General features: G+C 38.3%; 2 protein-coding genes across 2 annotated transcripts; one reads left to right on the top strand and one right to left on the bottom strand.

Moving 5' to 3' along the window:
* Positions 1 to 12,932: 12,932 nt before the first annotated feature.
* On the bottom strand, positions 12,933 to 44,587 carry CAPS2 (calcyphosine 2). Its single transcript, XM_060167031.1, is given in 7 exon segments — positions 12,933 to 13,108; positions 22,181 to 22,279; positions 24,241 to 24,315; positions 24,318 to 24,357; positions 27,435 to 27,468; positions 27,651 to 27,771; positions 44,509 to 44,587. Coding segments are annotated over 7 exon segments (624 nt in total).
* A 717-nt stretch (positions 44,588 to 45,304) lies between these two features.
* GLIPR1L2 (GLIPR1 like 2) lies at positions 45,305 to 76,621 on the top strand. Its single transcript, XM_060165663.1, has 7 exons — positions 45,305 to 45,544; positions 52,887 to 53,132; positions 54,943 to 55,046; positions 73,946 to 74,031; positions 75,941 to 75,967; positions 76,050 to 76,228; positions 76,466 to 76,621. The coding sequence occupies exons 1-7, from the start codon at positions 45,311 to 45,313 to the stop codon at positions 76,619 to 76,621; spliced, it is 1,032 nt and encodes a 343-aa protein (XP_060021646.1). The 5' UTR covers positions 45,305 to 45,310.
* Positions 76,622 to 120,242: the final 43,621 nt, after the last annotated feature.

The following is a 120,242-nucleotide window of genomic DNA, read 5'->3' as shown; positions in this document are numbered from 1 at the left end:
TTCTAGGAGCAAAGCAGGAGAAGCAGCCTGCTAGTCCAGTATTTCAATACATAGATGTTTACATAATTCCAATATTCTTAGCTCCAACACTCACCCCTATCTTATCCTATGTCTGTTGTCTCTGAGTCCAGAGCTCCTGAGCTTAGTTTCTCCAGGCTAAACCTGTTGCTGCATACGATGGAGGTGGGTAGAGTCGTTCTCTGACTGCTCAGGGAAGTGCAGGGGAGCAGGCAAGTTCAACCAGTTGATGTACAGATATTAAACCAATCATGTTGCCAATCACACCTCAGCCCATGTTCTAGGCATTCTTCAAGGCAAATTAGATAAATTCTTATAGGTACCCCACCTCTTGCAGGTATTTGGATTTCTACTTCTTCTAGTCTGGTAAGTTCATTAAATCTCCTCCATCAGTTTGCTATCTAAACATTTTTTGAAATCTTTCATCCATGGTTTTCCCTTATGTTGAATTTACCCTTGTGGTTAATACTTTTTTGTTTCTTCACTGATATTTTAATGAAGTTTTTGGAGGGAGAGCTGATGGGCAAGGGTGGTCAATCTGCCAAACTTAACGGGAAGGGTTCAGTAGTTAACTGTTGCTATTTCTAAAACATTGGACAACATCATAAGTGTACATATGGGTGGTTTGGGGGGCATCAGGTAATGCCATATACCATTTGCAACATTAGAATATCCTTTTGACTCTATCTTCAAAGTATGATCAGAATTTGAACTCCCCAATAGCTGTCATCCTAATCCAGTGATATCATTTTATACCAGGACACTACCATCTGTCATGTGGATTGAGATAATGTAGCAAATGAGAAAAGCCAATCTGGATTTATCCTGATGCCTGAAATCTGCCCAATAGCTGACTTCATTCCCATACTATGCCTGCTAGCATTTGGAGGAGAGGTCCTAACTAATGCTTATACTGTTCAATGAGTAGATGCCTAGCAGTCATTTCAAGGAATAGGCTTTCAGTTTCCCCCCAGATTTCAATCTAACCTGACATTCATTTGCCACCTTAATATGTGCTCACCAGCCCCTTAACTCCCATTCATGGCTGCCCTCTGTAGAAGGGGTATAGACCACTGACAACCATGTATTCTATGTCAAGAGAAGGGGGGTGTAGAATATAAAATGGGTAAGCCTCTTTAATACAAGAGAAGATCCAATGACAAGAACAATCTTGGTTGATGTTTTGTAGTTTTGTCAAAATAAGAGTAGTAAACTTTCATTGAGTAATCAGCCTCCTTGTGCTTATTATGTACATGCAGTTCCTATTTTTGCTTTCAGCAAACCCATAAGAAAAATGTGAACCACATGGTCCTGAGAGGAGGTAGCCGATCCAGTACTAAGACTAGGAACTTATCCTTGAACCATAAGCTCAGTTAATGCAGCTGGCAGAATGGTCCTGGGAGCATATGAAATACCACTTTCAAGCCTCCCAGAATAACTTGGGAAAACTTCAAAGTGAGCTTTTTCTGAATAGCCACTGGACACAAGTGAAAATGCACGCCTCCCTATCTCTACCCCAATTTTTCTAACCACAAGAGAGGACTGCCAACAATTAGGTTACACCCATTCTCAACCATCTGCACTATTCTTTCCCAAGAATCTTAAAGTTCATCATGTGTACCCTTGACCCCATCTTGTCCCAAGCTACCTAGTACTCCATCAGTACCTCATATTTTTTAATCTTCCCTTTTATCTTCTTATTATTCTTAAGTAGTGCCCTTGCTTTATTCTCATAAATGCTTTTTGCCTTACATTGTTTTGTCCAATATTAGTTTAGCTAGATCAACTTTCTTTTGGGTTTTTTTTTTGCGGTACGCGGGCCTCTCACTGTTGTGGCCTCTCCTGTTGCAGAGCACAAGCTCCGGACGCGCAGGCTCAGCGGCCATGGCTCACGGGCCCAGCCACTTCGCGGCATGTGGGATCTTCCCGGATCGGGGCACGAACCCGTGTCGCCTGCATCGGCAGGCGGACTCTCAACCACTGCGCCACCAGGGAAGCCCTCTTTTGGTTATTTTTTGAATGGTATATATTTCCTCATCCATTTCTGTGTGGTTTTGATTTAGGTAATTAATTATTTAACTTGGGTGTCCCTTATAAGTAGTATGTGGCTAAAAGTTTTATTCTTTTTATTCAATGTGTTAAAATCTGCCTGGTGAAATTAGCCCAATTGTATTTATTATGGTTACTAGTATATTAGGATTTTATTACAATCCTATTTTGTGGTTTCTGTTTATCCAAAGTTTTTCTTAGATTCCTTCCCTACTTACCTTCCATTTGATAAATATTTTTATGTTTTCTTTTATCTATGATGATTTTAAAACTGTAGATGACATTTTTATTCTTTTTGGTGACTTCTGCTAAAATTTTGATATGAATACTTAACTATAATTTTTAGCAAAATGTAACAGTATTTCTACCTCTACCCCTAGCCAATCATGTCATCTTTCACAATCCCTTCCTGCACAATGTTATTGTTGTTTACAGTTTTCATTTTATTCTTTATTTTAAATGTGCACACAAAATAACATTTTATTGTCAGTTAATTTCATTTAATATTTTGTCATTTGCTTGTATTTGGAGCAGAAGATATGAAGTGTCTTGAGTGCAAGCCCTTTAATCTATGAACATGTGTAAGTCTCCCCCCACTGTTCTGGAGAGGTTCCAGTGTTGTCAACAGATTCTCAAAGGGGAACATTATCCAAAGATTAAGAATGACTCACCTTCAGCATAAAATCCAAGTCCCTTTATAAGGCATACAAGGCTCTCCAGGACCTGCTCTCCAGGACTTACTCTGGGCTTCTGCCACTCCTTGTTGGACTAGTCAAATTCCAGCAAAACTAAACTGTATGGGAGCACGCACACACACACATACACACACACACAAACACACACACACCCCACGTACTATACTGGTCCTTACTTCTGTGCATTTGCTCATGCCTTTCTCTTCCACACTTCTCCCATCTCCATCCCTGGTATTCACTAAATAACCCCTCCTCGTCCTTTAAGAAGTATCGCTGGTTTCAATTCCTGTAAGAACTTTTCTCTGATTAGCCACCACCATTACATTACTGGGACTTCCATAGTTCCTGATATTTTATAATTTGGCTTATATTTGTATAACATAGCTGTTTCCCATATGAGACAGTCACACAAGTGTAGTAACTATGTGGTTTGTGTTTGTATACTCTCCGTGCCTGGCACAGTACCTGACATATATAGTAAGTATTCAGTATATATTTGCTGAAGGAAATAACAAAGGAGAAGTACTATGGGCCTGCTTAAGGGTAAAAAACAATTAAGCTAAATACTTTCAATTAAGATTAGTGTTTATCTATAGCTTCAGAATTAGCCAACAATAAGGAACACCAGTGAGACTCTTAATGAAGAAACTACAATTCAGTGATTTAATTGGAAAATAATACTGAACAGGGATTGTACAAAATAAATGTGTGTGTACACATACACACATGCATACACGTATTTTTGTTTCACTTTTCTAAAAGATAACTTCTTCTTACTGAGTTCTGAGGAAAAGCTGGCTCAGGAGATGCAATTGATAGGTCCTAACTTGGGGATGGGACGGGAGAGCTTGCAAGGTAACAGGAAAACCAGAAAAGACTAATCTGACTCCACTGCGAAAGAAAGAACTTTAATACAAGAAAAGGATATAATGACATATAAACTTGGACCTTTAATACAAAAAAAGGATATAGTGACATATGAACGTGCCGTTTATAAAATAGAAGATAGTCAAGAAAATATGGAAAACAGCAAACATTTAAGAAATATGGATATGGATATTACAACATTGCAATCCAACCTTAAAATATGCAAAGAAAATAATAGAGCAAAATTGATAATCCACATTATAATGTAAAAATTCTGAAAAATAACTAAGGTGAGAAATGGAAAAATTAGAAAATATGTCTGGTGTTAAATGAACAAGCTGAAATCAACACTAGGATATATCCTAATAAAAGCCTTAAATTTCAAGAAAAAAGAATTCACTAAACTTCAAAAGCAGAAGGAGAGTGAACAGATTACCACCAGGAAACCAAATTTAAGAGTGCTTCAGACTACCAAAGACAGTGGAGTGACGTCTCCAAAAGCCTGAAAGAGAAAGCAGGTGATCTAAGACTAATCTCAAGTTGTCCCTACTGCATGGTGGCTATAGGAGCCATACTAAGAAAGGCCAATTTCCAACATCTTTTCCACTCATACATCTTTCTTCAGAGGACAATAGAGTATAGCACTTAGAACATCAATAACTAAAAGGTTACAGGAAAACTCAATAAAAGTCTTTGGATGTTTTATAAACTACTTTATTGATTCATAAATAATAAAAAGAAGATAAAAGTGATCATTTAAAAGGGTAAAATACAAACATTTATAAGAAGTTGGTGTGGAATTTAAATAACTCCAGTAACTTTTGAACATAACTTTCAAAAATATCAGTTCTTCATACAGAAATCATAAAGAATATGACAGGATAGACAAGATAAACAACATAAAATATATGATATAAAAATGATCCAAAAGTAGTGGGATTGTTGAGGTAGACACAATTTTATGTATTATGTCAGTGGACAAATATTTATTTTCTATTTATGTGCCAGACACAAAACCAGGAACTGCACTAGACTATGAGAATATAGTGATGAACAGTTAAAAATGTCAACTGCCCTCTCAAGGAAGATAATAATTGATTTAGACAAATACTAGTGGCAGAGTGATACAACAGATAAAGAGAATGTTGTGGAGGGTATAAAAAAGGAGTCCTAGTATTTCTGGCATTACAGATGAAACCTGAAAGTGGGTTTTAAATTGTTCACAAGAAATTTCAGAAATAGAATAGTTACCTTCTAAGTGATACTGAAATACAAAAGAAAAACATAAGTAGGAAATACATCAAAATCTTACCCTCCCTCTGCCTTCCAGCCTTCATTGCCTTAGGTAGCTCCATTTAAACTTGCTTACGTATCATCTTCTTTGTCTCTTCCCCCATTGTCATGACACATATACAAATGCACATGTGCTCACCTAGAGTATTATTTCTATATCTATGTTGTCAATCGCTTGTCACACTTATTATAATCATTGACTTCTGGATCTGCAGTCTCCAGGACCCATAAGCCTTCTTGAGGACAGAAAGCATCTTTTATTCTACTTTGTTATCATGAAGATCTAGCATAGGAAAACCCTTTCCTTCTCTGTCCCAGTAGAAACTCAAATTTTACTCTTCCACTCCAGGTGGACCCATATCCATTATAATCTACTTAAACTCCCTCCAATACACACACACACACACACACACACACACTCAAGATAGGTGAGGTTCAGATCCTGATTTGAGTTCTTGGCATTTCTGCTTCAGACCTTGGAACAATAAAAACAAAAGCTTGCCTGTCTTCTTGGAATAGGACTGGAGGGATCTCTTTTATTCTTTTCTGTATCTTATAGGAATAAAAACCAAACATAAATTATTATCTCTACAAATTATCTTGCCATATTTATTTGAGTCATAGGTGAAACTGTTAAAGGAAATAAGCAAATGTTTTCAGCAAGAAAATTATATGATACTTAATCTAAGACTGGCAAATAAATAAGTAAACTATTTGCCAGAACTAATATAATATAAAGAGTAACTGCTGCAGTGGTAAAGTAACACGTTCTGCAAGGTTTTGATTTTACATTATGATTCAATTTGGTTTCTCTTTCATAAAGTATGACCTTTTGGATTTTGTGTATTACACATTCCTTCAGATAACTTTCTACCGTACAACTGAAATCATATAGACTTATCATGTCTATTTTTTCCTTTAGTGTCTCAAAAGAATTTTGTAAACTGTTGCCATATAAATTAAATCCCCTGAATATTTGACAAAATGTTTTTAATATCCTTGCTTTATTCAAAGTTTAAGGATTTGTTTAACTATTTTTATATAAAAATTAACTCCAAAACTTAGCAGGTTAAAGCAACCATTTTATTTTGCTCACACGGTTATGGATCAATTATATCTCAATAAATCTGAAATTAAAAATAAAGAATATGGAAGGGCTAAGGCTTCAGCTGGGTGGTTCTCATTTGGGGTCTGTCATGTAACTATAGTGAGATGTTGGCTGGGACTGGAATTAACCCAAAATGACTCACTTACCTGTCAAACAATTGATACTAGCTACTAGCTGTGAGTGCAGATTTGGCTATTGATCAGAGCACCTGCATATAACCTCTGCAGTTTGGCAGTCCCACGTGGCTCAAGTATCAACAAATGTGGCAAAAACTAGGTGGATTTTTCTTGCCTAGTCTGAAAAGTAACACAGCATCACTGTAGCCATAATCCATTGTTACAAAGAAGTAACAAGTTATCCACAACCAAGCAAGGGGGAAATAGACCCCATTTCTTGATGTGAAGCCAAATTCACTATGTAAGAACACTACATGGGATGGGATACTGTTGCAGCCATCTTTGGAAAACAATCTCTTACAGAATTCCAGGCAGTCTATTGTCTTACTGTAACACACCAAAGATATTAGAAGTGTCACCTAAAGTCTGTATAGATATAAAATTAGTCTTCCATATGTATCATCTTTCAATTAATTTCAATAACAATAAGTTTTATTACTAATCACTAAAGAATTGATAGCCTTAATACAAGATTTTGAATTTCCTTCATGGGCTCTGTTGAAGGAAGAGAATTGATAATAATGAAAAGTTTATTAGATGCAGGAGTAAATAGTGACATACAAATTATTTCTACCCATAATATATATCCCTTTAAAAGAACAGCTCTACAGCCGCATAGCACAGGGAGATCAGCTCGGTGCTTTGTGCCCACCTAGAGGGGTGGGATAGGGAGGGTGGGAGGGAGACGCAAGAGGGAGGAGATATGGGGATGTATGTATATGTATAGCTGATTCACTTTGTTATAAAGCAGAAACTAACACACCATTGTAAAGCAATTATACTCCAATAAAGATGTTAAAAAAAAAAGTAGCTCTTACGATTGCCATTTGGGATCAATCAGAAAAAAATAAGGAAAACGTTTGATTATTTTATTTCAAGCAAGAAAACAAAGGAACTAAATGTATACTGAGTTACATCTGTCTACTAGATTGTGCTAAGTACTGTATCTGGATATGTATTTACGCTTAACATCTTTAAGTATATCCATTTCTATATCTATATTCAACCCTCATTTCAACCTTCAGATGCAAAAGTAGAGACTAAGTGATACTAAGTTGCTTCCCAAAGTCATATAGCTGATTTGCAGCAGAGCTCAGGTTTGAAAGCAGTATTCAGTGACTTTAAAGCTTGTGCTCTTTCCACAACATCATTTACATTAAAATATTACTATAAGCACATACTTTTCCTTGATGTGGTGGTCATCTGAATACTTCCCCCAAATTACTTTTCCTTGACAACTTAAAAGTTCTGTAGGGCTTCCCTGGTGGCGCAGTGGTTGAGAGTCCACCTGCCGATGCAGGGGACACGGGTTCGTGCCCCGGTCTGGGAGGATCCCACAAGCCGCGGAGCGGCTGGGCCCGTGAGCCATGGCCGCTAAGCCTGCGCGTCCGGAGCCTGTGCTCCGCAACGGGAGAGGCCATAGCAGTGAGAGGCCCGCGTACCGCAAAAAAAAAAAAGTTCTGTAAGAATCTCTTCAACTACTTTATAAGTGTGCAACTTTGATAAGTGACACACAATGATTTCCTTGAATTACAGTCATTTGTTTCATACTGACTTTCTCATCATCTGAAAATCGCAGAAAACTCAACATACAGTTGCAAAGGTGAGGAATCTTTTCGTTTATATCTAAACTTATTCAGCCATGGCTCCGAAATCCCATTCTAACTTGATAAAAAGAATACTTAAACACAACAGGGACCATGATTGTTTTCTCTTGGCATAAAATTTGTCACCAGAGAGGTAATTTTTATTCAAATCCTTCCAAATAATTTTGCCTTGCTTGGATATCCAAAAACTATACAAATCAGCTTACGCAGGTTATTAAAGAGAGAAATCTGAAAATGTGTATCCACTAATACATTTCTAAAATCTCCATGATCAAATCTCCAAAATCTTCTGTTTCAGCTTATATATATCAATAGAACCTTTTAATTGCCATCTCAATAGTACCTTAATAAATCGAATATTTTCAGAATGGTGTGTTATTATTGTTCCCCTGGGATGACACAGACAGCCCTTCCATGCTCCACTGTGCCTAGTTTATGCCTGTGTTACAGCAATCATGAATTACGTTTTGGAATTTTTAACTCTACTACCTTAGGCATTGTGCCATGCCATATTTGGGTCCGTGATGCCTACTGTAGTGTCTGACGGAGAACTGCAGCTGTGACCTGACAACTAACTTAGGAGTAGTTAATTTAGTTGTACACAAGTAACAGGTTCTTTATGGTAGTTAACTGTGACTTCCCCACCCTCCCTAAAATCTTTGAGGTAGGTGAGAATTAGCTATTCCTCTTATCCTCACTACCCAGTTATAACGAAATAAATTTCAGAGTAAATTCTGCCAGACATACAGACGTTTATTAAACAAGCGCGTCTTAGCAAGGAGACACGGAGAGATTACCAAACCTCTTCTGTAAACTCAGTGAAATCCCAGCAGTCTGTCCTTTTGGGAACTCCAATCAACGCTATGCTGAAATGCTCACCAGAGGAAGAAGCCGCCACACTCCACGGGAGGGATCTTGTTACTGCATTGTTACAGTTGGTCGGCCAGAAGTCGTTCTAATCCATAGATGGACACAAGACCATTTAGGACTCTAACAAGACACTGTTTTCATGGATAAAACCCATTGCGTTTAGGAGGCTAATTACCTAGGCATCCGATAATGACTGAGTCCCAGCTAACTGAAGTGAATATAGTAGCCCCTGAGCCATGAGGCCTTGTTGATGAAGTGCAGTCTGTGCATTCTTTATTAGGGAAACTTACTGCCCCTGTAGTTGAAATTTGCACTAAAGTGCACATTCATACTATTTACATGGTCTATGCTAAAATGTTTTAATGCAAAAGTGTTCGTATGTAAGAACCATTAACAATCGCTGCTCAGTAAATCACACATGTATCCTGTCAACAAATTTTGATTTAACACCTACCACAGGTCAGACACAATGCTAGACACCATAACGTTAAATAAGATATGGTTCTTATCCTCAAGAAGCTTACAATCTAGTTGGAGAAACATAAGCAAAATAATCACTATAGTATGAAGTGATAAATGCTGGATTAAGGGCACATCCAAGGTGCCAAGAGGATCCCAAAGAAGGGCAACTACATCAGACTCAAGAGTTTGTCTGATGTAGCTTTCTAAAAGACATGGTTCTTGAAGTAGTATCAGAACACAACTATGAATTAAGTTAGATGCACTAAGTGGAAGAAATAATTTTGGACAAAAGTAGCAGAGCAATTCTGAAGGCAGAGAAGTTTGAAACCTCACAATCCATTTTCAAAATTGTAAGCAGTTCAGAATGGCTGGGGGATCAAGGAGAGTGAGCTGAGTGGAGAGAGAGGAGCTTAGGGAGACCAGATCATTCAGGTTTACAAGTTACGGTAAGCAGTTTGAACTTTTCTAAAAGATATGGTATACCAAGGGAAGATTTTAATCATGGAAGAAGTGTACATTTTAGAAAGATCATTCCAACAGCAATATGTAGGATGGGTTGAAGCAGGACTGGGGAAGAGACAGAGTTGATGAGGGGGTATGTGGTAAAACCTTGAGCAAAGGCATAAGCAATCGAGAATAGTGAAAGAAACAGATTCAAAAGAAAGAAACCAAAGGACTTGAGACTGAGTGGATATACAGAGTGTGAGAAAAATTTAGAATACCTCTGCCTTGGGCAATTGTATGGATAGTGCTACACAATAGGTGTAAATGACTGAATGAATGAAGTAATGATCAAATGAACAGTGGCTCCAATATGGAGTATTTATTCTTTACTATATGAAGATATCCAATACGTAAGTTGTCCTTAAAAGTTTGTATAACCATAAAACAAAAGTAGGAGGCAATGACACAAGCTTCGTCTCTTATCAGTTTCTAATAATCCCTGTCAACCCATTGGATTCTCTTCTCTTGCTTGGCTTCTGTTATACAGGCTCAGTCCCTTCTACTTCTTTAAGCACTTTCACTGTAGATGTTTTTTTCTTGCTGGTCAACCTAGTAGTGATTACAGTTTATCACAGAACATATTTTATTTTGCAAGCACTATAGCATAAACTGTAATCTCACAAATGCATGTTAATTAATCTGCAGTAAGCACAGCTTACTTTATACAATTCTCTCCTGAAGTAACTGACAACTTAGATTGACTAGAAATCCAAAGTAATTAATAAACTAAGATGTGTTTTACAGCTGCATTTACATTATGAATTATCCTAAGTGACTCTCCCTGTGCAGAATCACTGGCTTATTAAGTACCTATGTTCATATACCATAAAATTTAAAACAGGAACATATACTTTTATCTATACTATAGTTGTTCCATCATACAAATGTATATTCTTTCCTAATTAAAATATAGCTAAAAGTTCCTAAATAATATCCCTTTTCTAATTAAATATAAATTTTCCCTGAAAATCTGTAAAACTTTATTTATAAGAATAGAAACAGTAAAGTCAATATACAGAATTCAATAAACAGTATGGTTAACTGGAAAAGCAATTCTATACCACAAACAAACAACTACCTTTTAAAGATCTAGAGAACAATGAAATACTCTTAACCATAAACTTCATGTAACATCGTTACAACATATAACAATATTTTAAAGCTAATCAAGAGATTTTTAGAATATGAAGACTATATTTTTAATATAATTTCAAAAGTCAATTATTATGTTGTGGATGTTTGAAAATGTAACTTCTATTAAATGCTCTCCTATTAAATTGAATACTAAACAATAGATTTTTACTATACCAAAGAAGAATGCAGACAGTGAGGCAAAAGCAGAATGATTTATTGTGCCACCAATTATAATTTAACAAACTATGCCAAATAACATATTGAACATGGATTATCTAGCTCTACATGGAAATAACAGTGTAAAATAATAAGAAATTAACTACAAGAAGTTACATCTCCTAAACAGAGAAAATTCCTGCAAATAATCACATGAATATTTATATTCAGAGGGTGGAGGTTTATTGAAGAATATGCTGTTATATTAATATGTTAAATCCTGGAAGAATCTCCCCGCCACCCTTTTTTTTTTCCCAATATGACAGCCTATACATTTTCTGATTATATTCACAGGAAAATATGACATGACTATATTAAGAATAGATTTGTTAAGGAGAACTAAATAAAAATTTACCAACGAAAAATATTACATGCATATTGAACACCCAGAGTTATTAGTCATTTTAATGTAAAAACAATTTGTAGGGTTTAAAATGACTATAGTTGGATAAATGTTTCCAAGAAAAAGAATGTGACTCAGAAATAGTGTTATAGACTTATTTCTATCAAAACATCTTCCAGCATATTGTTTTAATTACAATAACCTAATTGAAGAAGGAATAAAGAATTTAGCTAGAAAAAATAGCACTAAAATGTCCATGTATACTTTGTTTCTGATATTTCAGTAGAAAGTTTTAGTACCTCCTCGAATCTTGAAAAAGTACTACTTTAAATTTATGGGGCTCACGCACATCACATTTCTGATAATGTCAAAATATGAAGTTATATGCCAAAATTCATATTCTATACAGTATGTATTTTCATTTTTGAACCACTTCTTATTTTGCTTGACACTATTTTTTATACTTTGTTTTATCTTAATACATAAAATTTTAAATCATAAACTTGAAAATAACTCTATAAAGTTTTTTCTTTCTCTCTGCATTTCCAAAGAGATGTGAGGAACATAGAAGAATTTATAAAGAATGATTACATCTAACTGTTAAATAAGACCTATTTCAAAAAAAATGTTTCAGTTGTTTAGTATACCAAAAAGAGGTGTTATTTAGGATAGCATGCGTTCATTTTAGGACACAGATGAACTTTTTACATTTTGGTTAAGAATTACTAAATTATCCCTTAGTCCATACAAGTGATAACATACTTTTTGAGTTCTTTATTTAATATTCTAAGAAAATATTTCTCTTCCCATTTTGTATTGTTTCTAGTTAAATAATAATTCTGTGCAGGTAATAGGAATTGCAGTTAAAAACAGAATAAAATAACAAATAGAACTGGTCACCAGAATAATTACATTGTGCTCTATTGAACAAGCAATAGTACATGATTTGGAAGACAAGAATTCACAAGTCAGTGTTTAAATAAGCATTTGAGGGGTAAGCCTCCACCATTCTAAATATTTATGTACAGAAAACATCTATAATCACACTGCATGGAAAGTTTCTTTTGCATATCCTTTAATTCATTTAACATTTTCAGATGTTTGAAGCAAGCTGAACTATTTCAGTCTCATAGGCTTTGGGTCCAAGTCTAGTTCATCAAATTGGGAATGGTGGCAATTATATTTTGGGGAATGGGTAGCAAAAAAAAATCAATGGACAAGAAACGTGGTTACTGTATAGCTGCTCACCTATTGTTTGATACAGATGTTACTTTTCTATGAAGGCTAATAAAATATGACCTACTAAAATAACTTGAATAATTACTTATTCAAGATAAGTAATAAATCAGAAAGACAGATCTTTATAAACTTATAAGCAGGCGAGCACTCGTATATGTGTGTGAGTATACACATACCCTTACATCTATCTTTCTGAATACCTCTCTTTCCAGGTTCAACTTTTTTGAGAAAACAACAAACAAACAGAATAATGAGAGCCCTAGAAAAATACATTCCAGTGTTTGATACTTTAAATTCAATTCATCTCTCCTTTAAAATGCTTAGTACTGATGATATACTCATTTTAAAAAACTAGATCCCCCATGGAGTATGTAAGATATTAACAAAATCTTCATCATCTACTATCCCTATACTTAGACCTTCATAGTGATCTTCAAATTCACCATATGACACTTCATCAGACTTACTGCAGGCATCTTTCAGTGTTTCTAGAAAAGATGTTTTGATTTCTTCCTCTGTGGAATGTCCTGTAAAATAGTACTGACTATGAAACAATGTCCTTAAAAGTTCAGTGAAATGGCTGATGATAATAAAGAAATACTTAAGTCACCTGATGAAATCTTTCCAACAATTTGAAGTCTTATGGCAAACTACCCTGCAATTTATTTAAACATTTTCTTGCATGAACTAGAATTTAATGGTGAGGACTTCAACACACATTTGAAGCATCTTTTAAAAGCGTCTGACAGGATGTGTCCTTATGTATAGGCAAAATAACAGTTACTACTGTAGATATTCTTGTATTTGTTAATGTTTTAGAGAACTCGGTTTCATTCCCATTAGAAATGAGGAAAGAAGAAAACAAGTAAATAGTTTCATGATTTATAGGCTGATAACACAGTAATGCAATGTGTTAAAGGCATTTGTTACTTTATGAAGCAGTTACTCATAACTGCAGCTAGAAAATATTACTGCAAACACAGGATTCAGAGGCCTATGAAAATCTTTGCTGGAAGAAATTTTACTTGATTAACTCATTCTATTTTTAATCTCTGACATTAAGTAGGCTATTTCCACTGGTCGGTTATACTAAATATGATTAAATTTTACCCATAGGAAGATGCTATTGAGAATCACATATGTAACAAAAAAAATTGAATTCTTTAGTTTGTTATTTAAAGTGAGAACATAAAATATCTGATTCATCCTTTTTTAAAAATTCATTTGATTTTTTTAATTTAGAAAAAGAACAATAAGCTATTTAAATAATACCTTCGATTATATTATGGCCAGCTAAAGGAAAGAGTGATCTCAGCTTAAATACTTTTTCCTTAGGGAGGAAATATTAGGATATTTTCTGTACCTTCAAATTTTAATAGACATATTTATGTTCATTATGTGATAGCTCCATCCCTAGAGAAAGCCATTTCCTTATTCTGCCTTAAATCTTGAAGCATAAGCAGTTACAGTAAAACTAATTCAGAGAACTTGCACATGTAATTATGTATCCTCTAAATCTATTCTGTTCTAACTCAATTTCATCACTATCTCCTCAACAAGAAATAAAAGTTAATCTCAATTATAAACATAAAAGAAAAAAATAAGTACAGATAATAGACCTCAGAACTTTTAAATTAAGCAGCTCTCCAGTTGCTGCTAACGTGTTTAAGAAGAAAGAGCTCCATGGCCGACCACTTACAGGAAAGAACTCATAGGGCTAAATAACTCATCCAGTATCACACAGACAGTAAATGGTTAAGCAGTGAATTACATGGATCTCTCTGATTGGAACTCCCACAGTTTTCCCATTAAACTTTGCAGTATCTCAGGAAGGGCCTCAGCCGTTTATAGTAAAAGAACATACTAAAGTTTACTGTTTGCCTTCAAGATGGCGGAAGAGTAAGACGCGGAGCTCACCTTCCTGCCAACAAAAACATCAGAAATACATCTACATGTGGAACAACTCCTCAGAACACCTATTGAACGCTGGCAGAAGACCTCTGACCTCCCAAAAGGCAAGAAACTCCCCTCGTACCTGGGTAGGGCAAAAGAAAAAACAGAGACAAAGAATAGGAACGGGACCTGCACCAGTGGGAGGGAGCTGTGAAGGAGGAAAGATTTCCACACAGTAGGAAGGCCCTTCGCTGGCGGAGACTGCGGGTGGCAGAGGGGGAAAGCTTAGGAGCCGAGGAGGAGAGCACAGCAACAGGGGTGCGGAGGGCAAAGCGGAGAGATTCCCGCACAGAGGATCAGGGCCGACCGGCACTCACCAGACCGAGAGGCTTGTCTGCTCACCCGCCGGAGCGGGTGGGGGCCGGGAGCTGAGGCTCGTGCTTCGGTCGTATCGCAGGGAGAGTACTGGGGTTGGCTGCATGAACACACCCTGAAGGGGGGCTAGTGCGCCACAGCTAGCCGGGAGGGAGTCCGGGAAAAAGTCTGGAGCTACCGAAGCGGCAAGAGACTTTTTCTTGCCTCTTTTGTTTCCTGGTGCGCGAGGAGAGGGGATTAAGAGCGCCGCTTAAAGGAGCTCCAGAGACGGGCGCGAGCCGCCGCGGCTAAAAGCGCGGACCCCAGAGACGGGCATGAGACGCTAAGGCTGCTACTGCAGCCACCAAGAAGCCTGTGTGTGAGAATAGGTCACTCTCCACACCTCCCCTCCCGAGAGCCTGTGCAGCTCGCCACTGCCAGGGCCCCGTGATCCAGGGAAAACTTCCCCGGGAGAACGCACGGCGCGCCTCAGGCTAGTGCAACGTCACGCCGGCCTCTGCCTCAGCAGGCTCGCACCGCATCCGTACACCTTCCTCCCTCCAGCCTGAGGGAGCCAGAGCCCCCGAAGCAGCTGCTCCTTTAACCCAGTCCTGTCTGAGCGAAGAACAGATGCCCTCAGGCGACCTACACGCAGAGGCGGGGCCAAATCTAAAGCTGAGCCCCGGGAGCTGTGGGAACAAAGAAGAGAAAGGGAAATCTCTCCCAGCCGCCTCAGGAGCAGCGGATTAAACCTCCACAATCAACTTGATGTGCCCTGCATCTGTGGAATACCTGAAGAGACAACGAATCATTGCAAATTGAGGAGGTAGACTTTGGGAGCAATGATATATATATGTTTCCCCCTTTTTCTCTTTTTGTGAGTGTGTATGTATATGCTTCTGTGTGTGATTTTGTCTGTATAGCTTTGCTTTTACCATTTGTCCTAGGGTTCTCTCTGTCCGTTTTTTTTTTTTTTTTACTTAAAAAAATTGTTTTGCTTGATATTTATTTTTTATTTTAATAAATTTGTTTTATTTTATTTTATCTTCTTCTTTCTTTCTTTTCTCCCTTTTATTCTGAGCCATGTGGAGGACAGGCTCTTAGTGCTCCAGCTAGGTGCCAGGGCTGTGCCACTGAGGTGGGAGAGCCAAGTTCAGGACACTGGTCCACAAGAGACCTCCCAGCTCACGTAATATCAAACGGCGAAAATCTCCCAGAGATCTCAATCTCAACGCCAAGACCCACCTCCACTCAACGACCAGCAAGCTACAGTGCAGGATACCCTATGCCAAACAACTAGCAAGACAGGAACACAACCCCATCCATTAGCACAGAGGCTGCCTGAAATCATAATAAGGCCACAGACACCCCAAAACACACCAGCAGACGTGGACCTGCCCACCAGATGGACAAAATCCAGCCTCCTCCACCAGAACACAGGCACCAGTCCCCTCCACCAGGAAGCCTACACAACCCACTGAACCAACCTTAGCCACTGGGAACAGACACCAAAAACAACAGAAACTACGAACCTGCAGCCTGCGAACAGGAGACCCCAAACACAGTAAGTTAAGCAAAATGAGAAGACAGAGATACACACAGCAGATGAAGGAGCAAGTCAAAGACCCACCAGACCTAAAAAATGAAGAGGAAATAGGCAGTCTACCTGAAAAAGAATTCAGAATAATGATAGTAAAGATGATCCACAATCTTGGAATAGAATGGAGAAAATAAAAGAAACGTTTAACAAGGACCTAGAAGAACTAAAGAGCAAACAAACAGAGATGAAAAACACAATAAATGAAATTAAAAATTCTCTAGAAGGGATCAATAGCAGAATAACAGAGGCAGAAGAACGGGTAAGTGACCTGGAAGATAAAATAGTGGAAATAACTACTGCAGAGCAGAATAAAGAAAAAAGAATGAAAAGAATTGAGGACAGTCTCAGAGACCTCTGGGACAACATTAAACGCACCAACATTCGAATTATAGGGGTCCCAGAAGAAGAAGAGAAAAAGAAATGGACTGAGAAAATATTTGAAGAGATTATAGTTGAAAACTTCTCTAATATGGGAAGGGAAATAGTTAATCAAGTCCAGGAAGAACAGAGAATCCCATACAGGATAAATGCAAGGAGAAACACGCCAAGACATATTAATGAAACTATCAAAAATTAAATACAACAAATATTAAAAGCAGCAAGGGAAAAACAGCAAGTAACACATAAAGGAATCCCCATAAGGTTAACAGCTGAAAGGGAAAAACAGCAAATAACACATAAGGGAATCCCCATAAGGATAACAGCTGATCTTTCAGCAGACACTCTGCAAGCCAGAAGGGAGTGGCAGGACATATTTAAAATGATGAAAGAGAAAAACCTACAACCAAGATTACTCTACCCAGCAAGGATCTCATTCAGATTTGATGGAGAAATTAAATGTTTTACAGAAAAGCAAAAGCTAAGAGAATTCAGCACCACCAAACCAGCTTTACAACAAATGCTAAAGGAAGTTCTCTAGGCAGGAAACAAAAGAGAAGGAAAAGACCTACAATAGCAAACCCAAAACAATTAAGAAAATGGTCATAGGAACATACATATCAATAATTACCTTAAATGTAAATGGATTAAATGCTCCAACCAAAAGGCATAGACTGGCTGAATGGGTACAAAAACAAGACTCGTATATATGCTGTCTACAAGAGAACCACTTCAGACCTAGGGATACATACAGACTGAAAATGAGGGGATGGAAAAAGATATTTCATGCAAATGGAAATCAAAAGAAAGCTGGAGTAGCAATTCTCATATCAGACAAAATAGACTTTAAAACAAAGACTATTACAAGAGACAAAGAAGGACACTACATAATGATCAAGGGATCAATCCAAGAAGAAGAAATAGCAATTGTAAATACTTATGCACCCAACATAGGAGCACTTCAATATATAAGAAAAATACTAAGAGCCATAAAAGGGGAAATCAACAGTAACACAATCATGGTAGGGGACTTTAACACCCAACTTTCACCAATGGACAGATCATCCAAGATGAAAATAAATAAGGAAACACAAGCTTTAAATGACACATTAAACAAGATGGACTTAATTGATATTTATAGGACATTCCATCCCAAAACAACAGAATACACATTCTTCTCAAGTGCTCATGGAACATTCTCCAGGATAGATCATATCTTGGGTCACAAACCAAGCCTTGGTAAGTTGAAGAAAATTGAAATCGTATCAAGTATCTTTTCTGACCACAATGCCATGTGACTAGATATCAATTACAGCAAAAAATCTGTAGGAAATACAAACACATGGAGGCTAAACAACACACTACTTAAGAACCAAGAGATCACTGAAGAAATCACAAGAGTAAATCAAAAAATACCTAGAAACAAATGACAATGAAAACACAATAACCGAAAACCTATGGGATGCAGCAAGAGCAGTTCTAAGAGGGAAGTTCATAGCTATACAAGCCTACCTTGAGAAACAAGAAACATCTCAAATAAATAACCTAATCTTACACCCAAAGCAATTAGAGAAAGAAGAACAAAAAAAGTCCAAAGTTAGCAGAAGGAAAGAAATCATAAAGATCAGATCAGAAATAAATGAAAAAGAAATGAAGGAAATGGTAGCAAAGATCAATAAAACTAAAAGCTGATTCTCTGAGAAGATAAAATCATAAATCATTAGCCAGACTTATCAAGAAAAAAAGGAAGAAGACTCAAATCAATAGAATTAGAAATGAAAAAGGAGAAGTAACAACTGACACTGCAGAAATACAAGGGATCATGAGAGATTACTAAAAGGAACTATATGCCAATAAAATGGACAACCTGGAAGAAATGGACAAATTCTCAGAAATTCACAACCTTCGGAGAATGAACCAAGAAGAAATAGAAAATATGAACAGACCAATCACAAGCACTGAAATTGAAACTGTGATTAAAAATCTTCCAACAAACAAAAGCCCAGGACCAGATGGCTTCACAGGAGCAATCTATCAAACATTTAGAGAAGAGCTAACACCTATCCTTCTCAAACTCTTCCAAAATATAGCAGAGGGAGGAACACGCCCAAACTCATTCTACGAGGCCACCATCACTCTGATACCAAAACCAGAAAAAGATGTCACAAAGAAAGAAAACTACAGGCCAATATCACTTATGAACATAGATGCAAAAATCCTCAACAAAATACTAGTAAACAGAATCCAACAGCACATTAAAAGGATCATACATTATGATCAAGTGGGGTTTATCCCAGGAATGCAAGGATTCTTCAATATTTGCAAATCAATCAACGTGATACACCATATTAACAAGTTGAAGGAGAAAAACTATATTATCATCTCAATAGATGCAGAGAAAGCTTTTGACAAAATTCAACACCCATTTATGATAAAAACCCTCCAGAAAGCAGGCATAGAGGGAACTTTCCTCAATATAATAAAGGCCATATATGACAAACCCACAGCCAACATCATCCTCAATGGTGAAAAACTGAAAGCATTTCCACTAAGATCAGGAATGCCCACTCTCACCACTATTATTCAACATAGTTTTGGAAGTTTTAGTCACAGCAATCAGAGAAGAAAAAGATATAAAAGGAATCCAAATTGGAAAAGAAGAAATAAAGCTGTCACTGTTTGCAGATGACATGATACTATACATAGAGAATCCTAAAGATGCTACTAGAAAACTACTAGAGCTAATCAACGAAGTTGGTACAATAGCAGGATACAAAAGTAATGCACAGGGCTTCCCTGGTGGCGCAGTGGTTGAGAGTCCACCTGCTGATGCAGGGGACACGGGTTCTTGCCCCAGTCCAGGAAGATCCCACATGCCATGGAACGGCTGGGCCTGTGAGCCATGGCCGCTGAGCCTGCGCATCCAGAGCCTGTGCTCCGCAACGAGAGAGGCCACAACAGTGACAGGCCCGCGTACTGCAAAAGAAAAAAAAAAAAGCACAGAAATCTCTTGCATTTCTATACACCAATGGAGGAAAATATAAAAGTGAAAGTAATAAAACACTCCCATTTACCATTGCAACAAAAAGAATAAAATATCTAGGAATAAACCTACCTAAGGAGACAAAAGACCCGTATACAGAAAATTATACAACACAGATGAAAGAAATTAAAGATGATACAAATAGATGGAGAGATATACCATATTCTTGGATTGGAAGAATCAACATTGTGAAAATGACTCTACTACCCAAAGCAATCTACAGATTCAATGCAATCCCTATCAAACTACCACTGGCATTTTTCACAGAACTAGAAGAGAAAATTTCACACTTTGTATGTTAACACAAAAGACCCCGAATAGACAAAGCAATCTTGAGAAAGAAAAACGCAGGTGGAGGAATCAGGCTCCCTTACTTCCGACTATACTACAAAGCTACAGTAATCAAGACAGTATGGTACTGGCACTAAAACAGAAATATAGATCAATGGAACAGGATGGAAAGCCCAGAGATAAACCCATGCACATATGGTCACCTTATCTTTGATAAAGGAGGCAAGAATATACAGTGGAGAAAAGACAGCCTCTTCAATAAGTGATGCTGTGAAAACTGCTCGGACAGCTACATGGAAAATAATGAAATTAGAACACTCCCTAACACCATACACAAAAATAAACTGAAAATGGGTTAAAGACCTAAATATAAGGCCAGACACTATCAAACTCTTAGAGGAAAACATAGGCAGGGGCTTCCCTGGTGGCGCACTGGTTGAGAGTCCGCCTGCCGATGCAGGGGACACAGGTTCGTGCCCCGGTCTGGGAAGATCCCACATGCCGCAGAGCGGTGGGCCCGTGAACCGTGGCCACTGAGCCTGCGCGTCCGGAGCCTGTGCTCCACAACGGGAGAGGCCACAACAGTGAGAGGCCCACGTACAAAAAAAAAAAAACAGAAAAAAACCAAAAACATAGGCAGAACACTCTATGATGTAAATCACAGCGAGATTCTTTTTGACCCACCTCCTGGAGAAATGGAAATAAAAACAAAAATAAACAAATGGGACCTAATGAAACTTAAAAGCTTTTGCACAGCAAAGGAAACCATGAACAAGACCAAAAGACAATCCTCAGAATGGGAGAAAATATTTGCAAATGAAGCAACCGACAAAGGATTAATCTCCAAAATTTGCAAGCAGCTCATATAGCTCAATATCAAAAAAACAACCCAAACCAAAAATGGGCAGAAGACCTAAATAGACATTTCTCCAAAGAAGATATACAGATTGCCAACACACACATGAAAGAATGCTCAACATCATTAATCATTAGAGAAATGCAAATCAAAACTAAAATGAGATATCATCTCACACCCGTCAGAATGGCCATCATCCAAAAATCTAGAAACAATAAATGCTGGAGAGGTTATGGAGAAAAGGGAACCCTCTTGCACTGTTGGTGGGAATGTAAATTGATACAGCCACTATGGAGAACAGTATGGAGGTTCCTTAAAAAACTAAAAATAGAACTACCATACGTCCCAGCAATCCCACTACTGGGCATATACCCTGAGAAAACCATAACTGAAAAAGAGTCATGTACCAAAATGGTCATTGCAGCTCTATTTACAATAGCCAGGACATGGAAACAACCTACGTGTCCACCAACAGATGAATGGATAAAGAAGATGTGACACATATATACAATGGAATAGTACTCAGCCATAAAATGGAACGAAACTGAGTTATTTGTAGTGAGGTGGATGGACCTAGAGTCTGTCATACAGAGTGAAGTAAGTCAGAAAGAGAAAAACAAATACCATATGCTAACACAGATATATGGACTCTAAAAGAAAAAAAGAAAAGAAAATGGTCAGAAGAACCTAGGGGCAAGAGGAGAATAAAGATGCAGACCTACTAGAGAATGGACTTGAGGATATGGGGAGGGGGAAGGGTAAGCTGGGACAAAGTGAGAGAGTGGCATGGACATATATACACTACCAAATGTAAAGTAGCTAGCTAATGGGAAGCAGCCACATAGCACAGGGAGATCAGCTCGGTGCTTTGTGACCACCTAGAGGGGTGGGATAGGGAGGGTGGGAGGGAGACGCGAGAGGGAAGAGATATGGGGACATATGTTTATGTATAACTGATTCACTTTGTTATAAAGCAGAAACTGACACGCCATTGTAAAGCAATTATACTCTAATAAACATGTTAAAAAAAAAAAGAAGCTCTCACATTTCTGGTTTAAAAAATAATTATTTATTTCCTCACTTAATGGCCTCAAGTCCATGCTATGAATTAATATAATTTAAAGATATTACTTTGATTAACTCACATTTTAGAAATCTAATGTATTTTCACTTGTAATGATTACCTGAAATTACTTAAGGATGCTTCTTTGCACAATAACATTTTCTTATGTCTATAACAGACGCACTGCCTATTTTGTTAAAATCCATTTTCATAAAGGCCTAAATAAAGAGAGAAGTGTTATTTTTTTCTGTGAAATCATTAGAACCTAATTTTCTATTCTGCAGTAGGTTATTTTTTACCTCTAAACAAGACAGTTTAAAGTACTAAACTGGTATATGAAGGAAGCATCATGAAAACAGGGAGAAAGATATTGGAGCAAGATATTAGGTAACCTGCACTTAAGGTGCACTACCACTTTCTAGCACCCTGACCTTGAGAAAGTAACTTAACCTCTGTTACCCTGGCTTTCCTCTTCTGCACACTGAGGAGTTGGGTAAAAGACCTCTCCGGTAACTTTCAGCTCTACAAATCACATGAAATTGATAAATGGCCAAGACAAATGACCAGGAGTATTTTGAGTCAAAAAGTAAACCTGCAAATATTCCATTACTAAAATCAATGAGAAAGTTAAATAATTCTTAAATGGGTTTTGTTACTCTATTTCCTGAAATTTAACACTACCTTTTGAAATGCTAGTTGTTTTATCACTCCTCTAATTCAATGCAATTCTGAGGATCATAAAATATATTTTATTGAGAAGAGGAGTGTGTCCATAGAAACATACAACTGACCAAAAGCACCATCCTACATTTGCAGATGAGTCAAAACTAGAATCAAGTTTGTTTATTCACAATAATGTCACAGGTATGTGGTACCTGTTATGGGCTGAATTGCATCCTCCCCAAAATTCATATGTTGAAGCCCTAACCCCCAGTACCTCAGTGTGTGACTACAGAAAAAGATAGAGCCTTTAAAGAGGTGATTAAGGTAAAATGAAATCATTAGGGTGGGCCCTAATCCAATATGACTGGTATCCTCATAAGAAGAGGAGATTAGGACACAGACAACACAGACTGAGGGATGCCCATGAGAACACAGGGAGAAGACAGCCAGTTAATTACAAGCCAAGGAAAGCAGCCTCAGGAGAAACCAAACCTAATGACACCTTGATCTTGGACTTCTAGCCTCCAGAATTGTGAGACAACAAATTTCTGTCATGTAAGTCACCCAGTCTATGGTATTTGTGATGGTAGCCCTAGCAAACTAAGTCTACTTTTGTCCTCTATTCCCAGGACCAAGACTTATGAAAGAGACAACCCTCCAGTTTCTACTCCTGATACTTACGCCTATCACTAGGACATGTAAGGTAAAAATATATGCAAATTTATAAATATTATGTGGTGAATTTGTTTAACATAAGGTTTTTATTTTGTCTTTTCGCCAGTAAAGATAAAGATTTTGACATTTTCTATTGGAGATTTGTACCCAATGTAATTGTTCATACTACCTTATTCACAATAGCTTTGTTTCAGTATTAGATAAATATACATTTTATATTAGGTACATATACAAAAGAAAAAGGAAACTACATTGCTCAAAAGCATGCTCTAAAAATGGCTACCAGAACCTAAGTAATATCTTCTCTCCTACATAAGTCAGAGCTCCTGTTTTTAATTTACAATTTAACATGATCATTTTAATTTTCATTTTAACATTTAGCATGCATATTTAAAAAGTAGACAAACGTGTTTTAGTCATCATCCTAAGATAATGTGCATTGAGCCTTGACACTGGGACAGCTATAGTGCTCATAATTTTACATGTAATACCTTAGACCAGTTCTGTGAGATAAGAAACTGAGGCTTGGAAATATTTTATAATAGATATAGACATATAGCTATATGGAGCCAGCAATTTATGGAATTAGTAATTTGTGAACTGAAATTTAATTTCAGATTTTATTTTCCTTTTACAATATTTTCCTAAAACATAGGCATAAGTTATGTCGCTTTATACTGGGTAGATTTGTATGTGTATGTGTGTGTTTGTGTTTTACTAAACCCAAAATACATTACAGGGAAAGGAATTTAAAACATTTTCAAAGGTAATTCATTAAAGATTTAAAAGAAAGAACCTAAAAATCTATTGAAAGTAACTGTTTGAAAGATTACTTCGTTTCCTTTTGAACAAATGATTTTCTGTATTCATTCATTTCACCTATAACGGTATGCTTGAATTCTCTGTAATCAACCTTACATTGCCATAACCATTTAGAATTAGCCACAAAGACTCAAAATCCTAGAAATAATCACACAGAGACCACTGTTACACCTTTAAGTTATATATGGCTACAACAATAATCATCATAATAGCATTTTGTTACATCTGTTGTAGCCCTAGACAAGGTAGTGGACTTAATAAGAAAATTCCAAAAAGTTACATATAAATCCAATCAAAGGCACTAAAAAAGCTTATTTAGAGGAACTCTGTAGTGGACAGTTCCATAAAGTTAAGAAATATTTAAGAGTGGCAATAAATCACAAATGTATCTTTTTTTTGTGTGTGTGGTACGCGGGCCTCTCACTGTTGTGGCCTCTCCCGTTGCGGAGCACAGGCTCCAGACGCGCAGGCTCAGCAGCCATGGCTCATGGGCCCAGCCGCTCCGCGGCATGTGGGATCTTCCTGGACCGGGGCACGAACCCGTGTCCCCTGCATCAGCAGGCGGACTCTCAACCACTGCGCCACCAGGGAAGCCCCAAATGTATCTTTTTAAATTTATTTTTTTTCAATAAGAAATGCTTACCATTCACTTGAATTTGACCATTTCATTATCTTTAATGTATTATATCAGTGACAACTAAGAAGTCACTTCACTTACTGGAATGCCTCCAAAAGGCATTAGGATACTGACTGTACTTCTGCTAGTCTTCATACTTGAAAGTATAAGAGATTTGAATGACTCTAACAATTATTCCATGATTTACACTGAAAGGTGCTGTTTTGAGTAGATCCCTTATGCCAATTTATTCATTTCACCATTGCCACTTACTTCTTTGGCAAATGCACTATTTAATAGCATATTCTATTCATAAAGTTCCTAACAACAACAACAAAAATACAGTATGAGATTTTCTTAAACTCAGGTAAATAGATTTTCAATATTTCAGTCAAGTTGTTAGCTTTAAATGAGAATATAAATAAAACGTCTAGCAAGGTGACTGACAAATAATGGTTACCCCCAAAATATTCTCTTCCATTTCCTTCTAATTTTTTCAATTAAAATTTTAATAAGGAAACTTAAGACGCCCTGCCCCACCCCCCACCCCCCACAGTTCTCAACAACCCATACATTTTTTTTGGTCTGTTGTAATGCCCTGTACATGAAAAGCCTTTAAGGTCTATAAAATGAGCTTTTAAGAGTGAAATTGAGCTTAATCTTTAAAATCATACGTAATATGGATAGAAGATGAATTTGCTCACCCAACTCAAGGGATACTAGAATTAAAAGATAATGCTAGAAGCTTAAAAGAAACATTTTTCAAGCATTGAATAATTTACCAAAAGTTGCAACAAATTTATATAACTCTTTCTAAAATATGGTGCAGGATGGAAAATGATAATTCAGTTGAAACAAAACTAAGGTATATTTATTGATAGTATCTCTATATAAATTAGGCTATTTAGGGGGCATACCAATTTTTTAAAATTTCAAATTAGTAAGAATGACTTTGCCTTCCCCCAAACTAGTGCCAGAATTAGACCCAGGTTGGTGATTCTTATGTTCTTGTTTTTGCTTCTCATTGCATGGGCAGTCTCCAGTGATATTATAGAGGAAAAGAAAAAACAGGGTATAAGACACCACATCTTTCTAATTTTCTATTGCTATTTTATTACTATTATTATTATTATTAATGCAAGGAAGAGATGAAGTTAGATAATCCCTAGTGTGTGTCACTAGGTGGGCCATAAGGTTAAACATTGTAAAAAACACAAGACAGGTATGGCACAGCAATGATAAGCAATACCGTACTAGCACAGAAGTTTACAATTGATAAAGCATGTAATTTTCTCATTTGAGTTTCAAAGCAACTGTGACTATAATTATTATCTCTGGATTGCTCCAGCAGAGTCTGTCTGTCAGAAAAGTGAAAAGGCCTATTTAAGATCACACATTTCAAATGTTAAGGCTAGAACTTGAACCTTGATCTCATAAATTCAATTTCCAGTGTTCCTCCCACAAAATGTACTATATCTTGTGACAAGACGATTTGAAGCAAAAGAGAACAATGCAAGAGAATGCCTTATCTAAAACCCTTGAGGTAGACATGTTTCAAATTCATATACACTCAGGAGAAAATCCAAACTTCTGAGCATAGCGTGCAAAGCTTTAATGTAATGGACCCTGCTAGGCTTATTTCTCTCCATTCTTCTCCTTTCCTTCCTTCCACCTATCTATCTATTTCAACTCATGCATCGTCTATTTATTCAGCACCTGCCAAACGCCAGGTTCTATTCGAGGTATTAGAAATAGAGCAGGAAACAAGAAGCACCTTGGTCTCTGCCCTGATGGAACTTCCATTCTACTGCAGGCAGAGCCAGAGAATATCTACAAAGTGGTATAAAGAAAACAAAATAGATAAATGGTATGGAGAGGATCAGGGATCAGATGGGATGCTCCTTTAGATGGAGGTGTCAGTGTAGTGTTCTTAGCAGAGAAAACCTGAATGATGAGAAAATTCAGCCATGCAAAGGTCTGGTGGAAGATTACTCACAGCAGAGGGAAAGGTAGGGGTGAAACCTCTGGGGCAATTCCTGGAACCTGCTGCATTCCCTCTCCCCTGGAAGCCTTCACATGAGCTTCTCCCTTTCCTGAAGTAGCTATTGTCGGATCCACGCTCCTCCTACCCTCTTGTCTGCTTCATTCCTCCTCATCCTTCAAAACTCAGCTCTAACACATACCCACCTCCAGGAATCCTATGAACTTCCTTCTCCCAGAAATCCTATGAACTTCCTTCTCCTTAACCTGGCTTGCAATTTATCTCACATGTTCTGAAAGCATTCTCTATTTAACACTTATCATGTTGTTTTGTAATCATTTATATTTTTCTTTCCTTTACTTATGAAGACCTTAAGAGTACAGAGTATGTCTTCTCAGAGTTTAGAACAATGCCCACTTATTAGGCTCTTAATTAGTATATGAGGGAGGGATAAATGTTGACATTTAAAAAATCAGCAGGACTTGCCTGATGGCTTAACACTGATAACGAGGCATAAAGAAGGAGACAAATGAACTACTAAAATTTCAGTAGAAAAGTGAATAAGACCACTGAAGAATATTATGTCATTCACTGCAGAGAATTATCTGTGGTACATACATTTTTGGACACTTCTAAGTGAAATACTTTTTTTGTTTTGTTTTACATCTTTATTGGAGTATAATTGCTTTACAATAGTGTGTTAGTTTCTGCTTTATAACAAAGTGAATCAGTTATACATATACATATGTTCCCATATCTCTTCCCTCTTGCGTCTCCCTCCCTCCCGTCCTCCCTATCCCACCCCTCCAGGTGGTCACAAAGCACTGAGCTGATCTCCCTGTGAAATCTGCCTTATCTAAAAGTCCATTTCCTTCCTTGTCCAATTGTTGAAGGTATTTTCTCAATCCAGTCAAAATACGAACACCTCTTTTACATAGCTGTTCTTTTAGCACATCTGTTTAAGAAGAAGAGAGATGGAAACTAATTATTCCTATGCACAAATGTATCAAGTTGCGATTGTCTTTCCGGTAAGAAAATTAAAGTTGATATAACTGACATAAGGGATGTGACTATGCAACCAGATCATAAGTATGACTGACAAAAGGCTTTCAAAAATAGAATGCTCTTAGTAAAGGGGGTTATATACAAAATCACATGTAAAATGTACCAGAACAATAGCACCACTGTGTGGTGAAAGTGTTGCATTTTATACATAGGAAAATAATGGTTCACTTTATCAGCATGAAAATAACCTAAATGTTACAAATAAAATCTTAGTTTTTTAAAATTTCCCAGGTTTCCTCTTCATCTGTCAAGCCCATATCTTTAATCTCCTTCCTCTTTCTTTGTAATTACCAACTGAATTACAAATTTTTGAGTGATCTGCCTGACATCAATTCATCAGTTCAAAATTTCTAAAATAGTTTGAAATCTTCAAACTGTAGGTTATATATTAAATAGCATCAAGGCTTTGGAATGCTATCCTATCCTTATACATTTAAAGTAACCCTTTCCAGGGCTTCCCTGGTGGCGCAGTGGTAGAGAGTCCGCCTGCGGATGCAGGGGACACGGGTTCGTGCCCCTGGTCCGAGAGGATTCCACATGCCGCGGAGCGGCTAGGCCAGTGAGCCATGGCCGCTGAGCCTGTGCGTACAGAGCCTGTGCTCCGCAAGAGGAGAGGCCACAACAGTGAGAGGCCCGCGTACCGCAAAAAAAAAAAAAAAAAAAAAAATGTTCTTCCTTATCCCTCATTCTCCTTGGACCAGTCTGAAGGGGGCCTTGGGAAATATGCCATCTTTGAGGGCTACACAGCCTTCTCAGACTGCTTTCTGCCCACAGAAGTTTAAGGTCTAAGAGTCATTAAAATATCTTGCATTCATTGCTTTTTCATAACAGGTTTACAGTATCTTTGGGAATACACCTCTCTCCAAAACTCTGAAGGTCTTTCAGCTATATGCCTCCAGTCAGTTCCAAGTACCAATACCCATGCTTAAAGTATAGTTTGGAGAAATTTTCAAATCTTTATTTCTTTGTTTTCTCACCCTGGCGCTTTTCTTTTTCATCTTAATGCCAGTTACCTTGAAACATGAATTTTGGAGAAATGGGTACAGTCTTAACCTGTTCCATTTGCTGAGGCAATTTTTAATCAATTAAGAGGATTTCCTTGGAATCACATACTTCATCTTCTCTTTGCCCTGAGGCTTTTAATCACATGAAAGTTTTACAACATTGGTCTCTCAAAGCCTTTTATATAGAAGCAGCTCCTTTTCCATTTCTCAAAAGCCCCACATTTCTTGATTCTCTCTTTCTGCTTCCAAACTGGCCAGTGTTTTAAATACTTTTATAATATCTTCTTGAACCCACACTACAACCTACAAATACTATTAATTATCTGTTTTCCAACCTCTGCTTAGAGCTTCAAGTTCAATGGACTCATGATCTGCCTCCTGAGTAATAGATCACATTTTTTCAGATATTTTGGCTCTGAATCACATGGATTGCCATCATTACTCTGACATAAGTTTCCTCACTGCTTGCCAACTAACTGGTAAACTCTACCACATAGCTAAGGCAAGCTTGCCACTAACATTTGTGGGCTAGAAGAAGTAAAAAAAATGGAAGCTCACATATAGTCTCATTGTTGGCTCAGTAGATTTTTATTTAGTAAAGAATATGTGGGGCTTCCCTGGTGGCGCAGTGGTTGGGAGTCTGCCTGCCAATGCAGGGGACACGGGTTCATGCCCCGGTCCAGGAAGATCCCACGTGCCGCGGAGCGGCTAGGCCTGTGAGCCATGGCCGCTGAGCCTGCGCGTCCGGAGCCTGTGCTCCGCAACAGGAGAGGCCACAGCAGTGAGAGGCCCGCGTACTGCAAAAAAGAAAAAAAAAAAGAATATGTGGTTTCAGGGATTTCATCTAATCTGCTCAGATTTGGATTCGGTCAGGATAATTTTGCTCATTTTCATTGATGTTATTAACTAAATTTCCATTTCTTCTAAAATAATCAAAACTGTCCATTAAAATTATAGCTATAATTTTATAGTTATAACTATAACTACAGGGTTAGGGTTAGGGTTAAAGTTATAATGAATGGTCATCAATTTTAGTATTTTAAATATTTTTTTAAGTTTTTGGAAAATTTAATTGTCTTCTTAAATATTTTTATAAGTATAAGATTATTTGCTATTCTAGTGCTCATATCCATCTACTGGCCAATGTGAAGAACTGATGTCATGCTTCACTTAGGTGACATAAACAACTACATTTATCCCTATTTAACAGTAATAGAAACTTGTTACCATTGCAAAAAGTCTCCTTATCCCTGAAATGGGAATATGAAGAGAGAAGTGAGGAAACAGATCTTCAGTAGTACTTCTAAACAATGTTATATTATGCATGAATCTACTGCTTTCATGCTGAAATGAAAGATTTGACAAGTTGAGCTTTTCTCTTAACCTAAGAGCTTCCATGGTTCAAATCTTTCTTGGACTCTGAAGCAGTGTCTGTCTCCAGTGTCATCAGCAACAATATTCGCAATCCTTTTTACCATTCAGATACAGATGCCTTTTGCTTTAAAAACATGTGGCAAAATATGCAGACATTCCGTGTTGCGGGTCTCATTGAACCCGTGCTAAGGTTATAATGAGGAGAATCTTTCTCCTCATTTTAAAATAAAGTGTGTGTGTGTGTGTGTGTGTGTGTGTGTGTGTGTGTGTGTGTGTGTGTGTAATATGTGATGTCCTATATAGTCTGGACCCAGAGCAGGGATCCTTCCTACCTAGGTCTCAAGAGGTATGAGCTTGGATTTTTATTATGGCTGCACTGCACTTCCAGCAATAAGTTTTACAAGAGGCTAGGCTGAGCCCTGGTATGAAATAAACCCTGAAATCTCAGTGGCTTAATGAAACAAAGTTTAATTTCATACTTAACACAGGTTGTAGAGAAAATGAGTTAGGATTCAGCCTCTCTGGCTGGGGCAAAGGAGTGCCCCCAAACTCAGCTAGCTCAGTGACAGGCAGTATAACAAGAGCTCCCAAGGTCATTCATTGGATAATTGCTTTACCAATGTGAAGAATAGGAGGGTATCTACTGATCCTCTTGCTATTCTAATGTAAAAGGTTTAGCATCCTTTTGCTTTCTTTTCATCCCCATTTTTTATTAAATTAATGACTCATTCAGATTGTTGTTATTCTTAACTGCAAATGTTTGTTATGCTGGTGGTAACTAATTATAACACAAATAAATTTTAAGATAAGTTTTGGTGAGGTTGTGGAGAAATTGGAACCATGGTACACTGTTAGTGGGAATGTAAAATTGTGCTGCAGCTATGGAAAAAAGTATGGAGCTTCCTCAAGAAATTAAAAAATAGAACTATGGTGTGATCCAGAAATCCCACTTCTGGGTATCTATCCAAAAAAAATTGAAAACTCAGGATCTTGAAGAGATATCTGCACTTCCACGTTCATTGCACCACTATTTGCATTAGCCAAGATATAGGAACAACCCAAGGGTCCATCAAAAGAAGACTGGATAAAGAAAATGTTGTATATACATTACAATGGAATATTATTCAGCCTTAAAAAAAGAAGGAAATCCTGCCATTTGTGGCAACATGGAAGAATCTGAAGGACATTATGCTAAGTGAAATAAACCAGTCACAGAATGACAAATACTGTATGATTCCAGCTATTGGATGCATCTAAAATAGTCAAACTCATAGAAGCAAAGAATACAGTAGTGGTTGCCAGGGTCTTGGAGGTGGAAAAATCGGGGAATTGTTATTCAAAGGGTACAAAGTTTCAGTTACATTAGATGAATAAGTTCTAGAGATCTGCCAAATAGCATGGTGCCAATTGTTAACAATAAGATATGGTGCACTTCAAAATTTGTGTAGAAGGTAGATCTCATTTGTTAAGTGTTTTTACCATAAAAACAAACAAAACACAAAGGGAGGGACTTCTCTGGTGGCACAGTGGTTGAGAGTCCTCCTGCCAATGCAGGGGATGTGGGTTCGAGCCCTGGTCCGGGAAGATCCCACATGCCACGGAGCAACTAAGCCAGTGTGCCACAACTACTGAGCCTGGGCTCCAGAGCCTGTGAGCCACAACTACTGAAGCCCGCGTGCCTAGAGCCGTGCTCCGCAAAAAGAGAAGCCACCACAGAGAGAAGCCCATGCACCGCAACAAAGAGTAGCCCCCGCTCACTGCAACTAGAGAAAGCCCACGTGCAGCAACAAAGACCCAAAGCAGCCAAATGGCGCAGTGGTTGAGAGTCCGCCTGCCGATGCAGGGGACACGGGTTTGTGCCCGGGTCCGGGAAGATCCCACATGCCGCGGAGCGGCTGGGCCTGTGAGTCATGGCCGCTGAGCCTGCGCGTCCGGAGCCTGTGCTCCGCAACGGGAGAGGCCACAACAGTGACAGGCCCGCGTACTGCAAAAACAAACAAACAAACAAAAACAAATAGAAAATAAATAAATTAATTTAAAAAAAGCACACACACACAAAGGGATACAAGTAAATACTGGGAAGTGTTGATTATGTCTGTTACCTTGATTGTGGTGATGGTATCATGAGTGTTTGCATATGTCCAAACTCATCAAATTGTACACATTTAATATGCACAGTTTTTTTCTATATTAATTATACCTCAATAAATCCATTTTAAAGTATTATTTTTGTCATTTGCATTATTTAGTATATTCCTTTCAGGAATTTTGAATAGTGACTATTATGCTATATATTTTTATTGCTGAACATTTTTTTTATCCTCTCTGTATATAGAATAAATTCTTCAGTAGCATATGATACATCCCAACATCCTCCTGCTCTCAACCCTATGCACAATATAATGTTTCTTGCCACAGCATAAGCAGAAGCATCATGATTATCTGAGCATATCCTTAAAAAGTAGTGTGTGGGGGGCTTCCCTGGTGGCGCAGTGGTTGAGAGTCCACCTGCCGATGCAGGGGACGCGGGTTCGTGCCCCGGTCTGGGAAGATCCCACATGCCGCGGAGCGGCTGGGCCCGTGAGCCATGGCCTCTGAGCCTGTGCGTCCGGAGCCTGTGCTCTGCAACGGGAGAGGCCACAACAGTGACAGGCCCGCGTACCGCAAAAAAATAAATAAATAAATAAACAAAAGTAGTGTGGGAACTCTCCATCAGATGAAACTATTATAAATATCTTTGTATTTAGTTTCTATTTTGAAGAATTTCTTGGTAGGTTTTTTTCTTCTTCCTTCTGTAGAGAAACTTGTTATATAGATGTCATTCATAATATGAGTGTTTGTGATTACAAGAGCTTCTAGAATGTACTTGAATTATTAGTTACTAGGCATAAGACAAGTGATTAGGCTTTTTAAAGAGATTTATGTCTATAAGTAAGTCAACTTCTTCCATTTACAAGTTAAGCCAGAATACTGCTCAATAAAAATTTTCCCTTAGGGCCAGAGACTTAATAGCAATTACGTTTTAAGTGAAAGCATTGCCAGCTCTGAGAGGTCGTTAAATTTTTTTTCTAAAAAAATTTTTAATTACATTGTTCAATCAAAACAAATGAGCTATAATTATAGACTCCTTGGGAATTTTAAAATGCAAATATATGTTTTTAGTTATACATACATCTAGGGAATTATAATTTGTATATCTTGTGTATGTTTGAACTGGCTTGAAATACATGTTTTGAATAAATATAATTCCTTAGCCATCAGATATTAATTCTTACTTTTTCAAGACCATAGTCTTTACCATTTGGATAGTAATAATTCTAGATCTTAATTAGAATGACAGAATAGTTTTCTTTTGTACCATGCTTTGGATAGAGGATGACTTGGTACAAGCTATTTCATGGTAGAACTGTACTTTAATTTATATCTTTTCTTTTAAAATATATACCAGATTAAAGCTAATCATTTTTCCTTTTTAAAGCAGAGAAATCTCCCAATGATCCAGGCAAAAGACTAGGATTCTCACAGCCTTAATGGGAGGTAAAGTTTTCTAGAGACTATAACTATGCTGAGATACCTTGGAAAAGAAATGAATTGCATAAAAACTATAGCTAGGAATATATTAGGTGAAAAGAACTGGTTGAAAACATTTCTTTGCTGTTGTTGATTTCTTGGTTTGGTTCTGAATTGTATCTGTGAGAAAAAAATGGAGGCTCTGTCTTTCTGGTATTTTACCTGTTTCAAGTTCATATAATTTTTGGTGGAGGTTGGTATATCAGAACTCATCATGCAGTCTATTCATTTTTCAGAAGAGTAAATTATGTACCATCCTCTGAAAACTACTGAAGTCTCTCTTGGATACTGAAAACAAAATTTTTGATACGACAATTTTTGCAGTTTGAAAGAAAATTAGTTATTAAAATGACAAAAAAAGAATATAGGAAATTAACCAATGAGGTTAATAGCATGAATTTAAATCTACAATCCTAAAATGGAAACATAATGGCATTTATTTGTTTTCATTAAATCAACTTCAGTGTAATTTTTAGTCCTCACATTGAAAAGGGAGTTAAAAATGCTATCTTTAACATTTTTGGACTTATCTTCCCCCATTGTTACACACACACACAAAATCTGAAGTCTTTGTTCCAAAAGATAAAGGAAGCATCTTTAGGAATCAAGTCAATGATCATTATTATCCTTCCAAACTAGTGACCACTGGGATGCCAGTGACATTGTCCTTCCAGGTTGGACATGCTACTGCTTCCATGGTAGTCCTATGCCACAGAAATCATGACATAGGCTGGAAGAACAATATTAGATACACTACCTTCCGAGTCCAATGTCCTACCATTCCCTCTGAGATCTTTTTGTATGCTCAAGGCTACGATTCCGATACTGGTAGCAGCCTTTATTTTTAGCTGCTCAAGCTTTCTGCCAGGCCAAAATTCTTGAGTCAAGGGATTATAGGGAATCTATCTATCTATTAGGAATGCCTTCTTTTAGAGTTGTGGAGATAGGAATGGGAAATACAATGAGCAAAAACTTTAAAAAATTACCTTCCCAACAAGATGGAGTAGATCCATTTGCCCTACTCCCCCCATTAAGTATAGCTAAAGACCTTGGATATTCTATATAAAACAAATATCAGAAGACTTAAAGTTGGAGAAAAGGAAGCAGACATCCTCTAGAGACTCCAAGACTCAAGGAATGACACAAGGTGAGTTCCCTGGATTTCCTTTTTGACTCTTGTAAATCCTGGACTGGGTACTAAAGAAGCCTGAAATCCAGAAATGTCAATGGATGACGGAAACAAAAGCCTCAAGAAAAGCCTGCCCTCTCTTGCCAGAGAATAAGGAAAGGGACAGCCTAGTAAGGCAGAAATGTTTTTTGTTGTTTTATTTTTTACAGTAAACATCCTCTTCTGGACAAACAACATGAGGAAAAAACAAGCCTCTTATCCTTTTCAACAAAGGCCAAGTGGAGGACTTAGACCATCATCCTTGCCTGACACTTATGAAGCACCCCTCCCATCACCTCTCCACCAGTGATGTGTCAGAGGAGAGTGAGGAGACTTCCAGCCCCCACCAGGCAGTAATGAGGTGCCCCTCGCCCTCCCAGCCAGGGTGGTGTCAGAGGAGGCCAAGCATGGAGCATACATGTTCACTACCACCCAGCAGTAATGAAGTGCACCTCACAACAACCCCCCCCCCAACAGTGTCAATGGAGGCCATATGGGGAAACAGGACTTCCAGCCTCATCTGAGGCAATAGATACCCGTTCCTCACCTGAGGTGTCAGCAGAGGTCAAGTGGGGAGCTTAGACTTTCATTCCCGCCTGGTCATAACAAGGTACCCCTTTCTCTCCCCATGAGATGATGTCAGCAGAAGCAAAGGGGGAGCCTGGATGTCCATCTCCTTCCAGTGGTAACAAGATAACCCTCCCCACAGCAGGGTTAATAAAAGTGAATAGGGATCCTGGACTTTTGCCCACCAACCAGTGATAAGTAGGACTGACCCCCACTGGAGCAATGTCAGTGAAGACCTGCTAAAACTGGAAGATTGACTAAGATCTAGAATCTCATAATATAAAACGCAAAATGTCAAGGATACAATTTAAAAAATCAGTCATATACCAAGAACCAGGAAAATCTCGATGTGAATGAGAAAAGGCAACAGATGTCAACACCCAAATGGCACAGATGTTAGGATTATCTGACAATTATTTTAAAGTAGACATCATAAAAAGAATATATACATACACATATATAACTTTGCTGTACACCTGAGACAGTGTAATCAACTATACTTCAATTAAAAAAAGATATCAAAAAAATCATAAAAATGCTTCAAGGAGCTATTACAAAAATGCTTAAGAGAAATGAAAAAAAATAAAGTCTCAACTAGGAAATGGAAGTTACAGATTCAAATGGAAACTTTAGAACTAAAATATAGACAAACCAATATTAAAAATTCACTGGATGAGCAATGAAAATGGGAAAGGAAAAGACCAGTGAACTTGAAAATAGAACAGTAGGAATTACCAAATCTGAACAACAGAGAGAAAATGGACTGAAAAGAAAAATGAACAGAACATCAGGGATCTATGAGACAATAACAAAATATTATATCTAATATTCATGTCATTGGAGTCCCAGAAGGAATTGAGAAAGATGGGGAGGGCCAGAAAAAATATTCTAAGAAATAGTGGCTGAGAACTTCCAAAATTTAGATAAAGATATAAACAATTCTGAGTAAAAGCTGAATATGATAACCCCAAAGAAATTCATGCCAACATACATCATAATCAAACTTCAGAGACCCTAAGACAAAAAAGCTTAAAAGTAACTGGAGAGAAACAATACATTACCTATAGGAGAACAACAATTTCAGTGTCATCAAATTTCTCAACCAAATCCAAGGATGCCAGAGAAAGTGGCACAACATTTTCAACTTTAATTTCAATTTCAAAAAAGAGTCAACTAAGAATACTACATAGAGAAAATATGCTTTAGGAATGAAGATTGAAATTAAGACATTCTCAGATTCAGAAAAACTAAGATGATTTGTCATAATCAGACCCACTCTAAAAGAATAGCTAAACAAAGATCTTAAAATAGTAAGATAATGATAAATCAAGGATTCTTGGAACATCAGGAATGAAGAAAACACAAGGCAAAGAGTAAAACTATGAGTAAACATAAAAAACTATTCCCTTATCTTTTCTAAATTATGTTTGAGAGTTAAAGCAAAAATTATAACATAGGTTATGGTTATATTGGTTATATTATATTGGTTATGGAACATATATAGGTTCTTGATATAGAAGAAATATTTAAGACAATTGTATTATTGGTGGAGTGAGTGGCAAAGGGACCTAAATGGAAGTAATATTTCTACACTTCATTCAAACTGGTAAAATGCTGACACCAATAGTTTGTAATAAGTTACACTTATATAATACCTATAGCAACCACTAAAACATCTATATAAAGATATATACTTCGATAGCCTCATCCACCAGAGGGCAGACAGCAGAAGCAAGAAGAACTACAATCCTGCAGCCTGTGGAACAAAAACCACATTCACAGAAAGACAGACAAGATGAAAAGGCAGAGGGCTATGTACCAGATGAAGGAACAAGATAAAACCCCAGAAAAACAACTAAATGAAATGGAGATAGGCAATCTTCCAGAAAAAGAATTCAGAAAAATGATAGTGAAGATGATCCAGGACCTCAGAAAAAGAATGGAGGCAAAGATCAAGAAAATGCAAGAAATGTTTAACAAAGATCTAGAAGAATTGAAGAACAAACAAACAGAGATGAACAATACAATAACTAAAATGAAAAATACACTAGAAGGAATCAATAGCAGAATAACTGAGGCAGAAGAACAGATAAGTGACCTGGAAGACAGAATGGTGGAATTCACTGCTGCGGAACAGAATACAGAAAAAAGAATGAAAAGAAATGAAGACAGCCTAAGAGACCTCTGGGACAACATTAAACGCAACAACATTCGCATTACAGGGGTCCCAGAAGGAGAAGAGAGAGAGAAAGGACCCAGAAAATATCTGAAGAGATTATGGTCAAAAACTTCCCTAACATGGGAAAGGAAATAGCCATCCAAGTCCAGGAAGCACAGCAAGTCCCATGCAGGATAAACCCAAGGAGAAACACACCAAGACACATAGTAATCAAATTGGCAAAAATTAAAGACAAAGAAAAATTATTGAAAGCAACAAGGGAAAAATGACAAGTAACACAAGGGAACTCCCATAAGATTAACAGCTGATTTCTCAGCAGAAACTCTACAAGCCAGAAGGGAGTGGCATAATATACTTAAAGTGATGAAAGGGAAGAACCTACAACCAAGGTTACTCTACCCGGCAAGGATCTCATTCAGATTCGATGGAGAAATCAAAAGCTTTACAGACAAACAAAAGCTAAGAGAATTCAGCACCACCAAACCAGCTCTACAACAAATGCTAACGGAACTTCTCTAAGTGGGAAACACAACAGAAGAAAAGGACTTACAAAAACAAACCCAAAACAATTAAGAAAATGGTCATAGGAACATACATATCGATAATTACCTTAAATGTGAATGGATTAAATGCTCCAACCAAAAGACACAGGCTTGCTGAATGGATACAAAAACAAGACCCATATATATGCTGTCTACAAGAGACCCACTTCAGACCTAGAGACACATACAGACTGAAAGTGAGGGGATGGAAAAAGATATTCCATGCAAATGGAAATCAAAAGAAAGCTGGAGTAGCAATACTCATATCAGATAAAATAGACTTTAAAATAAAGAATGTTACAAGATACAAGGAAGGACACTACATAATGATAAAGGGATCGATCCAAGAAGAAGACATAACAATTATAAATATATATGCACCCAACATAGGAGCACCTCAATACATAAGGCAACTGCTAACAGCTCTAAAAGAGGAAATTGACAGTAACACAATACTAGTGGGGGACTTTAACACCTCACTTACACCAATGGACAGATCATCCAAACAGAAAATTAATAAGGAAACACACGCTTTAAATGAAACAATAGACCAGATAGATTTAATTGATATTTGTAGGACATTCCATCCAAAAACAGCAGATTACACTTTCTTCTCAAGTGAGCATGGAACATTCTCCAGGATAGATCACATCTTGGGTCACAATTCAAGCCTCAGTAAATATAAGAAAATTGAAATCGTATCAAGCATCTTTTCTGACCACAACGCTATGAGATTAGAAATGAATTACAGGGAAAAGAACGTAAAAAACACAAACACATGGAGGCTAAACAATACGTTACTAAATAACCAAGAGATCACTAAAAAAATCAAAGAGGAAATAAAAAAATACCGAGAGACAAATGACAATGAAAACATGATGATCCAAAACCTATGGGATGCAGCAAAAGCAATTCTAAGAGGGAAGTTTACAGCTATACAAGCCTACCTCAAGAAACAAGAAAAATCTCAAATAAACAATCTAACGTTACACCTAAAGGAACTAGAGAAAGAAGAACAAACAAAACCCAAAGTTAGCAGAAGGAAAGAAATCATAAAGACCAGAGCAGAAATAAATGAAATAGAAAGTAAGAAAACAATAGCAAAGATCAATAAAACTAAAAGATGGTTCTTTGAGAAGATAAACAAAATTGACAAACCATTAGCCAGACTCATCAAGAAAAAGAGGGAGACAACTCAAATCAATAAACTTAGAAAGGAAAAATGAGAAGTTACAACAGACACCGCAGAGATACAAAGCATCCTAAGAGACTACTACAAGCAACTCTATGCCAATAAAATGGACAACCTGGAAGAAATGGACAAATTCTTAGAAAGAAAGAAACCTTCCAAGATTGAACCAGAAAGAAATAGAAAATATGAACAGACCAATCACAAGTAATGAAATTGAAACTGTGGTTAAAAGTCTTGCAACAAACAAAAGTCCAGGACCAGATGGCTTCACAGGTGAACTCTATCAAACATTTAGAGAAGAGCTAACACCCATCCCTCTCAAACTCTTCCAAAAAATTGCAGAGGAAGGAACACTCCAAAACTCATTCTACGAGGCCACCATCACCCTGATACCAAAACCAGACAAAGACACTACAAAAAAAAGAAACTTACAGACCAATATCACTGATGAATATAGATGCAAAAATCCTCAACAAAATACTAGCAAACAGACTCCAACAACACATTAAATGGATCATACACCATGATCAAGTGGGATTTATCCCAGTGATGCAAGGATTCTTCAATATACGCAAATCAATCAATGTGATACACCATACTAACAAATTGAAGACGAAAAACCATATGATCATCTCAATAGATGCAGAAAAAGCTTTTGACAAAATTCAACATTCATTTACGATAAAAACCCTCCATAAATTAGGCATAGAGGGAACTTACCTCAACATAATAAAGGCCATATATGACAAACCCACAGCAAACATCGTTCTCAATGGTGAAAAACTGAAAGCATTTCCTCTAAGATCAGGAATGAGACAAGGATGTCCGCTTTCACCACTATTATTCAACGTAGTTTTGGAAGTCCTAGCCACAGCAATCAGAGAAGAAAAAGAAATAAAAGGAATACAAATTGGGAAAGAAGAAGAAAACTGTCACTGTTTGCCAATGACATGATACTATACATAGAGAACCCTAAAGATGCCACCAGAAAACTACTAGAGCTAATCAATGAATTTGGTAAAGTTTCAGGATACAAAATTAATGCACAGAAATGTCTTTCATTCCTATACACTAATGATGAAAAATCTGAAAGAGAAATTAAGGAAACACTCCCATTTATCATTGCAACAAACAGAATAAAATACCTAGGAATAAACCTACCTAGGGAGACAAAAGACCTCTATGCAGAAAACTATAAGACACTGATGAAAGAAATTAAAGATGATACAAACAGATGGAGAGATGTACCATGTTCTTGGATTGGAAGAATCAATATTATGAAAATGACCTTACTACCCAAATCAATCTACAGATTGAATCCAATCCCTATCAAATTACCAGTGGCATTTTTTACAGAACTAGAATAAAAAATCTTAAAATTTGTATGGAGACACAAAAGACCCCAAATAGCCAAAGCAGTCTTGAGGGAAAAAAACAGAGCTGGAGGAATCAGACTCCCTGACTTCAGACTATACTACAAAGCTACAGTAATCAAGACAGTATGGTACTGGCACAAAAACAGAAATATAGATCAATGGAACAGGATAGAGAGCCCAGAGATAAACCCACGCACATATGGTCAACTAATCTATGACAAAGGAGGCAAGGATATACAATGGAGAAAAGAGAGTCTTTTCAATAAGTGGTGCTGGGAAAACTGGACAGCTACATGTAAAAGAATGAAATTAGAATACTCCCTAACACCATACACAAAATAAACTCAAAACGTTTTAAAGACCTAAATATAAGGCCAGACACTATAAAACTCAAGGAGGAACACTCTTTGACATAAATCACAGCAAGATCCTTTTTGACCCATCTCCTAGAGAAATGGAAATAAAAACAAAAATAAACAAATGGGACCTAATGAAACTTAAAAGCTTTTGCATAGTAAAGGAAACCATAAACCAGATGAAAAGACAACCCTCAGAACAGGAGAAAATAGTTGCAAATGAAGCAACTGACAAAAGTTTAATCTCCAAAATATACAAGCAGCTCCTGCAGGTCAATGTCAATAAAACAGCCCAATCCAAAAATGGGCAGAAGACCTAAATAGACATTTCTCCAAAGAAGATATACAGACTGCCAACAAACACATGAAAGAATGCTCAACATCAGTAATCATTACAGAAATGCAAATCAAAACTACAATGGGGTATCACCTCACACCAGTCAGAATGGCTTTCATTAAAAAAATCTAGAAACAATAAATACTGGAGAGGGTGTGGAGAAAAGGGAAGCCTCTTGCACTGTTGGTGGGAATGTACATTGATACAGCCACTATGGAGAACAGTATGGAGGTTCCTTAAAAAACTACAAATAGAACTACCATATGACCCAGCAATCCCACTACTGGGCATACACACTGCGAAAACCGTAATTCCAAAAGAGTCATGTACCACAATGTATATTACAGCCCTATTTACAGTAGCCAGGTTATGGAAGCAACCTTAGTGTCCATCAACAGATGAATGGATAAAGAAGATGTGGCACATATATACAATGGAATATTACTCAGCCAAAAAAGAAATGAAATTGAGTTATTTGTAGTGAGGTGGATGGACCTAGAGTCTGTCATACAGAGTGAAGTAAGTCAGAAAGAGAGAGACAAATACCGTATGCTAACACCTATATATGGAATTTAAGAAAAAAAAACTGTCATGAAGAACCTAGCACTATTTTTTGTATGAAGTACATGATGTCAGCCAATTAATTCACTGACAGATCTGAAAGGTTGAACGTTTTCAAAACATCTTCAGCAAGCTTGGCCTCTTTCTACACAAACCAAACTAGACGTCTTCATTTCCTGTTCCTGTGTACTCCTGTATTAGTCACCTGAGTTTGAAAACCAGCTCTAACACCTACTGGCTGGGTGACTTTAGACAAATTACTTTACTTCGCTTTTTCTTAGCTTTTCCATCTGTATAATGGAGATAATAATAATATCTGTTTCTTAACAATGAGGTACCATCTCACACCAGTCAGAATGGCCATCATTATAATAATAATTGTCTACAAATAATAAATGCTAGAGAGGGTGTGGAGAAAGGGAACCTTGTTACACTGTTGGTGGTAATGTATATTGGTGCAGCCACTATGGAAAACAGTATGGAGATTCCTCAAAAACTAAAAATAGAGTAGCCATATTATCCAGCAGTCCCACTCCTGGACATATATCCAGATAAAACTCTAATTTGAAAAGATACATGCACCCTATGTTTATAGCAGCACTATTTACAAGAGCCAGGACATGGAAACAACCTAATTGTCCATCAACAGATGAATGGATAAAGAAGATGTGGTATATATATACAATGGAATATAACTCAGCCATTAGAAAGAATGAAATAAAGCCATTTGCAGCAACATGGATGGACCTAGAGATTATCATACTAAGCAAAGTAAGTCAGAAAGAGAAAGACAAATACCATATGATATTACTTATATGTGGAATGTGAAATACGACGCAAATGAACATATCTATGAAACAGAAACAGACTCACAGATATAGAGAACAGACTTGTGGTTGCCAAGGGGATGGAGAGGTGTGGGAGAAAAGGATTGGGAGTTTGGGATTAGCAGAGGCAAACATATATAGGATGTATAAACAACAAGGTCCTACTGTATAGCACAGAGAATTATATTTAATATCCTGTAATAAACCATGATGGAAAAGAACATGAAAAAGAATATTTATATATAAATATAACTGAGTCACTTTGCTGAACAGCAGAAATTAAACACAACATTGTAAATCAACTATACTTCAATAAAAATTTTAAACATAATATCTGTTTCTTAAGGGTTTTATGATTTAAATGAGTTGATATTTTCCAAACATTTAAAATCTCACCCGATAGTTCTGGAAACAACACAGTGAATGTAATTGACACTGAATTTTCCACTAAAAATGGTTAAAATGGTAAATTTTATGTATATTTTACCACAATAGAAAACAAACAAAATAGCTCCTGACACACAGCAAGAATTTTTTAAATTTTAAAATAGCACTTATTACTCTGTATTATAGTTATTTGATGATTTGTATCACCTTTAACTAAAAGCTTCATGTGGATAGACTACGAATCTAATTTGCTGAAAATCTGTAGCTCTAACACCTAGCATGGGTCTGACACATAGAGGTCCTAAAGAAATACTTATTAAATTAATGAGTAAGATGTCCAGCAATGGAATGGGCTGCCTAAGAGATAGTGACTTCCCTGCTAACATAATTATTTAAGCAGAGGATATGGTGATCACCTGTCAGTGATGTGTCAGATATGTCTAATACAGTGGGATGAATAAAAGGCTAAAATTTCTTCCTAATCTAAGTCTGGATTATTGTATTTATCTTGTGCTTTAATATAGCAGTTTTCATAGTCTAACAACAGTACCAACATAATAAAGGAATTCCATCTTTCAGCACTTGCCACCTTGACCCCCCGCAATACACTCTGGTCATACTAAAGCACTTTTAGCCTTTTTTGATCTCCTAGCATACTACATGCTTTTTTCTTTGTTTAGAATGCACTCTTTAACTTGTGTGCTTCACTTTCTCGATGTCACACTCCCCAAACAGGCCTACGTGGTCCTCAGAAAGGGTGTTAGTTGCCCCACACATTATGCCATAACACTTTGGCTTTATATTTATCCATGGTATAAAGTCACCGATTTGCTAGTTCTCCAGACTGTAAGCTACTTGGAAGCAGGGTTTGTGTCTTGTCCACTGGCCTTTCTCATCCACCTAACACACTACCTGGTAATACATATTTATTAAAAGAATTAAGGCATGAATGAAACCATCTTATGAGGTCTACTGCTTTCAATTGTGTACACCATAGATAATCTTTAAAAGCACATTTATTTTTAGATATTTTTTGGTCAAGCAGTTGCAATGCTCTCTTTGTGGCAAAATTCTGTTCCTGTGTCAATGATTCTGAATATCTCCTTAATGCTATCCAGCACAATATGTGATATGCAAATATGTACCCCAAAACGAATATGTGTTTTTATTTTGTGCCTACAACTTACATTCTTCAAAGCAAGTTTTCTTGAGCCAAATACTTGAAGCTAAAGAAACCAGGCCAAAATCTTCTAGGATACTAGCCATTTTTGTCTGAAAGAAATGAAAACCAAAAAAAAAAAATGAGTTCTTACCTACTGTTAACATGACAATTTGTCAGAGAAGATGAATATTGATATTCCAGACATGCTGGTGAAAGAAAAAAATGAAAATATTTTAACTTTATGAGAATTTGATGATCCCTAGTCTACCCCCTACCTGCTGAGCTTTCCACTTTTCCCATTTATCCTGCGGTTTCCCACAAATGATCATTAAAACATTGAGAAAATCTCAGTGAGGAAGTTGGCCTAAAAGAGGATATTCTTCTGTCCAGGAGGAAAATAAAAGGAAGATCTTGCATTAAACTCCCAACTTAACAAGTAAGGATTTTTTTTTTGGTTGAATTTTCATCGGTGTCACAGAAGAATTAGAAGGTTCCTCAGACATGTTACTTATTCAGCAATTGGCATTTACTGGGCAGTTGACACATTAATAAACGATGACACATCATCTGGTGTCAGAAATCGACTCTGGATATTTAACTACATTAGTTTAGTGAAAAGCTTGTACTCATTTAACTCAAGCCTCTGTTGTGGTTTGTTCTGCAGACAGCTTTCACGAGCCTTCCCTCACTCTGGTTTCCCTTCATCCTTTTCTCTCCGTTCGCGGGGAGGCGGGGCCAGACGTGCCTGCACCGCCCCTCCCCGTTGATTGGCAGGTCGCTGGGGTGGGCCGGCGCGTGCGCACTGGCCTGGCCACGGCCAGTGAACGATGGAGACCCCGAGGCGCTTCGCCCGGGAGTGGTGTGCCCAAAGGCTTCGTCTGGCGCAGACGGTTGTTTGGGAGGTGTGGCTTTGTGAGTTCTGGCTACTACTGCTGGGTTCCGGTTTAAACGCGCGTTCTTTGCCACACGAAGAGGACGTAACGTTTATCAATGAGTACGTGAACCTCCACAATGAGCTCCGGGGCAGCGTCATCCCCCGAGGGGCTAACTTGCGCTTCATGGTGAGGCCCTAAGGCGGTTGCCCAAACCTCCAACAGCCCCTGTCAGGACCTCCCCCTCGGCCGCGGAGAGTCTGGGTGTCTGAGCCTTAAGGATCGCGGACAACCGCGCTTAGAGTTTGGGTTTTAAAATACACGTGAAGTTTATATGTTCAAGAAATAAAAACCACTGTCATTCAAACGCATAGTTATTACCAAGGGTTTGCACAGGGCTTGGACTAGGGTGAGTAGAGGTACTCACCAGAGGTGCAAAATTTAAGGGAGCTTTAATTCGAGAAAATGGTAGTTTAATGTAATTTTTTAAATTTAAAAATCAATGCAAAAGTATTATTGATGAAACAAAATCACTTTAAACAAAGACAGGATCTTTGAGCTTGAATTTGGGAGAGGCAAGTGAGGCACTCTCAGGATAATGCAAATAAAAGGTCAGATTCTGTTCTTATTTAAAATTTTGAATTTTTATCATGGATGTTTTCACACTAATTTTGCCTTTTTAAAATATTTTTTATCTTGATTATTGAGTTTTTTGGTATCCAGCCTAAATTTTGCTCCCTAGAGGGTGTTTCATTCACCTCGTCCTAGACCCGGCCCTGATTTTGCGTTCCCTTACAAAATAGTTCTTGCTTCTTTCCCATTTTTTCCCCCGTATTTCTTTGTAATGTCTCGTTAGCTGTTCCCCTGGTGCTATAGAGTCTTCATGATTGTCATTAAAAATGAATGCAAAATGTATTGAGTAAATATCAGGTAATTAGGACCTTCCAATTTATGTTGTAAATATTGCAGGGACTGTCTCCCTAGATATGTCTTTGCTTCCTTCTGGATTAGTTCCTTAGGAAAAATTCCAGAAATGTGACAAATAAAGTATGTGATTTTTTTATTTATACGATACGTAGCAATTGCTATACTGAAGGACTGTGCCAAATTAAGCAAATATCAGCAGTGTAGAAGTACAGTAAGTCCCCTACATACGAACGAGTTCAGTTCCTAGAGTGCGTTCTTAAGTCCAATTTGTTCCAAAGTCCAACAAAGTTAGCCTAGGTACCCGACTAACACAAGCGGCTATATAGTACTATACTGTAATAGGTTTATAATACTTTTCACACAAATAATACATAAAACACAAAAAATAAAACTTTTTTTTAAGATGTTGGGGTAGGAGTTTATTAATTAATTTATTTATTTTTGCTGTGTTGGGTCTTTGTTTCTGCACAAGGGCTTTCTCTAGTTGTGGCAAGCGGGGGCCACTCTTCTTCGCGGTGCGCAGGCCTCTCATTATCGCAGCCTCTCTTGTTGCGGAGCACAGGCTCCAGACGCGCAGGCTCAGTAGTTATGGCTCACGGGCCTAGTTGCTCCACGGCATGTGGGATCATCCCAGACCAGAGCTCGAACCCGTGTCCCCTGCATTAGCAGGCAGATTCTCAACCACTGCACCACCAGGGAAGCCCTCAAATAAAACATTTTTAACCTTACTGTATAGTACCTTGAAAAGCACAGTAGTACAGTACAATAGCTGGCATACAGGGGCTGGCATCTAGTGAACAGGCAAGAAGAGTTACTGACTGGAGGAGGGAGAGGAGGTGGGAGATGACAGAGCTGAAGGATTGTCAGCAATAGGAGATGGAGGGCAAGCTGCAATTTCACTAACACCTGTAGTTGATGGCACAGGTTCTGGTTCCTTGCTGGATTCAGTTCTATCTACCCTCTTGAAAAAACGATCCAGTGATGTCTGGGTAGTAGCTCTTTTTTTCTTGTCATAGATGACATGGTAGCACTGGATTGCATTCTGAATGGCTGCTGCAACCTTTGTGTACCATACTACGTTCAGGTCCTGTGCCTTAGAAATGAACAGTGCCTCCTCAAATAAAGAAAATCCCCTTGCCATTTCCTGCGTCTTGAATGTCTCCTGTTCTTTAGTTACTTCTTCTTCCTCTAGTCTCTCTTTGTCCATTCTCTGGGCCTCAATTCCATCAGGTCTTCATTAGTAAGCTACACAAAGCACAACCATTTGTAGAGGATGCACACACATGACAATGTACGCCAGACACGTGAACTAATTTACTGGACTGCACATGTGACATACCATACATACATGTGACTGGACATACCACATCTGACTGGCTTGGGTATTTTCAGTCACTTGCTAAACTAATAAATTATGAAAGGGAACTTTGCTTTAATGTTAATTTTAAAATGTTATTTTGATTGGACGTATTTTGTACATATTTTGTTCATTTTCTTTACCTTTTGAATTCTCAGTAAGTTTCCTCTTCTGTTTATATATTTTCTTATAGAAATATATCAATACTAGCATTGTATTTGCTGAAGATAGTTTTATCCAAGCCAATTTTAATCTTTTGAGTTTAATTAGAATTTGAGGATATTTGAGAGTTATATCTATGTATTTCCCACCCTTTGTGATTAATTCTATTTCTTCCAAGTTTGAAGATTAGCGTTCCTCCTGATAATGAATAAACACAAAATATTTTTAATTCAACTTTTTATAGGTTTTGTATTCCTAATGTCTAAAATTTTTATTTCAAACATAAAGCGTAGAGAATAATATAAAGCATAATATTGTGTCCCCTCAATATATATCTTAATATGTGAACATTTTTGAAGGAATAATGTTTTGGGTACAGTTTAAAGCTGCACTCTAACTTTTATCCTTCTCTTCTTTCTAAAAATTTGTATATATTTTTCCCATGGATTTTACTAAGATGTAAATAATAACTGTAAATAGTATAGTCTATCATAATAGTATGGTCTACTTAGAACTTTTCCTTGACAGGTTTGGAAATCATACATTTTATCTTTATTATTTACTGGTTATACTTAACATTTTAATGTATATACTTTACAAAGTCCAAAGTTAATCAACATCTATAACCTCCTTCTAAATATTAAAAAGATATTACAACACATAAATTGTTTGTCTTCTGCCCATGTCCATGCTGTTGTTGTTGTCACCTAGTATTTTTGTTCTACCTTGTTTTTAAACTCAAAACAATTTTTAAACTCAAAAATTTATTGGGTTTTTTTATTGTAAAATATACATAACATAAAATTTACCATTTTAACCATCTTTAAGTGTACAGTTCTATGACATTAAATACATTCACATTGTTGTGCAATCATCACCACCATTCATCTCCAGAACATTTTCATCCTACCCAATAGAAACTCTGCACCCATTAAACACTAACTCCCCATTCCCTTCTTTCTGCTGGCTACTACCATTCAACTTTCGGTCTCATAAATTTGACTACTCCAGGTACATCATATAAGAATCATAAGTGTTTCTCTTTGTGACAGGATTGTTTCACTTAGCATGATGTCTTCAAGGTTTCATTCTGGGACTTCCTTGATGGTGCAGTGGTTAAGAATCCACCTGCCAACACAGGGAATATGGATGGGTTCGAGCCCTGGTCCAGGAAGATCCCACATGCCATGGAGCAACTAAGCCCATGTGCCACAACTACTGAGCCTGCACGCCTAGAGCCTGTGCTCCGCAACAAGAGAAGCCACTGCGATGAGAAGCCTGTGTACTGCATGAAGAGTAGCCCCTGCTCTCCACAACTAGAGAAAGCCCGCACAGCAAAAAAGACCCAATACAGCCAAAAAAAAATTAATTTTAAAAAATGTTTTAAAAAAGAATTTCCATCCTCTTAAAGGCTGAATAATATTCCACTTTATGTATATACCACATTTTGTTTATCCATTTATCTCTTCATGGATGGTTGAGTTTCTTCCACATTTTGGTTATCGTGAATAATGCTGCTGTGGACATAGGTACGTGAATAAATATCTGTTCGATTCCCTGCTTTCACCTTTACTAGGTATATACCCAGAAATGGAATTGCAAAAACATGTACAAATTCTATGCTTAATTTTTTGAAGAACTGACATTCTGTTTCCCATAGTGGCTGCACATTTCGCATTCCTACCAGCAATGCACAGGGTTTCAATTTCTCCACATCCTTGCCAACACTTGTTTTAATGGGTGTGAAGTGGTATGTCATTATGGTTTTGATTTTCATTTCCCTAATGATTAGTTATGTTGAGCATATTTTCAGGTGTTTATTGGCCATTTGTATGTCTTCTTTGTAGAAATGTTTGCACAAGTTCTTTGGTCATTTTTTGGTCAGGTGGTTAGGGTCTTTTGGTTAGCTGAGTTGAAGGAATTCTTTATATATTCTGGATAAAATCCCTTGTCAAATACATGATCTTCAGATGTTTTCTCCCTTCCATAGGTTGCCTTTCATTCTGTTAATAGTGTCCTTTGATACACAAAAGTTTTTAATTGTAATTAAGTCTAATTATCTATTTTTTTTATCTTGTTGCCTGTGCTTTTGGTGACATATCTAAGAAATTATCGCCAAATCCAATGTCATGAAGCTTTTCCCCTTTGTTTCTTGTAAGAATTTTATAGCTTTAGCCAACAGGTACATAAAAAGGTGCTCAACATGACTAATCATCTGGGAAATGCAAATTAAAACCACAATAAGGTATCACTTCACACCCATTAGACACCCATTAGACATCACACCCATGTCTATCACCAAAAAAGACAGGAGAAAACAAACATTGGTGAGGATATAGAGAAAAGGGAAGATTTGTGCATTGTTGTTGGGAATGTATATTTGTACAACCACTATGGAAATCAGTGTGGAGGATTCCTTAAAAAATTTAAAAAAGAACTACCATATGATCCAGCAATTCCACTCTTAGGTATAAAAACAAAGGAAATGACAACAGGATATCACAGAGATGTCTGCACTCCTGTGTTCCCTGCAGCATTATTCACAATAGCCAAGATATGGAAGCAACCTAAGTGCCCATCGATGGACGAATGGACAAAGAGGAAGTGGTGTGTATATATACAATGGAATATTGTTCAGCCATGAGAAAAGAAGGAAATCCTGCTATTTGCAACAACTGGGATGGAACTTGAAGGCATTGTGCTAAGTGAAATAATCCAGACAAAGATAAATATTGCATGGTATCACTTATATGTGGAATCTGAAAAAAAAAGTCAAACTCATAGAAACAAGGGAGTATACATTCCAGTGGCAGCAATTCCACTTCTGGGTATTTTTCCAAAAGAAAAAAAACAAAAAAAACACTAATTCAAAAAGGTATCTGCACTATATATACAATGGGTTATTACTCAGCCATAAAAAGGAATGAAATCTTGCTATTTGCAACAACATGGATGGACCTAGAAGGTATTATGCTAAGTGAAATAAGTCAGACAGAGAAAGACAAATACCATATGATTTCACTTATATATGGAGTCCAGAAAACAACAAACATAATCAAACAGAAACAGAGTCATAGATAAAGAGAACAAACAGGTGATTGCCAGAGGGGAGTGGGAGGGGGGGATAAGTGAAATAGGTGAGGGAAATTAAGAGGTACAAACTTCCAGTTACAAAATAAGTGAGCCAGGGGAATGAAATTTGGGAAGTACAGTCAACAATAATGTAATATCTTTGTATGGAGACAAATGGTAACTAAACTTGTTGTGCTGATTATTTTGTAATGTATGGAAATATTGAATCACTATGTTGTTCATCAGGAACTAACATAGTAGTGTTGTAGGTCAATTAGACTTCAGAAAACAACGAAAACAAAAATACTCATAGAAAAAGAGATCAGATTTGTGGTTATGAGGGTGGGGGCAGGGGGGGATTGGATGAAGGTGGTTAAAAGGTACAAACTTCCAGTTATAAGATAAGTACTAGGGATGATGTCCAAATGATTAATATTACACTACTGCTGTATGTTATATCTGAAATTGTTAAGAGAGTAAATCTTGAGTTCTCATCACAAGGGAAAAATTTTGTTTTTATATCTATATGAGATAATGGATGTTCACTAAACTAATTGTGTTAATCATTTCATGATGTATTATGCTGTACACCTGAAACTTACACAGTGCTGTGTGTCAATTATATCTCAATAAAAATGGAAGGAAAAAAACCCACTTAGAATAGTGACATGGTGCATTGTAAGCATGTGGTGTGTAAACAATATGCAAAATTAGGCAGTAGAAAGATGGTCCATGGAGCATAGTTTGCAAATGGCAAAGAATCTGAAGGGCCATTAATAGTGGAACGGTAACCTTTATTACATGCTGCTAGCCATACTATGGAATACCATAAAAAGTTTGCAAAAAATTAGGTAGATCTAGTTGTGCTAATATGGAACAATCTCTCTAAGTGAAAACTGCAAGTTACGGGCCAATAATATTGTGTATGGTATGATTAAAACCGTGCAAAGACAAAAATCACAAAATACTCATCTAAAACACCCTAACATATCTTATATATGAATGTGTGTATATGGAGCTAGAGAAATTTATACATAATCAATTTTTTTAAAAATGATTACCTCTGGGGAGGGAAATAGTGTGGGGAGGGAGGGGATATGCTGAAGTTTTCTATAATATATTTTCTGTATTGTACTTCTGTATAATCTATGAAATTAACCAAGAAAACTCTAAGGAAATCTTAGTATTGTTTTTCAGAAATGTTTATTTTCAGATTTACTGTAACGTATATATATTTAGCATGTTGGTTTTACAAATATTTTGTTGATTTTTCTATTTGTGTTATTTTTGTTCTTGTCCTTAACTAAACAATGAATTTATGATGCTCTAAATATGTCAGAAGTACACATTTCTGGATATTTCCATAAATGGAGGGGAGCAGCATCTTGTGATATTTTCTTACATTTCTGGGAACATCCATAAAACTTTACATGTGCCTCTTTTATAACATTTACCAACTACCACTATGTGTTAAAATATATATATATAAATATATATATATATGTATTTGTATATATATGTATATGTATGTATGTATATATTATCCCAGGTTTTTCTCCTAACAACAGTAAGCAACTAGAGGACAAAATTTATGTTGACTTCATATTTTATTCCTCACAGTACAATAATTTGCATATAATCAGTGCTCAATAAATAGTTCTTAAATATTTTAAATTATTGTATTATTACATATAAAAGGCATGAGATTAAAAATACACATTTTCTGAATAGACTACATGTAAGAGTATTATAACCATTTGCATCATCTAACAATCTGATTTTTTACTTAAAAATATATGCATAAGCCTTCATCTCAGGAAATAGTTGTTTCATTTATAATTGTCTCAAAACACTTTTTCTCCTACGTAAATTCCATAAACCAAACTCATAAGCACAAAATAACAATTGTTTTCCTTACATATAATTATGAAAACTCAAGGAAAATAATTTAGAGCACAAAAAAAATAACTCGTTGTTATTTTTTCTTCTTTACTTTTTGCATTTTTTTTTCAGACTTGGGATGTAGCTTTGTCACGGACTGCTAGAGCATGGGGGAAAAAATGTGTGTTTGAACGTAATATTCATTTAGAAAAACGAAAAATGGCCCATCCTAGATTTAATGGTATTGGTGAAAATATGTGGGTCGGCCCTGAAAATGAATTTACTGCAAGTATCGCTATCAGAAGTTGGTTTGCACAGAGGAAAAAGTACAATTTTGAAAAGAACAGTTGCTCTGATAACTGTTCTAATTATCTACAGGTATCTAATTTTATATTATTAATTCAATAGACTCCTTAATTGCTTTACTACTGCGTTGTTATTGTGTTTCAATTTTATAAATAAACTCAAATGGCAAAATTATTACCTCTAATAGAATCAAAATTCTAATCAGTCCTAGATCTTCTGAATGTTCATAATTTCTTCTATTATTTGAACCATGCAATTAAAACATTTCTTTAAATATAATAAGTCTAATCTCCATAGCCAAAGATGAAAGGTACCTTTCTAAAATAATGTACACTGGAAAAGAAAGAAACTAGCAAATAAAAATTAGTTTTAGTTTATTGACTATAAACATAAGTAAAAGATGATTTTTTTGCACAGATCAGCACACATACTACTATATAACTGATTAAAATGTTTTAAATGCAAATACATATAATTATTTTCCTACCTCATGTCTAACAATTCACTCTTACACTTTGTACTCCAAGAACACTGAACCACTTTTTATTTCCTGTACAAACATTTATTTTTTCACATATTACATTGTTTTATAATCATCTGTTTATATATCTAATACTACACTAAGGGCAGGGACCTTGTCTTCTTATCCATGTATTCTCAGCACAGCAACATGACATTATTTAGGTTTTCAATAAATATTTGTATCAGGTATCAAGAAACTATTGAATTAACTTCCAAGCTCATTTAAAAGATTATTTTTCAGTCAATAGACTCTAATGTAGAACTTAAAATCTTGGAATTTTTTCATGTTGAACTCATGTCTTCCTGTTCCATCAAATGATTTATGTTTCAAAAAATGTTTAATCAATTTTTTCTCCTAGAAAGTTAGAGTGGTTCTCTACTGTCTTACTCATGTCAAAGCTAGACTCCTTAATATGACTTCAATACTCTGAGTAAAAGTCTACTCCCTGACCTACTCCTCTGTATTTTATCCTCCTTAAGTCTAGTTTCCTAGACATTTTCATTTCCTGCATTTGACCTGTTTAACTTCAACTGTTACAGACATTCTATTCTCTATTCTTTTAATGCATCACTCTATTTCTTTTGGAATCACTAAGACTTCAGCTATAGAGAAAAGGAAAACAAATTGTTTCTCCCTCTCCCACAGAGGTTAACAAAACAATTTTTTGTTGTCATTCACTTGTAAGTATTAGGAATATTAAAGCCATTCAGGAATTTCTGGAATATCTTTAATTATTCTCATATTTTCACTCCAAGACCTATTTTGCAAGAAATTATTTTATAGGAACCAGCTCTTTTACTCATTTTTTAAATGAAAGGTCCAGACTTCATTTTATTTTGTAATGGAATTTCCTCAATAAAAGAAAAGAAAAATGCTGATAACATTCAATTACTTTCTACTCTTGTATTTCTTTTCCTTCCCTTCTATAATCTTACTGTCCCCTCTTTTTTTCCTTTTTATTCACAACTTCCATTCTTCCAAAACTTTGTGTCTTCACATTTCCCTCTTCCTCTTTGCCAATAACCTAGAACTCTCAGAGTCAACAAGAGGTCGAAAATTGATTCAGCAGGTGTCTTCCTTTTGCTCTAATACATTATTCTGGATCAGTTTTTCTCAGACTCTTTATCCTAAGAATACAGTATTGGTAGAACCTATTAAAGTGTTTCTCTAAATACAGTTTTGGAAATGCTTCCCTAAATCCATGATAATTCTCTACCTGCATCCAAATGAAGAATTGTTCATATTCCTTGAATTGCTTTGTTAAAGGTCCTATGTGTATTGAATATACTATTGTTTATACTATGGCAGAGTAAATGTTTAGAATTAAATTTTATGTTTTCTTTGAAAATTTTATTTTAGCTTGTTTGGGACAAGTCTTACAAAGTTGGTTGTGCTGTTACTCCATGTTCAAGAATTGGACATATTAAACATGCAGCACTTTTCATATGCAACTATGCACCAGGGTAAGTTCCTTTAAATTTTTTAAATAATATAAAAATAAATTGGGGATTTTTCAAGGTTAAGTTTTCCTAACTTTCAACATATTCTTCTAAATGTCTTTGCAAGCTATAAAAGAATTAAGTATGAGATAGCAATTAAAGACTTTATATTGAAATATTTTAAATTTAATAATAAAATAAGTCAATTTAGGCATACTGATTTTATGTATAGACTAGCCAAATATTACTTCCTGAGAGAATTTTAACTTTAGTATTATTTCATAGTACCTAGCCTTATTAACATAGGATTTAAATTATTTTCCAAAATTGTTTATCTCCATATTTATTTTTAAAAAGTCAAAAGAAAATAAGGTTAAGTGTGTTGAAATGTATGTTGTAAGACTTGTTTCAAGAGTACATCAGTTTTATAACATGAAGGACACTTTTAGTTGACTATCCTCTGGAGAGTGTATTATTAATTGGGGCTAGTCTCATACATATAAGGAATCATAATAACTCAGAGGTGCAAAAGTACTTCACAAGTCTTCTAGTTATGCTATGCATATGAAACTTGAATTCTTAACACTTACTTATCATGTGGTTACTTACCTGTACCTAAAAACTTTCCAATGATGGGAAAAAACTACCTTCCAAAATAGTCTCCATCTCTGGAGAGCTTTGTTGGAAAATCTCAAGTTTTCTTACAGGTCGATATGATACTATAAGTAATACTGTTAAAACGTCTAACTGAAGTGAAAAAATATCCTAATCAACATGCCAAGAAAAATTGACTACATGCTAGGATTGAGAAGGAATTTCTTAAAAATAAAATGCTTCTGGGGCTAAACCAAAAAGAGAAAGAAAAATAACATTGATTACTAATTAATGATTGTATTCCCCTAGATAGGGAAAACAACAGAACTATGATGTAAGTTGAATTAGATTCAGAAACCCCTTCTTAAATGGAAGCTTTGCTGACTTTGAACATAGGCATGCAAAACAAGTTTGGAATGTAGAGTAATTGCAAAACTTTTTTAGCCTCTTTCAGTCCTACAGACTGGAAGTACTGGGGTGATATCTATTACATGGAGAAACTTTTGAAAGTTAACTACTGATTGGTATTGAAAATTCAAACAGACCACTGGGCATGGGTGGTGGGGAAGGAAGAGGTTCCTCTGGGGTACTAGTCTTCATTTTACATGCTCAGCAATTACATGCAAGGCTCTGATCTGTCTACTGACAAACCAATAAAGACTGACCATACTTAGTTTGTAGTCTTGGAAGAGAGACAAACAATAAATAAGTGAACATAGAAATAAATGATATTTAATTAAATAATAAAATATGCCATAGAAACAAAGCACAGTAAGCAAATAGGGAGTAACTAGCATAGAATATGAATAGGATAGCTGCAAAAGGAGGTGGCATTTAAACCGAAAGCCAAAAGATGAGGAGACGGTTAAAGAATATTTCAGGTAGAAGTGAGAGCACATGTAAAATCTCTGAGCTTGGAATAAGTTTAGCATGTTTGAAAAATGAATAACTGTGGTTAGAGGTAGGAGACGAGGTAGAGAGTTAGGTGACAACTAAATCAAATAGAATACCATAGGCCAGGTTAAGGATTTGGGGGTTTATTCTACATAATAGCAAAGTCATTGGAAAGTAATAAGCAAGTAAGTGGCATGATCTCATCTATGTTTTTTTTTCTCCCTGTTCTTTGTTTTTTAAAAAAATTTTATTTATTTATTTATTTTTGGCTGCATTGAGTCTGTGTTGCTGCACGTGGGCTTTCTCTAGTTGCGGCGAGCAGGGGCTACTCTTCGTTGTGGTGCACAAGCTTCTCATTGCAGTGGCTTCTCTTGTTGTGGAGCATGAGCTCTAGGCACGTGGGCTTCAGTAGTTGTGGCGCTCGGGCTCAGTAGTTGTGGCTCACGGGCTCCAGAGCACAGGCTCAGTAGTTGTGGCGCACGGGCTTAGTTGCTCCACGGCATGTGGGATCTTCCCGGACAAGGGATCGAACCCATGTCCCCTGCACTGGCAGGAGGATTATTAACTACTGCGCCACCAGGGAAGTCCCTCATCTATGTTTTGAAAAGAAAACTTAGCAATAAAAGATTGCTCTTGCTGTTGTGTCAATAATGGAGTATAGGAAAACAAGGGTACAAAGAGAAACAAGCACAATTAGGAGATTGTTTCTGTAGTGCAGGCTATAGACTGGTATCTTGGATTAGGATTTTAGCATGTGGATTGGTTTTCTATTGCTGCATAATAAACCACAAACTTAGTGACTTAAAACAGCAGCCATTTATTATTAAACAGTTCTGTAAGTTATAAGTCCAGGCTGGATTCTCTGCTGAGGGTCTCAAAGGCCAAAATCAAGGTGTTGACTGAGTTCTTATCTGGAGGCTCTGGGGAAGAATCTGCTTTTAAGCTCCTTCAGGTTGTTAGCAGAATTCAATGCCTTGTGGTTATAGGACTTGGGTCCCCATTTTCTTGCTGGTTCTAAGCCAGTGGTTGCTCTCGTCTTCTAGAGGTTGCCCACATTCCTTGATGCGTGGCTCCCACCATCTTTACGTCCACAAAGGCACATCAGGTCCTTCCCACGATCCAAATCTCTGACTTCTCTTCTGTGACCAGCCAGAGAAAACTCTCTGCTTTTAAAGTGCCCAAGTGATTGGGTCAGGATATTTTCCTGGATAATTTCCCTATTTGATGGTCAGCTGTGCCAAATAACATAATTTAATCATGGAAGTAAATTCCATTACATTCACTTTCCTCAGAATTATGCAAGGCATGTATAGCAGGGGTAGGGGAGCTTGTGCTCCATTTTAGAATTCTGCTTACTATACCATGGAAATTGTGAAAAAAGGTCAGTTTCTGGATATATTATGAAGGTAGAGCTAAAAATACCAGTTGATGGATTTAACTTTAGGGATAAGAGGTATAGAATAAACTATGGCGATACCCATGCTTTTAGTCTGAACAACTGGATAAATGATGATACCATTAACTAAGACAAGGAAGAACATCAGAAGATGTGTTTTATGTTTGGACACATTAGGTAGAAATGTAAATGTGGAAAATGTAAATGAATCATGAGAAGGAACTAGCTGTATGAGGGTCTGGGATAGGTTTTGAAGTAAAGGAAACTGCTACTATAAAAGCCCTGACGTAGAAATGAGTCACAGTCCTGAACAAGACCCCCTTATGAAAGAGTGAGTATGGAGACTTAATTCAAGGATTAAGTCCTAGATCACTACAGTATTTCAACTTCAGGCAAAAGAGATAACAAAGGAGAGTGAAGAGGCTAACAAAATAAGAAGGAAACCCAAACAATGCTGGTAAGGGTACTTGGAAATCAAGTGAAGAACGTGAGTCATGATGCCCAAAGTGGTTAACTGTATGAGATGCTCCTGAAAGAATGAAAAAAAAAAAATGAGGAAGGAAAGATGACATTTCCGTTTGATAAGATGAAGGTATTTGGTGACCTTAATAGCAGTAGTGACTGCAGGGGTATCCCGTGACTATAGTGATAAGATGAACCTACTAGTCATTAGGATTACTCTTCTTTCCACTCACCTGTCCCATAGGCTTCTTTGTCTTGAAATTTCTATCAACCATTATTTCCTTGATACAAACTTTGGAAAGTCCATTTGTGAAGGATCTAGGTTGGCACATATATTATGTGAGTCAACTCAATTATGAGTTGACTGAGTCAACTCAGTCCAAGTTATTTGCTATGTACTCAAAATAGGCAGTCATAGGTATCTTTCTTAAGAATCATTGTAGAAAAATTAATTCATCACAGTCTTATAAACTACTTCATAGAAATGAAAATAAGAAAGCCAGATTGGGGACTTCCCTGGTGGTGCAGTGATTAAGAATCCACCTGCCAATGCAGGGAACATGGGTTGGAGCCCTGGTCTGGGAAGATCCCACAAGCCACAGAGCAACTAAGACCGTGCGCCACAACTACTGAAGCCTGCGTGCTCCAGGGCCCATGTGCTGCAACTACTGAAGCCTGTGTGCCTAGAGCCCATGCTCTGCAATGAGAAGCCACTGCAATGAGAAGCTCATGCACCGCAGCAAAGAGTAGCCCCCGCTCGCCACAGCAACTAGAGAAAGCCCACGCGCAGCAACAAAGACCCAACACAGCAAAAAAAAAAAAAAAGAAAACCAAATTGAAAAGTAGAATGTGTAATGGACTGAATGGTGGCCCCCACCAAAGGATGTATCTAGTTCCTAATTCACAGAACCTGTGAATATTAAGTTACATGTCAAGAGTAAATATTGCCTTATATGGCAAAAGACACGTTTAAGATAAGGATCTTCAGAGGAAGCGCTTATTTTAGATTATTCAGGTGGGACCTAAATGTAATTACTTGTGTCCTCATAAGAGAGAGGGAGGAGATTTCAGCACTAGACACACAGAAGAGAAGGAGGCAATGTGACTGTGGAGGGAGAGGTTGGAGTGATATATTCACAAACCAAGGAACTTCTGGAGCCACCAGAAGCTGGAAGAGTCAAGGAATTCCCTCTCTGAGCCTTTGGAGGGAGCATAGCCCTGCCAACACCTTGATTTTGGAGTTCAGGCCTCCAGAACTGAGAAAATAAATTTCTGTTTTTATAAACCACCAAGTTTGTGGCATTGTTAAAGTAGCCACAGCAAGCTAGTACAGAATGGAAGAATAAAACAGATTTGGCAATAGGGAAAATATGAGTCAACCACAATCTCGAAAAATTTCAGAACACGAAGATGTACAATAGAAGTAAAAATATATATGGAAAAAGAAAGGAACCCTGTAGGGTGATAAATCTATAAATTATTGCTCCTAAAGAACAGAGAATAAATGGAACAGAAATAATAATCAAAGAAAAGAAAAGAATAAGCAAAAGAAAAGAATCTGTATAGATACCTATATAAAGGTTAAGATAGCTTATAATGTATCAGGAAAAGTGAACTGCAACAATATTTACATATGTCATTTTCTAGTGGTTATTTTTCAGTTTCAAAGATAAAAACTTATACATTCCTGGGAATTCCCTTGCAGTCTGGTGGTTGGACTCCGTGCCTTCACTGCCGAGGGCATGGGTTCAATCTGGTCAAGGAACTAAGATCCCACAAGCTACGTGGTACAGTCAAAAATAATAATAATAATAAAATAAAATAAAATAAAAAACATACATTTCTAAGAAAAATAAGACAAAGTAAAATAAAACAGTATTAATTAGATTAGCCTTGAATTTCGGTATTGAAGGGGGTACAATCAAAGATGAGCATTAGAATTTAAGCTTAAATGATAAATAATTTTATTAACTGAGTTAGGAAAAGATGTAGGGTGAAAGAAAAAAGGATTTGTTTATTTTTAGACACGTTGCATCTGCAGGTTTCTGCAGGATCTTTTACTTATTTAAATATGTTTATAGTAGGTACATTTAAACAATAACTAAGCAATAGAATTCCACATTTTTTACATGGTATTCATCCTGAAAACACTTATAGACTGTTGGGAAAGAAATTAAAAAAAAAAAACACAACGTTAACCAAATACGTACAACATCTGTATTTTAAATAGAAAAGATCTGTTGTAAAAGCAGGTATGAAATCATAGAAGCAGTTAGCCAGGATACAGATTCAGAAGTAGTTAAGTTTGATGCATAGAGGTGTATTAGAAGGGAAACGAGGCCAGTGGGGGAGGTAAGAGTTCTGAGATTGAAGAAAATGACTTGAATCTAAAGCTGGACCTTTAAAAGAAGTAAATTATAGTGTCCAAAGGTATTTAGTAAAGAACATTTTCTTTATTTAAAAATTAAGGACCGCGGAGCAACTAAGCCCGTGCACCACAACTACTGAGCCTGCGCTCTAGAGCCCGCAAGCCACAAAATAAATAAATAAGGAAATGCAATCTGGCAGGTGGTGACATTTTCTTTACGTCATGAACAGACAGCTAGAATATGTTTCCCAGCCTCCCTAGAAGTTCGGTTGGGCCATGTGGCTAAGCTTTGGCCAGTGGAAGTTAGGCCACTTCCAGGCCTGGCCTTTGAAAACTTCCTACATGATCCTTCACACTCTTGGTCTTCCCTCATCTACTGGTTGGATACAGAGGATCTGGTGGAGGATTAAGATGTCCTAGAGAGTGGCAGAGCCACAAGATGAAATGAGCCAGTGCCCCAGAATCACTGCATGGAGGAAAGCTCCTCTACACTGCCAAAACCCATACTGTACCATGACATGGATTCTGCCTACAGAACATGGAAATAGTGAGGAAAGGTCAGATTCGGGATATAATTTGAAGATGGAGCTTAACAACACCTGCTGACAGATTTAACTTTAGGGGTGAATGGAATAGAATAATCAAGAATGACACCTATGCCTTTAGTCTCAGCAACTGGATGAACATTGGTGCCATTAGACAGATAGGGAAGACTTGTGGAGGAGCAGAGCTTGAGAGAAGATCAAGTGTTTTGGTTCACATACATTTGGTGGAGTAATAAATGTGAGAAATGTGAATGAATCAAATGAGGGAGCTAGTCAGATGAAGGTCTAGGATGGGTTTTTAAGTAGTGGGAACTGCAGATACAAAGGCCCTGAGGCAGAAATGAGTCACAGTCCTGAAAGAAATCACCTTGTGAGAAAATAGGTATGGAAAACGGGACAGAAGAGACTAAGGACTAAACCCTACATCACTACAATATTTCAACTTCAGGCAAAGGAGCTAGCAAAGGAGTATAGAAAGAGACTAGTAAGGTAAGAGAGAAACTAGAACTGTGCTGGTAGATTTTTTAAAATAACATTTAGACTTATTTTCTCATCAGTCTCTATTATATATGAGGTGGCTCTCTTTCCATGCTTTTCTGCATGCATAATAATTTATGATTCAATGATATAGTATTGTGATCATTTTAGACATTTTGAATAGCAATTTAAATACGTAAAATGCAAACAATGCATATAACCCATTTCAAGTATGACAGTATGAAAAGCTATGACAAGTTCACAATGTGCAGTGACAACCATATCATGTTCACTGCCTGGTCAACTGTGATTTTAAGATGCCGTCAATGTTAAGATGCATCTCAATTTCAGAGGTGCTAAAATAAGAAAAGATGTACATCTTAGAATTATGAGGCACAGTACATTACTGAAAGAAAAGATTTACAGAACAATGTGTATCCTTACTATGAATGATAAAATAAGAACATGTTATCAATATATGAAATAGTATATTATTCACAGTTAAGTACAGCTTTCTAGTCTGTCTCATATTTTAAAATATTGGATGTGAACTGTGAAGCACTAAATTTGATTTCATGACCTAGTAATAGCTCATAACTTGCAGTTTGAAAAATAGTAATGCCAATTTAGAATATTCTATATAGATATTTGGCAACGAAGAAAAGGAAGGTGTGTAGGTGTGTAGAGTTGAGTGAAAGTTTTTGTTTTATGACTTTGGTTTCTAATGTATTTTTATAAGCTAAAGAAAGCCATCATAAATAGAGAGTGATAGAATATATTAGAACATATAAGAGATGGGGGAAGAATTGAAAAAGAAAGTTCTATCTGGAAAAAAAACAGGAGGAGAGAAGTATAAGAAGAGAAAATTAGAGAAATTCTTAATAGTAAATATTTTTCTTTCTTGCTCATGAGGGTTTAATCTATTTTATTGATCTCTCAAAAGAAAAGATTTAAGGGGTTATTTATCCTTTCTCATTCCTTTGTTTTGAGATATTTAATCTTCCAAATACTTTTTAGGGAGAGGGGCTGTTATATGTTGCTGTTTTTATCAAAATATACTACATTCATTTATCTTTAATCCTACTTAATAGTGAAGATATTTACAGTTATATATTTTCCTTTGATTACAATTTTTACTAGACCTTAGGATCTCGTATGACATAGTCTCTTTCTCATTGCTTTCTATGTATTGTAATTTTAGGTCATTTAATAAATCATGTTTAGTACTTGATACATATTCATGATGGAAAAATCTATCCAAGGAGAAAATAATGTTCCCATCCTTGCCTTTCAGTTACTCTCTCCAAAATTTTATCCTAAAAGATATATTCTGTGCATACAGAAAAGTATATCTATCTTTGTGTATGTGTGTCTGGGTGCACAAATGTGTGCATTTCCATAATTCAAACAGGAGCGCACTACATTTCTTGTGATGTTCTTTAATTTTTTTACTTGATATGGACTGGAAGTCTTTCCATTTGAGTACGTGAAGAGTTTCCAGATTCTTTTTAAGAATTTCACAGTTGTTTTTTTTTAGTGGATGTACAAAAATTAATTTGAATAATCCTCTCCTTCTGATGGACGTTTAGGCTATTTTATTAATTTTATTTCAAGCAGTAATTATTCAGTTAGACATGTAATTCTGACATGAGTTAGTAGCTATAATATAAACGTATAGTCATGGAAACCCTAGGCCAAAGAGAATGTGTACTTTTAATTTGCATATATATTACTAAATATCTATTCATCATAGTCACGCCATTTTTTCTATTACAACTTTTTTTTATGTCGGCATATAAGAGGGGCTATATTTAAACTCCCTTGCTAAGATAATATATTTTCAAATATTTTTCTATTTACTACTATGAGTTATGTATATGTTTAATTTTCATCTTCTATTTTTCATGAGTTTAAGTATATTTTTTTATATTTTAGAATATGTGGATTTCATTTACTGGGACCTGAGGGTTCCTATACATTTACTGTTTTTCTCTTAAGTTGTTGGACTTTTTTTGTTTGTTAACTTGGAGGAGTGTCTTATGTACAAGAAAATTAGCTCTTTTATGTAATATAATTTACAAATATTTTCTAGTTTTATGTTTAACTTTTGACTTTATTTATATTGCAATTTATTTTTGCCAATAGAATTATTTTGTTTCATTGTAGAAAAAATGTATCAGTACTTTTTTCATGGGTTTTGAGGTTTGTATCATACTTAGTCAAGCCTTCCCCAAATATTATTATCTCACATTTTCTTCTAATGATTCTTTATTTTTTTTTAACTTTTAAATTAATTTGATCCACTTTGATTCTGGACATTATGTAAGCTGGTATAAGAATTAGCCTCCTGCTTAAAGTAACTATAAAGACTGGGCAGAACATATAAAATAACTGTTTTTAGGCATTAGAAAACAACCAGTACAGTGCTATGATCCTTGCAAATAGAAAAGAGTACAGTGGGAACCCTATATGTGCCTTGGTTTTCTCTCTGTGAGCATCCTATTGTACAAACCATAGCCAAAGCAAGCAAAGATTGTGTATTTTCTGGGCAAAGGAGATATCAGTGTTGATTGATGTTAAGTAGTCTAGGATTTAGGACAGGATCCCAAAGAGGAGGGGGCTGCAGAGAAGGACCCCCAAACATCTGTGTACAATTTCTCTGCAAGTCCTTGGGCAGCTCCTAAGCTGCACTCCTCAAAGCGAGATTCTGGAAGGATTAGATAGGAACAGTTACTTGCAGGCTGAAGACCTGCACAGAGATTTCAGAAGCTGCACAGTGGTGAGAAGACAAAGCTGCAGTTTGGGCCTAGCCAAAATGGAGAGGTATTGACGAAAACCCTGACCGAGCAGAACATTAAAATCCAAAAAATATGTATCTAATTTTATAAAAATTTCAAACTAATTAATGACTAAAGAAATACTATAGATAATAGGCAAAGAAAAATTGATATACTGGAAAATGTATGTGTGGAATATATGGCAGAGACAGTCCCCTTAATTTACAAAGAATTCATACAAATCAAAAAGAAAAAGAGAAACAACCCAAGAGAATAACGTGCAGAAGATATGAAGAAGTCATTTACTAAAAAGAAAAGAAAATGGTCATGAATCATATGAAAATGTATTCAGTCTCACTCATAATTGAAGCAATTCAAGTAAAAACAAAAATAAATGTTCACTTTCCACTCATCCATTTGAGAATATAGAAAAGCTTAATTGATACTCTGCGTTTGCAATAGGGCAATAAATTGATACAGTCTTTCTGGGTTCGGCAGTGTAACAAAATTTAAAATTATACTTACCATTTGATCTTGTAATCTCCTTATCAGGATTTTATCTTAGTAATATCTTCATGAAAGTTGGCCAAGATATACATACAAGGATACACATTGGAGCATGTTTTAATAGCATGAAACTGAAATTTAAAAAACCAACGACTCTAGTAATAGGGGACTAAGCAATTAATCTACTGCACATTATTGTGTAACCATTGAAAAAACTGGTGTACTTTTCTATGTACCAGTATGGAAAGGTCTTACTCGTTAGGTGAAAAAGTAAGATAAAAAACAATAATAAGTAAGAACAGGTCTTTTTGTTATTAGTTACTATTACCAAAAAATGTAGTGATTCAAGGTAAAAGTGGGAAATTTCAGTTTGGTGGGTACTGTGCTCCACTAGTCATTCAAAGACCCAGGTTTCTCCTATTTTGTTTCTTCACCATCTTCTGGGGCAGTGTCTTTGTCCACATGATCAAATCCAGGCCACAGACATAAGCTAGCTCAAGCTCATAGTAAGGGAAAAGAAACATGCTGGCAGCATGAGTACCAGGTGGGGAGTGGTGCACATCACTGCTCCTGCCATTCCGTTGGATATAAAATTAATCTCATGGCCACATCTAAGTTGCAGGAGAGGTTGGGAAATGTACTGAGACTAGCCATTAATGTGCCAAGCTAAAATACTGTTATTTCAGTATTTCAAGAGATATTTAGATTGACAGCTAGCAGTCTCTATCACAAGCATGTAAGTACTGAGAATTTTTATGAAAAACTTTCTTCTGGAAGGAATCATAAGAAGTTGTTAACAGATGTTATCTCTGGAGAGACAGATGGAAAGTGGAGGATGGAGACATTTTTTCCCCTTTAAAGGTGCCCTTTTCTGCTTCCTCCTTTCTGTCATATACTTATAAATAATATATATGTATTACTTTTGTTTATCTTTTACATCAACAAGGGATGTCTGGATTGAGATTGGAGACATATTTAAGACATTTCCAGAAGGTATAAATAACAAGATTTGCAGGTCATTGTATTAAGTAATCAGAGAGAGGAAGTAGTCAAGGAAGATTTTCAAATTTATGATCAGGCATGAATGGTACTGGCATTAACTGCAAAGGGGAACACTGAACATTTTGGGAGGGAAGATAATGAGTTCCACTTTGTACATAATGAATTGGAGTTGGCTGCGAAATACTCACTTTGAGATGTTTAGTAAGCAGGTTGTTATTTAGGTCAGAAGCTCATGAGTGAGGAATGGCATAGAAGAAATATTTGGAGTGCCAGGAAACATAGGGCAATTTAAATCATGGGAATAGATGAGATTGCTTAGCAAGAGAGTATGGAATGAGAAGAGAATAGGACCTGTGGAATGTCATGCCAACATTTAAGGGCAGTTAGTGGAAGATAAGTGGGAGACCTAAGAAGAGTGGCCAGACAGGTAGAAGAAAAAGCAGAAGAGTATGGTATCAGGGAAGGTGTGGGGAAAGAATATTTTTAAAAGGAAAAACTCGTCCAAACTTTCAAATTCCAAGATGTCAAGCAAAGTCAGGACTTAAAAATATCAGATCTAAAAAGAAGTTCATTAATAAACATAGGAAAACTGCTTCTATGGAGTAGAGGAAACTGATGCCAGGTTGGAATGAATTGAGAACTGTTTTGTTGTTGTTTTTATTTTGTTTTGTTTTTAAAATGGGGAAGATGTGAGCATATTTAAATATTGACATGAAGAATCTAATACAAAATAAAAGTAATTCTTTATAAAGTATAAAGGCAGGGTATATGTAAAGATACAAGTCCCTGAGAAAACAGAAGGCTTTAAAAGAGAAAAAGGAAGGGTTTAAAAGAGATTAGGGCTAAAAAAAACTATACTTAAAAAAAAAAGCAGACAGAACCGTAGGACAAATGGTAAAAGCAAAGCTATACAGACAAAATCACACAAAGAAGCATACACATACACACTCACAAAAAGAGAAAAAGGAAAAAAAATATATATATATATATCATTGCTCCCAAAGTCCACCTCCTCAATTTGGGATAATTCGTTTTCTATTCATGTATTCCACAGATGCAGGGCACATCAAGTTGATTGTGGAGCTTTAATCCGCTGCTCCTGAGGCTACTGGGAGAGATTTCCCTTTCTCTTTGTTCGCACAGCTTCTGGGGCTCAGCTTTGGATTTGGCCCCGCCTCTGCGTCTAGGTCGCCTGAGGGCGTCTGTTCTTCGCTCAGACAGGAGGGGGTTAAAGGAGCAGCTGATTCGGGGGCTCTGGCTCACTCCGGCCCGGGGGAGGGAGGGGCACGGAGTGCGGGGCGGGCCTGCGGCGGCAGAGGCCGGCGTGACTTTGCACCACCCTGAGGCGCGCCGTGCGTTCTTCCGGGGAAGTGGTCACTGAATCAAGGGGCCCTGGCAGTGGCGGGCTGCACAGGCTCCCGGGAGGGGAGGTGTGGAGAGTGACCTGTGCTTGCACACAGGCTTCTTGGTGGCGGCAGCAGCAGCCATAGCGTCTCATGCCCGTCTCTGGGGTCCGCGCTGATAACCGCGCCTCGCGCCCGTCTCTGGAGCTTGTTTAGGCGGTGCTCTTAATCCCCTCTCCTCGCGCACCAGGAAACAATGGTCTCTTGCCTCTTCGGCAGGTGCGGACTTTTCCCCGGACTCCCTCCCAGCTAGCTGTGGCGCACTAGCCCCCTTCAGGCTGTGTACACGCAGCCAACCCCAGTCCTCTCCCTGGGATCCGACCTCCGAAGTCCGAGCCTCAGCTCCCAGCCTGCCCGCCCCGGCGGGTGAACAGACAAGCCGCTCAGGCTGGTGAGTGCTGGTCGGCACCGATCCTCTGTGCGGGAATCTCACCGCTTTGCCCTCTGCACCTCTGTTGCTGCGCTCTTCTCCGTGGCTCCGAAGCTCCGCCGCTGCCTACCACCCCCCCGCACCCCGCCACCATCTCCTCCAGTGAAGGGTCTTCCTAGTGTGTGGAAACCTTTCCTCCTTCTCAGCTCCCTCCCAGTGGTGCAGGGCCCATCCCTATTTTGTCTGTTTTTTCTTTTTTTCTTTTGCCCTACCCAGGTACGTGGGGGAGTTTCTTGCCTTTTGGGAGGTATGAGGTCTTCTTCCAGCGTTCAGCAGGTGTTCTGTAGGAGTTGTTCCACGTGTAGATGTATTTCTGATGTATTTGTGGGGAGGAAGGGGAGCTCTATGGCTTACTCCTCCGCCATCTTGAAGGTCCCCCCAATGGAACAGGATAGAGAGCCCAGAGATAAACCCATGCACATATGGTCACCTTTGATAAAGGAGGCAAAAATATACAATGGAGAAAAGACAGCCTCTTCTATAAGTGGTGCTGGGAAAACTGGACAGCTACATGTAAATGAATGAAACTAGAACATTCCCTAACACCATACACAAAAATAAACTCAAAATGGATTAAAGATCTAAATGTAAGGCCAGACACTATAAAACTCTTGGAGGAAAACATAGGCAGAACACTCTATGACATAAATCACAGCAAGATCCTTTTTGACCCACCTCCTAAAGAAATGGAAACAAAAGCAAAAATAAACAAATGGAACCTAATCAAATTTAAAATCTTTTGAACAGAAAAGGAAACCATAAACAAGATGAAAAGACAACCCTCAGAATGGGAGAAAATATTTGCAAACAAAGCAACTGACAAAGGATTAATCTCCAAAATATACAAATGGTTCATGCAGCTCAATATCAAAAAAACAAACAACCCAATCCAAAAATGGGCAGAAGACCTAAATAGACATTTCTCCAAAGAAGATATACAGATTGCCAACAAATACATGAAAGGATGCTCAACATCACTAATCATTAGAGAAATGTAAATCAAAACTACAATGAGGTATCACCTCACACCAGTCAGAATGGCCATCATCAAAAAATCTACAAACAATAAATGCTGGAGAGGGTGTGGAGAAAAGGGAACCCTCTTGCACTGTTGGTGGGAATGTAAATTGATACAGCCACTATGGAGACCAGTATGGAGGTTCCTTAAAAAACTAAAAATAGAACTACCATACGACCCAGCAATCCCACTACTGGGCATATACCATGAGAAAACCATAACTCAAAAAGACTCATGTACCACAGTATTCATTGCAGCTCTATTTACAATAGCCAGGACATGGAAGCAACCTAAGTGCCCATTGACATATGAATAGATAAAGAAGATGTGGCACATATATACAATGGAATATTACTCAGCCATAAAAAGAAATGAAATTGAGTTATTTGTAGTGAGGTGGATGGACCTAGAGTCTGTCATACAGAGTGAAGTAAGTCAGAAAAACAAATACCATATGCTAACACATATATATGGAATCCAAAAAAAAAAGAAAAAATGGTTCTCAAGAACCTAGGGGCAGGACAGGAATAAAGACTCAGATGGAGAGAATGGACTTGAGGACGCGGGGAGGGGGAAGGGTAAGCTGGGACGAAGTGAGAGTGGCATGGACATATATACACTACCAAATGTAAAATAGATAGCTAGTGGGAAGCAGCCGCATAGCACAGGGAGATCAGCTCGGTGCTTTGTGACCACCTAGAGTGATGGGATAGGGAGGGTGGGAGGGAGACATAAGAGGGAGGAGATATGGGGATATATGTATACGTAGAGCTGATTCACTTTGTTATACAGCAGAAACTAATACAACATTGTAAAGCCATTATACTCCAATAAAGATGCTAAAAGAAAATGTAGGACCAACAACAACAACAAAAAAGTGCAAACAATTAATTATATGACTTTTGAACTTAAAAAAAAAAAGAGAGAGATTAGCCTTAGAAAGAATGAGGAGCAGTTCTTCAGTTGTATTAGAAAGGAAAGCGTAGGTATATTTGTCATATTTAGTGACAGAAAATTTCTCGAGTTCCAGTCTAATAGCTGTTATGATTCTCTGTGAAGTAGAATAGATCATGTCCTGAGAATAAAGGGAGAGACAGTGAAGCTGGAAGTTTGAGGACTGAGAAGATATGAAATAGTTATTATGGAACATGAGAGCGGAAGCTGAATAGAGAGAATGATAGAGATATTCTCTACCTAGTTTAATGATTTTCCTCCAGCAGCACCCAGCAGCCCTGAAGCAGGCATGGGACATGCAGACAGTAAGATTCCTTCACTTTTTCCTACACAGCGGTTTTGTCAGGTGGATGTAAAGGAAAATAGTGCAAGCGAGTTTCAAGGTTTTAGGTAGAGAACATGCAAAGCGATGGACCTAAGCTAGATTGAGAAAAGACAACACGATGGATAGGGAGAAAAATAGGAGAGAAAGTACACTGTGGAAACAGTGAAATTAATGGACAAGTGTGATGGGAGTGAATGAGTTAGGAACCTGGAAGGACAGGAGGTTGCAGTCAATGAGTGGAATGTGTGATTTGTGAGTTCAGAAGTAGAGCAGATTTAGGAGATAATAAGATGCAGAATGTGGCTACAAAAGTGACAGTTATGTAGCATTAGGAAGTTTTATGATGGTGAAGACATCCAATAACATAGAGACCAAGTTATTGGATGAATTATCCATTAGCATATTGTAATCCTCTAGGTCCCAAATTTGTAGACAATCGCACAATTTTGACTAAAAAGCAAAATGGTGAGCCAGATACCAAAGTGAATAAGGAGGCATAATCAGAAGGTAGATGGTATCTTGGGGAGGATTAGAGGATGGTACAACTATGTAATATCAGCCTCAAGGAGCTTTATAGGTGTTTAACTGTGTTCCCTGGTCCTTTAGGTGCAAGATGTGGAAGTGAAGGGAGGAGATGTGACCAACTGATTTTCACAGAAAGTGATATAAAGTGAGGTAGCTTTGCATATACAGGGATAATTTGAGGCAGAAAACAACAGGATCCATACCTTCCTTGACCTTGAATAGGTCCAAGAAGTAGTCATGGAGTTTTGGGCAAAGACAAATATATTAGATGAATCAGAAGAAGAGCCAGATAGAATCTCTAAAAGATAATCTTTGCTGCTTATTGCATGTATTTTTCTCTAGCTTATTGGGATAGATTCTTTAAGTCTACTTGGGAAATCTATAGATGTTTGGATATGAACCAGAAGCCAGCACTGTGATATTTCTCAGTGCCATATGGATGTAGTAAAAGTGAAAAGAGTTACTGTAGGTGGCCTAGTTATTCTGGTTGTATAATATGGAAAAATCAATATCTATTTGATGTACCCTGGCCATTGTTCCATGGACAATATACAGATTATATGAGTCTGCACATGGAGAACTTTGAAGAGAAGAATCTATCTACAAATTTTAATTCCTAGATTGTCAATCCATGGAGCTGGATTATCTCCTTCATGAACAAAGTGGCAGGCAATAAAAGTTTCCATCACCACCAGAATTGTGTTCTCATTCTGGAACAATGTAGATCTATTATAAAATTTGAATAATGGTTTTCTAATGGACTTTGGGTTGGGCATGGGAGTAGTTTACCCATTGGGCTACCCAGGTGACATGTCCTTATCTAGGGCCTGGACACATATCCTATAGGTGGCAATATAACGAAGATATGGCCAGATGCAAGTCTAAGAAAAGTTCCCGAGGACTATGTTCAGAGTCAGGACTTGGTCTCAGCGAACCCTTGGGCTGCTTCTCGGAAAAGGCAAATGCCTAAAGACAGAGAATCTCATCTATTTCTTCAGGCACCACCAGGGCAGCTATGAAATTTCAAAGGACTTTGCTAGTTGTAGATACTTATCTGTTGTTTTCTCCTAATCCAGCCCAATAATTTCCAATTGCAGTTGTGGACTTATACTGTAGATTCAGACTCAAGTTGCTTTAGGTTAAACTTTTTAGAAACTCAGAACAACAGGAAGATTAACATGGGAGAGTATTAGCTTGCCATTTCTGGCTACCTAATATAAACAGTTTTATAATGTTCATATCTTTGAAAAGGAGGGCCCGTTGTATTCTAGCACAATGTGAATTTATTTATTTTGATTAATTAATTCATGTATTTATTTATATATTTATTTGCCTTTCCAGAGTTATTCCAGGCCATGGTTATCAGACATTATGGTCATGGGATGATTAGCCTATGCTCCAGGTTTTTGAGGTTTTTTTTTTCACATCTTTATTGGAGTATAAATGCTTTACAATGTTGTGTTAGTTTCTGCTGTACAGCAAAGTGAATCAGCTATATGTATACATATATCCTCATATCCCCTCCCTCTTGAGCCTCGCTCCCACCCTCCCTATCCCATCCCTCTAGGTTGTCACAAAGTACCAAGCCGATCTCCCCATGCTATGCAGCAGCTTCCCAGTAGCCATCCATTTTACATTTGGTAGTGTATATACGTCAATGCTACTCTCTCACTTCATCCCAGCTTCCCCTTCACCCCTGTGCCCTCAGGTCTGTTCTCTACGTCTGTGCCTTTATTCCTGCCCTGCCACTAGGTTCATCAGTACTGCATTTTAAAATTCCATATATATGCGTTAACATATGGTATTTGTTTTTCTCTTTCTGACTTACTTCATTCTGTATGACAGATTCTAGGTCCATCCACCTCACTACAGATAACTCAATTTTGTTCCTTTCTATGGCTGAGTAATATTCCATTGTATATATGTGCCACATCTTCTTTATACAATCATCTGTTGATGGGCATTTAGGTTGCTTGCTCCAGGTTTTAAAGGCAGTCTGTATAGTGAGTAGCTTTCTGCATAGGTACAAGAACAGAGGTCCCCCACCCCAGGGATTTTAGAACAGTATAAGCTCTGCTTTTGAGTTGGAGGCATCTGTTTCAGTGATAAAGAATTAAGGCAGTAAAAGTAGACTACGGTATTAGGTAAAGGTGACTGGTTCAATTCTTGGATTTCTTGACGGCTAGTATTCTGGCTGGGATCCAAACAAAATTCATTTCCTTCTTGAAATGGTTTGATTGTGGAACAGTGAAATTAGAGAACGATATATGATCTGCAAATAACAATAGGTATCTGTATATCCTTGATGTACTTGAAAACTTGCCATTTGAGGGTATCAGATACCTTATTGGGTATCATCAAAAACTTCTCATAAGATACGACTCAGAAATTTGATATTCACATTTTTGAATATGTATTTCTAAGGTTTGGCCATTCTTCTAGATGGCCCAGAGTGGCCTAACCAGGGACCTAAATGCCTAATGTTTGTTTTTATAGCTTGCAACTATACACTGAGTAAATAAGCAATCATGTTTAAATAACCACAATTAATGACCCTCTTCTCACTCAAAAATATATTTTCCCTATCTATCTTCTCTATCTTTCTTATTCAGATATTTTAAAATACGCTTCCCAATTCATATCTATTTTTGGGCCTCTTTTCCTAACTTACCTCTGGGCAATTGATGTAATAATTTTTAACTTCTCCCCTGTGCTCTGTACAATAGATTAAAACAACTTTGTAAAATCCCATTTACATTTATTTGCTTGTTTATATACTTACGTGTTTTTCATGTAGACCTCAAAATAATCCATGCAGCTGGGTATTTGTGCCAATAGGCATTTCAGGATTTTGCAAATGTTTCAGAAAACTAATATATCATTTATATATAGCTTTTTATATGTATGTGCCAATCAGGAAGCAATTAGTTATAAAACATTCTATAACATCCATTTTTAAAGGAAATTTTTTATACAAAATAAAATGAAAGAAGCTTTAAAACTCCCTCATATTTAAATTACAATACTTTAAAATTAATGGGAATTAGTTTCAGAAGAGAGTATTTCTGGGGGGAAAAAAGAGGGGGAAGATTACATCTGCAATTTAAGTACTTTTAAGTACTCCCTTAAGTCCATTTTTTAAATTAAATCGCCCTTATAAATTAATTAAAAATTGGTTAACCATATTATTTAAATAACATAAAATTTGAGACTTTTTCTAACAAAATGTTTTCTGCTTTTTTGTAGAGGATCTCTGTCAAGAAGTCCTTATCAACGAGGATTAATGTGTTCTCGATGTAGCATCTATGACAGATGCACAGATTTTCTATGCAGTAAGATAAAGAAAATAACTGAAACATGAAAAAAAATCCATAATGCATTGGATGACAAGAAAAAGAAGTGGTGAACACTAGTCTTTCATTGTCATGTTAATATTGTTCCTTTGTTCAGGATGGTATTGTTATATTATCAAAGGTGGTATCAAACAGTATCATCTTTAGATTTTTTTAAACTACACAACCTCTTCTGCCCTCTCTTACTATTATTCCTGCCCCTTAGTACATACTAGAATCTGAAAGAAGGAAAGAGAACTAACAGTTATGCCCTGAAAAAGCTTCTCAGTTAATTCCTGAAATAGCGGCCTGTTTGAGAGTGGCTGCTCGAAAGGATAGGATATTCCAAAACATTCAGAAAGAGGAAAGAAGTAAAGTAGCAAATATTTAATAGCCTTTTATTTTCATTTTTCCCCTAAACATTCAAAAGATAAAAGTAGAAAATATGTTTTATTAAATTTTTCTTTTAGTTTTTCTAAACATGAGAGCGTATAATCCAAAAGTATAACTATAGCTGGAATATATGATGCTTAGAGGAATGTGGTAGGGGATAAAGTCAGACAGTGAGTAAGGGGCATATTAGGCTTTTATGTTAAAGAAACTAGTGAACAATTTCATTATAATGCCACTGCTGGAGTGACTCCACCGTAACATTTCTTCCCTTGCTTCATTTGAATCAAGATGCAAAACCTTGCTCTTCCTCTTCGCCTTTTCTTTCTCTTCCTGAAAATATCCAGACCTAAAGCCATTGGGTAGGTCAGAAAGAGGTAGGCATCCACACAGAGGGCATCCAGATGTGACATGTTAGAACCTAAGCAAGAAGACAAGGGATTCATACATGATGTGATAGGCATGGGGAAAGAGCCTAAGTAGGGTGAGAACAGTGTCCACATGGTATGGCCTTGTATGGGAAGTTAGAGCTCTCATGGAATGAGGTGAGTGTACCCGCATGAGGTCAGGCTTGGGGTATAAGATCAGGGTAAAGGGATGTCCATGCGGGAGTGGCTCACTATTTGGTGTCAGAGTCCAAGCAACGTGAGGATAGAATCCACATGGGGTGGGAAGGAGAAGCCTGACATAGTGTAACACTTAAAATAATGTCAAAGATCCACCAGAAGTTCAGTTCATCTCCAAGGTGCCTGAGGAGTGATTTCTAAATTTTCCTCTAAGTGTACCATCATTGCAAGACAAAGCCCTGGTTGACATTGGGCTCTCTATGGGTGAGACTGCATTTATTCTCCCACTCTCCTTTCTAGTGGAATCTGGGAATGATTGTTTGACCTTCTCTGCCCAGGTGAGCAGAGGAAGGGAAATTTATTTCCTGAAAAGTATTATGATAGCATTGGGCTAGATAGCAAAAACGAGGAATAGCAGGCTCTGTAGTCAACCTTGCCATCTAGGAAATGAAGAGCAACTGAAAGCTTCTGAAAATAAGAATTAAATGAATAAAGTGAGTAGATTCAGAAAATTAATTTTGAATGATCTTGGGGGGAAGTGGGGAGAAGAGAGATAAAAATAAGAGATGTTCTAACAGGACATTGCAAATTAACTATACTTCAATTTTTTAAAAAGAGAGATGTAGAATTCTAGAATGTCAAAGATGGAACAATCTTTGAAAGGCAGGAGTGGAGTGGCTTATATAAGTTGTCAGGATTTAGAGACAGAATTAGTACTAGAATCCACACCTCTTCCTCCTGTACTTCTGTGCTCTCTCTGGTAGACCAGGAGGACTTTTACTAAAAGAAAATATGTTGTACTTTACAATTGGCTACTGGTTGAAGGGGAGACATCAAAGATGAGAGCATGATGCCTGAAAACTAGGAGAATGATATTATTATTGTTGAGAAACATATATTCTAGAAAAAGAAGAAATTCTATGTAACTTTATGAACTTTCTTTTTCTTTCTAGGTAACGCAGGTCGTGACCAAGCCATATGTATGTATTTTTGTCCTTTATTTCTTGAACGATTTTACTACTTTATGTGAAATCCAGCTTTCAATTACTTCTTTATTTACAGATTACCGATTTTGGTATCCAAGATGGGAAGTACCCCGGCCAATTGTGTGTGATCCACTGTGCATGCTTATTTTATTTCTCAGAATGCTGTGTTTTTCACTAAGTGCCGCAATTGTTTTGATAATCCAGTCTTATTTTCCAAATATATTATTGGAAGAAGAGATAGTTTTTATCCCTGAGGTAACTGGGCCAGCAAAGGAGGAGGAAAACGTAGAGAAAGAGGAAGAGGAGGAGGAGGAGGAGGAGGAGGAGGGGGAGGAGGAGGAGGAGGAGGAGGAGGGGGGAGGGGGGGAGGAGGAGGAGGAGGGGGAGGAGGAGGAGGGGGAGGAGGAGGAGAAGGAGAAGGAGGAGGAGGAGGAGGAGGAAGGGGAGGAGGAGGAGAAGGAGAAGGAGGAGGGGGAGGAGAAGGAGAAGGAGGAGGAGGAGGAGGAGGAGGAGGAAGAGGAAGGGGAGGAGGAGGAGAAGGAGAAGGAGGAGGGGGAGGAGGAGGAGAAGGAGAAGGAGGAGGAGGAGGAGGAGGAGGAGGAGGGGGAGGAGGAGGAGGGGGAGGAGGAGAAGGAGGAGGAGGAGTAGGAGGGGGAGGAGGAGGGGAAGGAGGAGGGGAAGGAGGAGGGGGAGGGGGAGGAGGAGAAGGAGGACAGGAAAAAAGAGGAAGAGGAAGAGGAAGAGGAAAAGGTGGAAGAGGAGGTGAAGGGGTGAGATTTACCACTATCATAGGACAAAAATGTAATACAAAAAAGGCAAAAAAAAAAAAATAATAAACACTGAAAAAAAACCCCACTGAGCTTTAACAAAAAAGAATATGCACAAACCACAACTGCAACACCTTTTATTTCCTTCTCTTCCCCATATTTATTCAACAAATTTAAATTTGAAAAACAAAGAAACAAACAAAAAGCATGTATTTTATAGTAAGTACTGTAAGGCAAGTTCTTGGACACTAAGAACAAATAAAGATGCGATGACAGAAATACTAAAAAAAGATTTGACCAGTCTAATTAATCTTAAGATTTCACTGTTATTCTGATAAAGAATGAAATTTCCACTTTCTAAACATGTTTCTATCTCTATGTTTTAAGTATTTTTAAATGGGTTAAAAAAACTCTTGAGTATTAAATAAGATTATACATGTAAGGTGCTTAGGACCATTCCAAGTTCAGGACAACCATTTGATAACTTTTGATTTTGTTGTTTTTATCATTCCTATCACAGTTGTTATTGGTGGTGATGATGGTGGTGATATTTTCCATGTGTTATCAAGGCTTCTAATACCATTATTTATCTTTGTAGTATATGTGTTTTGGAATGGCTTAAGTGGTATTTGTACATGCTGTTAGGAGACAAATTTATTATTTCTACTTCATGTTCAATATTTCATTAAAGCCTTGCTGTAATTCTTTACTAGGCTATACAATTTGTTGACACCAAGGGCTAATAAATGTCAAAAGTTTAATTATTTGTGATTGAGCAATATGGCTGCTTCCAAATTTATGTTATAAAATAAAATAAAAATTTTTAAATAGTCATTTACTTATAGTTATTCAATATCTATAGTAAAAGTTCATAAATTAGTAATATAAATTAACTACTTACCACTTGTAGTACTAATAAATGAACTGAGTAAAAATGAGTAACATAAGCAAAATACATCAAATGGTATAAACTTGATGTTTATTAACTGTATTATATCAAAAGCCTGTTCTTAAATGGGACAACATGAGAATTATATAAAAAAGCAATGAACTATCCTCTTGTATTTGATAGTTTCTGGTTTTTTGTTTGTTTGTTTTCATTTGCTTTGTTTTATTTTTCAAGAGCTCTGAGATAGATAGATATAGATATAGATATATAAAATTTCCATGAAGTCAGCCTCCTGAGAAAAAGCCTGAGGTAGAGAAAAGGGCTGGTCCTCTACAGTGATTTTATTTATTATTATTATCTTATATTTGTGTGTCATTTCATAGCTTCTGAAGTGCTTTCACATAATTATTTAATACTCAAAGCCACTCTGTGGAGTTGGTATTGCTTCCACTTTTAAACTGAGAAAACTGATTTTGCATATGCAAAGTGGTTCAATCTAGGACTGAGAACAAATTACTTTCTGAACATTCTGATGTATTTATAAGCATAAATTCCTCACCATACCATGTTCTATTCCCACTGCGACAAACCTTGCTCTGTATCTATAATCTGATTCCTACTCCTCTACATCTACTCTTCGCCATGTTCTCTGGTGATTTCATGGAATATGATTGCTACAGGCCAGTGGTTCTTAACTGGGGGCAATTTTGCCACCTCTCCACCAATGACATATGGCAGTGTTTGGGAACATTTTTGATTGCCACAACCAGGAAGGTGCTGCTGTTGTCTAGTGTGTAGAGGTCAGAAATGCTGCTAAACATCCTGAAGTACACAGGACAGCCCTCACCACAAAGAATGATCTGGTCCAAAACGCCAATAGTGTCACTTTGTTTTTGTGATTCTGTCTCCCTAGTTTGGGTGATGGTCCACTGACCACAGCTGGGCCCAGTCATGGTGTTTGGTTTGGGGATCCAGACAGACATTCAAGGCATGTCCTCCTTGGTGGCTAAAATTTTAATATGTGAAGCTCTGAGGCTATGTAGCATACCACATGGAAAGAAAGAATGAGGTCCAAACACAGAGAGAAGCAGTGAAAGACTGTTTGTTGTCTCTGATACCTAGTTTCATCCCAACGTTTCACATGAACTGTTTTGTTTTGTTTTTTCAGAATATATCCTAATTCTATCCAGTAAGTTTACCTCTTTTCTTATGTTATTTTGAATTCAATTCCTCTGATTCAACTGAAGGACATTCGTACTACAAATTTATTTTAGTTAAAATTTTCATTATTCTGAAACAGCATGAACAAAAACTCAATTTATAGATGTTCTTCATATCATCATGTGGTCAAAGGAACAGTTTCTTCTTAAGTTTTATTTCCCAAATCTTTGTTTTTGGTATCATCTCTAGCTCCCCTAGAACCACACACCCTACGTGCTTAGAATACTTGTTTTTATCCTTATTACACGAGTCACAGGTGGACTCCTTCAGCTAGATCAAGGGATTATTTGTATGAATCCCAGAGGTGTCAGGGAAAGTTTTTCCATGGCTCTGAGTTCAGGAATGTACTTTAACCAGGATATGCTAGCATAGATAGGCTGGGGTGATAGATGAGCATTTGCTTAATTCCTTAAAGTACTGTGTATTCTATTCTGCATTGTATAACTGAGAATATAGAAATGCTCCTAGCCCTGGTAAGGTAATCTCCAGAAAGTGTCTATACTACATTATGTGCAGGTTCGCCCCAGTATATGACTAGGCCAGAAGAAGACAGTTATGCTTCTAGGGCTTCAGTCATTTACATTTTAACCTCTGCAACCATACATCTGCTGATGAGGTGTAGTACTAGGAAGTTTGCACTCTTTGGTGCTGGAGAATGTTGCTACTCTCTGCTGTATATCCTGACATCCTTTTGTGTCCTTTACATGAGTAAAAAAACTGTTTGATGTTCTCAAGTGTTTGTGCCTTGTTTATCCATCAATACTTTTACATTGTTATTGTAGCAGTTGTGCAGAATGGAAATGACACAAAGACTCCATATCCAATATGGATAAATCTCTGTAGGGAAAACTTTCGGATAATAAAGGGGACAGAGATGATACCATGTGGTACCATGTTGGTTTTCTATTTGCCTTTGATTTAGCTAAGGGCTGGAAAAAATAGTGTGAAAGAATCAGTATACTTTGTCAATAAATTTTGACAAAATGTTAGTGATCCAATGCTATCTTGAGTCCTCCATTTAAATGGTCAAAGATCATGTTTGTTATTCCTTAAAACCAGATAAAAGTGAAGATAGTTGGTTTTGCTATAGGTTCCTCAGTTTCCCTTAGCAATGGACTACAGTGCTGTGTGGTAATAGACACTACACAAAGGGAGTCTGGGAAAGAGCAGAACGTTTACAAGGAACAGCACACAGCAATGGGGGGAGGAACTACAGTCACAGGGCTTGATGAATCTAGAGGTGGTAGGACCTGCAATTATTTATTATAACCATGAACTCTCTTCTAGATCATTCAACACAATGTTGCCGGGAAACCAGGTTAGTCAGCTGCAGGGGACTGGGATGGAGTGAGGGGGCACTGGACAGTACCTTTCTTTGCCTTCCTTAGCAGAAATTCAACAGTTTTGTCCTGAAAGAGGAAATTGCCAAAAGCACATGCCCACTTAAATTCAAAGTACCACCTGAGTGAAGGAAATATGATTATGGGCACCTAAAAATATCTAAAATCTAGGACTTCCCTGGTGGTCCAGTGGTTAAGATGCTACACTCCCAATGCAGGGGGCATGGGTTCAATCGCTGGTCAGGGAACTAAGATCCCGCATGCCGCACAACACAGCCAAAATGATAATAATAAAATAAAAATATTTAAAATCTGAGGAGTACTAATGATATTCCCCTCATTAAACAGACTTTATAGACCTTATCATTAGAGAAAACTATAATCACTAACCTTCTGACTCACTCAAGTTGGGACAGTGTAGTGTGGTGACAAACCTATGCAATGAAAACAAACAAACAAAAAAAACTAGCCAGCTATAACTTATAGTTTAAAGGAGCCCAAAGCCTGAAAAGCACAAAGTCACCCAATGGGTCCTTGGGAGTGAGGGTAATAGGGCCGCTCTAGCTTCCACCCCCTGATTCCTGGTCCCACGTAGTCTTCCTATTGGCAGCATATCCTTGCAGAATATTGCCTCTAACCTGGCATGTTAGCTGCACCTTCAAAAGACCATCCCAATGCTTTATCAGGCCAGAAGTTTTTGCATGGAGTGATATGTCAAATAATCAGTGGATTCCATAGTCAGTGTCCCCCTCCTGAAAATCCTCCATTGTGAAGTGAGACCTCTGATGGGATGCTAGCTTGTGTGGTATTCTCTTCCTGTGGATCAGGCACTCTGGAAGTCCACACATGGTGGTACTGGCTAAGACTCTGAGAGCAGGAAAGTCAAACCCATACCCAGAAAAAATGTCAGAATGGGTGTCTGTTCCAATGAGAATGAACCACTGGCTTTTCCAGAATGGAAGGAATCCAGTGTAGTCAACTTGCCACCAAGTGCCAATTGGTCTCCTCAAACAATAGTGCTATGATGGGGACACACATTTTATCTCCACTGTTGGTAGATCGTACGTAGAGAGATCCCTAGGTCAGCATTGATAAGTGAAAGTCCGTGCATTTGAACCAATGTGTGGCATACATGCCTTTTATTTGTCCATCGTGCTAATTCTGGGTGCACAAAAAACAAAGCCTGGCTAACGTCAACTGATTGAGCCAATTTGTCTACTTGGTTATTCAATGCCTCTGGGGGGCATTAACCTGTAAAAAGTCTCACACACCATTCCCACTCCACTCCCATATCTCCATTCACATTCCTTTGCCCCAGACCCTCTTATTTCTGATCTTTCAATCCTTTTTCTTCTAAACCCCTAACCTCTGGTCAGGCATTTTCTATTGTCCATGTATCCATATTAATTCCCATCTCAGGCCACTCATGTTTCCATACAAAGTGGTGACCAGGTAAACCACTCAGAACTCCACCTTCAAGATCTTCCCTTACCACTGTCTTTCAAGGCCACCCCTGAGTATGGCTGTAATGTAGCCATTGTACATTTTCAGCTTGCACTCACGTGCCAAGTCAACCAATTGATAAGCTAAGATTTGGCTTTTTTCCTTACCTTTACCTAGAGATACAAGACCCCCCACTCAATATAGTCATAGGTGTGAGTTGAGAGAGGGTTTTTGGTGTAACTGTGGTGAGTGAAATGGACGTCTAAGTTGCCCACTCATGTAGCTTATTCATGTCCTCTGGTCCTACTTGGATCAGTAACAGAGCTTTCATGGATTTCTGGATACATTACTGGTCTCAGTGTACAATATAACACAGATCCTAGGGCAAGGACCATACATCAATAGTGAGGAGAGAGAAGGATGCAGTGGTGAAAGAGTAAAAGATGTTAGACTAACAAATCAGTAACAAATTCTATTATGAGGAATACCAGAGTCTATGGATGGTATGAGTGAGTAGGTAACTCTGCTGCTGCATTAGGAGAGAGTAAGGAAGGGTTCATTGAATGGAAACCTTGGAGTAGTCAAAGCTGAAAGACACAGGAAAGTTTTAACAATACAGACTTCCTTGGGGCACAATAGAAAATTGTACTTCTGGCTGAAAGCAGGGAGAGTGCTACAGGAAAGAACATTGGACTTTGAGACCAAACCATCCTTGATCCAGCTACTCACTGTTTTCCCTTTGAAGTACAATCATAGACATTCTACAGAGCACACTCAAGACTACAGTTGACCCGTGTATAACACAGGTTTGAACTGCCCTGGTCCACCTATCTGTGGATATTTTTCAGTAATAAATAATACAGTACTACATGGTCCATGTTTGGTTGAATCCGCTGATGCAGAGCCATGGATACACATGGCTGACTATAAATTATACACGGATTAACCCCCATGTTGTCATGTAAGCTACTAATGAGGGACTCCAATAATTTTAAGATCAAAGATTCCAAGAAGAACCTGGGCATTGTCAGAAAAGCATTTAAACAACAACAACAAAAAAAAACACAAGCAGCTCATCAAAGCGAATTGATTAAATGGAAATGATAGATTCAGAAACCTGTCTACAAATAAGAGGAAGTCACTTTCCAGGGGCCAAGACTGTCCTTGTGAGAGGATTTACTTCTGACATTGAAGGCTTATACTACACCGTGTGAGTTTCTGTATTCAGAAAAAAAAAAAAAAGTGATGGAACTTAGTTTATGGATGGCAATGCTTGGTTAATGGAGAGGATTTGTGTCTGAAAGAATACCAGCTAACTGAAAATTTCTAGTAAAAGAAAAAAAGATGGGGTATATCAGCAAAATGGACAGAGATATATGCTGTGTGGCTAGCATAAACCCCTTCTGAGATAGCTAGATGAGATGGATAGATAGATAGTGATAGACAGATATATTTATGTATACATATAATGACTCAGTCAATGACCAGTGGTCTAACTACTTGTTTTGGCAAGTGGGATACAGGGAACCAGACTTTAAAATAACCTCATTTGGATGCTGGACTTAAAAAGAAAAAGCCATGAGCTTTACCTAAAAATACAGGTTAGTCATGTTGATGCCCATCAGTCACATTCAGAGGAGAAATCTGCTCGTGATTGAGATAAGATATATATGTTCATGTAAGCTTTGGCAGTGTTAGTTTCCTGAGATGGGTGTGCTCAGGGCTGTAAGCTATGTTTCAGTGGACACATCTCCAGAAATTGCTCTTCTTCCTTGGGATTGTCCAGCTTCTAAACAGCCAAAGACATGTTTATATTTCAGTCAGTAAACAGGTCCCAAGGTTACATGGTTTATCACCCATGGGAGCAACAAGTTATAAATAGGTTTTCTCTGGTATTGACAATATTTTTGGTTTTGACTTTGTGACTGAGGCCTTGACAAAGACAAAAAAGGCTAAAAGACAAGACTATCCACAAATACAGACCCAAACTTAGATATCATCAGATCAGGAAGTAGCATTTTATAGCACAAACAGTATAAGAAAGGAAAGACAGGGAGTTTTCTGGTGGCCTAGTGGCTAGGATTTGGCAATTTCACTGCAGAGGCCCAGGTTTGATCCTGGTCAGAAAACTATCCGACATGCTGCATGACATGGCCAAAAATATAAAAAGAAAAAAAAAAAAAAAGAGGAAGGCAGGACAAGGAAATACAATGGTGAAGTAATCCTCTCAACAATTCATATCAAACACAAAGCGGAGGAATAAGTAAAAATTTAAATGGGCACTTTAAGCAATTACTAGCCAAAATAAGAGGAGTGATAGAGCATTAAGTAATGTTCCAGATTAAAAGAATGTGTTTCAATTCACGTTGAAGGATGATAAAGGTAGATCACCAGTTGAATTGTTTCTAAGAGTTGGAGTTGACAACGAGGGGATAGAGATGAAAGATGTACCTCATAATTACCCAGGTAAGTTTTTAGACAATTGTTATTCCAGTCATTATATTAAGAGCAGAGATTCAGTTATATGTCTCCAAGATAGAAACATTAGAATTCCAGTAATCTGTGACTTGTTATACAAATGTGACTACTAGGATTTCATTAATAAGAGTAATAGGCTGAATCAGCCCTGTCTCTCATAACTAAGGTAGATATCATGCTCACAGAGTCTCCCTACCTAGGGGAAGGGAAACTCCATGGAGTTTGGAATGTAGGTTGGAATGAAGAGAGGAGAGAGTTTGGTCATACCATATTTGCTGTTCACCATTTGGAGTATTTCTCAAATATATCTCCTCCAATAGGGCAAAGGAAAGATGCAGATAGAGAATCAGGCAACAGTAAATTGGCATTTCAAAGAAGTAGAGAAGAAGAGAATGTGCCCTAAGCATTCTTACTCTGTATGTCCGCAACCCTTAAGGAAGGATCTTGAGAGAAGCCTCCAGCACTGATTCAATAACTCTGAGTCTATTGCTATGGACTTGGACAAAAGGCAATCCCTGTATGGGCAATAATGAGTGAACATTGTGAATGTGTCAATTCCTAGTGCAATAGTGTAATTTGGAAATAGAAGTGGGAATAACAGGTTATTTAATCAGTGTTGAGATTTTTTCCCTAAGAACCCGGGGGGAAAATTCCCTGACAAAATAGCCAGCCAGACCATGAACAGAAATGCAAAGCAGATACTATGTTTTAGAATCCATCAAGGTATTGAAATGTATGCCAAGTTCCTAAATACAATGGCAAGGATTAGAAAGTGGCTTACGTTATATAAATGACTACATTTTGTGCATAAAGCAAAATAACATTGCTTTTGTAGATGGTTTCTAAATCCTATATAAAAAGTATAGTCTTGGCATAACACGGTGCAATGATAATTGGTTTAGAGGCCATGAATCAGAATAAAAAAGAAAACTGATTTTTTATGAATCAGAGATATAATAAAGAAGAAAAACAGTAAAATGGGGGCCCATGAAGAGTTTCTGTTTCTGGATCTTGGTCAAGAGTTAGAGCTGCAGAAGCTTTGTGAACATGGACAATCTAAACTTAGAAAGTTTTCAGACAGTAGGGTTATGGACAGCTGACTCCTTTAGATAGTCAGAAGAACTATTGATAATACCAGGAGATCAAATGTCCATAGTTGGGGACAATGGCTGGGGATTCTGGGATCACAGTTTAAGGGAGAACAAATCCTGACTCACTTTGGGTCAACAGTGACATAGCAGGCCATTAGTGGACCTTGTAAAGTGAGATATACCCCAAGAGAACGGTTCTCAGGCCCATCCTATTTTTCCCACTGGTGAGACTAGGCTTACTGCCTGATAATGCCCCTATTGGGAGACAAGTCTCAATGTACCACGTGTTCTTGTCTCATATTAATAAGATATATCTAAATACTTTTTAATGGCTACAAAAACGTCTACTACGTGAATGCTCTCTACATCACCTGCCTCCTTTTATTGCATGTTTGTGTTCTTTCTAACACATTACACGAACAACAGAGGCTATTGATTTTCCTGCTCCAAAGGAGATTCCCTACTACTTGAGTTCAGTTCTAACTTGATGGGGACATGGGAGAAATTTCTTCCTTTATGCCCCATCTCCACATAAGTCCTGTAAAGAGGGGATAACAAAGTCCAGGACTGTCAACTGTAAGTTTTCTACAAGTGACCAGTTGATAGGAAAAGAGAGCAGGGACAACGGGTCCTAAGTCCCTTCTGCTTTGCTCACTGATCTCCTCCAGATCTTCCCTCAACTCTGTTTTGTTTTGAGTTGGCACCCTGGCTGTTCCCCTCTCTAACCCAGGGCTTATATCTAGGGCTGACTTAGCCAGTAGGCACAGTAGGCAAGGGCCTAGGGCCAATTACACTTTCAGGGACCCATGAAAATATTTTAATTTTAATTTATTTTAAAATCAAAAGAAAATTGATATGATAAAAATAATAAACATATAATGACACATCCAGCCTAGATTATATTCACCTTTATACCAACAGAGTTATAAAATATAATTTTCAATATTTTTTATGATGGAGGGCCTATGAAAGTAAAAGAGCCTAGGGACCAGCCCTGCTTAGATCTAGCACTGAGGCTGGTAATTTCTTTGAGTCTTTGGTGTGAGTTTGGGACATAAAATTATCCCTTGAGATAAATGTGAGAGAAAATAGGGAGAAACAATTAGATTAATATTTTGAGATCAAGCCCTGCCACAAACACACATATCTGAGCACTTGTCCAATTATTTCCTTGGGATAAATTAACTGGGATATCGAGAAATACAAATGCTGAAGATATTTGATTTGTTTTACCACAGTAACGGTTCACAAAATGTTAACAATTTATACTCCTATAATTAGTGGCTGAGATTACCTGTTTTCCACCTCTCGTCCAATGTAGAATGCTATCATTGTTTTTACTGTCTGTAAATCTGATTGATTACAAATGCTATCTTCATATTTTAATTTATTTTTTTAATACTACTGAGGTAGTACTTTTTTTTCCCTTAGGCTTATTGACCATTTCAGTTTTTCTATTGTTTGTCTGGATTTCTTACCCATTCCTCAGTTGGAGCTTTTATCATTTTCTTATTGATAAATAAGACCATATTTAAGGATAATAACCATGCTATATCACGTGGGTAGCAATATCTGTCCACAGTTTGTTACTTGTCTTTATATTTGTCTATGGTGCTGTTTTAAATCTCACTGTCAATAACCCCAGGCCTATATTCTTATATCTCACAAAGAAAGAGGGGCAATCTGCCTTACCAGCTCCAGCCCAAAACTCAAGAAGTACTGATTGGCTTAGCTTGGACCATGTTCTCATTCCTGAACCAATCACCATACCCAGAGAATGCAGAGAGAGACCAAGCAAGACTCTGATTGGCCCAATCTAGGCTCTGTGCATATTCCAGTACATGGAGATGGAGGAACAGGGCATCATGATAGACAGCCAAACCCTGGCTACACAGAGGTAATAGATGGGAGGGTTCTGTATACAGAAACCAGAAACACCATAGTTACTACAGTTAATTGCAGCAATGTGCCACTGCAGTTTTTGCCAAATTGATTGTTGCCTTGAAATCACTTCTTGAATAGTCAGTTAATCCCCAGATATGTTAGGCACATACCGAGACCAAAACAAATTTGCACTGCAATTCTGGCCAAATACAATGTTGAATTCGAAATTTCTGCAGTTGAAAATGCTGTATTTAAAAAGTTAAACAGACTTCTTTACTAGATACTACACGAATTCTCAGAGACTTTGATAGGCTAAATGTGAATTAGGAATCTCTAAAGTGTGTGTAGAAGTAGAAAATAACACAACATTGTAAAGCAACTATACTCCAATAAAAATTTTTTAAAAATAACACATCATTTAAAAAATAAATAAATAAATAAAGTGTGTTTAGAATATGAAGAGCTTTTCACCCTTCTTATCATTAAGTACTTTCTCACATATCTGCTCTGTTTTCAAGAGAATATAGTTTGATAAAATGCTACCATATATTAAATTCTTATAAACACTTGCATTTATTTTTGAACTTTTTTATTTTATTCCACTGATCTGTCTAGTTAGGTTGATGATAAGAAATGGATTATACTGAGGTGATGGTCTCCCGCCCTCAGACATCAGCACTCCAGGTGCTTAGGCCTTCAGACTCAGATTCGGACTTAACACCATTGGCTCCCCTAGTTCTCAGGCCTTCAGGTTTGAACTAAGACTGTACTGCCAGCTTTCCTGGGTCTCCAGCTTGCAGATGGCAAATCATGAGACTTCTCAACCTCTTTAATCATATGAGCCTATCCCTCATAATGGATCCCTTTCTACATATCTATATATGTCCTGTTGGTTGTGTTTCTCTGGAGAAGCATAATACAACTGAGATGCTGTTAACCAAGAGACCTAGTAGTATCATGGCTATCTCACTTCCCTCCATTCCTCAACACACACTCTCTAGCTGAGTGAGAATTATGCAAGGCAATGTAACTCTTTACTGTTAGCAAAGATTTTGTCCCCAAGCTCCCACTAAAGAACCATAGTGAGCTTGATTAAGCTATGTCCAACTATGGCCTGTGCACTCTCTCTCCCCAATACCTATCCCTGGATCTCAGGATTTAGCATTGAGTAGAACTGAAAGCCATACCAGAGGAAACAGAGCAAATGAATTTAGCACATGTATATCCCAGACATATCTTAAGTGAGTAAAGACAGAAGTACTATAGACTCCAGAAGGAGATGTCCCCAAGCATGGAAGAAAAATAGTGAAGAGATCACACCCATGTTTTTTATTACTTTTTTTTCCTTTGAATGCTCCATTCCAAATAACACGGCCCAGCCAGTGCAATGACACATGACTAATGAAGTTTATTTTTTTCTGATTTTTATTGGAGTATAGTTGCTTTACAATGTTGTATTAATTTCTGCTGTACAGCAAAGTGAATCAGCTATACATATACATATATCCCCTCTTTTTTGGATTTCCTTCCCATTTAGATCACCACAGAGCATTGAGTAGAGTTCCCTGTGCTATATAGTAGGTTCTCATTGGTTATCTATTTTATACATTGTATCAATAGTGTGTATATGTGAATCCCAATCTCCCAATTTATCCCATCCCCCTTTCCCCCTTGGTATTCATATGTTTGTTCTCTATGTCAGTGTCTCTATTTCTGCTTTGTAAATAAGATCATCTATACCAATTTTTTCAGATTCCACATATATGCATTAATATACAATATTTGTTTTCCTCTTCCTACTTACTCCACTATGACAATATTACTCAGTATGACAATCTCTAGGTCCATCCATGTCTCTACAAATGACCCACTTTCATTCCTTTTTATGGCTGAGTAATATTCCATTGTATATATGTACCACATCTTCTTTATCCATTCTTCTGTTAATGGACATTTAGGTTGTTTCCATGTCCTGGCTATTGTAAATAGTGCTGCAATGAACATTGGGGTGCGTGTGTCTTTTTGAATTATGGTTTTCTTTGGGTATATGCCCAGTAGTGGTATTGCTGGGTCACATGTTAGTTCTATTTTTAGTTTTTTAAGTCACCTCCATACTGTTCTCCATAGTGGCTGTATCAATTGACATTCCCACCAACAGTGTAAGAGGGTTCCCTTTTCTCCACATCCTCTCCAACATTTATTGTTTGTAGGTTTTTTGATGATGGCCATTCTGACCGGTGTGAGGTGATACTTCATTGTAGTCTTGATTTACATTTCTCTGATAATTAGTGATCTTGAGCATCTTTTTCATGTTGTTTGTTGGCCATCTGTATGTCTTCTTTGGAGAAATGTCTGTTTAGGTCTTCCGCCCATTTTTTGATGGGGTTTTTTGTTTTTTAAATTTTTTTAACACCTTTATTGGAGTATAATTGCTTTACAATGGTGTGTTAGTTTCTGCTTTATAACAAAGTGAATCAGATATACATATACATATATCCCCATATCTCCTCCCTCTTGCATCTCCCTCCCACCCTCCTTCTCCCACCCTTCTAAGTGGTCACAAGGCACTGAGCTGATCACCCTGTGCCATGCAGCTGCTTCCCACTAGCTATCTATTTTACATTGGGTAGTGTATATAAGTCCATGCCACTCTCTCACTTCGTCCCAGCTTACCCTTCCCCCTCCCCATGTCCTCAAGTCCATTCTCTATGTCTACATCTTTATTCCTGTCCTGGCCCTAGGTTCTTCATAAACTTTTTTTTTTTTTTAGATTCCATATATGTGTATTAGCATATGGTATTTGTTTTTCTCTTTCTGACTTACTTCACTCTGTATGACAGACTCTAGGTCCATCCACCTCACTACAAATAACTCAATTTTGTTTCTTTTTATGGCTGAGTAATATTCCATTGTATATATGTGCCACATCTTCTTTATCCATTCATCTGTCGATGGACACTTAGGTTGCTTCCATGTCCTGGCTATTGTAAATAGATCTGCAATGAACATTGTGGTACATGACTCTTTTTGAATTATGGTTTCTCAGGGTATATGCCCAGTAGTGGGAGTGCTGGGTCATATGGTATTTCTTTTTTTAGTTTTTTAAGGAACCTCCATACTGTTCTCCATAGTGGCTGTATCAATTTACATTCCCACCAACAGTGCAAGAGGGTTGCCTTTTCTCCTCACCCTCTCCAGCATTTATTGTTTGTAGATTTTTTGATGATGGCCATTCTGACCGGTGTGAGGTGATAGCTCATTGTAGTTTTGATTTGCATTTCTCTAATGATTAGTGATGTTGAGCATTCTTTCATGTGTTTGTTGGCCATCTGTATGTCTTCTTTGGAGAAATGTCTATTTAGGTCTTCTGCCCATTTTTGGATTGGGTTGTTTGTTTTTTTGATATTGAGCTGCATGAGTTGTTTGTATATTTTGGAAATTAGTCCTTTGTCAGTTGCTTCATTTGCAAACAGTTGGAGAGATATACTATGTTCTTGGATTGGAAGAATCAATATTGTGAAAATGACTATACTACCCAAAGCAATCTACAGATTCAATGCAATCCCTATCAAATTACCAATGGTATTTCTCACAGAACTAGAACAAAAAGTTTTACAATTTGTATGGAAACACAAAAGACCTCGAATGGCAAAAGCAATCTTGAGAAAAAAAAAAAAAACAGAGCTGGAGGAATCAGGCTTCCTGACTTCAGACTATACTACAAAGGTACAGTAGTCAAGATAGTATGGTACTGGCACAAAAACAGAAATATAACCAATGGTACAGGATAGAAAGCCCAGAGATAAACCCACACACCTATGGTCACCTAATCTATGACAAAGGAGGCCAGAATATATGATAGAGCAAAGACAGCCTCTTCAATAAGTGGTGCTGGGAAAACTGGACAGCTACATGTAAAAGAATGAAATTAGAACACTCCCTAAAACCATACACAAAAATAAACTCAAAATGAATTAAAGACCTAAATGTAAGGCCAGACACTATAAAACTCTTAGAGGAAAACTTAGGCAGAACACTGACATAAATAGCAGCAAGATCTTTTTTGACCCACCTCCTAGAGTAATGAGAATAAAAATGAAAATAAACAAATGAGACCTAATTAAACTTAAAAGCTATTGCACAGTAAAGGAAACCATAAACAAGATGAAAAGACAGCCCTCAGAATGGGAGAAAATATTTGCAAATGATTAATGAAGTTTAATAGTCCTGCTTGGGGTGGAGTAAAAGGACTAGAATGAATTTGAGAAGTTTGAGGCCAATTTGTTCATTCTTACACTAGTAAGATTCTTCTTCTTATTATTATAGTAATCTAGTACATTTTCTCATCTTTCTCAGAGGAATCTCTCCTTATCCTTTCCTTTTTCAAAATTTTTTTGCTATTCCCAGTCTTCTGAATTGGGATTATTTTGTCAAATCATTAGTATCTTTCATTGGGATTATTATAATTGTGATTGTATTCAATTTATATTATACATTAGTGAAACTGACACTTCTCAATGTAGTTTTCCAATTCAAGGTATTAGTTCCATATTTATTTAATGTATTTCTGTACTGTCACTCATTTCTTAGTTGCTTTCCTCTAAGGGACACTATTTTTGTTCTGTCTCTTGGCTCCTCTTCTTCCACTCTTTTTTCTATTTCTTCCCTGAGGACTGAGGCCTTCTTTCCCACATTCCTTGCTTTTTCCTCAACTCCTGCTGTCATGATACATTACTGTATTATAACCAGGTAATATGTGTATGTATATATTTGAGTCCAGCTTAATAGTTTTATAATTTATGCATAATTATTAGGACTTAAATAAAGGTTAATGGTCTCATTTAATTGTTCATTTAATGTCAAAGGGACTTTTGCATAAACATTATTCTGTACCTATTTTAATGCTAAATTTATTATTTATATTCTAATAAAATTATGAACATTAATTTTATTAAACATGTATTAAATATTTACCTCTCCTTAAAAAATAGATTATAATTGCAGCTTTAGAATGAGGTGTTCTATTGAACTATTTATATAACTTAAAAGCAAGACAAAAATAGTATTTTTATAAATATAATAACTTAAAAACTTTGTCCTATTCTAAAATCTCAGTACTCTGTGTTTATTTATTTCTTTACTATTTCTACTTCTGATTCCCTTAGAGGGGTATAATCATGTTTATGTTGCTACCCTCCCAGGACGACACCCAAGAAAACTTTCCTCTAAGCAGGTTCTATCTTATTATTGTCCTCTCAAGTTCTGGAACTCAAGAATTAACATCCGGTCTTCCCTGGTGGCACAGTGGTTAAGAATCCGACTGCCAATGCAAGGAACACAGGTTTGAGCCCTGGTCCGGGAAGATCCCACATGCCACAGAGCAACTAAGCCCGTGCACCACAACTACTGAGCCTTCACTCTAGAGCCTGTGAGCCACAAATACTGAGCCTGCGTGCCACAACTACTGAAGCCCGCGTGCCTAGAGCCCATGCTCCACAACAAGAGAAGCCACCGCAATGAGAAGCCCGTGCACCACAAAGAAGAGTAACCCCTGCTCGCCGCAACTAGAGAAAAGCCTGAGCACAGCAACGAAGACCCAATGCAGCCAAAAATAAAGAAATAAATTTTTTAAAAAATAAAAAGGAAATAAAAAGAATTAACATCCCTCAAATCTGGGTTGAATGCTATGTTAGTTTCCTAGGGCTAGGGTAACAAACTACCACAAATTGGGTGGCTTAAAACAAGAGAAATTTATTCTCTCACATTTTTGGAGGTCAGAAGTTCAAAATTAAGGTGTAGGTTGGGCTGTCCTCCTGTTGAAGCCTCAAAGAGATTAAGCTTCCTTCCCTCTCCCAGCTGCTAGTAGCCCAAGGCATTCCTTACCTTGTGACAGCATGATTCCAGTCTCTGCCTCCATCTTCACATGGTCTTCTCTCTCTTTGCCTCTGTGTCTTCAAATGGAATTCTCTTCTCTGTATCTCTTACTCCACTTCTTATAAGGACATTAGTCATATTGGATTACAGTCCATCCTAACAACCTCATCTTAACTTGATTACATCTGTAAGGACCCCATTTCTAAATGTCATTCTGAGGTTCATGGGGTTAGGGCTTCCACATATCTTCTGAAGGGGCTCAATGCAATCCATAATAGGTGCCTTGACTGCGGATGCTGATATCTCTCTGAATAACTTCTGTTAAAGTAGTTTTATCCTTCAGCCTCCTACACAAAGCAGAAACTAGCTATCTCCATCATATCCCTGGTCTGATATAGGCACCATCCCTTCCTTTCTTTTTCTTCTTCATACTTAGAATGTGGATGTGAAGCTGTAGATGGAGCACCTATCTTGTGACCATGAGATAAGAAGCATGAGTGGAAAAGCCACATGCTAAAGATGATTAAGCAGAAAAATGGGAAGAGATAGAAACATTGACATAATGTTGCCACTGCACCAGCCCTGGACTCCCCACCTTTGGACTTAACTATTATTTTAGAAAAAGTATAGCCCATTGTAGTTAAGCCACGGTAGATGAGCTTTTGTGCAACCCTCCCCCACTTCAAAAACAACCTCAAAACAAAACCGCTGTGTTAATGGCCTGCTTCCCCTGGCCTAATTGCTCATGCAAGCTTAATGAAGTCAGTCATGTTTATCAGTGATTTAGTACTGGCACATCTTAGCAGCTCAACACAAGCAGCTGGCATCTTACTTTAAATAACAAATAGTATATGTTTTAGTTCTGTTTTCTGTTTTCTTTCTGTTTTAAATCAAAGTGTGACCTTCTCCATTTCCACACCTATTTGCAAAGTTGTCAGTTACAGTCTCATCGGTGACAGCTGTGTGCCTCACAAAAGGACTATCATCAAATGACCTCAGACCCTGCCCACTGACAAATTTCCTGTCTTGGTTTCTGATTTGACAGGCTAAATTTCGCAATCCTTTCTTTCGGCCTGGTTCCGCTTTCCTAGCACTGACTTTGGCAGAAGCTTTTAACTCTCCTTACAACTGTCAGCCTCATGGCATCCTGGCTGAGCCTACCTACAATGAGAAAGGCTGACTGAGGAAAAAAAAAAGAGACAGAAAACAAAAATCACCAGTATCAGGAATAAACAAGGGACACTACTAGAAGTCTAGAGAAATTAAAAGAATGATAAGTGAACATAATGAATAACTTTTTGTCAATAGACTCAACAATTTAGATGGAATGAGCAAATTCTTGAATGAGTCCACTTCCAAAACCAACATAAGAATAAAGAAAAATATTTGAAATGGCCTCCTGTCAAAAACTGTGAAAGGTCTGAAACTGTATCCTGCCAGCAAGTTAACAAGTTAGTCAAGGATACTTAGAGAAAATGCAAGACTTCTGGGTCAGAGACAAAGGACAGTATTTTACTCACAACAATGATAATAAAGCTTTTAAAAACATTTTTGTTTCTTAAATTTTACTTATATTAAAGATATACATATGCATACTTTAAGAAATCAAATAATCCTATAAGGCTTGTAATAAAAACAGAGCGTAGTCGCCCAGAACCACACCTGACAAAACATGCTTTAGAAGATTTTAGTAATGAAACTGAAAAAAATAAAAGTTCAAAGGAAACAGCTAACTTGCTGTTGAAACCACCATTTCCTTAGGGTAGAGCAAGTTCAAAATAATTTCCTTCTCAGAAGTGAGAAGTTAACTAGACTAAAATGTGTAGCTAGTTGAATAGTGTTAACATTGGATAAGTCTTAATGCTACAAGATTATATTGGCTACATTATCTCTTTGACCATTTATAGCTTGTATTCCTACCTGTAAACACTCAGTTTATATTTAGAATGCCTAACAAGTTTAATTCAGGAATGACTATATCTAGCAGTGTTATTCAGTACAATGTAAGCACTTCATAAACACAAGCATTGATCTATTAATATTTATTCATTTCTGGATATTTATTGATTTGGAAAGTACATTTATATCGTGTTTGGATTTATAATGATTTTGAAAACGTGGCCATCATAATTATCTTATGATAACTGGTACTGTATCAGAAAAAGACTGTTTAAAGAAAACATACATTAAATGAGGATCAAAAATTCAAAATAAAATGTGAGAGAAAATTATTTAAATGGGGTTTTCTTTTAAAAAATGGAAGTGCAAAGATTAGGTGTTAATGATAAGGGAATAGGAATGTTTGAATTGGAAGTAATTGTATATAAGTTTATTAACAAATTTGTGTGTGTCTTTTTTTTTTAACATCTTTATTGGAGTATAATTGCTTTACAATGGTGTGTTAGTTTCTGCTTTATAACAAAGTGAATCAGTTATACATATACATATGTTCCCATATCTCTTCCCTCTTACGTCTCCCTCCTTCCCACCCTCCCTACCCCACCCCTCTAGGTGGTGACAAAGCACCGAGCTGATATGCCTGTGCTATTCGGCTGCTTCCCACTAGCTATCTATTTTACATTTGGTAGTGAATATATATCCATGCCTCTCTAGACCTGTGCCACCTTGTAACTGTGGTGACTTGAATATGAATACTTGGATAATGACGATGCTATATTTTAATTGTTATGCAAGAATATGTTAGGACAGAATCTATAAAACCTTCTGATAATGAGGTGGACTAGGCTTGTCACTAAGTTCTTTCTAATTTTAATCTCATATTGATAAGAAACTAGAATTTACTATATAGTTTGGAGAATTATAAAAAATGAAATATTCTTATAAGTACAGTTTTATACACAAAGTTCCTAGTTCCTGATATTCCTTAACTCTATCAGTCCATACTTTTGTGTTAGTCAGTATATTCATACTGATCGTCATGGGTTATTTACTTAAAACATCACTGTCTAAAGAAATATAATGCAAGCCACACATGTTATTTTAAATTTTCTTGTAGCCACTTAAAAAAGTAAAAAGAAGCAGGTGAAATTAATTTTAATATTAGATCTTATCTAGTCCAACAAATTCAAAATATTATCATTTCAGCACATAATCAATATTAAAAGTATTAAGGTGATGTTTTATACCCTTTGTTTCATACAAATTCTTTAAAATCCGATGTATATTTTACATTTCAAATACCTCTCAATTTAGACTAGCCACATTTCAAGTGCTCATTAGCCCATGTGGCTAGTGGTTATAACACTAGACAGCACAGATTTAAAGACTGAACTCTTGAAAGTGCTTTAGCTCTAGAGCACATCTTATCCAATATCCAAGTAAGCTTCTGTTTACTTTCTATGATTTGAGGTGGGGATTCCAAATTAGAGGGTGTGTTGACTGAATGTTTGTGTCACCTCCAAATTCATATGTTGAAGCCCTAACCCCCCAGTGTGATGGTATTAGGAGGTGGGGCTTTTGGGAAGATGAGGTCATGAAAGTGGAGCGCCCAGGATGGGATCAGTGTCTTTTCTCTCTCTCTTCCCCTTTTCCTCTCCCTCTCCCTCTTCACCATGTGATGACAGAGTGAGAAGGTGACCTTCTGCAAGCCAGGAAGAGGGCCTCACCAAGAGCCGAACCAGCTGGCACACAGATGGTGGGACGTCTCAGTCTCCAGAAATGTAAGAAATAAAATTCTGTTGATTAAAACATTGGGAAGAGCTGATTAAAAGCAGTGATGGGTTGTTACAGTGTGGACATTCTAATGCACACCAAGGTGTGTGAGTCATTGGTGTAAAGAAGAGAGATAACCTTAAGTTTAATTCACTTCTTTCATTTACTAACTGTGTGAACGTGAGCAACTTACTTAATGTTGGCCCCCAGATGTAGCTGTATAATACATACTTTCCAGGACCATAATGAAGTAAACATTAACTGAGAACAGGCTGGGTCATGCTATGCCATGTCATGGATCTCTGTCATGTGAATGGACCATAGCGAACTGGCAGAAGAGACCTGCCTCTTGGAGTAAGTGGAGTAGTCCAGCATGCGATTAGTAGGCTTCCCCAGTCTTGGGCAGGGCAGAAGCTAAAGGCAGAAAGCGAAGGCGCAGTGCTAAGGTAACTGCACGCTAGCCCCCTCAGCCTCTCCACGTGGCAGCTGATTTTCTTGCACACAATTTGCAGTTTGTACAGAGATCTTAGCTCAGCTGCTGAGGCCAGTAGTATAAACACTGAAGCATATGAGTCATTCTCTGAGGTCACCCCAGCAGAGAGGCCCCGAAGGAACTTGACGGAGTACATGGTAAAAACTTCTCTCTTGCCTTACGAAATCAGAACAGCGTTACTCCATAGTGAAACGGAAAAGGAAGCACCAGGCAGACTTTTATGCTGAAATTGAGTTAACTCAAATTTGGACTCTTATGAAATTAAGAAATGCAACAAGAGGAGGTGAACCCTCAGTAAATGTTTTCCTCTGAAACATATCTATGCTAAAGAAAGTGTTTAGAAATATTTATAGAAATACAAGTGCAGCTATGTTTAAGAGTTTAGAAATCTTACGTTACTCAATTCTCATGTTAACATTATCTTTGAATTCACACTTTTAAAAGTGACCACTCTGTTTAAGTATGAGCAGAATTGATCCCAGTGCTTATAACGTTGTTTGGGTGCTGTTTCTTTTGCCATATCGTACAACAAATCAAAGGCAAAATTTAGAAATTCCACTGTGGCCTCCTCTTTGGACAAAATATGCCTCAAAGTCAGCTAAAGTTAGGAGATGATAATCTAAAATCCGGCATAGAAAGGGAGAGAAAACGGGAAGCACTCAAATACGCATATTGACAAGACACTCTCCCTGACCAAACTCTTTAGTCAGACCTCTCTAAGCCCTGTTCCTGACTAGGCTTTGACTTTGCATTCTTATCCCCATCCTTGCCAAATGTGCATAGCCCAGTTTTAGCAAGAATCCTGCCAAATCAGTTTAGAGAAAATCTCCCCCACTCTTCAGATCTGATCACTCTAAATAGCTCATCAAATATCTCTTCCCCCACCCTTGCCACCTGATTACTCTGGCCTGCTACTAGTAATTTTCCATCCACCAAATCTTTCCTCCCCAACTCTGTTCCTTGGCTATCAATCTTGGCTGCCTTGTATTCTGAATTGAGCTCAGTTCTAAACTGAAGTCTCTTCAGGGAAGCAACCTAAATGTCCATCAACAGATGAACGGATAAAGAAGATGTGGTACATATATACAACGGAATATTACTCAGCCATTAAAAAGAATGAAATAATGCCATTTGCAGCAACATGGATGGATCTAGAGATTGTCATACTGAGTGAAATGTCAGGAAGAGAAAGACAAATACTGTATGATATCACTTATATGGAGAATCTTAAAATGATGCGAATGAACTTATTTACAAAACAGAAACAGACTCACAGGCTTAGAGAATGAACTTATGGGTACCAGGGGGGAAGGGTGGGGGGAAGGGATAGTTAGGGAGTTTGGGATTGACAAGTACACACTGCTATATTTAAAATGGATAACCAACAAGGACCTACAGTATAGCACAGGGAACTCTGCTCAGTGTTATGTAACAACCTAAATGGGAAAAGATTTTGAAAAAGAAAAGATACAAGTATATGTTAAAAAAAAATTGTTCCACCTCCAATAATAAAGGGTAAATTAAAACAAAAGGAAAAAAAGAATTTCCCCTATTGCAATAGTTTCTGAATTAAATCTATCTTTACTGCTTTAACTAGTGTCTGGCTCTGGTTCTCTTTGACAATATGCACGAACAGGTACATATATACACATAGTTCTGATGTTAAAGATAATATATGGTCTCAATGTCCATATGATGATGATGGAAGTATAAATTAGTACAAGTTCTGTGAGGGTAATTGGACATTCTGTATCTGAAATCTTTATAACACTCATACCTTGTTACTCAGTAATTCTATTTCTAGGAATCAATCCTACGATATATGCCTTATATATACAGATATCCACAGCAGCATTGTTTATAATAAAGAAAAATTGGAAAGAATCTGAATATCCAACAATAATTTGCTATGTAAGTTATGAGGCACTCATAGCGGTTTGAGGAAACATTGTGCAGCCCTCAAAATGTTTGTGAAAAGTCATAATAACAAAAAACATACTTATGAAATGGTGGTAAGTAGAGAAAAAGCAAGATACTACATTGCATAAAATTATGCCCTCATTTAACAAATTTCTGCATGTGTATTATATAGATATTGAAAACATACATATGTATGTGAATGTATATATATGAACGTACAACACTGAAAGAAGTACACCAAAATGTTAAAAGGTGGGGAGGGTCTCCTGAGGTGGACTGATAGATTTGTTTTTTCCTCCTCAAAAAGTCAGGATTCTTGGGACTTCCCTGGTGGTCCAGTGGTTAGGACTGCACTTTCACTGCCAAGGGCCCAGGTTCAATCCCTGGTTGGGGAACTAAGATCCCGCAAGCCACTGGGTGTGACAAAAAATAAAGAAGTCAGGATTCTTAGCTGCAAACAAAAGAAGCCACTCTGGCAAAATTAAGCAGAAAAATCATTTATTAAAACAAATAAGGTAGCTGACAGAATGACTGAGGGGGCTGGAGAAACAATCCCCAGACTCAGCTTCCTAAAGCAATGCCCAGGTCTGGTTGATAAGAAAACCATCATCACCGCTGATGCTATGTAAGAAATGCCAGCAACAGGACGTTTCTACAACTGGCTGTCAGCAATTCTAGAAAGCTACTCTTAAACTGCAAACCCCAGAAGCTGTACGTGTCTGATGCCACCCATCCAGCAAAAATGGAAAAAACACTGAGGCTATTTCCTCATGTTGCCCATCTCCAAGTGATCAGAGGATTGACATAACTGACTTATACTGTAAAAGGATAATTCTGACTGCTGGGAGGAGAATATAATGTAGGGGACAGGGGAGGAAGCGAGAAGACTGCTTAGGAGGTCATTGTGATAATCCAGGTGACAGGTGAAGATAGATTGGTAAAAGGGGAATGGTGAGGAGTGGTTGAATTCTGGACATATTTCAAGGGTGACTCCTAGATGTTGGCCTGAGAATTTGGAAGACTGGGCTGTAATGTACTGAGATGGGAAAGATCATAGGTGGAGATTGTAACCAAGCAATGGGCTGGTGTGCCCGCAGCGCAGAAAGCCAAACTCTGACAGCAGGTGATTGGAGCAAAGTAAGGGTTTATTGCAGGGCGATTTTGCAAAGCTTTGTGGTCTTATTTTAGGCAGTTGTGAGCAAGAGACAGTGAGGTGTGTGTTACTAATCTAACTTGATATGGTTGGCTCTGCTTGAGAAGAAAACTCCGTTGTCTCAAGAGGAAGCAGTCTACACTGATATCAGCTACTTCTCCTCCTCATCAATGTGATCTGAACGTCTCCAGCATTTGTACCAGAGCAGATGTCAGGTGTAGACTTCTTCAGCTGTGACATGTGTACCTAAGGCTCAAGCCACCAGGCAAGCCCTCCTCTTAATCATAGATCCTAATCAGTATATGCCTAGATACTTGTCCCAGACCCCAGCTACTGATTGTTCTAAAGATTAGGGATAGCTTATCAAAGGGACAGACAGGGCTTCCCTGGTGGCGCAGTGGTTGAGAGTCCACCTGCCGAGGCAGGGGACACGGGTTCGTTCCCCGGTCCAGGAAGATCCCACATGCCGCGGAGCGGCTAGGCCCGTGAGCCACGGCCGCTGAGCCTGCGCGTCCGGAGCCTGTGCTCCGCAATGGGAGAGGCCACAACAGTGAGAGGCCCGCGTGCCGCAAAAAAACCAAAACAACACAAAGGGACAGACAGTTAAGGGCACGCTCCTCTGCTGTTTTCCCTGGTAACCAAAGAGCTAACCTGAGGTCAATTCCCTCTATAACTGGTAACTTCTCCCCTTTGCCCCAGTGCCCCCGCCCCTTACCCACCGCCCGGTAGCAAGGACTACTGCCCTGTCCTGCCTGCTGTCTGCCACACACAGTGGGGTGTTGCTCCAGGACCTTGCTTCAGACACGGAAGATTCCCCCCCTACCCACTAAACCATTGACGTCTCTGTCGCTGACTCTGTAAGAGGGAAGAAACTTTGTATTCTGTTTCAAGTTAATCACTAAAAGGATGTTGCCTGTAAGCTTAAATTATACATAAGGGTCCATCTCCCTGGGAACTCTGCCTCCCAGGTAATGAGCATTAAGCTAAAATACCTTTGTTTAGCTCACAGAAAACATCCTGACCAGGCCCACCTGTGACTGACAGCCGGAGGGAAGAAATTAACACAACCCCCCCAGAGGCTGATGGGAACCAGGAAATACGGGTCTTACTTCCTCCCCTTTTACTATAAAAGAAGCTTGAATTCTAACTCAGGCAAGATGGTTCTTTGAGGTAGGAGCTCGTCATCTTCTTGGTCAGCCGACTTCCCAGATAAAGTCGGCATTCCTTGCCCTAACAATTCCTCTCGATTTATTGGCCTGTCACGTGGCGAGCAGTACAAGCTTGGACTACGAAACAAATTGTGGCACAGCCAGCCAGGATCCTTGCTACTCTTGGCTAGCCGGCCTGATTGGGGAATTTTCGGGTAAGGCCCTAGCAGCTGCGGGATCACTTGTCCTGAGGATCTTTCCTTCAAAATTCCCCAAAGCCAGAAACTAACACGACATTGTAAAGCAATTATACTCCAATAAAGATATTAAAAAAAAAAAAAATTCCCCAAAGCAGCACCGGCTGCCCCAGTGCTTGGCCTTTGGAACAAGGAATCAACACTTGGGAGCAGCTGATAGGCTCCATGCAGCAGGGTAAGTCCGTCCAGTGTGTACAGCTGGAAACTTTATTTCCTCTCTATCTGGGGCTTTTTCTCCGGAATAAGCGAATCTGTTTTGTATTTGAGTAGGGTACCTGTTGGAGAGAGAGTTTTTGGACTTTTACCGGATTTGTGAACTGGTTCATTTATTTGGATACTAGCATTTGTGTGTGCAGTTTGTGTTTTGTTTGTCTTGAATTTCTGTTTTTAAAAATGGGGAATGGGGCTTCCCTGGTGGCGCAGTGGTTGAGAGTCCGCCTGCCGATGCAGGGAACACGGGTTCGTTCTCCGGTCCGGGAAGATCCCACGTGCCGCAGAGCGGCTGGGCCCGTGAGCCATGGCCGCTGAGCCTGCGCGTCCGGGGCCTGTGCTCCACAACGGGAGAGGCCACAACAGTGAGAGGCCCGCCTACCGCAAAAAAAAAAAAAAAAAAAAAAAAAAAAAAAAATGGGGAATGTTTCAACTATCCCTAAAGAAATTCTCTGTGGCACATTTTGGATAAGTGATCTGATTATAGCTGTGAACTCACGGGTGAGAGGAAGATGCTATTTTATTGTAACAGTGTGTGACCACAGTACCTGTTAGGATCTCCACAAAGGGGTGTAGGCAGGGTTATCTTGGGACCCTGTGCACCATGTACTGCTACTGTTGCTGTGTTAATTATGTTGTTTATGGTCTCCTGTGTCATTGGTATGTGTAAAACCCCAAGACCAAACTTGAGGGTTTATTTAGGATTTTGTTTGCCCTTTGGGTTTTTCATTTTGTTTAGCACTGTTTCTCCATTTACACCTGATCTTGGGTGGCCTCGGCCTGCAGCGGCTTGAAGGAGGGTTTCGGTTCCCGGCCAGTGATTGAGGTCGGGACACAGCAATGAGAGTACCAAATCCTAGCCACTAGACCAGGGGTCAGTGACAAGGCCCTGGCCCTATCGCTTTAAAGAAAAAGAATTCCCACAAAGACGGCAAGTAGTGAAACAAAGTATTTATTAGGAGAAAAAAGAAGTACAGTACATGTGGATAGACACACGGGCGGGCTCAGAATCGCACCCTCCCTCATGGCAATTTGAATCACTTTTATGGGGCATTTCTTCCAGGTTTCCTTTGGCCAGTCATTTTGATTTGCCTGGTTCAAAGTCTGTATTTGGTATAGCTCAGGATTTTCCCATGTGTGCACGCGCAGCTCTTAGCCAAGATGGATTCTACCGAAGAGGCGTAAGGGTAGGTTTGGCAACTTGGCATCACTCCCCTTTTGACCTCCAGGGAGGCTTTCTGCACATGTGTAGTCGGGGAGGTCTCCTGACTTTGAAAATGAAGACTATGTGGTCTCTTATCTTCTATCTGGGCAGGGCCCAGCTTCCGCTCTCAATTGTCCTGTTATTCTGGTCTGGGAGTATGGAAATCTATTTGCCCTGAGGGCCCATCTGTCTCCTGCCTCACACCCAAATCAGCTTTGTGATATTTAAAACTTTTACTGATGTCAAATGGAGGAAAAGAACAGGAAAAAAAAAAACACCTTTCCTTGTTGAAGAGTGGGACATTTCCAGGAAGAAAAAGTTTCCACTTGGTTCCTAAAATCAGCAAAAGCTACAAATAGAAATAGACGTGTCTTTTCCGTAAATATTAGTAAAAAGGGCTTCGCCATCTAAACAGGTGAGCTTGATTTCTCATCTGCCAGAAACCCAATTTGAATCCAATCTCTTTTGTAACTGAGTTTGACGTTGTTCTATCTGATTCATGGCTGAAATTTTGGAATGGGAGCTATGAGGTCTGTGTTTGTAGGTGTGTTATAGATGTGTGGCATTACCGATATTAATTTGTAAAAGAGCTCTGCTTGATTGACTTAAAGGAAATTAAGTGCTTATATAAATGCTCAAAATATAAAACTGGCCAGAATAAATTTTGGGTTCATGTGATCTAGGAAATATTCAGTATTGAATTAATATCTAGTATTAAAGTTAGCTTGAGCTTGTTGGTTTGATTAATACAGACCTAGCTTTAGGGTTATCAACATTAAGTATAATACTTTTATTGTACCCAGGTTTACTAGAAATCAAATAAGACCTTATTATTCTTGTTACAAAGTTTGTCAGCAAGAAAAAGAACAATACGACAAAGCTTTTAAGTAAATAGAGGTAAATGAGGTAAAAGTTTTAGGTGAACTCTATAGGAATAATTATGTTTTGGGAATGTCTATGTATAATAGTCTCCAGATTTTTGTAACTTTAAGTTAAAAGAGAATTCATTGACTATCTGGGTCATTTCAAATAGAACAAAATATTAGAACATAAGTTTATCAATCAGGAAATGCTGGTATGACAGTTTACAATTACTTGCATCTTGGTTTTCACTAGAGATGAAGGTTTTAAGGTTAAGAATTATAAGGGAAACATTTCAGTATGAAGAAATGTAGGATGTTTGTCTTCAGCAAAGAAGGAATGAGGAATTGAAGCAGGAGGGAAGAGGACAGAGCACAACCTTTGGAAGAATGACATAGCCCGAGAACATGACATAAACTGATTAGAAACAAATGGGTCCAAGATGGCGGACAAGTTGACTTCCACGAGACCTTGAGCCTCAGTTTGGCTCATTGTAACACATCAGCGAGCTAAATGATACACCCACAGGCACCATGACAGTTCTAAGCCTGACCCTAAAGGTCAAAAAGTGAGCGATGGCCCAATTTCAGGAAATCCCCACCCCTTCCCCAAAATAGCTGGAATATTCCTCCTGCACATTAGCCTTTGAAATTACCCACCCCTATAAAAACTGACAACTCCATACCCTGCTGCCTTTCTCCCTTTCTGTGGTGGCCCACACTCTGTCTGTGGAGTGTGTTTCTCTCTAAATAAATCCACTTCTTACCTATCACTTTGTTTCTCACTGAATTCTTTTTGCGATGAAGACATCAAGAACATGATGTTTCATTAAGTCCTGAAACCAGGTGTGTGATCTCAGTAGGAAGACTGTGGGTTTTGGCTGGATTGGAGTCCTGGCCGCTTGGGTTCAAGTTCCAGTCTGGGTTCAAGTTCCAGTCTGAAGTGCATGGTTTCAGCATGACAATACATTTTGTTAAAGGGAAAAAGGCGGTTCTGTCCTAGAGCTGGTTGTTTCTAAATGGAGAAGAAAGGAACAGATGAATAAGGATACAGAAAGTTGTGGAACGCTTGTGGAGGAGGAACACTGAAAGAGTTTTGTGCATTGTCAGGATTGGCTAAGGTAATACTGAACTTAAGAAATAGAATTTTAAAGGTAAAGTGGTACAAAACCTGAATTTGGTTCTCTAAGAGGACAAAGGTTTCTTGAAATATTGACCTTATGGTAACTGAGTTTCTTTAAGTGATCTGTATTTGCCATTGAGATCTTTTATTATCACTGGTTAAAATTTTTGATATTTTTGACAAGCTTCCCAAATTCTAAATGAAGCTCACTTGACCTCTAGTTAACTTTTGAGATTTTCCAAAGGGTCCCTGGAACACTTCAAATTATTTGGATTCTTTCAATCTCAGTGAGAGGAATATTAAACTAACTAGGCTTACTTGGTATGTTAAATTACGTGGGAAGCACTGTCAAATAAATGGTGATAAAACGTCTTAGATTATATCATGGGTAAACACTTAATATACGCATTCTGGAAATTATATGGAACTTCTAAAGTCCTGGAATATCCTGGTAAATGATTGTCACTAATACTTTTAGTAATTATCTTAAACTGTGTCACAGCAGTAACCAATTTTCTTTTCAATTGCATTGTAATCCTGGCTGGTTGATGCCAAAGCAAAAAGGCATCCCTTTAATGGTTAGAGATGATCAACTGCTATTGATGGTTTTACAGTGGCTTTTGAATGACTATAGCAATTTTGTACAGAAGCAGGGAAGAATGATGAAATCCTTTATGTTCAAGTATTTGTGCTGTTACATCAGGAAAAATAAAAGGAAGGGAATGAGTGAGACTATGTTGCTTCAAACCTAACTCCACTGACTGAGCTCATGACTTCCCCCTTTCTAAGGATCAATTAGAAAATCCTGTGTTGACATAGAGAACTGACTTGTAGTTGCCAAGGGAGGGGGTGTGGAGGAGGGATAGATTCGGAGTTTGAGATTAGCAGATGCAAACTATCATATATAGAAAGGATAAACAGGGTCCTACTGTATAGCAAAGGGAACAACAGTCAATATCCTGCAATTAACCATAATGGAAAAGAATATGAAAAAAAGTTATACATAACTGAATCACTTAGATGTACAGCAGAAATTAACACAAAATTGTAAATCAACTATACTTCAGTAAACTTAAAAAAAGAAAAAATCCCGTGTTTAGTTTCTGGGGCACAGGGACTTGGCCAGGTATCACCATCTAAGACCCAACAGGGCACCCAGTTTGGGCCAGGAGCCACTCCCAGGGCAAGGCACTTTCCATTGTTATCTTACATGAGGGCTAAATGCAAATGACCAGCCAGCTGGGTTTCTCAGACTTGTTTAACTGGAAAGATTGCAACACTCATTTATAGGGAGGGTCCTCTACACCTGAAGGCCAACTGACAGCACCCACAGCTGAGCCAACTTGGAGCCCCAATGAGGGAAGAATGCCCTTATTAGAGCACTACTTATTAGTGCATCTTGGCAGGGCTTTGAAAGAGGGAACCAAAGCAAAAGAGTTTGAACAAAATTCAAGAAACTCAGCAAAAACACAAATGAAGACCTCTGAGTTTTTGGAAAGGATTTATCAGGCCTACTGACATCATCCTAATGCAGATTGTGAGGCCCCTGAAAATAAAAGAATGGTAAACTTGCCCCATTTTGGGGGGCGCGGGGAGGGCAAAGTGCTTCAGATACCAGGAGAAATTGCAAGAGTTAGATGGTGCATTTGGAATAAATCCTTCTCAGTTGGTGGATGTTGCTTTTAAAGTGTTCAGCAGGGTGAACAGAAGAAAGAAGATGCAAACAAAACGCCACTTTTTTGGCAGCAGTATTGGATTCCCAGAAGGCTAGTTACTTGAAGAGAGGTAAGCCACTATTCGAGAAGAAACATGTGCTTCCTGTAAGCAGAAAGAACATTGGAAAACAGATTGCCCTAGGCCAAAACATAAGAAAAACAGTAAAAGACTCTCATATAGTAGAAAGAGAGGAACATGATGAACAAAGAAGCCCAGGGGCTCCCTTGGGCTTGAGGCATCTAATTCCCCACAGGAGCCCCATTTAAAAATTGACAGTGGGGAATGAGCTGCTTAACTTTCTGATGGACCTCACCCTGAAGCTTTCCACCAGAACAGCTTGACATCACAGTCTAAAAATAATAAAAAGACTGCCGTCAGACTTCCCTAGATGGGGACTCAAAACAGAGGAACCTGCCACACCGAGGACGGGAAAATAGACTTTACTCAAATACCCTGAACTGCAGGAAATTCCTGATAACCTGCTAGTGTTTATGGATACTTTTTCAGGATGGGTGGAAGCATATCCCACCTGGACAGAAGTCTCTGAAGTGGTTAAAGCCCTTCTAAGGGAAATTATCCCCGGATTTGGGTTGAGGCATTAAAACTACTTTCATCCTGCAGACCACAGTCAACAGGAAAAACCAAGAAAGTGAATCATACATTAAAAAGGAACATCTCTAAAATATGTCGAGACTAATTTAACCTGGGATAAGGCCTTGCCAGTCGCCCTGATACAGATCGGTGGCACCCAGAAGCAGGTTTAAATTAAGCCCCTTTGAAATATTGTATGGTAGGCCATTTCCAGGTGTCTGCCCAGGTGAGAGAATCTATAAATGCTCTGAGACCCAGCAGTTGTCAATTACATTAAAACTTTGGGGGGTTTCCCTGGTGGCGCAGTGGTTGAGAGTCCGCCTGCCGATGCAGGGGACACGGGTTTGTGCCCCGGTCCGGGAGGATCCCCCATGCCGCGGAGCGGCTGGGCCCGTGATCCATGGCTACTGAGCCTGCGCGTCCGGAGCCTGTGCTCAGCTACGGGAGAGGCCACAACAGTGAGAAGCCCACGTACCGCAAAAAAAAAAAAAAAAAAAGAAGAAACAAACTTTGGGCAGTATACTAACCTCTTCATGAGTTTGCCCCCAACAGGTCTGCCTATCCAGTTGAAATAGATGGTAGTTTCATTGTAGCTGGAGAAGAGTCAACCTACCTATTTATGTCCAAATAAATAGCACGGGAATTTAGTATATGTATTGGGAACTGGAACAAAAAACTCCAAGTTCAATTACAAATTAGACAACAAAGTGCTAAGGGGTTTCATCAGGTTCAAATAGTTGCAGATAAAAGAGGCCTGACTAGGGCTTCCCTGGTGGCGCAGAGGTTGAGAGTCCGCTTGCCGATGCAGGGGACATGGGTTCGTGCCCCGGTCCGGGAGGATCCCACATGCTGCGAAGCGGCTGGGCCCGTGAGCCCTGGCCTTTGGGCCTGGGCGTCTGGAGCCTGTGCTCCTCAACGGGAGAGGCCCATGTATTGCAAAAAAAAAAAAAAAAAAAGGGAAGTCTTCATCCCTTTCCCCACAAGACTGTGCAAGGGATATTGACAGTAGGGTACTGTAATAGGGAAGAGCCTTTTGTATTTCAAGTTAATCACTAAAGGGATGTTGCCTGTCAGCTTAAGTTATACATAAGGGTCCATCTCCCGGGGAACTCTGCGTCCCAGGTAATGAGCATTAAGCTAAAATACCTTTGTTTAGCTCACAGAAAACATCCTGACCAGGCCCACCTGTGAGTGACAGCCGGAGGGAAGAAATTAACACAACTCCCCCAGAGGCTGATGGGAACCAGGAAATGCTGGTCTTCACTCCCTCCACTTTTAGTATAAGAAGCCTGAATTTTAACTCAGGCAAGATGGTTCTTTGGGACACGAGCCCAACATCTTGGTCTGGTGGCTTTCCAAATAAAGTCACTATTGCTTGTCCCAACAACTTGTCTATTTTTTTTTTTTTTTTTTTTGCGGTACGCGGGCCTCTCACTGTTGTGGCCTCTCCCGTAGCGGAGCACAGGCTCTGGACGCGCAGGCTCAGCGGCCATGGCTCACGGGCCCAGCCGCTCTGCGGCCTCTTCCCAGGCCGGGGCACAAACCCGTGTCCCCTGCATCAGCAGGTGGACTCTCAACAACTGGGCCACCAGTGAAGCCCAACAACTTTTTTTTTTTAACATCTTTATTGGGGTATAATTGCTTTACAATGGTGTGTTAGTTTCTGCTTTATAACAAAGTGAATCAGTTATACATATACATATATTCCCATATCTCTTCCTTCTTGCGTCTCTCTCCCCCCCACCCTCCCTATCCCACCCCTCTAGGAGGTCACAAAGCACCAAGCTGATCTCCCTGTGCTTTGCGGCTGCTTCCCACTAGCTATCTACCTTACGTTTGGTAGTGCATATATGTCCATGCCTCTCTCTTCGCTTTGTCACAGCTCACCCTTCCCCCTCCCCATATCCTCAAGTCCGTTCTCTAGTAGGTCTGTGTCTTTATTCCTGTCTTACCCCTAGGTTCTTCATGACATTTTCTTTTTCTTAAATTCCATATATATGTGTTAGCATACGGAATTTGTCTTTTTCTTTCTGACTTACTTCACTCTGGATGACAGACTCTAAGTCTGTCCACCTCATTACAAATAGCTCAATTTCGTTTCTTTTTATTGCTGAGTAATATTCCATTGTATATATGTGCCACATCTTCTTTATCCATTCATCTGGTGATGGGCACTTAGACAACGTGTCTCTTGATTTATTAGCCGGCCAGAGGGTGAGCAGTACAAGCTTGGACTGGGTAACATCTCTGAGTTCTTTATTTGATCTTGAGGCTGGGCAAGTATAGGACTTGCAGGCCTGAGGGATGCAGCCCAATAGATGATAACTGGCATTAGGACTGATAATATTATATCAGGACATATCAGATTTTCAGGAATTTCCAAAACACTTATATACCTATATAAACACAACGTAATCCTAGATCACGTTAGCTTAGTTTCTGTTATTTTAATTTATATAAGTACTTTTTAAGCCAATTAGAGCTATTCTATAAATTAATCTTAGCAATACCATCCAGTGGTAGATATATATCTCACATCTACTGTCTCTATAAACACACATGAACATACAGACAGGTGCAAAGACCTTATAGACTTGTTCTGAAATTTCAGCCATGAGATAGGTACAATCATGTAAAGCTCATTAGTTATAAAAGTTGAATCTAAGTTTTTCTGTTAGATGGAGCAAGTTAAGGTTACCTGGTTAAAGCCTTTCAATATATATCTGTGGAGAAGCACTTAAAAGATTTTTCTATTTGCCCAAGTTTCAAATTACCTTTTCCCCTTTTGTTTTCCTTCTAACAAGAATTACTTCCTTTAAGTTTATAGAATATTTATATCTCAAAGCACAGGGAAGGAATGCAAGTTCCTCCAAGAAGGACTTTGGTTTCCCAAGGCTAATATTTACAGACCTCTGAGGGATGGGGGGGCGGGGTGGTTGGGATTGGTAAAGGAATAAGTGAACTTTGAACTGTCTCCAAAACTGCATTTCTAGTTTTACAAGGAGTTTAGAGATAAGGAATTAAGAGCAACTGTCTTTAAGCAATTGGGTTGTAACTTAAATGACACCAGAGGTTGATCCACCCAAAATCCTTTTATGAGGGTTTTAAATAGTTCTTCTTTCTCTCTGGGGACGTGGTTTCACTTTAGCTTACAGGAGGAGGCTTTAAAAAAATCCCTTTAGGCTCTGAATATCAGTTTCCAATTTGGCCAAATTTCTGATCATAAAGTTATTAAATCCTTTCAGAGAAAAATACCGTATGCTAACACATATATAGAATCTAAAAAAAAAAAGGTTCTGATGAACTTAGGGGCAGGAGAGCAATAAAGGCAGACTCCTAGAGAATGGACTTGAGGACACGGGGAGGGGGAAGGGTAAGCTGGGACGAAGTGAGAGTAACATTGACATATATACTCTATCAAATGTAAGATAGATAGCCAGTGGGAAGAAACTGCATAGCACAGGGAGATCAGCTCGCTGCTTTTCCACCACCGAGAGGGGTGGGAGGGAGACGCAAGAGGGAGGGGATATGGGGATATACATATGCATACAGCTGATTCACTTTGTTATACAACAGAAACTAGCACAACATTGTAAAACAATTATACTCCAATGAAGATGTTAAAAAAATAAAATAAAAATAAAGTTATTAAATCTTTTCAAATATCTTGCCAGGTTTCAGCTGGAACAGACAATAAATATTTCTGGCAGTATTAAATAACTCCATGGACCCAAAAGGCATCTTAGTGTGCAAGTTACCACCTTCCCAAGATCTAGAGTCACTCCCATAGATAGCTAAAGAACCAATAGCCTGCTTGTCCCAGGCAGGCAGAACGCCAAGCAAGCTCTTAGGACACAAAACTAGACAAGTGAGAATGCAGTAGTTGTCCCTGGGAGAGGAAGCATCAATAACCAATAGGTCTGGATTTGGAAAGAAAGGGACAACGTGAAATTTTACTTTTCTGTCTCAGCCTAGCATCACAGAGATTCAGGAGATTGTGGTAAGAATTCTTACCCTTCAACTGGCTTCTGCCAGTTTTTCCAGGAATCCCCTCTACAGACTGGTTTCTTATTCATTTTAATTTTAACTTCCCTTGGCTATTTAAGAAAATAGCATAGCACTTTCCTAGGGAATCCTTTGGAGTCTTGGAGTCCCATCAGTTCTGGAAGGGGCCTAAAAGGGGGCATACCTTTAGGGGTGGATTATGAAGGCATTTGAATTGATGTTGACAAATCATCATAGGCCCTTGAAGGGCAACCTCTATTCTAGTGTCCCAGTTGATTACAACTAAAACAACAGTCCCTAGGCCAGTGTTTTAATTCAGGGCTCCTAGGAATGTGCCCTGTGGGGGGCCAGGTATTTTAGTTGCGTGGCTCTGAAGCTGTTGTACCTGTAAAGCTAATGGTTTGGTGAGCTTTTACTTATGATCTCCTGTCTTTAAATCTTCATTTGTCTTCTGCAACAATCTTTTTTTTCCCCCCCATGAAGCTATTTTGGAATTTTGAAGCCTTTTGGATACCTCTGTGTACTAATTAAAATAGGTATCCCATTCTGCTTGCTTAATTTGGGAACCCTTACTTTCAAGTGCACTTTTTAAGTGATCTTGTCTAATCTGAATGTTCTGTCATGGCCATTGTAAACTAGGTTGTAACTCCCCAAGAGCTGGCAGCAATTTGGTAGGACCTGGGCTGAAAATGGAGATTAACCCACATCTCTGTCCAGCCGCCAAACTGTTTGACCCCCAACCTCATGGTTACCAAGCCAAATTCTTGGAGCTTCCACGACAGATAGTTCTTACCTATAAAATAGGTAGGTGTGCCGTAAGGTCGTGCACTTAACTCTGGATTTTAAGGAACCCATTTTTGATTTATTTAGTTAGTTAAACTTTTGGGTCTCTCAGCATCAAACTAACATCTAAAAAGTGTGCTGCTGAGTTGGAAATTGTGTGATGTTTCACAGTGTACCTTCTCGCACAGAAATTTTTTAGAGGTTGGCGGGTGACCTAGTGTCAATCTAACCCATTCTGTGCCCAACTTACCCTACACAGGAGTTTTCAGGTTAAGTGGTGAGTGCTGTAACAGTTGTTAAATGCTCAATGCATGCCAACCATTTTTGCAGCTTTTTGTGACTCTCAAGTTTCTCCCATTATCAACTAGACTTTGCTGGACTTAGTCCAGTTCAAGTGGGACCCAGTCCAACCTCAGACTCAGTTTGGTTTTTAAGTTGGACCCAGTCAACTCTGGCCAGTAACCACCATGGAATCTGGGGATTGGGAGACAAAACCAAGGTCAGAGTTTCCAACCAAATAGGGAATTGCAGAAAACCAGTTAGATGGGGAGCTCCATGCAAAGAGAGTGGAGCTTAAAACCAAAAGGAACTTACCAATGGCCCTCGAAAATAACAGGAAAGACAGTGAACTCAAAGGTTGTATGGGGTACCACACCTGTGTTTCTCTTTGTCCCTAAATGCCATCAGAAGATAACTTTGGATCCCACTGTCACTGCCACCAAATCTGTTAAGTAACAAAAATTCAGCTGAGTAAATGTGAAGGTCTAACTGGCTTAATCCAAGAATTCATGAATTGGGCAGCAACCCATCTAACAGAGAGAAGCTCAGAGGAGCTGTACAAAAGGGAAAGCTCATCTTCTTTTGGCTGATGGAAAAGGGGCTATGTGGCAGATGACTTCATTGGCACTGACCAGAAAATTCCAGACTGAGCAATTAAGAGTACATTTCTGGGGGAGGTTCTAACTGCAGTTAGGTTAGGTATTAAGTCTTCGTGAGCTCAACATAAGTGACTCCATTTTGGGCCTGTGGTTTCTTTTTTTAACAATTACACAGATCCCATGGTTCTCTGAAATAAAAATTTCAGTTTAGTTTCTAATTATAAAAGATAGTATATGCTTATTGTAAAAAACCAAAAAATGTAAACACAGAAAGGAATAAAAAAGTGCCACTATTCAGAGATAAACCCTGAAAACAAATCTTTCTTAACACACACATACTTTTCAAGGAGATCATGGTGAAGACCCAAGATAAGAAAAGGAAAGACTTGGCAAAGTTGTGAGCCTGTTGAAACAGCAAAAGTTCCTGTTGTTCTGAGCAAATGACTTCTTTGGGCTTTTGTTGTGGGAATGTAGTATGAATTAAGAAATTTGAGGGTTGTAGCTTTGAGGAGCTAAATTGCTCTGCATAATCATGTAAAAATTGGTCTCAGTAATAGCAGACTCCATTTTGCTTATTTTTGGAAATTAGAGAAAAGTAATTAGTTTATTTCATCACCAAGATAATATTGCTCATTCTTGGGAGTTGTACATGTACAATGTGGTTTGCTCAAGCAACCACAAAACATCACTGAATTTCCTTGCTTGCAAGTTCTTACCTCTCTTGTTCTTGTGTTCAAAACCCAGGCAATCTAGTTCAGAGACCCAGAACAAGATGGAAAGCAGGCTTCAGGCCTGGTTACCAACTCAAGCTGGAGGAAGGTCTAACTGTTGATTGTCACTCCCTTGATCAAGGTTGCCTCTGAACCCCACACAAGGAGATGCTTACCCTAGGTCAATATAATGGAAAGGAATGCTGGTATAAATTAGGCAGCCTGGGCATATTGAAATTATAATATATGAGTACCTTGTGAGGTGATTTTCTGTGCATGTGTGTGGCAACAATAATTCCACCTTAGGTTTCTGTAATGTTTCTTTATTTTTTAAGAGTTGCCATTAGATATTAATACCTCCCCCACCCCATTCCATTCTCCATATCTCTTGATTTTCTAAAACACTGGTGTTTTCTAAAACCAGATTACACCCCACCTATAGCCCTATAGCTAAAAATCTCTCCTGTAACTTCCCAGCAGCTTTGTGATAAAATCCAAATCACTGGCAGAATCCAGAAGTCCTCCTTAATCTGAGTCTTACAGCTCTTCCTGATTGGCATAAAAGCACCATTTGGATTCTAAATTCCATGAGGCCAGGTACCATGTTTCCTACCAGACATAAGCAATACTTGAAGTCATCTTTATAGAGAGAATGTGAACTGGCTCTTCTCTATTCTTGCCATGACATCATGTTTCCAACTTCACAACTAGAAATCCAGTTCCTATCCCCCCAATTTCCTTCATCTCTCCATCCCTTTTTCATTTGATCAACACCAACCCAGCTCAGTGAAGACCTCACTGCTACATGTAGGAAGCCATCTCTACTTTTCCCAGAATGGGTTAAGCATCCTCACCTGTGAGTCCTTAGCCCTTGTTCTCCTCTACCCTGGTCTTCAACTCTCCCCGTCTTTGTCACCACCAGCTCACAGCTCTTACCACTGTGGGCTTGTTGAAGGCAGTGACTATGTTTTTATCTTGTATTACTAACTTGAATACACAGAGCAGGAATTTAGTTGTGTTGAATTAATATGTTAGCTAGTTCATTTGATCCTCCCAAACCCTCTCTGATTAAGAAGGTATAACAGAAAAGGTCCTCTTAGTCTCTTTCAGTGAACAGGCAGGATTAGAGAGTTGGATAATTCATCCGAAGTTTTACAGCTAGTTAGCAACAGAGCTTAAACTGAACTGAAATTGAGACCAGTATTCTTTGTACTGTTCTCTCTTTGCCCCCCCTTTCTCACGGGCACGCTCTGTCACCCCCTTCCACACACATATATTACACACATGCATCTGTGGGGAGGGGAAAGTTACCCCCTTCCCCTCTTGATTCTTTTTGGCTGGTCATATAACTAAAATGGCAAAAAGCAGATTAAGAGGAGAAAATCAAGTTTAACATGTACATATGGGGAATTCACATAAGCATGAGAAATTACAAAGGTAGTAAGGCAAGATGAGGTATATATGTCCTGGACAAAGGAGAAAGGAGGTGGAGGTTTGGGACTTCTAGGGGAAGTAAGATAATCCACAAGAAGATGGAAAGAGTTAATGCTTGGTAGACAAGTGTTTGCTGGGACATCTAGAGATAGTGGGACTCAAAGAAGACTGACCCACCAGGCCTTGCCAGTTTCTTTCCTGTCTACCACACCTAGTTTATATTATACTATAGTTAGCTATGGTGATAGCCCCTTCTTGCAGTGGGCCTTCTACCTTATCTTAGTGGCAACAATAATTCCACCTTAGGTTTCTGTAATGTTTCTTTACTTTTTTTTTTGCATCTTTATTGGAGTATAATTGCTTTACAATGGTGTGTTAGTTTCTGCTTTATAACAAAGTGAATCAGTTATACATATACATATGTCCCCATATTTCTTCCCTCTTGCGTCTCCCTATCCCACCCCTCCAGGCAGTAACAAAGCACCAAGCTGATCTCCCTGTGCTATGCGGCTGCTTCCCACTAGCTATCTACCTTAAGTTTGGTAGTGTATATATGTCCATGCCACTGTCTCACTTTATCACAGCTTACCCTTCTCCCTCCCCATATCCTCAAGTCCATTCTCTAGTAGGTCTGTGTCTTTATTTCTGTCTTACCCCTAGGTTCTTCATGACATTTTTTTTTCTTAAATTCCATATATATGTGTTAGCATACGGTATTTATCTTTCTTTACTTTTTAAGAGTTGCCATTAGATATTAATACCTCCCCCTTTTTTTAAATTTCATTTCCTGTCTTCAAGCAGTTTGGTTTGTGTGTGTGTGTGTGTGTGTGTTTTATCTATTTATTTATTTATTTTTGGCTGTGTTGGGTCTTCGTTTCTGTGCGAGGGCTTTCTCTAGTTGCGGCGAGCGGGGTCCACTCTTCATCGCCGTGCGCAGGCCTCTCACTGTCGCGGCCTCTCTTGCTGCGGAGCACAGGCTCCAGCAGCGCAGGCTCAGTAGCTGTGGCTCACGGACCCAGCCGCTCCACGGCATGTGGGATTCTCCCAGACCGGGGCCCGAACCCGTGTCCCCTGCACCGGCAGGCAGACTCTCAACCACTGCGCCACCAGGGAAGCCCTAAGCTATTAACTTCTGATTGGAGTATTTTCAGGGTTTGCACAGCAGTATTGAACTCTTCTTCCATTACTGCAGAGAGATTCCTTTTTCCAATTCATAATCTTTAAAGCTTGGCAATAAGACCCTCAGTGCTGAAAAGACATTGGGACTGGGATATGCAGCAGATTCCCTGTGATTTCTCGGCAAGCATGTCTATGTGGCACAACTTTATGAACAAAGGAACTCATGTTTGTAATTTGGCTGGTATTTAGGGTGGAGTATTTGGTGACAGAAGGAGACTGGTATCCAAATCCACATGGTCCTGACCATTTAGTCAGGAACCCTTTATACATTTGGTTGTCACACAAAATAAAAAGACTAGAGTGGTTTACAGACAAGGTTAGAATGGAAGCTGTAATTCTCAGGGGTATTCCATGACTTTTGCCAGTGGTGCTGTAGTGTCCAAACGCCTCCATTCTCCATGCGCTCCTGTCGACATGTGAGAGTGAAACAGATTGCAAAATAGCTGATATAGGAGGTCGGTTATCTGGTTTTGGCAGCTGTAAAGCTTATTTCTGTCACCTAACCAAAGTAAGTCCAGATTTTTGATCCACCCGTGTATAGTTTGTGGTTTGGGGCAGCTTGATCATGGGGGCAGCTGCAATATCTTGACTTGTACAAGGGTGACCTCTGAGACATCCGGAACATGTGGTGATTTGGCAGACATTTGTTCCCAAAATGGTGGTGCTAGAGTCATTTGCAGTTTCCTTGCGAGGTTTAAAGATGTCACCTATGGAATCAAACCACAGAATTTGATTTGCAATATTGTCCTGGTATGTCACCCAAGAAAGGTCCAGTGTCATGTTTGCTTTTAATGCAAAGGGAAAATTTTTCACCTATTTATCTGGGTAAGGGACAGTCTGTGGGCTTCTACAGATTTTTTTCTGGGGCCCAAATGGCTCACTAAAAGAAGATGCAGAGGGCTTCCCTGGTGGTGCAGTGGTTGAGAGTCCGCCTGCCGATGCAGGGGACACGGCTTCGTGCCCCAGTCCGGGAAGATCCCACATGCCGCGGGGTGGCTGGGCCCGTGAGCCATGGCCGCTGAGCCTGCGCATCCGGAGCCTGTGCTCCGCAACGGGAGAGGCCACAACAGTGAGAGGCCCGCGTATCGCAAAAAAAAGAAGATGCAGAGTGATGATTTTCTTGTCATGGATATCATACCCTGCCGCTCATCCATCTTACGTACTTAGCCCACCACGTCCACATCAGCAGGAACCCAGACTCGTTCAGGCTCTTTTGCACTATCCATATGTTGACATAATCAACACTCAGGCTGAGTTAGCGTGGCCAGGGTTTGGTAAATTAGCATAAGGGGGTAAGGGAGGGTTAGTAAGAACAAAACACAGGTTGAAAACGAGCCCAGAGTGGAGACTTAGAGGAGAAATAAGATAGAGACAAGTGCTCTCCAGCTAGCCTTCTAATAAATGATTAATAAATGCAGAGAAAGGATTTGTTAATAAGAAAAAGTGTTCTGTTTTTTAATGTGTGTGTATAGGGAGTCTTAAAAGTGGGGAAAGGGAGATAGGTGAAAGTGAGGCTTCTTGATCTGTGATCTTGGGAAAAGCTGTCTACTTCATGATGCTGGCTGCTTCTGGGCCTGGGAATCGGCCCTGGAAATCTTTCAAAATCACCTGGGGCATCTGTCTCCCACTTGTCTTGAGAGGGATGTTCTGGGCCTGTGTTGGCATGGCTTGCGTGGATCCAGGAGGATTTTCCTTTTGACGACAGTGTAGGTGGTTGGCAGTACCTCATTAGGTCCTTCCCAGGGAGGTGACAGCACATGTTTTCTTCTAAAGACCTTGATGTACACTTGGTCTCCTGGTCGAAAGGATGGCGAGGCTTATCAGTTGATGGAAGCCAAGCCCCTTTTACCTTCTTCATGTACATTTGTTGTTGTATCTAGCTAGTCATATCATCAGGTTGTTCACCTAAGTTCCCATAATCTTCACTTAACCCAGGAATGGAAGGTTTAGAAATACCAATGGACATTGGGTATCCAAAGACCATTTTGAAAGGGGTCGGTCCATGTCTCCTATTTGGAGTATTCTGGATCTTTATAAGGGCCAAGGGCAAAGCTTCTGGCCATTTAAGTCCAGTTTCTTGACAGATCTTTCCTAAAGTTTTTTTATGTCTAGATTTTTTACGTTCTACTTTCCCTGAGGGTTAAGGATGATATGGGGTCTGAAATTGTAATGAGTACCCTGGAGTTTTTGCAAGCAAGTGCTTTATGTTGTAAAATGAGTTCCTTGATCTGATTCAGTCCATAAAGGAATGCCAAAGTGAGGAATAACCTCAGTTATTAATGTCTTTACCACTGTTGTGGTTGAGGCACGTCTAGTCCAATAGGATTCAGTCCATCCACGAAACATGTAGACAACAGCCAAACAGTGAGAATAGCCTAAAGCGGGAGGAAATCTATAAAATTCATTTGGAGTGCCACAAAGGGGAATGTGGGCCTTGGAGGATTTCTTGGGGTATCCCAGGTATTTCCCAGGAATTTGGGGAGATTTACAAGTAGTACACAGGGAAATACTTTGGTCAGAAATTTTATGGATGCCAGGGCAAAACCAATTGTCTTGTATTTCCTTAATTCTCCCCCATCTGCACATATATCCCACTTGATGGGATATAAGCCAAGAGGTTAAAGGGAAGGGTGCTATAGGAAGTCCATTTGGCCAGATGTATCCATCTGGTAATTGTTTAGCACCCTTTTGCACCCATTTGCCTCTTTCAGACTGCGGGGCATTTGCTTAACAGTTGATAAAATCAGTCAAGAATACAAGTAAGTTTAAAAATTTGGTAGAGAAGGAACAAGGGTGTCCATTTTGAGCTGGATTTTAGCAACTCTGTCAGCCTGATCATTTCCTAAAGATACAGCATTTCCTTGGTATGGGCTGAACAATGAACAACAGTTTTAGAAGGGAGGTGAATATCTTGTAATAAGGCAGCTGCTATATGGTCATTAGCAATAAGATTACCTGCAGAAGTTAAGAGGCCACGGGATCTGCAAATTGTGCCAACAGCAAGGCAGACTCCAGCAGCACATCTGGAATCTGTGTAAATAGCGGCAGTTTTCCCTTCTGCTAAGGTACAAGCTCTAGTAAGAGCTATGAGCTCAGCCGCTTGGGCTGATTTTCCTGTGGCATCAGAATGAGCAGCAGGCGTCCCACGAGGGGAAACTGCAGCATAACCAGTTATGTTTCCCAAGAAACTTCATTGACGGGAGCCATCACAAAATAGAAGTCAGGCTGGGTTACCTAAAGGGGTGTCTGAGAGAACCTCTCGTGGCTTTGAGACCATTTCTACGGCTGCAAGGCAATCATGTGTGATACAGCGGGGCTGTCCATCAGGGAGGGGTAGTAAAGTAGCTGGATTCAAACGGTTACAACGATGTAAGATGATGAGAAAGTCAGCTCATAAGTGGCCTGTCACCGTGTAGAGAGTTGCTGTATCCTTTGAACTTGTAGAGTAGCTGACACCGCCTGGGGAACATAGAGATGAATAGGGGAGCCTAACATGCACACTGGCTTTGTCAGTCAAGGCGGCAGCTGCAGCCACTGCACAGAAGCATGGGGCACACCTAATGCCGCAGGAGCTAACTGGCATGAGAAACACGCTACAGGGATGTATCTTGAGAAGCAGAAGATTGTCCTAGAATGCCTGCAGCAGTCCCATTATTTTCATGGCGGTATAGATGAACAGGTCTGTCAAAATTAGGTAAGCCAAGAATTTGGAGTGTGGACAAAGCTAATATTAAAGTTTCAAAGGAGATTGATTAATACCTCTGAAGGGCCAGGAAATAGGCTCTGTGTTGTGATCTAGGAGAAGAGCAGACAGAGGTTTAGCAAAGGCTGCAAAATTAGGAATCCATTGGCAGCAGTAGCCAGCTGCCTCCAAAAGTCCACGTAACTGTTTTTTTCATTTGGGGGAGGGGAATGGACAAAATCGACTTAACCCCATCACATTCAC

The sequence above is a fragment of the Lagenorhynchus albirostris genome, chromosome 11 (assembly GCF_949774975.1).
Source record: "Lagenorhynchus albirostris chromosome 11, mLagAlb1.1, whole genome shotgun sequence".
Lineage (NCBI taxonomy): Eukaryota > Metazoa > Chordata > Mammalia > Artiodactyla > Delphinidae > Lagenorhynchus > Lagenorhynchus albirostris.
The sequence above is the reverse complement of the archived record's forward strand: the minus strand, read 5'-3'. Positions and strand labels throughout refer to the sequence as shown.

Coding starts and splice junctions, on each gene's coding strand:
- GLIPR1L2 (XM_060165663.1), top strand. CDS start 45,311: ATGGAGACCCCGAGGCGCTTCGCCCGGGAGTGGTGTGCCCAAAGGCTT. Junction 53,133..54,942: donor ACTGTTCTAATTATCTACAG/GTATCTAATTTT, acceptor ATTTTATTTTAG/CTTGTTTGGGACAAGTCTTA. Junction 75,968..76,049: donor AGGTCGTGACCAAGCCATAT/GTATGTATTTTT, acceptor CTTTATTTACAG/ATTACCGATTTTGGTATCCA.